The sequence below is a fragment of the Notamacropus eugenii genome, chromosome X, assembly GCF_028372415.1.
Source record: "Notamacropus eugenii isolate mMacEug1 chromosome X, mMacEug1.pri_v2, whole genome shotgun sequence".
In the NCBI taxonomy this organism is placed as follows: Eukaryota; Metazoa; Chordata; class Mammalia; order Diprotodontia; family Macropodidae; genus Notamacropus; species Notamacropus eugenii.
Genome location: NC_092879.1, coordinates 23004912 through 23149090, shown reverse-complemented (window position 1 = coordinate 23149090; position 144179 = coordinate 23004912). Strand labels below are relative to the sequence as shown.

General features: G+C 40.6%; 1 protein-coding gene across 3 annotated transcripts; it reads left to right on the top strand.

The window, feature by feature from the left end:
- Positions 1–62103: 62103 nt before the first annotated feature.
- MECP2 (methyl-CpG binding protein 2) lies at positions 62104–136121 on the top strand. Of its 3 annotated transcripts, XM_072627403.1 has the most exons (4): positions 62104–62258; positions 69087–69210; positions 128428–128778; positions 134932–136121. In XM_072627403.1, exons 2-4 carry the CDS (start codon positions 69185–69187, stop codon positions 136058–136060), a joined length of 1506 nt encoding a protein of 501 aa, XP_072483504.1. In that variant the 5' UTR covers positions 62104–62258; positions 69087–69184; the 3' UTR covers positions 136061–136121. The 3 variants fall into 3 exon arrangements, with proteins under 3 accessions (XP_072483504.1, XP_072483503.1, XP_072483505.1); XM_072627402.1 differs by lacking the exon at positions 69087–69210 and having other exon boundaries at positions 62133–62258; XM_072627404.1 differs by lacking the exons at positions 62104–62258; positions 69087–69210 and adding an exon at positions 101561–101678.
- The last annotated feature ends 8058 nt before the right edge of the window (positions 136122–144179 follow it).

Sequence of the window (144179 nt, the reverse complement as noted above, 5' to 3'; positions counted from 1 at the left end):
GCACAGAGCCTGATGAAAAGTGACACCGAGCCACCAGTGATTCTCTAATCCTCCTTGGGATGTCCAGTTCACTCTGGGCTAGTCAGATTAAAGACAACTCCAAATTGTAATCCCCTGGTCGGGCAGGAGAGGGATCAGGGTCTTCCCTGGCTTGGTGGGAAGTGGAAAGAAGGAGTCTGTTTTCAGGCAGATGGTGAGGGTGAGAGGGCAGGATAGGCCAGAGGGTAATATAATTGTCATCTTCCCTGTATTCAGAAGGCAAAAAAAGCCATCCTCCCAAAAAAGAAGAAGCCTGAAAGATCATTTCCAAACTCAGAAAAGTAGTTGACTGAAACAGGAAGCTAACCATAGAAGTTTGAAAAGAATTAAATCTCAGGGATAAGTGTAGGGGTGTGCTGGTAAATATTTAACAACCAGCTCTCTAAAAAACATCCATGTAACATACCTTTAAGTTTAATTTGCATCATTAACATTTTCTCTATCACTTTCTTAAGTTTAAACAATCAACAAAACAATAAATCAAGCTCTGATTTGTAGTGTTTGCCAATTTCCAAGGTGTAAATGATCACACCATAAATTTAACAATCAACTCTCCTAAGTTGGTAAGAGCTGGTTCTACCCCACCCCTGGATAAGGGTCTCAATTCTGGAAGAGGAGGAGTGAGGAGAGATGCTGGTTATTAAAATGTGCAGACCCTTTGATACAGTGATATTGACAGTAGATCTACATTCCAAAGAGAGCAAAGAAAGAGAAAAAGAAACTGTATTTACCAAAAAAAAGTTATTGTAGCTCTTTTTTGTAGAAGAATAGAACTGGAAACTAAGGTAGGGGCCCAGCTATTGAGAAATGATTTAACAAATTATAGCCTATAGCATAATGGAATATTATTGTGACATCCAAAATGACAAAATGCATTGTTTTAGAGGAAACTGGGAAGACTTGTATGAACGGATACAGAACGAAGTGAGCAGAACCAAGAGGATAGTGTATATGGTAATATTATAAAGGGAAAAGAAATTTGAAAGGACTCTAACCAACACAATGACCAACCACAATTCCAGAGGACTGGTTATGGAGCATTCTACTCACCTCCTGACAGAGAGGTAAAGGACTCAGGGTGCAGATTGAAACATATTTTTAACATGGTCAATGTGGGAATTTGTTTCGCTTTGACTAGGTATATTTATTAGGAGAATTTTATTTTACTTTTTTTGTTGTCCTTTGATTGGAGGTGAAGGAAGTGGGAAATTGGACAAATACATGTTTGTTAATGAAAAATAAATGAGTCTAATGAACTTTACTCAGGTCTCATTCTCTTTGACTTTTCTGGAGTTTTTGACATTGTCTACCACCCCTCTTGGCTTGGATATTTTGTCTTCCTTTGTCTTCTGGGATGCTGTTCTCTCTTGAACAGTTCCTTTGATAGATCATCATTGATCACCAAGGGTCAATGCCTCTCACGCCCACCCCCAAGTCTCTGTCCTGGACTCTACTTTCTCTCACCAATCCCATTAAGTCCCATAGTTTGATCTTTACATCTTTACAAAGATGACTTCCCTATCTATGTATCCAACCTTAATATCTCTCTTTTGAACTCTAGTTTGACATTACTAACTGCATACTGGACCTCTCCATCAGGAGGTCTTATTGACATCTTAAATCAATGTACCAAAACAAAACTCATTACCTTTTCCCCTAAATATACTCTGCCTCAAAACTTCACTATTTCTATTTTTTTTCCACTAATTTTTGCTATTTTGTGAGGTAGCTGTCACCTTCCTCCATGATATTTTCATATGATTTTATACTCCAAAGTAACGATCTCCAAACTTTTTAAATAGCAGACCTCTATCAATTAAAAAAAAAATTTAAACATGAACTCCCAACATGTTAATTTGTAGATTATATGCATATATATAACCTACTATACTAAGAATATGTTACATTATGCAAGGTGCGTTGCCCATGTAAGGTGTGCATATCCACATGGATATGAAACATATAGATAAGTGGTGAGGCTTGAATAGCTACTTCTACAATCTTGGTCACCCCTCTGTGAGTCCTTCTTTGAGGAGAGAATAAAAAGGGGTCATAAGGCTGACCACTCTGTTGTCTGTGTGAGAAGGATACTAGAGTAGAATTAAGTCTCTTTGTCTAATGGTAACATTCAAAATCTCAATTCTCCTAAGGGCCATTATCTGCCAGCACCTGGAATTATAGAGCCTACTGCTTTCAGTTAGCTCCCTTTCAAAGATTCATGGGGACAGTCTCACCTTCCTATCCCCCTCTTTTTTGAGCCCATGAGGCTCAAGGGTTGGGATATTTCCTTCTAAAGTCCTTCAATAACAGAATTTTAATATACTATCCACAAAAAAATACCATGCTGGAAAACTATTTCTATGGTTTCCATTTGGTAAATGTTATAACTTGATAGAGGACAGCTAGGTGGCACTGCAGTGGATGTTGTGCTGCAGCCTAGAGTCAGGAAGAACTGAGTTCAAATGTGACCTCTATTTACTAACTGTGTGATCCTGAACAAGTCACTTGATCTTGTTTGCCTCTGTTTCCTCATCCGTAAAATGAGTTAGAGAATGAAATGGCAAACAACTCCAATATCTTTGCCAAGAAAACTCTAAACAAGGTCACAGAGAGTCATGACTGAAAACAACTGAAGAACGATAAATAATTTGATAAAATATTGTCTGACTAAAATTGCTAACAGGCATTTCTCTGAAAAGTTTCTGAAATCCTTCTTATGTCAATGGAATAAAAAAAATCTCCTCAAACCTCTTTACAACACTCAAAATCCTTGACTTTCAAATGCTCTGTTCACAGTCAGTGTAAACAGACTGACTTTTTTCAATGTTCCCTCTGTTCTCTTATTTCTATTTATTTCTTGACTTTAATAAAAGCCTACCAACTTCAAAACTGACCTTTCTTTTTATACTCTTTTCTCACTTCAATTTATCCTCAATATTTTCTTAAGTCTATCTTTTCTTATTTCACAATCATATTGTAGTCCAGGGGTGGGGAATCATCAGCCTCGAAGACATACATAGCCTTCTAGGTCCTCAGGTGCAGCCTTTTGACAGAGTCCAAGTTTTACAGAACAAATTCATTTATTGGGGATTTGTTCTGCGAAGTTTGGATTTAATTAAAGGGCTGCACTTGAGGACCTAGAGGGCCACATGTGGCCTTGAGGCCGCAGGTCCTGTTCTAGTCTAACATTCCACTGAATCTCTCCTGTAAAGATTTCCCTATATAATACCAATTAATTACTATACTTTTACTTCTAGAGTTGAAAGTCTATTTCAATTTAGGTGACTTTTACTAATTTACCTAAAGAACTAAATTCTGTTGAATCATTTCAAACTAGCATCAGTTCTGCTTATTCTCTAGTAGGTGAAATCACCTTCTACTAGAACAAAATGCAACTGTCACCCTCCAGGAAGAGGAGAGAGAGTAATGTGTGCTATTTGTCTGTAATCTTCCCAAAATCCACTAAGACATTTTAGCAGTTGCAAAAACCTTTAAACCATAATTTGGAAATTTGCAGTAAAGTTATGGCATTACAGTTACAATTTTTGTCTCTAACTAATTTATAATGCCATAAATTTCTATAAATTGGGGGGGAAAGATTTCCCTTCTTTTCTTGTCTATCTCTACAATCTCTAATCTGGCCAGAATTGTGAAAGCAGAGAGAGAAAGAATCTCACAGTTGTCTTCCTAATCTCCCACTGAAAGTCTTAAAAAAAAAATCAGTGAGAGTAAGTCCCTGCTTAATAGCTCTTGCTTGGAGAGCTATTTTAGGTATGAGACTCCACTAGTCTTCCCTACCCATCTAAGCTCCCTTTCTGTTCTCTCATGGCAGTTTTAATCAGTGATGAGGTATTCCTCTTCGAAGTTCGCCAAAGTAAATAAGACCTTGAGGGCACTAGAGAACTTCTGAAACTGAAACTCCATCAAAACCCATAATATTAATAAATGTTAAATGATAATGCACAGGAGAAAACATGTAAGCAAATACATTCAAAGCAAGCTACATACAGGAAAAATAGGAAATAATCAACAGAGGGGAAGGTATTGGAGTTAAGAGGGGTTGAGGAAGGTTTCCTATGGGAAATGAGATTTTAGTTGAGACTTAAAGGAAGCCAGGGAGGTCAGTAGTCAGAGCAGAGGAGGGACAGCATTCTGGGCATGGGGACAGACAGGGAAAATGCCCAGAGCCAAAAGATGGACAATAGCTTCAGGCTATTGTCACTGGATTGAGGAGTAAATGTTGGGAGTAAGGTATAAGACTGGAAAGGTAGGAGGGGGCTAGGCAATAAAGAGCTTGAATGCCAAACAGCATTTTGCATTTGTGTTGGGGGTGTAAGCTCAGTTTCATGTGGACAGTCTCAGGCAGGTAAAAGTGAGGACTTCTAAAACCTCAGAGTTCTCATGAGGCCCCCCAGGGAACAGCTGGGAATTGAGGTGTGAGACCTGGGCTATCTCATGCATTTCCGCCTCTTCCCCATGGGAGACTTGCTGGGGAGAGCATCCCGCCCTCGAGATTAATCCATGGTCTGAGCACACCTATTGTTGTCTAGCTAAGGGCTGAGAACAGGCACGGTATTCAGGTGCAAACTAAGCAGCGGGAGAGCTTAAGTAGGGTCAGGAAAGCCTGAAGGCACTCTTAGTGCTGAGGGGCCCTTAGAGGACAGAAGGCCCCTCTCCCCTCTTCCCTCTCCCCTCTCCCACTCCCACTTCCATTTGTAAGATCTTTGCCTCCTTGGGAGGAGGACTCCTCTCTCCTGAGGAAGAATTCCCCCTGCACATGTAACCAAGACCCTGAATAAAGCCTAACCCTTGTTCGACTCTGGAAAGTCTCTTCTCTCATACGTTTATCCAGTTTGGCCAGCCGAAGACCTGGACGACAGGTAAGGAAAGACTCGGGTAGCCCTTAGGCCTCTAGGCCTGACACATTTGCTCCTGGAAACAAGAATTTCTTGAAGGGGGAGAGGGAAGTTTGTGACATGATCAGTCTTTTGTTTAAAGAAAATCACTTTGGGGCACAGCCAAGATGGCAGAGTAGAAAGATGGACCTGCTCTAGCTCTAACTCCAAAGCCCATAAAATACCTGCTAAAAAATGACTTTAAACAAATTCTGGAGAAGCAAAAGCCACAAAATGACAGAGTGAAAGGTATTTCCAGCCCAAGACAGCCTGGAAGGCTGACAGGAAAGGTCTATCACACCAGACTCAAAGCAGAGCACAGCACAGCCTTGGCCACATGGCATGGCAGGGACTAGACTGCAGCAGATGTCAGGGTGCAGAATTCCGGGTAGCAGCTGCATTCCCAGATTTCTCAACCCACAAACACCAAAGACAATTTCAAAGATCAGTGAGAAAATGCTTTCATCTGGGTGAGCAGGGAATGTGGTTTGGCCCTGGACGCAGGATGGTGGTGGCTGTGGTAGCAGCGTCCATTTTAGGAGCACTTGGCCTAAAGACTTTGGGGGAATCCAGCAGCTGATCTGGGTCTCAGCCCTGAGGGGCAGTCCTGGGGTGAGGAAGAGTTCTGACTGGTGTAGTGGAGCTGGTGGAGGCTCTGTAGAGGGAATTCTGCTTGCAGATCCTTGGTAGAAAAGCTTGTGGTTGCTCTCAGACCAGAGCACAGGCCTTGACTGTGCCACCTTGGAGAAACTGAAAACATACAGGTCCCTAGAGTATACCCTACAGGGGGAGGAGCCAAGATGGCAGAGTAGAAAGATACACATATGCTAGCTTCAAACCCATAGCCCATAAAATACCTGTAAAGAAGAACTCCCAACAAATTCTGGAGCAGCAGAAGCCACAGAACAAAGGAGTGGAGGAGATTTCTGTTCCAGAGAGACCTGAAAAACCAACGTGAAAGGTCTGTTGCACACCAGACCTGGAGCACAGCCCAGCCCTGCCTTGGTCGCATGGCACTGAGAGGAGCAGATCCGAGCAGGCTTCAGGGACAGAATCTCCAGCGGCCACGCAGGTCCCTCCACCCACAGGCACCAAAGGTCAGTGAGAGAGACTTTTTGGCTCGCCGAGAGGGGAGCGGGGTGTCCCCATAACTCAGGCCCCCTCGGGAGACAGCAGTGGAGGCAGCAGCAGACAGGAGCTCCCAAAGCAGGCAGGAGCTCAGATCCATTGTTGAAGGTCTCTGCATAAACCCCCTGAGGGAACTAAGCCCCAAGTGGCAGCCCTGCCCCCACCAGAGCAGCAGGACTTAATCTCACACTGAATAGCAGCCAAGCCCCCCACCAAAGCCCTAAGGCGGGGAAGCAGCATTTGAATCTCAGACCCCAAGTGCTAGCTGGGTGGAACTGGAGGCCAGGTGGGAGAGGAAGCTCAGAAGTCAAGTACTGGCTGGGAAAATGCCCAGAAAAGGGGGGAAAAAATAAGAGCATAGAAGGTTACTTTCTTGGTGAGCAGATATCTCCTCCCATTCTTTCAGATGAGGAACAATGCTTACCATCAGGGAAAGACATAAACATCTAGAGTATACCCTCCACTTGACAAAGGACTTAAAAATCAAGGAACTGGCTGGGAAAATGCCCAAAAAAAGGAAAAAAATAAGACTATAGAAGGTTACTTTCTTGGTGAACAGGTATTTTCCTCCATCCTTTCCAATGAGGAAGAACAAAGCATACCATTAGAGGAAGACATCAAAGTCAAGGCTTCTTCATCCAAAACCTCCAAAATAAATTTGCAATGGTCTCAGGTCATGGAAGAGCTCAAAAAAGATTTTGAAAATCAAGTAAGAGAGGTGGAGGAAAAATTGGGAAGAGAAATGAAAATGATCCAAGAAAATCATGAAAAACGAGTCAACAGCTTGCTAAAGGAGACCCCAAAAAAAAGCTAAAGAAAATAACACCTTTAAAAATAGACTAACCCAAATGGCAAAAGAGGTCCAAAAAGCCAATGGGAGAAAAATGCTTTAAAAAGCAGAATTAGCCAAATGGAAAAGGAGATTCAAAAGCTCACTGAAGAAAATAGTTCTTTAAAATTTAAAATGGAGCAGATGGAAACTACTGACTTTATGAGAAACCAAGAAATTACAAAGCAAAACCAAAAGAATGAAAAAATTGAAGATAATGTGAAATATCTCATTGGGAAAAAAACTGACTTGGAAAATAGAACCAGGAAAGAAATTTAAAAATTATGGGACTACCTGAAAGTCATGATCAAAAAAAGAACCTAGACATCATCTTTCATGAAATTATCAAGGAAAACTGCTCTGATATTCTAGAACCAGAGGGCAAAATAAATATTGAAAGAATCCACCTATCACCCCCTGAAAGAGATCCAAAAAGAGAAACTCTTAGGAATATTGTAGCCAAATTCCAGAGTTCTCAGGTGAAGGAGAAAATATGGCAAGCAGCCAGAAAGAAACAATTTGAGTATTGTGGAAATACAATCAGGATAATACAAGATCTAGCAGCTTCTACATTAAGAGATCAAAGGGCTTGAAATGTGATGTTCGAGAAGTCAAAGAAACTAGGATTAAAACTAAGAATCACCCACCCAGCAAAACTGAGTATAATACTTCAGGGGGGAAATGGTCATTCAGTGAAATAGAGGACTTTCAAGCATTTTTGATGAAAAGACCAGAGCTGAATAGAAAATTTGATTTTCAAACACAAGAATCAAGAGAAGCATGAAAAAGTAAACAGGAAAGAGTAATCATAAGGGACTTACTAAAGTTGAACTGTTTACATTCCTACATGGAAAGATAATATTTGTAATTCTTGAAACTTTTCTCAGTATTTGGGTAGTTGGAGGGATTATATACATATAGACAGAGGGCACAGGGTGAATTAAATAGGAAGGGATTATATCTAAAAAAATAAAATTAAGGGGTGAGAGAGGAATATAATGGGAGGAGAAAGGGAGAAATGGAATGGGGCAAATTATCTCTCATAGAAAGGCAAGAAAAAGCTTTTTCAATGGAGAGGAAAAGGGGGGAGGTGAGAGGGAAAAAGTGAAGCTTACTCTCATCACATTTGGCTTAAGGAGGGAATAATACGCACACTCAATTTGGTATGAAAATCTATCTTACACTACAGGAAAGTAGGAGAGAAGGGGATAAGTGGGGTATGAGGGGATGATAGAAGGGAGGGCAAATGGGAGGAGGGAGTAATTAGAAGTAAACACTTTTGTGGAGAGACAAAGTCAAAAGAGAGAATAGAATAAAGAGGGGACACGATAGGATGGTGGGAAATAAAGTTAATCTTTCACAACATGACTATTATGGAAGTATTTTGCATAACTACACATGTATAGCCTATATTGAATTGCTTGCCTTCACAGTGGGGATGTGTGGGGAGAGAGAAAGGGAGAGAAGTTGGAACTCCAAGTTTTAGGAACGAACGTTGAGAATTGTTTTTGCACGCAACTGGGAAATAAGAAATACAGGTAATGGGGTACAGAAATATATCTTGTCCTACAAGAAAAGAGAGAAGATTGGGATAAGGGAAGGGAGGGGTGTGATAGAAGGGAGGGAAGATTGGGGGGAGAGGCAATCAGAATGCATGGTATCTTGGGGCTGGGGGAGGGAAGAGATGGGGAGAAAATTTGGAACTCAAAATCTTGTAGAAATGAATGTTGAAAACTAAAAAGAAATAAATTATTAAAAAGAAACTCACTTTGGTGGCTGAATAGAGAGTGGTTTGGAGTAAGGAGAGACTTGAGGCAGGGTGACCCACACCCAGCAGTTATTGAAATAGCCCAGGCATTAGTGATGAGGGTCTATACAAGGGTGGTGGCAGTGTCAGAGGAGAGAAGGGAGGGCTTATTTGGAGGATATTGAAAAAGTGGAAGTGGCAGGCATTGGCAACAGCTTGGATATGATGGGTGACAACTAGTGAGGAATTCAGGATGACTCCTAGGTTGTGAGCCTGAAGGAGGCTGGTGTTGCCTTCCAATGAGTTCTGTTTTAGATATAGTGAGTTTAAGATGTCTACTGGACATCTAATTCAAGAAGACTGAAAGGGAGTTGGAGATGTGAGATTGGAGGTCAGCAGAGAGTCTGGGGCAGGATAGGTAGATGTGAGAATCATCAGCATAGAGATGGCAATTGAATTCATAGAAGCTAAGGAGATTCCCCATGTGAAGTAGTATAGAAAGAGAAGAGAAGAGGGCCCAGGAAAAAACCCTGAGGGACACCTATGGTTAGAGGGTGTGATCTGGAGAAGAGCCAGCAAAGGAGACAGAGAAGAAGTAGTCAGATAGGTAGGAGGAAAACCAGGAGAGAGTGATGTCACAACTTAGAGAGGAGGAGGTTATGAACAGCATTAAAGGATGCAGAGAGGTCCAAGAGAATGAGAAATAAGAAAAAGCCACTGGATTTGGCAAAATAAGAGATCATTAGTAATTTTGAAGACAGCAGTTTCAGCGGAATGATAAGATTGAAAGACAGATTTTAAGGGGTTAAGAAGAGGCTAAAGGAGAGAAAGTGGAGGCACTTAATGCAGACAATATCTTCCAGGAGTTTAGTTCCAAAGGTAGAAGAGAAATAAGATGATAGATAGCAGGGATGGAAAGATCAAGTGAGTTTTTTTCAGGATTGTAGGCAGTAGAAAATGAACCAACAGAGAGGGGGAGATTAAAAATAAGTGAGGTCTCCTCTGCTCTGCCAGCAGCTCTTCAGCCTTTGCCTCTCACCTCCTGAAAATGTAGTCCTATGCCAAGTTCATCTCTAGTCATGCCTTTTTAGGGAGCAGCTCTCAGTTGCTGAGTTTGTCATTATCTGCAGTGATGGTAAGACAGCTTGAAGTTCAGACAGATGGAAACTAAAATATTGGCAGCATCAGATCCCCTGACTCCACTTGTCCCCAGATGTGGCTTCCAAACAAATACTGTATCAAAGAATATGGATACAGCAGACAAATTCACCAGGGCAAGGGCTGCTACTATGGGGGGTGGCTGGCTGCAGAACTGGGATCAGGACTGTATTTGAAAGTCTTATCATAGTTATGCCTCCGTGAAGCAGCAGCTCTCCTACACCATCCTGAACTTTGCCCTATCTGAGACCATGTGCCTCTTTTGCCTGATGGTAGACTTCCTCATCCTCTTTGACATTTGATAGAGCCAATTCTACTCTCCAACATTTCCAAACACTCCTCTTCCTCCTCCCAGTCCTTCCATGTCTCATCCAGTCTGTGTGTATCTCCCCCTCCATCTCCTCAGGGAGCCCCAGGGAAAGGCATTGACTCAGTTTGACAGAAGGAAGACAAATAAAGACTGTATGAAGAACAACAATAACAAGAAAAACAAGAAGAAGAAAAAAAACAAGAACTAGAATAAGAACAAGAAAAGAAGTGAGAGAGTGGGGATTATAGAGGGGGCAATCTATTGGGAGAAACAAGATGGAATGGGATCACTTCAACAAGTAGATGGCTTGACTTTGGCATGGAGTAAAGCCGCTTCATTATGTGAGACAGAGGTGAAGGAGGAGAGAGTGGCAGAAGGCACCTGAATAAAAGGAGATGAGAAAGAGAGGAAAAGAGGGTACTCACAGCTGAATGGTCTCAGTTTTCTTCAGTAAAATATGAGGTAAGGTTCTCAGATGAGAGAGCAGAGGGATAGGGAACCATGGGAGGTTTGAGGAGGAATGAAAAAATGTGGAGGAGCTGCTGTGGCGAGTGGGAGACTGAGTTGACAAGGTAGGTATAGTAGGATTGCTGAGCAGCAGTGACAGCCCAGTTGAGGTTGTGTAACAAATTTATAGTGAATCCATTCAGAATGGTTGTTTAATTTTCTCCACCTTTGTTCAGCAGCATGTATATAGTAGTAAAGGCAATGAATGGTGAGTGTGATGCAAGACTGAGGCTTGGCTGGGCATAACCTGTAATATGATAAGAAGTCAGTGATTCAGGGTAGAGTTGAAATGGCTCACCAAGGGGTCAAGGTGGGAAGAAGAGGAGAGAGTAGCTAGTGCCAGGGAGACAGCCTGGGATCTGCAAGGGATTGGAGGTCACAGTGCCGATGAAGAATAGAGTTTTGCTAGGGAAGGCAGAGGAAGAGGTGAAAAGCCAATAGATAATGACAGATTAAAGGACTTCAGTATTCCTGAACATGGAGGTGGTGATGGAAAGATCTAGGGTATAACCACCTTTGTGTGCAGCTGAGGTTGGGTGGAGGAGTAGTTCATGGGAGGTGAGTAGGTTGAGAAATTGAGTGGTTAGGGTGTTTGAGAGTCAATATATATGTTGAAGTCCTCTAGTATGAGGGGAGAAGTTGGGGAGGAGAGAAAAATTGTAAGCCATTACAATTCATTGAGAAAAGGAGGGTGACCTTCTGTAGACAACCAAGATTTTGTTTGGGTGGTAGATATAAAGAGCATGAACATCAAAAGCAGAGAGGTTAATAAGTAAAAGAGAAAGGAGAAGAACTTGGAAGTCATAATGGGGAGCAAGAAGTATTCCAACCTCCCCATCTCCACCAGTGAACTGAGGATAATGAGGTAAAGTACAGCCAGTACAGAAAAGGTTGGCCAGAGAGGTTGTGTCATCAGGGGGCAGCTGAGTTTCAATAAAAGCTAGTTGATGGAAGAAGTAGGAGAGGAAAAGATTAAAGATGAAGGGAATCTTCATCTATGAACCTATGGCATTCCAGAGGGTACCATGGAAGGACTGGATGGAGAAACTTAAGGGTGGGGGCATTGAGGGGGATGGAAATGAAGAATTGGGTGGGAAGGGGTGTTGAGTGAGGTTTGGATGATGATCTGCAGAAATTCAGAGTCCCTGGGATGTGAAGGATGTGCCCAGGTATAAGAATGTTCATCACTGAGTGCAGGGTGTTGCTGCTCAATCCTCAAAGGGCAGGCACAGTGGGAGATGAGAGGCCTGACTTTCAAGTATTTCATTCTTTCCCAACATCATACCTGAATGAAGGGGTGGGGCACTAGGGCCACACTTCCAACACCAGCATTCAGCACAATTCCTGACACCTAGCACATGCTTAATAAATATTTCTTAACTGTTGTTTGCCCTTCATTCTAACAAAGGTCCAACGACATCACTGGTGAATTGGATTGAAGTGAGGCAGAGTTACACAAAGTCATCAGCCTCTGTCAGCCCCTATCAGCCTCACTCTCTCTTCCAGAATCATCCAACTCCAGTGACAGGACTTGACTGACTGACTAAATATCAGAGAAGAGACTTGAACCCAGGTCTTCCTGGTAGTAAGGCCAGTTCTCTTTCTACTAAACCATACTGACTCTCAAATGAGTAGAATCAAGCAAAATAAATCTGTTATATTAGTCATGTCTGAAAATGCACATCTCAGTCTTTATCTACAGTCCATCATCTCCCCTGACCTGTGTTTTCTACCATATTCTTCACCATCCTCTTCTATGCCTCTTTCTCACTGAAGTAGCCAGGTGCAAATGGCTTGGAGAAGCTTGGCAGCTGCTCCAATTTCTCTGCTTCCTCATCCTCTGCCACAAATAGTGGTACAAAGTGACCTGGGCCTTCCTGGGGGTCTTTTGGCTGATGTTCAGCACAGCTAGGCAATGAACAAGTGTCCCATGAAAGGCTGTGTCATGGTGCCTCTGGATGCATAATGAACCTAACTCTGGACAAGGTTCTAAGGGAAAAGAGAGGAGCCGGGAAACTTTAAAGTGACTGTGGCTAGGATGAGCACTGTCTGGGCTCTGTGTCAGGCCTGGGTTCTGTGGAGACACAGAATAAGAGAAATGGGCGGAAATGTGGGAGATTGTCAAGCTGAACCAGCAGGGCTAGGGAAAACCATCTCCCCCACCTTCCCCCCCGCCATGGAGGCAAGAGTCTGGGGGGAGATTCTGTCCCAAATGTTTCTCTGAGGGGAAAAAGAGGAGAATGCATTTTTCAGGAAAGGTTGTTTCTCTGTTATTTCATTTTCGGTTGCGGTCCCAACGAAATGTTGGACTCTGGAACTAGGTGGGGACAGGAAGTGAAGACGACTGATTAACCTGATGATTAACCAGCTGAAGGACATGACATATGGGGAAAATAATTCCCCAAACTGAATCCCAATCCTCATGAATTTCAGAGTGAGAAGGTGAGTTACATAGGTCTCAAAGGTCCTTTTCATCTCTAAATCCTGCATTTATCTGCGAAGAACCTATAAACCTTCCTCCCATTTAACTGCAACTCCTTTATGTCTGCTTCTGCTGTCGTTTCTAGCCAGACTATGACCTCGGTGTGGTTCGTTTCCTCTTTCCTCCAGCGAAGATTGCAGCAGCTTATTCATCACTGGACAAAGAGCTCACGTGTAGAGAGTCTCAATGGCTAAATTAGCATTCAAGATGCTTGCTGAAAATTGTGTGCTTCCTAACTCATTTTCTTTCTTAAAAAATTCAATGAAATGTTTTTCAATTAACAAAAATTGATTTTGTCTCCCTCCCACCCCACCCCAACACACGCACTGAAAAGAAAAGGAAAAACCATATGTCTCATTCTGTACCCTGCATCATATCTTCTGTCAGGAGGTGGGCAGCCTATTTTCCTTTTCTTTAATTTTTTTTCCAATTAACAAAATCTATTTTCTCTCCCTCCCACTCACCCTCACCATTAAAAAAGAAAACTAAAACTCTTGTAATAAATAAAATCAAGCAAAAACAACTCCCACATTGGCCATAACCAAACATGGATGGATGTCTGATTGAGCACCTCTCTTTCAGCTTGTAGGGTGCATTTTTCATCATTGATCGTCTGGAATCAAGGTGTATATGTGTGGGTGTGGGTGTGTACATACAGTCTCATACATATACTTTCTCTGATTTCTCTTTTGCTATCAAATTAGATTAATGGGTTTCCTTGCAATTTACTATGTGTGTTCATTGTAGAACAGGTTTTTGGTGGGAAGGGGGTGGGCGAGTCTTTTCCCATGAATGAATAGCGATCAGAAGTTTAGCTTGAGACTCTCCTTTTCCCATGAATGAATAGCGATCAGAAGTTTAGCTTAAATCTGAAAACCACATCCCCAAGATTAATAATATTTAAAGGAGCAGACAGATAGAACTCTAGCCTGGTACCCCCTGTCTCTCTGGAAAGCACAGTGGTAGACTCTGGCCCCAACTTCCTGCTTCCCTCCTGGCAGGAATTAAAGTTTCCCTTGGATAAGGGTGTACAGATATCTATTCTGCCTCCCTTTGAAAAATACAATCATACTCCTGTATTATATGTGGGGGGATAACCTTGCTCTGGTAACAATGGTCAGATACTATCATCACACTGAGGAATTGAAGCTTTGTTCCCAGAAAGCATGTACACTGCCACAAAAGTCAAGGTCAAGGTTGCAGGATCCGGGAGGATGAAAAAAAGCTCTAAGTAGAGAGTTGGGAGAAGCAGTTTGAGATCCTGCTCTGCCATTCATTCACCACACGACCTTGGCCTCCTCTGGGCCTCAGTTTTTATATCTGTTAGATCAACAAAGGACTCCCAGTTGGGGGGTGGGCAATTTTATTTCACATTTCCATGGGCTTGCCACACCACCCTGAGAATATGTGGGTAGTTTATCATTCAATTATTTCAATTGTGTCCAACTCTTCATGACCCCATTTGGGGTTTTCTTGGCAAAGATACTGGAGTGGTTTGCCATGTCTTTCTCCAGTGGAAGAACTGAGTCTCAGAAATGAAATTATTTGCCCCAGGTCAACTAACAAGTAAGTAGTAGATCCTAGAACTCTGAATCCAAGGCACCATGCAAGGATATGGAGGTGAGGGAAGAGTGGCCCTTACTTTCCCCTCCAAGGTTTTCTGCACATTACCACTGGGGTACGCACCTTCATTACTCTGGTGTTGAGCAAGCTTTCCAGACTGCAATGGCAAAGGAAGACCTCAGGGTGGCGATATAGTACCACTCATGAACCTTGAGACCAAGCATTAGAGTAGGGATGGTGCAGAGCTGAGAGGGGAGGAGGAGAAAAGAGAAGGGGTAGAGGTCACCTAGGTAAGAGTAGAAGAAAGGGCAACCATTCCATTAAGGAGGGCAGGATGAGAGAGGCAACAAAAGAACTAGAACAAGGGAGGTGGGACTTCCTCCTGAGATTTTGGCACTAGGGATGACCAAGCCCCATTAGATCAAAAGATCCCACTGGAGAGCCCTCTACTGGTTGATATTATGATTACCAATAGCTTACTAAATCAGAACCAAGGAGTATAGATACTTCTCACTTTGCATAAATTCTCATAATGCAAATTTGATTTTAGTAAGGAATTCTGAAAGAAATCTGCATTCCCCCTCAAAAAAAACCTGTTAACTTTACTGCACAACGCCTCTCTCTCTCTATCTCTCTCTCCTTTCCTCTTCTCTCCTCTCCTCTCCTGCCTCTCAGCTTGGCTTCCATGATCTCCTACCCTCCCACAAAAACAAAAAAAATCCTAAAACATAAAACCCCTCCAAGTGAAAGCAGAAGAATGGGTCCCAGAGTGTTCAGCCCTGCTCATATCTGTCTTCTGTCCATCCATGCTCAAATACCACATTTCTGTCCCCAAACCCCACATGTCATCTATCCTTTCCTATCTGTATCCTTGTCAGGTTCCCATATGCCCTCCCCCACCCCATGTTTCTTCTCCTGTTCTCACTTCACTGCATTACCTAAAAATTTCTTTACTTAGAGGTCTGCAGAATGGCCCACTTATGTAAAGCGACAACCATCTATATAGTTGGAAAAATGTTGGACTGAGGAGTCAGAAACCTGAGTTTAATAAACTGTGTGACCTTAAGCCAATTACTTCCACCTCTGGATATCCCCTTTAGGCTAACCTTCTAGTGATGAGCTCCACCATACTTCCCAAGACTGAGCTTTGAACAGTAGGCCTAAACTCAGAAACTTTCCAGCTAGGTTAATTTACCCAAACTTGTACTCCAACTGCCTGAGTCTTAGTTGGAGGCACAGGGTTCTCTGTATCCCCAGCACCTTGCCCAGGACTTTACAGAAAGTAGGTGCTTAAAAATGCTGATTGGATTGGACTCGAGAAATTCAAAAGAAATATCAGGCCACAATGATACATTTTAGGCAAAAGCCTGTGGAAAACGGTTTGATTATTTTAATTTGGGTAGAGATCCTGTCTTCTAGTTTTTCTGCCTTTGTCACAGGTCCTACTACAGACCAGAGAACATAGTAGGTGCTCAATAAAAATCTCATAAACTAATAAATGAATGTGTGCTCCATCACTATTCAAAAGGCCTAGAGACTCTTCCTTCCTAATATCTCTTATATACCTCCCTCCTCTCTATTTGCATACTTTTCCATTTCTATAGTTACTGCCCTAGTTCAGGCCCTCATCACTTCTCCCTTGGACAGTTACACCAGCCTCCTAATTGGTCTCCCTGTCTCCCCCCACTTCAATCCATCCCCACATAGCTGTCAAAATAAGCTTCCTAAAGCACAGGTCATTCTCCTGCTGAAAACCCTTCAATGGTTCTCTACTGAATAAATATCCAAGGCAATATTGGAACTCAAGTCCTCTTGACTGCAGATTCAGTACTCTATCCACTAAGTTACCTAGCTGCCAAGAAAATCGAATATGAAATAAGCCTGAGAAAGTAAGCCAGAACCAGGACTTATGACTTTAAAAGCTAAACTAAGCAATCAATATTCATTCTGTGGGCAATATTGTTTAATAGAAACCATGCTAGCTTTTTGAAGTCAGAAAATCTGGATTCAAACCACCATCAGTTCTTTCTCTGGGGATGGATAGCAAAATCATTATTGATTGGAGGCATACAAATTAAAACAATTTTGATTCTAATAGGATAAAAAAGAAAAATGACAAATGTTGAAGGGAATATGAGGAAAATGAGACATTAATGCACTGTTGGTGGAGTTGTGAACTTACTCAACCATTCTATAGAGCAATTTGGAACTATGCCCAAAGGGCTATAGAAACATGCATACCCTTTGACTTAGTAATACCACTACTAGGTCTGTATTCAAAAAGAGTTAAAAAAAAAAAAACAAAAAGGAAAAGGATCCATAGGTACAAAAATATTTCTAGCAGCTCTCTTCTGGGGGCAAAGAACTGGAAATTGAGGAATTGCCCATCAATTAGGGAATGGCTGAACAAACTGTGGTATGTGATTGTAATGGAATATTATTGTGCTATAAAAAATGATGAGCAGGATGCTCTCAGAAAAACATGGAAAGACTTACAGAAGCTGATACAAAGTGACATGTACTGTGCACAGAGTAACAGCCATATTGTAAGCTGCGAATGACTTAGCAATTCTCAGCAATACAACCATCCAAGACAACTCTGAAGGACTTATGATGAAAAATGCTATCCATACCCAGAGAAAGAAGTGACGGTGTCTGAATACAGATTGAAGCATAGTTTTTTACTCTCTTTATTTTTCTAGAGTTTTTTTTTCTTGTCTATATTTTCTTTCACAACATGACTAACACGGAAATATGTTTTGAATGACCACACACGTATAACCTATATCAAATTGCATGCTTTTTCAATAAGGGTGAGTGAGGAGGAAGGAAGGGAGAGAATTTGGAACTCAAAGTTTAAAAAACTTTTTTAAAAGTTTAAAATTGTTTTTATCTGTAACTGGGGTAAAATAAAATACTAAACGAAAAAAATTAAAGATAAAAAAGACTTGCAATTAGAGTGACATTACACATAAATCACAGGCCAGGGAAATTCAGTCACACCTAAGGGTCATGTATAAATTATCAAGCAAGTTTAAATCTGAGACGTCAGAACAAGAATGATGTTCTGGATAACCGTATGAGTAGGAATAGGTCTGCCTTCCTCTGTCAAGACCCCCATTTTAGCCAGAGGAGAACTCTCAAGTTTCTAGAGGTTCAGAGGGTATTAAACTTCCTGTTTTTCCATAGCTGACCTAGAGTCTCAGATAAGCTGTTAAGTGTAGTTGCACTGGGAGCCAAGGACAGATTGGACATAGATTCATGACTCTACAAGAAGTCTAGCAAAGAGACTATACTATGCCTAAGGGCAACTTCTTGACCACTCCATGAATGAGAAAAAATGACTTCCAACAACCAGGAGCTGTGAGTACCTCATGGCCACATGTTCCTCTAAACTTGAGCCCACTTTCCCCTGGACTCTGTATGCACTGATGGGAAAGGGTATCCCAGATTTATAGGGGAATGTTGGTACCAACTCTTCTCTGGTCCCTTCAAATCTTACAAGGTCTTCTTTCCTCCAAAAGCTAGAGGAAAGAGAGTGGAGAGAAGAGACCTAGGGAGGCCTCTCCTTCCTCTCAAAGTGGTGCCTTTCCTTCCAAACATATCTCTTGACCCAATCCCTAAAATGACTATAGTCTTCAATTCACTTGATATTTATAAATGACGCCAGGGCACTACCAAGTTTCCTCAGCCTTACCTACCCAAATATTCTACCTTTGTAACAGGGGAGTTCAAGGAGGACTAGCACCTCTGGTGTGAGGGCTTATCCAGACCTTTTCAGGTCTTCTTGTCCACCTTTGTGTCCACTGGCACTGAACTCTCATGGGTGGTTCCAAGAAGCTTTAGCATGCACAGTGGCCACACCCTGATAAACTGCTTTGGTAGACAGGCTAAACCAGGCTGAACATAGCCAACAGGCCTCAGACTCATTGGTGAGTTAGGGGAGTGAAGACTTTCTCTAGTGGAATGGACAGATAGAACAATTTGTTCCAATGGTCATGAAGGCAGCTGAAGCAGGTACTGTGGAGTGCTTAGAGTTTGGTCAGTCATCCAATATACCAAAGTCATCCACTGCATTCCAGTTCATCCCAGTCCTCCTGACTTTTGTCTTGCCACTGGACTTCATTGACTGGAAGAGAGAGTGAGGCTAATGACTTTGTGCAACTCTGCCTCACTTAAATCCAATTCATGTTCAAGTCAAGACATCATCCAGCAAGTCACTGGTCCTCTTCAAAGGGTGAACAAAAAACAACAACGACCTTTGTAACATCACTCCAGTTCTAAGTACTTTTCCATAATTAATCTAATGTCTATGATTGATTGGTTGATTGAGACTTAATCTCACCTCATTAAAATATCAAGATATCTTATCATTTACTTTAAATGGAGTGGGGATGACTTGACTGAATAAATCAATCAACTCTACCTTTAGGCAAACACAAGGGTAACAATATATCAGATATGGGACGGGACAGCTTTATTTAACACCCCAGAAAATGACATCAAAAACTCACAGGAGCCAATAAACAGTTATTGAAATCCCATCTTGAGTACTCAAATAGCCCAGCAGCCCTTCCCCCAGGTCCTCTGGAAGTGAATAGAACTTGGAATTGTTACTGGGGCAGACCTTTGGCATTGTGCTGGGTCCCTGGCCCTCCTACAATTTTCTATCTCATCTAGGGGGCGGAGCCAAGATGGCGGAGTAGAAAGACGCACATACACATAGCTCCGAACCCACAACCCACAGAACGGCTAGAGGGGACCAACCCACGGTGAATTCTGCACCCAGATGCCACGTAATATTGGAGTGAGGGAGATTTTTGTTCCGGAGAGACCTGCAAACCTCTCGCGGGGGGTCCTTCGCGCTGTGGACTGGGCGCCGGGACTGGGAGCTGAGTGCAGCCCTGCAGCGGCCGCGACACCGTGAAGAAAAGATCCGAGCGGGCTATGGAGACGAGATATCCTGTGGCCACGAGGGTCCCTCCACCCACAGAGGGACCTGCAAACCTCCCGCAAAAGGTCTGTCGCGCTGCAGACACGGAGCCCAGCGGCAGCCGCGGCTCCGAGAGGTACAGATCCAAGCAGGCTTTAGGGACGGGATCTCCAGCGGCGGCACAAGCCCCCCCACCCACAGGTGACGAGGGTCGGTGAGAGAGTCTCTTTGGCGGGTCGAGAGGGGAGTGGGGTGCCCCCATGGCTCGGGCCCCCCTGGGAGATAGAAGCTGAGAGGCGGCTACAGACAGGGGCTCCCCAAGCGGGTGGGAGCCTGGATCCATTGTGGAAGGTCTGTGCATAAACCCCCTGAGGGAACTGAGCCTGAGAGGCAGCCCTGCCCCGACCTGACCATCTGAACTTAATTCTCACACTGAATAGCAGCCCTGCCCCCGCCAAAAGCCCTAAGGCAGGAAGCAGCATTTGAATCTCAGTCCCCAAACGCTGGCTGGGAGGACCAGGAGGCGAGGTGGGTGTGAGGAGAATATTCAGAGGTCAAGCCACTGGCTGGGGAGAATGCCCAGAAAAGGGAAAAGAAATAAAACTATTGAAGGGTACTTTCTCGGAGAAAAGACACCTCCTCCCTTCCTTTCTGACGAGGAAGAACAACACTTACCATCAGGCAAAGACACAGAAATCAAGGATTCTGTGTCCCAGCCCACCCAATGGGCTCAGGCCATGGAAGAACTCAAAAAGAATTTTGAAAGTCAAGTTGGAGAGGTGGAGGAAAAACTGGGAAGAGAAATGAGAGGAATGAAAGAGAAGCATGAAAGGCAGATCAGCTCCCTGCTAAAGGAGAACCAAAAAAATGTTGAAGAAATTAACACCTTGAAAACTAGCCTAACTCAATTGGCAAAAGAGGTTCAAAAGGCCAATGAGGAGAAGAATGCTTTCAAAAGCAGAATTAGCCAAATGGAAAAGGAGATTCAAAAGCTCACTGAAGAAAATAGATCTTTCAAAACTGGAATGGCACAGATGGACGCTAAGGACTTTATGAGAAAGACAGATATCACAGAACATAGCGTGAAGATTCGAAAAATGGAAGATAATGTGAAATATCTTATTGGAAAAGCAACTGACCTGGAAAATAGAATCAGGAGAGACAATGTAAAAATTCTGGGACTACCTGAAAACCATGATCAAGAGAAGAGCCTAGACATCATCTTCCATGAAATTATCAAGAAAAACTGCCCTGAGATTCTAGAACCAGAGGGCAAAATAAATATTCAAGGAATCCGCAGAACACCGCATGAAAGAGATCCAAAAAGAGAAACTCCTAGGAACATTGTGGCCAAATTCCAGAACTCCCAGGTGAAAGAGAAAATATTGCAAGCAGCTAGAAAGAAACAATTCAAGTATTGTGGAAATACAATCAGGATAACACAAGATCTAGCACCCTCTACATTAAGGGATCGAAGGGAATGGAATAGGATATTCCAGAAGTCAAAGGAACTAGGACTAAAACCAAGAATCACCTGCCCAGCAAAACTGAGTATAATACTTCAGGAGAAAAAATGGTCTTTCAATGAAATAGAGGATTTTCAAATTTTCTTGATGAAAAGACCAGAGCTGAAAAGAAAATTTGACTTTCTAACACAAGAATGAAGAGAACCATGAAAAGGTGAACAGCAAAGAGAAGTCATAAGGGACTTACTAAAGTTGAACTGTTTACATTCCTACATGGAAAGACAATATTTGTTACTCTTGAAACATTTCAGTATCTGGGTACTGGGTGGGAGTACACACACACACACACATGCACACACGCATACATACATAGAGACAGAGTGCACAGAGTGAATTGAAGAGGATGGGATCATATCTTTAAAAAAAAATGAAATCAAGCAGTGAGAGAGAAATATTGGGAGGAGAAAGGGAGAAGTTGAATGGGGCAAATTATCTCTCATAAAAGAGGCAAGCAAAAGACTTATTAGTGGAGGGATAAAGAGGGGAGGCAAGAGAAAAACATGAGGTCTATCTCATCACATTCCACTAAAGGAAAGAATATAATGCACACTCATTTTGATAGGAAAACCTATCTCATAATACAGGAGAGTGGGGGACAGGGGCACAAGCAGGGTGGGGGGGAGGATGGAGGGGAGGGCATGGGGAGGAGAATGCAATCCGAGGTCGACACTCATGGGGAGGGAAAGGATCCTAAGAGAATAGAAGTAATGGGGGTCAGGATAGGATGGAGGGAAATATAATTAGTCCTATACAACACAACTAGTATGGAAATCATTTGCAAAACTACACAGATTTGGCCTATATTGAATTGCTTGCCTTCCAAAGGGAAGGGGTGGGGAGGGAGGGAGCTAAAGAAGTTGGAACTCAAAGTGTTAGGATCAAATGTAATGTTCTTACCACTGGGAAATAAGAAATACAGGTTAAGGGGTCAAGAAAGCTATCTGGCCCTACAGGACAAAAGAGAAGACGGAGACAAGGGCAGAGAGGGAGGATAGAAGAGAGAGCAGATTGGTCACAGGGGCAATTACAATGCTTGGGTTTGGGGGGGGGAGGGGATAAAAGGGGAGAAAATTTGTAACCCAAAATGTTGTGAAAATAAATGTTAAAAGTTAAATTAAAAAAAAAAATTTTTCTATCTCATCCCTCCTAGATTCAGTGCCACCCTGTGATTGGGATTTCCTCCAGAAGACTGATGAACTTTGGGGGCTTGTGAACAAGCAGTCCCCTTCCTATTGGATGGGCATTGTCCAATGAACTAAGTGATTCTGCTTTCCAAGTAGGACATTGCAGGGAAAAGATGTGGACAACAAGGCTCTCCTTTGTCCAGGGAAATGTGCTTCCCTCTCTTTAGAAGCTCCCATTCCTAAAGTGTTGAGGTCAGGAAATTTTAAACTTGGGCTACTGAAGGGGTCCACACATGTCTTTACAGAAATTTCATCCATGTCTTGATGGCTGCTATCTCCTGGGCAGGAAATGTCTCCTCTCACCTGTAACTCCCATGCATAAAATAATGTACTCCCATGGAGTTGTGGATAGAAGGTTTAGCTGAGGAGTCAGGAAGACCTGGTCCTCAATTCTGCCTCACGTACTGCTTAGCTATGTGACCTCATGACCTCTCTGGGCCTCTACATCTCTTTCCCAACCCTGAACAGAAAATAGCAATTTGCAGAAGCTCCTAGTCAGCCTGAGAGGGGAGTTCCTGAACTGGCAGCTTTTCTTCTACCCTCCTGTTTCCTTTTCTGAAGACCTTGCCAAGCCTCCATAATATTGCTCAGATAGAACAGGTATAAGGCGAGTGAATGGCCAGTCTGTTACCAAGGCCAGTCAATTTCACCTCTGCATCATCTCTTAAATAAGCCCCCTTCTCTCTCTTGACACTGTCCTCACCCTGATGGAGGCACCCATTGCCTCCCACCTGGACTGTTGCAACCAGGCCTGCCTGCCTCAAACCTCTCCCCACTTCAACCCATCCTCCATTGGGCCTTCAAAGTGATCTTCTTAAAAGGCAAGTCTAGCACCCCTTCCCTGACCCCCTACTCAATAAATTCCAGGGGTTCCCTATAGCCTCAAGAAAAAAATACAAAATGCTCTATTTGGCACTTAAAGCCTTTCATCACCTATCCCCTTGCCTACCTTTCCAATGTTCTTACACCTTTCTCCCCCACACATACTCTTCCATCCCATAACACTGGCCTCCTGGCTGCTCCACAAACAACACACTCTATCTCTCAGCTCTGAGCATTCTAGAAGAGGCTCAGATCAGCTATTAAATGTGGTTGCACTGGGAGCCAAGGACAGACTGGACATAGATTCATGACTCTACAAGAAGTCTAGCAAAAAGACTACACCATGCCTAAGGGCAACTTCTTGACCACTCCATGAATGAGAGAAAATGACTTCCAGCAACCAGGAGCTGTGAGTAGCCGCATGTTCCTCTAAGCTTGAACCTACTTTCCCCTGGACTCTGTATGTACTGATGAGCATGCCACCCATGCCTCGCCTTGAACTACTGACCTCCCCAGCTTCCTTTAAGAACCAACTAAAATCCTACTTCCTACAGGAAGCCTTCCCCAACCCCTCTTAATCCTAATGTCTTCCTTCTGTTAATAATTTTCTAGTTATCTTTTCTTGGGCCATGGATCCCTTTGGCAGGTTGTTGAAGCCTAGGGATGCCTTCTCAGAATGTTTCTAAAAGCATAAAATAAAATCCATAGGATTAAAAAGGAAACTATATTGAATTTTTTTTTAAAGTTCATGGATCCCAGATTAAGAATCACTGATCCTTTCAGTTTGTAATTTGACATGCAAAGACCTGTGCTTAACAGAAAGGGAGATAGAAGGCAAACAAGATGCAGTTCATAACCCTGAAGGAATTTAAAATTTAGTGGGAGTGATCTCTATGTAGTCTTAGTATGAATTATGTTCTTAGTATGTAATTAGCATGACAGTATAAACTAAAATGTAAGTACATGAAAGAGAGAGAGGTATAAGTTAGGTTTTTCTGAAGAGAAAGAAGTTGAACTGAGCCTTGAAAGAAGAACTTGAGTCTCAACCAGGAGAGATCTGGCTGGGAAGGTGGAATTGTAGGTGGATGAGGGCATGCTTATTAGAGGAGGATTCAGAAGCACTGAGTGCAGAGTTTGAACAGGCTGTGGCAGTAGTTTAGATGAAAAATGAGGGGCCTGAGCTAGGGTCATGGTTCATGGTAATGAAAAGGATAAATTTGGGAGGGATAATGGAGTTAGCAGAGTTTACCATTCAGCTGGACGGAGGGGTGGAAGAGAGGAAAGGAGGGTTCAAAGATGACTGTGATTTGAATCGTGGGTGACTAAGAGAATGATGGTACCCCAGACAGGACCTATGCCCTTACCTAAGGTTAGGTGCCAGGAAGGAAGGTCAGGAGCCCAGAATGTCAGGCACACAAGTTCTCCTAGGGAAAAGAGAAAAGCTTTACTCATCACTCTCCTGCTTGCTTTCAAGTCTTTTCTCCCATTTTCTTCTTTGGAGGAAGCTAAATGCCAGTGGTTTGTGAAAAGTCCACTTGGCAGTGACCCCTCACTACTCCCTCCCTTCCCCTCTCTGCTTTCACTTGGGCCCCATGTTCTCCTGTGTAGCCTACCTGGGGACCTCTTTTCTCATCCTTAATTCCTGGTGCCACCCAGAGTAAAATTAAAACAACAAAACAAAAACTTGAGGGTGTAGGGCTTGTCTCCTGCTTTTCATAGTGGATGTTTATATCCAGTCCAGTGGTTTGTTTGGTTTTTTGTCTGGCTCAGGACCTACAGGCTGGTGATGTATTGGGCTTTTTAGGTAAATATACAGATATCATCTGGGGCCATCTCCAGTCATCCTGATTCGTATCTGGCCACTGGACCCAGATGACTCTAGGAAAGAAAGTGAGGCTAGTGACTTTGCACATCCCTGCATCACTTAAATCCAATTCTCTTGGAAGTCACAGCATCATCTTCCTGATGTCATGGTCCTCTTCGAGAACGAAGGACAAACAACATTCCTATTTATCCTGTATATAACTTGCTTTGTAAATATTTGTTTACATGATGATTTCCCCCATTAGATTGTAAGCTCCTGAAGGCAGGGACTGTCTTTTGCCTGTTTTTGAATCCCCAGCACTTAACAAAGTGCCTGGCACACAGTAGGTACTTAATAAACATTTATGGACTGATTAAATAAAGAGTATCTGTCAAACAGCCCAAGAGTGATTTTGCCTTGGGGAAGGGTGATTTGGAGGGAAGAAGGGTATAATAGGACTTTATGTTTTAGTATTTGTTCATGAGGGTTCTGTGGGGTACATGGGGAAAGTGCATGCCTTTGTGGGAGTTAGGACTTAATTACTCACGTTTAGGGAAACCAAAGAGGAATAGAGGAAATAAGCACTTACATAATGCTTACTATGTTCCAAGTACTGTATTACACTTAAAAATAATAGCTAATCATAGTAATCTAGTATTAAAATTAGATAAATCCAAAGATTCAAGCTTTAGGAACAAGAACTCACTATTTGACAAAACTGCTGGGAAAATTGGAAGACAATCTGGAAGAAATTAGGCATAGAACAACATCTCACACCATATACCAAGAGAAGCTCAAAATGAGTACATGATTTAGACAGAAAGGGTCTATATAAGCAAATTAAGGAAGCATGGAAAATTTTATGTGTCAGACCTATCAATAAAGGAAGAATTTATGACCAAACAAGAGATAGAGAGGATCATGCAAAGTAAAGTGGATATTCTTGATTACATGAAATTAAAAAGATTTTTGCACCAAAAAACCTCTAATATAGCCAAAATTAGAAGGAAAACAGGAAAGGCAGCTAAGTGGTACAGTAGATAGAGCATCAGCCCTGGAAACAGGCAGATCTGAGTTCAAATCTGGCCTTGGACACTTACTTACCATGTGACCCTGGGCAAGTCACAATGCTGGTTGCCTCCAAAAAAAAAAGAAAGAAGGAAGGAAGCTGGGGGAAAACTTTACAGTAAATGTCTCTGAAAAAGGCCTCATTTCTCAAATATGTAGGAAACTGAGCCTAATGTATAAAAGTAAGAGCCATCTCCCAATTGATAAATGGTCAAAGGATATGAACAGGCAGTTTTCAGAAGAAGAAATCAAAGCTATCAATAATCATATGGGGAAAATGCTATAAATCACTAATAATTAGAGAAATGCCCATTAAAAAATATATGTGAGGTGCCACCTCACATATATCAGACTGACTAACAGGACATAAAAAGAAAATGACAAATGCCAGATTTGGAAAAATAGGGACACATGCATTGTCAATAAAGTTGTGAACTGGTCCAACCATTGTGGAGAGCAATTTGGAACTATGCCAAAACGGCAATCAAACTGTGCATACCCAAAGAGATCATAAAAAGGGAAAAAGGACCTACTTGTACAAAAATATTTATAGCAGCTCTTTTTATGGTGGCAAAGAATTGGAAACTGAGGAGATATCCATCAATTGGGGAATGGCTGAACAAGTTGTGGTATATGAATGTAATGGAATACTATTGTGCTGTAAGAAATGATGAGGCGGTAGAATTCAGAAAAACCTGGAAAGACTTACATGAACTGATGCTGGGTGAAGTGAGCAGAACCAAAACATATAGTACACGGTAACAGCAACATTGTGAGATGATCAACTATGAATGACTTAGAGATTCACAGCAATACAATGATTCCCAAGGTCTCATGAGGAAAAATGCTATTCACATCCAGAGAAAGATGGAGGCTGAATACAGATCAAAGCATACTATTTTTCACTTTCTGTATTTTTCATAGCTGTTTTTCTTTTGATCTATTTCTTCTTTCACAACATGATTAATATGGAAATGTGCTTTACCTGACTGAACATGTATAATCTATGTCAAATTGCTTACCATCCTACGAAGGGGGGATGTGAGGAAAGGAGGAAGAAAATTTGGAACTCAAAATTTTTAAATGAATGTTAAAACTGGCCTTTATATGTAACTAGAAAAAATAAAATACTATTAGAAAAACAAAGAATAAGATAAAATTAAATGGAGGTAATAGTTCTGCCTCCCATGGTTGCTATTTTGCAAACCTTAAAGTACTATAGAAATATGTACATATAGAAATATGAGGGACTGTTATTACTATGTGCCTATATGATTTTAAGCTCCTTGAGACTTATGAGTTGCCCTTTGTGGAGGGATCCAGTCCTGTGGCTTCATCGCTCCAAAATATGCCTCTTTTCAGCTCCATTGGTCCTAGTTGGGCCCTCTGGAGCCAAGCAGATCAAATTCAAGCAAGTAAATTCTCATCCACAGGAAAGACCTTCAAATACATGCAAAAAGCTGTCATACCTCCCTTCCACCCCCAAATCTTCTCTTCTCCAAGTTAAAAATCCTTCAGCGGATCTTTATCTGAGAGATCTTCAGGCCCTTTGCCCTCCTATTCCTGGGCATTAATGTAGTCATGCATTCTTTGTTACTATATTACACTGCATACTGAACTTGGGGTCTGCCAACTCTCCAAGAACTTTTTCAGGTGGCTATTAGTCATATCTCCTTTTTCCTGTACTTGTCAGGTCATATTTTTTTAACACAAATGTAAGATTTTATATCTATTCCTGTCAAATGCCATAGCTTCTCAGACCCAGAGGACTTCCCTCTACACAGGTGGTCTACCACTTCCTGCTACTGCTCATTGCAAGCCTCCTCAGATGAGAATTGGAACCATAGATCTTCAAACTGCCCAGGTACCTGGAACCTTCCATCTTCTGCTGGGCACAGTATGTCCCCTGAGAAAAGGTGGCAAGGGGCCAGACTGGGCATCTTCTATCTGTCCCAAAGCAATCACTTCCATCTATGCTAGCACAAGGCAACTTCTACCTCCTACTGTCAGCCCAATTTGACAACTGAGATGTGGAGAACCTCTAGTACAAAGAGAAGCAACCCTCCCTTTGATTTCAGGTCTCTCATCTCCTGCTGTACCTGTCCTGTGAGGGTAGAGGATGGTACCCTCCACTCAATGATGAATATTCTTACAGCTGGTCATGCTCTTCACATCTCAGTGACTCTGAACTCTGGTAGATAATCCAAACCCCACTCAACACCACCTACTACCCAGTCTCTCATCCCCATCCTCCTCAACCCTCCCACTCCAAAGTTTCATCCTCATTCCACCCAGGTTTTCTGCTGTGCCTTCTAGAATGCCCTGTTCCATAAGCAACAAACTTCCCCTCATCTTAAATCTCTTCTTCTCCTACTCCTATCTATTAGCTCTCACTGAAATGAGGCTACTCCCAATAGCTGTTGTCCATAGACATAGGAAGAGGTCACACCTCTTCCTTCCATGGAGAGTTTAGTACCTGGCTCACAATTTTTCTCTCCTCCCCAACTCCTCCTGTCATACTAGGGAACTTCAACACACATATAGACTATCTCTCAAATGCCTTAACCACTCCATTCCTCAACCTACTCACCCTCCTTGAGCTGTACCCAACTTTAACCCCACACAAAGGTGGTCATACCCTTGATCTTTCCATCACCCACAAATGTACCACTTTTATGTTCAAGGATTCTGAAATACCCTTATCTACTGGCTTTTCATTTCTCCTTCTGTCCTCCCCAACAAAACTCTACTCTTCATCCACACTATGATCTCCAATCCCTTGATCCCTTACTCCTCTCCCAGGGCATCTTCCCTACATTAGCCACACCCTCTTCTTCTCCCCATCTTGACTACTTGGCAAACCAATTCAACTCTACTCTCTTGAATCCCTAGCCTCCTTATCACCAATTATGCCAAGCCAAGCCTCAGTCTTGGATCATTCCCACCACTCACCACCTTCACTCCTACACACGTACTGCTAAACAAAGATGGAGAAAGTCATGTAACTCTCTGACTAGTCCACTACAAAGTTATGCTATCCAACCTCAACTCTGCCTTCCCTGCTGCTCAGCAATACCACCTTTGTCCATTCAGCCTCCTACTCACTACAGAGGCTCTTCCAAACCTTTTCAGGCCTCCTCAAACCTCCCATGGCTTCCCATATCCCCACCCTCTCAACCAAGAACCTTGCTTCATATTTTACTGATAAAAATTGAGGCCATTCAGCTGTGAGCTTCCTCTTTTCCTCTCTTTCTCATCTCCTACCACTCAGGTGCCTCCTGCCACTCTCTCCTTCTTTACCCCTGTCTCACATAATGAAGTGCCTTACCAAAGCTAACCCCTCTACTTGTTCAAGTGATACCACTCTATCCCGTCTCCTCCAACAGATTGCCCCGTCTGTCATCCCCACTCTATCACTTACCCTCAATCTCTTCCTGTCTACTGACTCACTTCCCACTGCCTACAAGCATGCCCATGTCTTCTGCATCCTGAAAAAAACCCTTATCTCCTCCTTCCATCCTCAATATTATCCTATAGCTCTTTGAAGCTAAACTCCTCAAAAAAGTCATCTACAATAGGAGCCTATACTTTCTCTCCTCTCACTCTCTTAACTTCTTTAGAATCACTGAAACTGCTCTCTCCAAAATTACTAATGATCTCCAACGACCTTTTCTCAGTTCTCATTCTTTGACTGCTCTGCAGCCTTTGACACTGTTGATCACCTTCTCCTCCTTGATGCTCTCTTCTCTCTAGGTTTTCCAGATTTTGTATTTCTCCTACAACCTCCCTGATTACTTCTTCTCTGCCTCTTTGCTAGATCCTCCTCCAGGTCACATCCTTTAATCATAGGTGACCCTCAGGGTTTTGTCCTGGGCCCTCTTCTCTTCTCTCTCTATACCACTTCACTTGGTGATCTCCTTAGCTCTCATGGATTTAATTACTATCTCTATGCTGATGAGTCTCACATGTTCCTCTCCTGCCCCAAACTCTCTGCTGACCTCCAATCTCACATCTCCAACTGCCTTTCAGACATCTTGAATTAGATGTCCAGTAGACATCTTAAACTCACTACATCTAAAACAGAAATCATTATCTCCCCCCCCCAAACCTTCCTACTTCCTACCTTCCCCATTACTATAGAGGGCAATACCAGCTTCCTTCAGGCTCACAACCTAGGAGTTATCCTGAATTCCTCAATAGTTGTCATATTCAAGTTGTTAACAAAACCTGCTACTTTCACATTTGCAATATCCCTTGAATACCCCTTCCCAGCCCCCCCCTTCTCTCCTCTGACACTGCTACCACCCTGATATAGACACTCATCACTAATGCCTGGACTATCACAATAGCTGCTGGGGGGAGGGGAGGTCTCCCTGCCTCAAGTCTCTCCTCACTCCAATCCACTCTGTATTCAGCCACCAAAGTGATTTTCTTTAAACAAAAGTCTGATCATGTCACATGACTCCCCTTCTCCCCTTCAATAAACTCTTGTTTCCCGGAGCAAATACGAAATGCTGTTTGGCATTCAAGCTCTTTATCACCTAGCCCACTCCTACCTTTCCAGTCTTATACCTTACTCCCCAAGTCATACTTTTCAATCCAGGGACAATAGCCTGAAGGCCCATCCATGAAAAAGACCCTCCATCTTTTAGCTCTGGGCATTTTCTTTGGTTCTCCCCCATCTTTAGAATGTTCTCCCTCATTCACTGACTACTGACCTCCCTGCCTTCTTTTAAGTCCCAACTAAAATCTTATCTCCTGTAGCAAGCCATGCCCAATACTTTATCATTCCTGTGCATTCCCTCTATTCTTTATTTCCTATTTATCCTGTTGGTTACTTTCAATCTGGTTTAGCACTCTGCTGAGATGCTTTTATCAGACTGTGGCTGCCATACATGCTATCGCTTTTTGGAGCCACAGGTGAAAGCTGGGTGGTAGGTGGACACTAAAGGTGGATGAGAAGCCTTGAAAAGAACTTGGCAAGCCCTCACATCAGAGATGCTAGTCCTCCTTGAATACCCCCTACACTCTAGTGTATGCGGATAACAGTCAGGTCTCAAATCCATCAGTGAGTTAGTTGCATGTCTACTCCAACTATGTGAAGCCTTTCCCCAGTGGAGGGGGCTGATGAGAACAATTTGTTTCAATGACCATGAAGGTGGCTGAAGCAGGCACTGTGGATTGCTTAGAGCTTGATTGGCCATCAAAGATGTTACAGTCATCCACTGCATCTCAGGCCATCTCTGATTATCAAGTTCTGTCTTGCTACTGGATTTTGATGACTGGAAAAGAAATGACTTTCTGCAACTCTGCCTCGCTGAAATACAATTCATGAACAATTATCCCATGATGTCATTGGTCCTCTTCAAGAAAAGACGAACATCAATTATTCCCATAAATAGTTTACTTTATATACGTATATATATATATATGTTTGCATATTGTCTCCCCCATTAGATTGTATGTTTCTTGAGAGCAGGGACTGTCTTCTGCTTCAAAATCCCCAGCATTTAACATGGTGCCTTGCTTATAGAAGGCACTAAATAAATGTTGATTGATTGACTGATTGATCAAATGCCAACATATTTGATTTGGCCCAATCTTCTAGCCTGTTGAGAGGTTATGGGATCCTGACTATCCACTTTCCCACCTAGCTTCATATCTATATATTTGATCATCAATGCCTTTATCCAAGCCATTTATTTTTTTTAAATTGTAAATATGAGGTCTTATTGGACATTGGTAGTGGGTTTGGGGAGGAAAAGAAAGGGAGAGATGGTTCCAACAGGAGGATTTTTCCTCAAAATTTGGCTTTGGATCAGGCCTACTTATGCATACCTCAATATTTATACAATTTTTACAATCTCATCCATGTGGGGATACCCTCCAATGACATGCATCGTAGTATACCTTGGCCTGGGATAATTTTGTCCATAATCAGCTGTAAATCAAGCACAGAGAGCCCACCTAACATGCTGGTATGGGTACGGGGAAGTGGGTAGATCTTCTTCTGGACCTCTAGGCATTGAATGGATACCAACCAAGTACATAGGCTTTCCATTGTTTGGGTCATGCTTTTACTACATAATAGTCTCACTGCCAAATTAAATTCTTTATTCTTCTTCCTTTGCAAGATTCAAGAATTTATTAAGTCCTTACTGTGTGCTAGGCACTCAGTTAAGCACTAAGAATTGGAAAACAAGGAGAAAGCAAGGCAGTTCCTTCCCTGAAGGAACTTAGATTCTTCTAAGAAGAAAGATAATACATAAAAGGGACCTGAAGGGGGGAGCAGGGAAAAGGGACACAGTGAAGGGGAATGGCAGAAGATGAGTCAGCAGTGGAGCCTGGTTGGCATCCTTCTTACATTGGAGGTTCTGGGAGGAGCCCACCTCTAACTCCACAAACATTAATTAGTTATGATGGGCCAGACACTGTGGTTTCAGCAACAAAAATAAAGCCCTCCTCACCCTACCCGAGTTTCCTTTCACTGCGGATATCTGGCATGTACACAAGTAAAGAAATACAAAGCCATACAAACTCATTTCAAGAGGAAGAGAATGCTGGGAGCAACTCATGTAGGAGGTGACCCTGGAGACCTAGCTGTTGAATTGAACTAAATAGGCCAGAGCTCTGTTCAAAAGCATACTAAGGTCAACATGGAGAGAGTATCAGTGCTAAGAACATCTGAAGTCAGCCAGAGTATGGAGAAGGTAGGAGTTGACTGCCAAGAGAAGATGAAGCCTTGACAGGGTTTAGGAATGAGGTTGTTTGCCGCTAGCACCAAGCAGCTCCCAGATCTACCTTGATTCCCTAATTCGCTCAGATCTGGAACTAGGTTGCAGTGGCTGGTAGTCAGACAGCACTCGCAGCCAGGAGCCCCCTGTCTGGCATGCCAGTCTTTCCACACTGCCCCACCATTGGCTCCTACCAAAAGGTCATGTAAACAGACTCAAGCCAGTGGGAGCAGGCAGTACTCCAAATACTCATTTGGGTTTTCTGGCCTGGAGGCAAACTTCTCTCCTGGAGCTGGCCACCTAAACTCTCATCCAGGATACTGCATGACCTTCACTTGTAGCTGAATTGGCAACTTCGTGGATGCTAAAAAGGTTGGTGCCCCCCATCTTCTTGCTCACAGTGGGACAACATCTATGAGGCAGGCTGAACAAATGTCATCATACCAGGCCCCTGGGTGGAGGAACTTAGAGTGGGGAGTGGGAGGGGAGAATGCTAAGAATGGGGCTGGCTGCCACTACTCTCTCCAGCCCCAGTCTGCCCAGGGAGAAGATGAGTGAGGAATTGGAACACCTGGCACAGCCTTTCCAAAATGTGCCCTCAAATCAATTTTTTAAAAAGACAAATTCAGTTGCAGGGAAATATGGGCAGAGAGATATCCTAGGACACTGCTAAGTCACTGCTTTGGATGAGGGGAAAGTTAGTTCGGCCATCTGGTGGCTTCTGGCTATTGTCACTAATTATTCTTGCTAACTAGATACTTCTACTGCTGTGGCCAGTACCCTTAATTGCAGCTCCCCCAGGCAAAGTCCCAGTCCCCTGATCCCTAGCTCCAGCCCCTAAGGTCAGCTTTACATAGGCACAGGCAGTGGTAGCCTTTGGGATAGAATGTGAGAGATGCCTGAAAACTCTGGACTGCATGAAACTCTTCCTTCTTCCTGACAGCTAGAAATTAGTCTGTCTTTTGGGATAAGGTATTGAATGCAAAATTTATACCAAGTATATGCAATATATGTGGTTAAGGTTATTATAAGGGATAAGGTATTGAATGCAAAATAATATCAAGTATTATGGTAGAAAGGGGGGGGGGGTTAAAAAAAAGCAGCTAGGAGCTGCCCCCAACCACCTCTCATCCAAGATTCTTCCACCCCAGGGCCTGGTATGATGACAGTTCAGCCTGCCCCAAAGACGTTGACCCACTAGGAGCAGGGAGATGCTGGGGCACCAGACTCGTCAGCAAACAAAGAGGGGCAAATTCTACTACAAGTCAATATGGATGCAGTATTACCCCAATTATGATCCAAATCAACACTGCCTAGCACAGAGACCCATGAGAGGAGAATGGTAGATAATGGAGGCAGTTCCTTATGAATCTTGGATGCTCCTGTTACAAGGGTAAGACTCCATGGTTTCTGGGCCAGGGTTTGGAAAGTCTCACCTGGGCTTACTTGCCTTCACTTTAAAAAGCTGATGATCTCTCAAGGAGCATAATCAGCAAATTCCGGTTGAGCCCCTGTTGTATGTCTAGCTTTGTGCCAGCTGTGTCATAGGGGAGCCAGTAGGAGCCACCCCCTGAGAGCCCATAAGAGGAAGGGAGCAGTGGTGGCCCATAATCCTGGAGATGTGGATGGCCCAGGGCTCACTTAAGAAGAGTGTAGCAGAGTGGGAAGCAAGCTCCACCTAAAGGAAGGAAAGGAAGGAAATCCTGCTTCCAACAGCCTGTTGCTTCACCTCCCTGAGGTAGTTTCTTCCTGTTAAAGAGGACTTCAAGTGAAAAGGGAAGGGCATAGGAATACAAAATTTACCTATTTCCCAACACTGCCCAGGGCTGGCCCTGTTTGGAAACAAGCCTTGACTACACATGTAATTACACTAGTCTCTGTCCTGGAGAAATATATGTCTCAGCTCTGATTCCTGCCCTCTGGAAGCTTATCTAAGAAAGCTTTCCTGATCGAAATGGCAAGGAATCAATATAATAAAAATGACAATGCTGTTTTGTTGCTGTTTTGTCGTGTCCTACTACTCTCCGTGACCCATTTGGGGTTTTCTTGGCAAAGATACTAGAGTGGCTTGCCATTTCCTTCTCCAGAAGATTAGGGCAGCAATTAAGTGACTTGCCCATGGTCACACAGCTAGTGTCTACGGTCAAATTTGAAGGCAGGTCCTCCTGACTCCAGGACCAGCACTCTATCCACTGCACCACCTAGCTGCCCTCAAAAATGACAATACTGCCTAAATTAATTTACTTATTCAGTGCCACACTGGTCAGACTACCAATCTATACTATTATATAGAACTACTATAGACTACTATCTATACTATTGTATAGATCTAGAAAGAATAATAACAAAAGTCACCTGGAGGAACAAAAGGTCAGAAATATCAAGGGAAACAATGAAAAAAAAATGTGAAGGAAGGTGGCCTAGCAGTACCAGATTATAAACCTGCAATCATCAAAACAATCTAGTACTGGCTAAGACATAGAGTGATGGATCAGTGGAATAGATTAAGTACACAATACTCAGTAGTAAATGACCATAGTAATCTTGTGTTTCTCCTTCATTCTTGAACAGGGCCATGACATCAAGATGATGGCATGACTTGCAGTTGACTTTGATTTGAGTGAGGGAGGTCTGTGCAAGGTCACCAACTTCACTTTCTTCTCTTGAGCCATCTGGGTGCAGTGGCCTGATATTTATCAGGATGACTGGAGATGGCCTAGGATGCAATGCAAGACCCTGGCCCTTTCAGGCTAAGGTCATATCACATTCTCACTTTGAGCAAGATATACCCATTCTAGAGTTTGATAAACCCAAAGATCCAAGCTTTTGGGCAAGAACTCACTATTTGACAAAAACTCCTGGGAAAACTGGAAAGCAGTTTCGCAGAACCTAGGTGTAGACCAACATCTCACACTATATACTAAGATAAGGTCAAAATGAGTACTTGATTTAGACATAAAGGGTGATATCATAAGGAAATTAGGAAAGTATGGAAAAATTTACCTGGAAGATCTATGGATAAGTGAAGAGTTTATGACCAAACAAGAAATAGAGAGGATCATGGGAAGTAAAATGGATAATCTCAATTACATGAAATTAAAAGGGTTTTGCAAACACACACACAACACCTAGTGCAGAAAAAATTAGAAGGAAAGCAGGCAGCTGGGAGAAAACTTTATATTAAGGCCTATATAAAGGTCTCATTTCTCAAATTTATAGGGAACCAAGACAAATGAATAAAAATAAGAGGCATCTCTCAGCTGATAAATGGTCAAAGGATATGAACAGGCAGTTTTCAAAAAAAAAATCAAAGCTATCAATAATCATGTGAAAAAATGCTCTAAATTAATAATTAATAATAATAATAATTATATACTAAATAATATAATATATAAAATATTCATTTTATATATTATATTGTAATTATTATATAAATATAAATTTATATAAATATTATATAAAATAAATACTATATAAAAATTATATATAAATATATAAATAAAAAATGTAAACATAAAATATAATTATTATATAATAATATAATATACTAAATTAATAATTAATAATACATTAATGCTCTAAATAATTAGGGAAATGTCCATAAAAGGTACCACCTTACACCTATCAGATTGGCTAATATGACAAAAAAAGGAAAATCACAAATCCCGGAGGGGATAGGGGAAAATAGGGACACTGATGCACTGTTGGCTGAGTTGAAAACTTCTCCAACCATTTTGGAGAGCAATTTGGAACTATACCCAAATGGCTATAAAATTGTGCTTTCCCTGTGACCCAGCAATATCATTACTAGGTCTGTATCCAAAAGAGATCAAAGGAAAGGGGAAAAAAACTTACATGCACAAAAATATTTATAGCAACTCTTTTTGTTGAGGCTAAGAATTAGAAAATGAGGGGATATTCAGGAATTACTGAACAAATTATGATATATGATTGTCATGGAATACTCTTGTGCTTTAAGAAATGAAAAGCAGGATGGTTTCAGAAAAATCTGGGAAGACTTATACGAACTAATGCAAAGTGAAATGAGGAGAACCAAGAGAACAGTGTACACAGTAACAGCAATATTATAGAATGATCAGCTGTGAAAGACTTAGCTACTCTGATAAAAAAAAAAATGATCCACAGTAATTTCAAAGGATTCATAATGAAAAATGCTATCCACCTTCAGAAAGAGAACTGATGAACTCTGAGTGTTGACTGACATACACTTCCCCCACCTTTCTTTACTTTGCTTGGTTTTTTTTCGTTTGTTTCCCAATGTGATGTATAGAAATATGTTTTACATGACTTCATGTGTATAACGGTGCCATATTTCTTGCCTTCTTAACTGGGAGAGGGGAGAGGGAATGGAAGGGAAAGAATTAAGAACTGAAAATTTTTTAAATTAATGTTTAAAAAATGACCAAAAAATAAATTTTAACAACTTTGAAATAAACAAATACAGCAAGTACACACTATAAAAGCAGTAGGCCTAAGCTAAGGCTCTCACCAAGGGGCCAAAGGAAATAGACCTGCAAGGACCCTGCTGTAAGGACTGCCTTTTGGGCTAGGGGAGAGGAGTCTGAGCCTAAATTTGGGAACGTCCTGCCTTCTGGCCTGATCTCCTAAGGATGGCTTTGGGAGAGAGCACATAAGTGAAACCCAAGTGTCATAATGCTATTTAATTATTAAACTTTTAGTAGTTGTAAAATGTCAGACATTGATAGGGTGCTTTAAAGTTTGGAAAGCAATTTACATATGTTATCTCATCTGATCCTGACAAACCTAGGTGCTATTTTTTGGTAGGTGCTATTTTTATTCCTATTTTTTAGATAAAGAAATTGAGCCTCAGAGAATTTGAGTGACTTGCCCAGGGTCATATAGCTAGAAAGTATATGAAGTGGAATTTGAAGTCAATGTCTCCAAGACTAACACTCTGACCACTGAACCACACAGTCTCCCAACAAATAAGCATTTATTAAGCGCCTTCTATGTGTCAGGCATTGTGCTAAGCCCTTTACAAATACTCTCTCACTTAATCCTAATAACAATCTTGCAAGGTAGGTGCTATTATTATCCTCACTTTACAGGTGAGGAAACTGAGGCAGATAGAGGTTAAGTGACTTGCCTAAGGTCACATAGCTAGAAAGTTTTTAAGGCTGGATTTGAACTCAGGTCTTCCTGACTCCAAGAAGAACACTGGTTCTATACACTATACCATACCATCTCCCATTTAGTAAGTACTTACTACATATTTTGAAAAATGACAGTCTCTGTAACCTACACCTACTCAGACATGCCCTCAAACATTAACCACCAAGTCATGGGTGTGCCCAGGAGATGGACATGGTCAACAACAACAAAAACCACAAAGAGGTCAAGTGTATGTTGTCCCAAAAAGTCAAATAAAGGTATTAAAGCTTAATACTGCACTAAGACTTTGGGGATACCCTGAACTTGAACTTCAAGAGCTTAAACTTCACTGAGACTTTTGGGACACCCTGCAGAACAGGAACTGAGAGAAGGTCAGCAGAGATAATGGTTAACAAGCCCTCCATAATGTGGAGGGAGGCTGCGGTTTCATGCTAACTGCCCATTCCTCTCTGCCTTTTGGTCAAAGTCAGTGCTACTATGCCATCCCCTTAGAATGCCCAGCTCCCTTCAAAGCCCAACCCCTGAGCCATCTTCCATGGGGAACCTTTCCCCAAGGGAATCATGTCCTTAGCCGGTCAAGCTCTCTTAAGGCCTCCTCCAGGTCTAATGTTTTGAATGGTGGTCCCTGAGGGGAGGAACTGTTGTGCTTTTCTCTGTGTGTTTCCAGGGTCTAGCACAATGCCTGGTATACAGTAGATACTCCATAAATGTTTGTTGAATTGGTTAAAAGAGCTTCAATAGCTTCAGTCAAGAGATGAGGTCAAAAACTAGACCTCAAGGGACTGAGAAGTGAATAGGGTTTGGGGGAGGGAGAGGGAACATTTTTGAAATAAAGATGATGTAAAAAACATCAGAAGGATGTTTTTTCTTTTAAGAGAGAAGTGTATGGGAACAAAGACTTCAATAATTTCAATGGAAATAATAAAAAACCTGAAAGTGACCAAGCCAGGCAGGTCAGAGAACAGAAGAAAAAACAGAGAGGTGGGGGACCATGAGTATGGAATGACATCTATGCAAGTCACATAGGGTCACTGTGTCATTTGGCTTTGCTGGACTGTTTTGAATTTTTGGTAGAAGGGAAGGCTCATTGGGTAAGGGATAGGAGAAGGGTATATGTAGAAATTAGTGGGATATTAAAAACAAAAGACATTAGTTTAAAAAAAACAAAAAGGGAGTGAATGGGAGGTGAGGACACATGTATAGGTCACTTTTTTCTAAGGGTGCGACTGTATAAGGAAGAAGACATAGAAGATAGACAAGAAGATAGACATAGAAGAAGACATAGAAGATAGAAGAGAGGTTTTTGGTTTTTTTAAAGGGGAAGGGTAGAGAAACCTGAGCATCTTTAAGACATCAGGAAAAGCATCAGTGGATAAGGAGAGGAAAAAGGAACTGAATGATGGCAGGGGCAAGTGCCTGAAGGACAGAGGCAAGACCTCAAGTGAATGAGTTGGCCTTTGCAAACAGAAGACTTGCTTGTTCATTTGAGACTGTAGCAAAAATAGACAATGAGTGATGAAAAAGGAATGTGTAGTGTGACATGGTTGAGAAGAGGGAAAGGGCAATTGATGACATCTCTTGGCTCTGTAAAGTCGGAAGTGGTGTCCTCTGCTTAGTGGGAGGGGGAAATGCAAATTAAAACAACTCTGAGGTACCAACTCACGCCTATCAGATTGGCTAACATGACAAAAAAAGAATATGACAAATGTTGAAGGGGGAGTGGGAATTGCATTGTTGGGAGAATTATGAACAGATCCAACCATTCTGGAGAGCAATGTGGAACCATGCCCAAAGGGCTATAAAACTGTGCATACCCTTTGTTTCAGCAATACCACTACTAGGTCTGTGTCCAAAAGATATCAAAGAAAAAGTAAAAGTACAAAACTATTTATAGCAGCTCTTTTTGAGACGGCAAAGAATTGGAAATTGGGCGATATTCATCAATTGAGGAATGGCTCAACAAATTGTGGCATATGATTGTGATGGAGTACTATTGGGCTATAAGAAGTGATGAGGAGGGTGGATTCAGAAAAACCTAGGAAAACATACATGAACTGATGCAAAATGAAGTAAGAAGAACTGAGACTATGGTGCACAATAACAACAATATTGGAATGATGATCAACTGTGAAAGACTTGGCTACTCTGATCCAAGTGATACAGTGATCCAAGACAATTCCAAAGGACTCATGATGAAAAAATGCTATCCATCTCCAGAGAGAGAATTAATGAATTCTGAATTCAAATTGAAGTATAACTTTCTCACTTTATTACTTTTACTTTTTTTGCAATATGGCTAATACAGAAATATATTTTGAACAATTTAACACATAACTGATAGCATGTTGTTTACCTTCTCAGCGGGTAGAGGAGTGGGAGGAAGAGAGAACTTGGAACTCAAAATTTAAATAGAAAAGAGTGTTAAAAATATATAGAATCTTAAATATATATATATAAGCTCCTTGAGGGCAGAGGACTATATTTTTGCTTGGACTGGTATTCCCAGTGCTTAATAATAGTGTTTGGAACAGAGTAAGAACTTAATAAATGCTTGTTTCAAACCTTCCTTCCTTTGTCTTCTTTCCTTCCTCCACTCCATGATAAGGCACGAAAGGATGTTGATACAGAGATATTCCTACCATGTTTCCCTTTCTTTCTATCCTCCCCAAAAGCTTTCAGTGGCTCCCTACTGTTGGCCAAGTTGTTCAAATGCCAAATATGCACAATATTACAGGAGACCTCACACAAGGCAAGTGTTCACATGGAGGTCAGAAGAAGTGATACAAGGACACCCTCAAGTCTCTCTGAAGAACTTTGGAATTGATTGCCTGACATGGGAGACACTGGCAAAGGAATGCCCAACATGGCATGCCCTTATCAGAGAAGGTGCTGTGCTCTATGAGCAAAGCAGAATTGAAGTAGCTCAAAAAAAATGTGAGAGGTACAAATTTAGAGAATCCACCTCAAATGTTCATGTGGACCATTTATGCCCGACGTGTGGTACAGCATTCCAAGTTCTTATGGGTCTGAACTCACTGTAACTTGACTTTAACACTGGACACACTGTAACTTGGCTGTAACATAGTGTTGTCATTTCGATACCCTTCAAGAATGAAGGACAATAACCAACCACTGCCTCCAAGATAAAGTCCTGTCTCCCAACACGTACTGCCAAGCCCCAGTCTTGGATGACTCCCTCTACCTCCTGCCTTCTCTCCTATTCACGTGTTGCTGAACAAAGCTGGAGAAAATCATGAAACCAGGCTAACTGGGGCCACTCCAAATGTATGTTAGTTACATAATCTCACCTGGGTCTTCACCGTAGAAAAGCAATTTTTTGATATTTCCCTAACTCATTCACTATCCCACTCACCACAACAGCTTTTCCAACCCTTTTTTTCTCTTTCGAAATCTCTTCCACTTTCTCAGCTGAAGATACCTCTGTAATTCACTTTAAAAAACTGAGTTTTCTCTTCTTTTCTCCCTGTTTCATATCCTTAAAACATCTTTCCCTGTTATCTCCTCGTTCAACCGGTCTTCCAAAATGAGGCTGCCATTCTCCTAACCAAGGCCAACCTCTCTCCATGCACAATTGATCCCATCCCTTTTTCTCCAGCAGATTGCCTCCTCTCTCATTCCCATACTCATACCAATCTCTAATCATTCCCTGTCTACTGGCTGCTTCCCTGTTGCCTCCCAACACTCCTCTCCCATTCTCCAGAAAGCCACACCTGATCCAATTATCCCTGCTAGCTATCTTCCTATATCTGTCCTCCCCTTTTAGGCTAAACTTCACAAGAAAGCTATTTACACTTGTTCTCTTCTCTTTCTTCTAAACTTTCTGCAATCTGGCTTCCAACTTCATCATTCAACTGACCCTGCCCTCTTCAAAATTTCCAGTGGACTCACACCTATCCAATTGACTAATATGACCAAAAAAGGCAAATGACAAATGTTGGAGAAGATGTGGAAAATCTGGAACACTAATGCATTACTGTGAACTGATCTAACCATTCTGGAGAGCAATTTGGAACTATGCCCAAAGGGTTATAAAAATGTGCATACCTTTTGATCTAGCAATATCTCTACTAAGTCTGTATCCCAAAGAGATCATAAAAAAAGGGGAAAGGATTCACAGGTACAAAAACATTTATAGCAGCTCTTTTTGTGGTGACAAAGAATTGGACATTCAGTGGATGCCCATCAATCAGGGAATGGTTGAACAAGTTGTGGTATATGAATGTGGAATACAATGGAATACTGTTGTGCCATAAGAAATGTAGGTCTCAGAAAGACCTAGACTTACATGAAAAATTGTTGAGTGAAGTGAGTAGAATAAGGAGAACACTGTACACAGTAACAACAACATTGTACAATGAACAACTTTGATAAACTTAGCTCTTCTCAGCAATACAATGACCTAAAACAATGCAAAAAGACTCATGATGGAAAATGCTATCCACATCCAAAGGAAGAACTATGGAGTCTGAATGCAGATCAAAACATTTTTCTCTTTTTTGTTGTTTTATTTTCTTTCTTGTGGTTTTTCCCTTTTGTTCTAATTCTTCTTTACAACATGGCTAATGTGCAAATGTGTTTAATATGATCGTACAAGTATAGCCTATGTCAGATTGCTTGCCATCTTGGGGAGGGAGGATGGGAGGGAGGGAGAAAAAATTTGGAACTCAAAATTTTATAAAAGTGACTGTTGAAAGCTATCTTTACATGTAATTGGAAAAGACAAAATGGTATTAAGTGGAAAAAATAATTTTTTAAAAAATAAAAACAATCCCCAGCTTCTGGGATAAGAACTCATTGTTTGATAAAAATTGCTGGGAAAACTGGATAACAGTGTGGCGGAAATTAGGCATAGACCCATACCTGACACCGTACACAAGAATAAAGTCCAAATGGGTACATGATTTAGGTATAAAGATTGATACCATGAATAAACTGGAGAAGCAAGGAATAGTGTATTTATCAGATCTATGGAGAAGGGAAGAATTCTTTACTAAAGGAGAGATAGAATGCATTATGAAATGCAAAATGGATAACTTTGATTACATTAAACTGAGAAGTTTTTGCACAACCAAACCCAATGCAACCAAAATCCAGAGGGATGTAGTAAATTGGGAAAAAATTTTTACAGCTAAGCTCGGGGATAAAGGCCTCATTTCTAGAATATATAGAGAACTGACCCAAATGTATAATCATACAAGTCATTCCCCAATTGATAAATGGTCAAAGGATATGAACAGGCAATTTTCAGAGGAAGAAATTAAAGCTATCTATAATCATATGAAAAAATGCTCTAAATCACTATTGGTTAGAGAGATGCAAATCAAAACAACTCTGAGGTACCACATCACACCTATAAGATTGGCAAACATGACAGAACAAGAAAATGATAAATGCTGGAGAGGATGTGGGAGAGTTGGAACACTAATTCATTGTTGGTGGAGCTGTGAGCGCATCCAACCATTCTGGAGAGCAATTTGGAACTATGCCCAAAGGGCTACAAAAATGTGCATACCCTTTGACCCAGCAATATCGCTACTAGGACTATATCCCCAAGAGATCATAAAAATGGGAAAGGGTCCCACATGTACAAAAATATTTATAGCAGCACTCTATGTAGTTGCCAAAAACTGGAAGTCAGGGGGATGTCCATCAATTGGGGAATGGCTGAATAAATTATGGTATATGAATGTAATGGAGTACTATTGTGCCATAAGAAATGATGAACAAGAAGACTTCAGAGAGGCCTGGAAGGACTTGTATGACCTGATGCTGAGTGAAAGGAGCAGAACCAGGAGAACTTTATGCACAGCAACAACCACAGTGTGTGAGAGTTTTTTCTGGTAGACTTAGATTTTTGTAATAACACAAGAACTTCTGAAAAAAAAAAAAAAATCCCAATGGTGGACCTCAAGGCAAAATACCTTCCACACTCAGAGAGAGAAATATGGAAGTCACTCACATAATGTAGCAGATCATGTTTGTGTATGTGTATCTGTTTGTGTATCATGTTCTGATTTGTTATACGGATTCTTTCATTTATCTTAGTCTGACTACATAGCATGACTATAGTGAAAATATACTCAATAGGAAAGTATATGTAGAATCTATACAGAATTGTATGCAGTCGTGGGGAGGGAGGGAGGTAGTGGGGGGTGGGTGGGGAGGGATAAAATCGCAATTGTATGGCAGTGATTGTTAAACATTAAAAAAATAAAAAAAAAAAATAAAAAAAAAAAAAAGAAAGCAAAATAAATAAATAAATAAATAAAAATAAAAACAATCTCCATTGATCCAGGAGCAAGCCAAGCACGCAGCTGATAATAGTGCACATGCTCTGTAGGATAGTTGGGCCTTCTCTCATTCTTTCCCCATTACCTCAGTGAGTTCTACCCAAAGGCATTTTGATGCTTTGTCAGATGCTGAAGTCCACAGGACCGACACCAGAAAAGAGAGAGGGAGTCAGGGCTGTGGCTGTTCCAGGCTCTGAAGAACTTAACCCCAGGCTCATTAGCCTTTCCCCCAGTACCCATAAGACCCCATGCAGTAGTGACAGTAAGGACTGACAATGGCCTTTGGCCATTTGAAGATCATATTTGTACAGTGCTTAGCACAGTGCCTGGCACATAGTAGGTGGCTAATAAATACTTATTCCTTTCCCCTTCCCTTGAAGACATTCAATGTCCTGCTGCATTGGACAATGGATCTATTGCATTCTAGTCATTTTTTGAAGAACTCTTGCAGCATATAACTCTAACAGCCAAGAAATCAACCCAACTAACAAACATTTACTAAGCATCAACTATGTGCTCGGCACTGAAGATAAGAGGGGAAAAAAGGCCCTGCAAAGGAGGTTAATTCCATTGATGGAGACAATATATACATATATAACCAATAACAAATACATACAAAATAAATACAAGGCCGTTTTGGGTAGGAAGGTACTATCTGTTAAAGAAATCAGGAAAGATCTCATCGAGAAGGTCATGCTTGAACAGAGTTTTAAAGGAAACTAGAGAGTCTAAAAGGCAGAGGGGGATAAGGAATGGATTTTGGGCATGGGACAGAGCCAGTGCAGAGGTTCAGGAATAGGAGATGGATTATGCAGTGTGAAGACCAGCAAAAAGGCAAGTTTAGCTGGACTCTGTGTGAAGACAAGGAAGGAGGTCAGGGTCATATTGTGGCTTTAAAAGCCAAACTGAGTAGTTCATATTTCAAATTAGCACCACTGGAGTTTATTGACCAGAGAACAGCATGGTCAGATGTGAGCTTTAAGATAATCACTTCGGCAGCTGTTGGAAGGTGGATCAGAAAAGGGAGAGATCTGAGATTGGGAGACCAGGGAGATTATATAGGGGTTAAGATTTTGTGGACTGAGAAGGACCACCCATACAGGGTTTTATCAGAGTGAGTTTAGAGTTTCCTTGGGGAAGGAGTATATATTCCAACGAGGTGGCACTACCACCCTGGCATATCCAGACCTGAATTGACATATAGGGTCAAGTCAGACCAACTCAGGCTCTTCAAAGTCCTGGCAGAGTTCCAAATGAAGCAAGTTACAAGTTAGCACCCGACCACTCTGACACTCTGAGGTCAGAAATGGTCATATGCATAGTTTGGCAACTCTGAGCCCTGTAGCTCAAAGGTGAATCCAAAGAATTTTGACATAGAGCCTCTCTAGTGTCTGAAGTATGAAAGAATCCACTGAGAAAGAGATTCAGGCTGAGAGCCATTCCTCTCCCTCTGCACAAATGGGACGTGGTCTATGTCTTAGGATCAATACACACTCCCTAGCTCAGTGACTTCCAGTCTTTTTGAAAAGGATCTTGGAATAGGCCATACCCAAGATGGGGGATCTCAGGAACCACCAGGAGGAGCTGTACTCAAGAGCATAGTAATGGAGAACCATAATCTGTATGTTCTGCCCACAATGGTGGTATTGAAAAAAAGGCTGGGAGGGTCCAGATGGGTGGGACCCACCATATTTGAGTAAAAGAACTAAGGTAAATCAATATGGCAAGTTTAGGAGCTTAAGGTGCCCGTGTCTGAAACAAAGCCAATGCAACCAAGATTAGGAGGGAAGCAGAAAACTGGGAAAGAATTTTTACACCTAATGTCTGTGATAAAGGCCTCATTTTTAAAATATACAGAGAACTGAGTCAAATGTACAAGAATACAAGTCATTCTCCAATTGATCAGTGGTCAAAGGATATGAACAGGCAGTTTTCAGAGGGAGAAATTAAAGCTATCTATAGTCATATGAAAAAATGCTCTAAATCACTATTGATTAGAGATGCAAATCAAAACAACTCTGAGGTACCACATCATACCTATCAGATTGGCTAATCTGACAAAACAGGAAGATGATAAATGTTGGAGAAGATGTGGAAGAATTGGAACACTAATGCATTGTTGATGGAGCTGTGAGCTGATCCAACCATACTGGAGAGCAATTTGGAACTGTGCCCAAAGGGCTACAAAAATGTGCATATCCTCTGACCCAGCAATACCACTTCTAGGACTGTATCCCCAAGAGATGATAAAAATGGGAAAAGGATCCACATGCACAAAAATAGTTATAGCGGTTCTCTTTGTGGTGGCCAAGAACTAGAAATTGAGGGGATGGACGTCAATTGGGGAATGGCTGAATAAGTTGTGGCATATGAATGTAATAGAATACCATTGTGTTATAAGAAATGATGAACAGGCGGATTTTAGAAATACCTAGAAAGACTTATATGAACTGATGCTGAGTGAAATGAGCAGAACCAAGAGAACACTGTACACAGTAACAGCCACAGTGTGTGAGGACTGTTTTTCATAGACTTAGCCCTTCGCAGTAATGCAAGGACCTAAAACATTTCCAAAGAACTCAAGATGCAAAATGCTATCCACATCCAAAGAAAGAACTATGGAGTCAGAGCAGATAATGAAGCAGATTCCTTTGTCATATGTTGTTTTTCTCATGGTTCCTCCCATTTGCTTTAATTCTTCTATGCAACATGACTAATGTGAAAATGTGTTTAATAGGAATGCATGTGTAGAACCCACATAAGACTGCATGCTGTCTTGGGAAGGGAGGGGCAAGGGGAGAAAATTTGGAACTTGTGGAAGTGATTATTGAACACTTAAAACAAATAAATTAATAAATTTTGGGGGGGTAAAAGATGCTCTTGTCTGCTGGGCAACCAGTGATTTTTTTTTTATTCTCTCTATTTTATTTTTTTAAATTAATTTATTTGTTTTCAGTTTTCTACAATCACTTCTATATATCTTAGATTTTTTTCCCCCTTCCTCCCTCACCTTCCCCCCTCCCTCCCACCTCTTTCCCTGAGATAGCATGCAATCTTATGTAGGTTCTACACATACATTCTTATTAAATACATTTTCACCTTAGTCATATTGCACAGAAGAATTAAAATGAATGGGAGAAACCATGAAAACAAAACAAAACAAAACACAAGAGAAAATGGTCTGCTTCATTCTGCAATCCAATTCCATAGTTCTTTCTCTGGATGTGGAAGACATTTTGCCTCAAGAGTCCATTGGGAATTTTTTTAGGTCCTTGGATTGCTGTAAAGGGTTAAGTCTACCAGAAAAATTCCTCACACACAGTGGTTGTTGCTGTGTACAAAGTTCTTCTGGTTCTTCTCCTTTCACTCAGCATCAGTTCATGTAAGTCCTTCCAGGCCTTTCTGAAGTCTTTCTGTTCAACGTTTCTCATAGCACAATAGTATTCCATTACATTCATATACCACAACTTGTTCAGTCATTCCCCAATTGATGGGCATCCCCTCGATTTCTAGTTCTCGGCCACCGCAAAGAGAGCTGCTGTAACTATTTTTGTACATGTGGGACCCTTTCCCATTTTTACAATCTCTTGGGGATACAGTCCTAGAGCTGGGTCAAAGAGTATGCACATTTTTTGTAGCCTTTTGGACATAGTTCCAAATTGCTCTCCAGAATGGTTGGATCAGCTCACCGCTCCACCAACGATGAATTAGTGTTCCAACTCTCCCACATCTTCTCCAACATTTATCAACAGCCAGTTATTTTCAATACTTGGGACTAAACAATGAGAAGACTCAAAAAGGCCTCTTACAGGAAGTGGCCCTTGAGCTGATCTCTGAAAGAAGGTAAGGAGACAGAGGATTCCAAGCAAGAGGTACATACAGATCATAAAAGGAAAAGAGGCAGGAGACACTGGAAGGTCATGTACCATAGAATCATAGGGTCATAGATTTAGAGCTAGAATGGACTTTTAGAGTCCATTGAGTTTAATTCCTCATTTTGCAGATGAGGAAACTGAGGCCTGTGATATCTCCTTGATAGACTATAAGCTCCTTGAGGGCAGGGTCTATTTCAATGTGTCTTCTAGTCCTCAGAGTCTGGGATATGATAGGTGCTTAATAAATGTTTATTGATTGATTGAATGATACATATGGATCAATGAGTAGGCTAGTTTGACCGGAACAGAGAGTATTTGAGAGGGAGTAATGGGAAATCAGCCTGGGAAGACAAGGTGGAGCCAGAATGTGAAGGGCCTTCAATGCCAAACAGAGGGATTTGAATTTTATCCTGGAGGTAACAAGGTTCTTGAGCAGGGAATAGTATGGTCATTTATTATGTGTGCTTTAGAATGACAATTTGTTCAGTGTGCATAGCATAGATTGGAGAGCGGAGAGATTGTGGTCCCAGCTTCCTGTCCTGAGTGGATTGTGATCCCAGGTTCACACATCTCCTCCCAATTCTAATCCATTCTTGCAACTCTTACCTAACCAAAAAGAGTACCCTCTCCTCTGCTCCCCCCTCCTCCCATATGCATACCTGAGCAGTAAACCACCTCCTTGAGCAGTGCCAAGAATAAAAGCATCTGACCAGGGAGAGTCTATGCTTTTGATCAAATGCCTCATGGGCTTCTGGGGGCTGACCACTTTTCAGCACTTCTCAGAAAAAATGTATGGTGAGTGGCTTTTCCTTCCATGCAGAAGACATTCTTGCCCTCAGACTTCTTATGAAGCCTACCATGATAGTCAGAAAGGGTACCCAAAAGTTTAATCCATCAGTAGTCAGATAGACAAGTCCAGAATAAACATAACTAGAAGGCAAACACGTTGAAAGAAGATTCCAGGTCAGGTTTCAATCTTCTTTCATGTCCTTGATTATGGAAACAATAAGAACGGGCACAAAGAAACAAAGAAATCCAAAACAAAGAGGGTTGTAGAAGGGAGGCAGGCTATATCATTCAGTGTACAATGTTACAGAGCTCCCAGGGCTCCTGATATGCTTTACAATGGTTCCTCTAAGGTCACCAAGTCCTAGGATCTCAGCTCGATGCTGAGTTCACATACCCGAAGTCCAGGCTGGGGGACTGAAATGAAGTGAGGAAATCACTTTGCCCATTTGATTTGGGTTCAGTTAAACCTCACACTGAAGCTCAAACCAAACCAGACCAAAGAAAAGGAAACTAAAGGAGTAACGGGTGACATAAATCACTCAGAGGTGCTAGTGGATCCCAATGACGTTCTGTTGGGAATGCCAATGAGTAGCTGTGAAGAAAAATACTGAAAGTCTTAACAAGACTTTTTATTTAATTTAATTGATATTAAATAAAATTAATAAATATTAATTAAATTAATTTTAATCAAATTAAATCAAGACAGATCGAATAAACCATATAATAGGCCATCTGGAAGGCACTGATCTAAAGCTGCCAAGTACCAAGTGCTGGCAGTATAGGGGCTCTGTCACCTGAATGGGTCACCTAGCATCTCAGCCAGGGGCAATACTGAACTGGCCCTCATTTCCCCATCCAGCTCTGCTCATCCTGGCCTTCCATTGTGCCCTCTGGCGTTCTATTCTCTAATGAACAAACCCCTCTTCTCCTTGGGCCTTTTCCTCTAGTGCTCCTTCCATCTTCTGGCACTCAGAGACCTGGCTCTTCCCACAAGACACTGCATCCTGGATCATTCTCTCCAGTACTTCTTTCATGCTCCCATAACACAACAGTTCTGGAGGGGTAGTGGGGTTATTCCTTGTTCCCCACTCCCATCATCACGCAGCAACCTCCCCACCTTTGACGCTTCTTTTATCCAGATAAGTTACTGATCTACACACCCCCAGGCCTTCTTTTCTCAGAATCCATTGGCTCACACCACTCATCCCACCTTATACTTGGCACATAGAAAACAAGTATTTATTAGGCATTTGCTAAATGTCAGGCACAGTGGTAAGTGCTGGAGATACAAATGCAAGCAAAAAGAAACACTGCCTGCCCTCAAGAAACTTACATTTTAATGGGTAAAGGCAACACATAAATGGGAGCTGAAAAGATGGGAGGGGAAAAAAGTATGGTCAATCCAGACCCATTCCCAAAAATGGAGGAAGTATGTCAGCATGATGGAGGGATGTTTCAGTGTGAAAGGCAGCTGTAGCACTATGAAGAATCAGAAACACAGCTGGGAGGTGAAGGAAGCATGATTAGCCTAGGTCTATCTCCCAAAATAAAGACACCCCCCCTCTCCTCCCCAGGAACCTCCAATGGGAGAACTTGGGTGCTTTAATATGCATGCAGATGTTTCCTCAAACACCCTTGCTTCCAGGCTCATCTACCTCCTCAACTCCATTGTCCTCAGTCAAGGCATCCTCTTACCCTTGACCTCCATGACTGAGAACTCTGAAGTTCCTCTCTCAGATCACAACCTCCAATCCTTCCATCCTTCCAGGGCCTTCACTCCTCTGAAACCTATTCTTTAGTACAACCATTAGCCCTTCTACTCCTCAGAGCTTTGTCCCAGTCCATCACTCCTGGTCTGGTCTCATTTTTCTCTCTTTCTATACTGACTCTGTAGTTGGCCAGTTCAATTATACAATGCCCTGGCTTCTCCAATACTTTGGTTATTAACATTCACGAATTGCCAAACCTCACCCTGGCTTCAGTCTTTTCTGCCAGGATCTCTAAGCTTGTCACTTTCACCACATGGCCCCTCATTGAATGTAATAATGCCCATGGTCTATGTCCATCGGCCAGTGTGACACCTCAGATGACTGTGTACTTGGTGAGGCAGAAAGGACATTTCTTGTCCTCTGAATGATTTGTCACGTGCCACTTGGAAAATGCCCTACGCCTGTTTCATGATGTCGAGTAGCTGGTAGAGCCTTGGTTTTCTACAGAGCTAGCTTTCTCCAGCAGTTGGAATCTATGAGGTCCTTGAAGCTGTTTCAAATTATTTTTCTTCACTATATCATAGATTCAGATATATCACTCTTGTGATAACATAACTTATTATTACAAAAATGTAGATATACATTCACAGTCCAGAAATGCACCTATATAGAGACAGTGCCAGACATATTGTAACATGGGGGAGGGGAAGACAGGGTTAATTAATAAGGACAAAACAGAAAAAGTGAAAGCTGGCCAGCTCATAAGCACTATTGGGGGCTAAATCAAATGCTGTGTTCATTAGAATGAAAACATTATTAATTGAAACGAGGTAAGAAAGGGTAAGGATTTCCACCAGGGATTATGAGGTGCTGAGTCTTCTGGTTTCTCACCGGCTGGCTTATTTTGTGTTAACTTAAGACCTTAAACAGAGGTTTCTTAGTCACCTTAAGAAGCTTGATATGCTTAATAGAACTGACTTTCTATTTCAGGGATAATCACTGAGTCTGCAGTCTTCTAACAACCTTGTGAGATAATTACCTCAAGGCTTTATTTTAGACAGCATGGTCTAGTGGGTAGCGTACTGGACCTGGAGCCAAATCCTTCCTCAGATACTTAATAACTGTATAACCCTGAGCTAATTACTTAACTGCTGTCTGCCTCAATTTCTTCATCTGTAAAATGGTGATAATAATGATAATTATATTATTATTATAGCACCTACCTTCCAGGGTTGTTATGAGAATCAACTGAGATGTTGTTGTAAGCACTTTGCAAATGCTAGCTACTATTATTATGAGTACTATAATTATTATTATTATCTTCATTTTACAGATGAGGAAACTGAGGCTGAAAGACATTAAGTAACTCGTCCATGATTATTTACTTAGCAAGTGTCAGAGGTTGGATTTGAACCCTGGCTCCACCTCCAACACTCTAGCCACTGGACCCATGCTGCCTAAAATAGAACCTTGAGACAGTTATTTCTGTCTTGATGTGCTCAGTAAGATTTTCCTTTGGAATTCCACAGACCCAAATTTGTAACCTTAAATGGAGTTATGACTTATTTTTCTATCATAATCAGAGAATGAAGCTTTTCACATCAATCAATTTTTCAAATAAGTCATTCAGTTGAATAGGCTTCAGTTAGCTTGAAGACAGAGGCAAGAATGGATGTCTCTGTAGGGGGCTGAAGGGGAGTCTCTAGGACATCTATCCTGCCTCCCCAAGAGACTCATCTAGACAGATCCATGTGGACCCACATAAACTACATGGACAACACACATACACCTTAGATATAAGTGATGTTTAGAGAGTGCTTTTAAGATCTGTAAAGCACTTTGTATCCATGACCTCATTTGCTCTATATGATCTTATCATTAGTCAATATGTCCAGAGCCTACTTTACAGTGATAGTCATAATCAAACCTCATTAAATGAATCCCTACTCATTTCAAGTTAGTGATCACTTAGATGTATTTTCCGTGACTCCTATGGTATCAGAAGGTTGGCCTTTTTTTTAAATTATAAATTTAATTCCTGTCAACAAATGTTGCTCAGTTGTGTCAGACTCTTTGTGACTGCATTTGGGCTTTTCTTGGCAGAGATATTGGGCTGGTTTGCCATTTCCTTCTCCAGTTCATTTTATAGATGAGGAAACTGAAGCAAACAGGGTTAGGTCACTTGCCCAGGGTCACACAGCTAGTAAATATCTAGGGTGGATTTGAACTCAGTAAGAAGAGTCTTCCTGACTCTAGATCCAGCACTCTATTTCCTGTGCCACCTAGCAGTCCTCAACAAATACAAATATTCAAATATACAAACAAAGTTGTTACTACATAATAAAAATCTGAAGTGAGTGATGAGATTTGGGACATTTTATATTCATAAGTTCATAGAACCATGGCTCTAGGACTAGAAAAGACTCTAAGCCTAGCACTCCATCCATTAGGCTACCCAGTTGCCTCCTCACAGAGGAAGACACTGAGACTGGAAGAAGCAATTTACCCAAGGGCCCACAGAGGATCCAAGCCAAGCATTCCATTCATTGGGCCACCCACTGATTCCTCATAGAGGAAGACACTGAGATCAGGAGAAGTGATTTACCCAAGGGCCCACAGAGAATCATAGATTCAGAGCTGGAAGAGACCTCAAAAGTCATTGAGTCCAAACCCGTCATTTTACAGAGGAGGAACCTGAGGCCCAGAGAATAAGTGGATTGCTCATGTTCATATAATCAGTAAGTGCTAGAACTGGGTTTCAAACTTTCTACTATCTCAAGCTATCTCTCACGGAATAATTCAGCTTCGAGAAAATAGAAACTCACTTCACTACTGATTTAGGGTTTACAAAATACTTGTCTCACAATAACCATGTGAGGTAGGTCTTATTAAGATGATGATTACCTTTTTACAGATGAAGAAACTGTGGTTCTGAAAGGTGAAAGAACTGCCCACAGTCAGATAGCCAGTAGATGACTGAGGCATGAATCACATAATCTCAGAATTGAGTGGGTCCTCCATGGTCACCACAAGGTAGCACAGGGGATCAAGCACTGGACCTAGAATCAGAAAGACCTGAGTTCAAATCCAGCCTCCAACACTTAGTAGCTATTTGAAACCCTGGACAAGTCACTTAATTCAGTTTTTCTCCACTATAAGATGGGATCAATAATGGCATGCCCTTCCTTAGACCACTAAGTGGCTCAGTGGATACAGCACTAGGCCTGGAGTCAGAAAGACCTCAGTTCAAATCTGGCCTCAGATACTTACTTGCTGTGTGGCCCTGGGCAAGTCACTTAACCTCTTTTTGCCTCAATCCCCACCAAGAAAGAAATGGCAAAGCACCCCACCCCCAACTGCTCCTCATTCTGCCTGCCAAGGAGCAGCCTCTCATTTACTTGAAGACATCTCTCATGTACCCCCGAAAATGGTCTCTTCACATTAAACATTCATAGTTCCTTGAAGCAGTTCTTCTATGGCATGGACTTGAGGCCCTCCCCCTTGCTGGCTGCCTCATCTAAATAGTCTCAGTTTACAATGTCTTTCTTAAGCCATAGAGCTCAGAAATGAAACGCTGAACACAGCACTCCTATGGCTGGATTCTCTCTTCCCTAGTCCTAGGCACTGTACAGCCCTTAATATAGACCAAGATGGTGTTAGCTTTCTTGGCCACCATTTCACACTACTGACTCTTATTGAGCTTGAAGTTCACTAATACCCCTAGATCTTTTTCCAATGAGCTGTGGGTCTGCTGCCTCCCTTTAGAACTTGAGAAACTGATTTTTTAAAATCCAAGTATAAAATTGTGATATAATAGAAAGAACCCAGGTTCTATTCTACCTCTGAGACAGATTACCTGTGTGATCTTCACAAGACCATAGGTCATACTGACTTTAACTTCCTTGGGCCTCAATTTGTAAAATGGCATGATTTAGATTAGCTCGTTTCTGAAAACTCTTCTACTTCTTGATCTTTGATACTGTGCCTTTACATTTCCCCCTGTTAAATGTCATCTTATTTGATGTGGTTCCATGTTCTAACCTGGCCAGATCTTTTTGAATCCCGACCATCATTCAGTTTGTAAGCTTATCTCCCGGCCTTGTGTTAAATATATATTATATATATGAAGAATTTTGTCAAATTTATAAGAATATGAGTCATTCTCCAATTGATAAATGGTCAAATGCAGGGGTGGGAAACCTGTGGCCTTGAGTCCACATGTGGCCCTCTAGGTCCTCAAGTGTGGCTCTCTGACTGAACCCAAACTTCACAGAACAAATTCCCTTAATAAAAGGATTTGTTCTGTAAAACTTAGACTCAGTCAAAAAGCCACACCCAAGGACCTAGAAGGCCACATGTGGCCTTGAGGCTGCAGGTTCTCCACCCCCGGTCAAAGGATATGAGCAGGCAGTTTTGGGGTGAAGAAATCAAAGAGAGTCATATAAAAAAATGTTCTAAACCATTACTGATCAGAGAAATGCAAATCAAAATAACTAAGAGATATCTCACACCTATGAGATTGGCTAAAATGACAGAAGAGGAAAATGACAAGAGAGGATGAGGAGAGGATGTGGAAAAACTGGGACACTAATACACTGTTGGTGGAAGTGTGAACTGATCCAACCATTTTGGGGAATAATCTTGAATTATGCCCAAAAAGTTTATAAAACTGCATATACTCTTTGACCCAGAAATATCACTATTAGATCTGTTTCCCAAGGTGATCAGGGAAAAAGGGAAAGAATCTACATGTTCTAAAATATTTATAGCAGCTCTCTTTGTCGTGGTAAAGAACTGGAAGTTGAGGGGATGCCCATCAGTTGGGGAATGGCTAAACAAGTTATGGTCTATGATTGTGATGGAATACTACTGTGTTATAAGAAACTATGAGAGGGGATGGTTTCAGAAAAACATGGAAAGACTTGCATGAAATAATGAAGAATGAAATGAGCAGAACCAAGAGAACATTGTATACAGTAACAGCAATGTTGTTTTAAGAATAACCATGACTAAGCTATTCTGAGTATTATAAATATTCAAATCAACTACAACGGACCTATGAAGGAAGATGCTATCTACCCCCAGAGAAAGAACTGATGCATACACACACACACATATACATACATGTATACACATATGTATGTATGTATATGTGAAATAGTGGCCTTCTCTAGTGTGAGGCAGGGAGGAAGGGAGTGAAATAGTTAAGAATTTAAAACGTAACCAAAAATAGAAATAGAAATAAATAAATAAATACACTAGAAAGCACAGGAATAAAGAGAGCTTTCCTTAAAATGATAAGTAGCATCTATTTAAAACCATCAGCAAGCACTATATGTAATGGGGATAAGCCAGAACACTTCTCAATAAGATCAGGAATGAAGCAAGGATGCCCATTATCACCACTATTCAATATTGTACCAGAAATGCTAGTTATAGCAATGAGAAGAAAAAGAAATTGAAGGAATTAGAATAGTTAATAAGGAAACAAAATTATCATTCTTTGCAAATTATATGATGGTGTATATAGGGAATCAATTAAAAAACTAGTAGAAATAATTAACAACTCCAGCAGAGTTGCAGGATATAAAATAAACCCACATACATCATCAGCATTTCTATATATCACCAACAAAGTCCAGCAGGAAGAAAAAGAAAGAGGAATTTCATTTAAAATCTCTGTACATAATATAAAATATTTAGGAGACTATCTGGCAAAATACATCCAGGAACTATATGAATATAATTACAAAATATACTTCACACAAATAAAGACACATCTAAACAACTGGAGAAATAGTAATTGCTCATAGGTAGGCCAAGACAATATAATAAAAAAAGACAGTTCTACCTAAATTAATGTACTTATTCAGTTCCATACCAAAAATATTACCAAAAATTATTTTAGAGAGCTAGAAAACACAATAACAAAATTTATCTGGAAGAACAAAAGGTTAAGAATATCAAGGAAATCAATTTAAAAAATGTGAAAGGAAGTAGCCTAGTAGTACCAGACCTCAAACTGTAATCCAAGTGGTAATCATTAAAACAATCTGGTACTAGCTAAGAAATAGATTAGTGGATCAGTAGAATAGATTAGGTACACAATGCACAATAATAAATGACCACAATGACAAAAAATTGCTAGGAAAACAGGAAAGCAGTTTGGTACAAAACTAGGGATAGACCAACACCTTACATGGTATACTGAGTTAAGATCAAAATGCATTCATGAAATATGATACCATAAGCAAATTAGGAGAACATGGAACATTTTATCTGTCAGATTTATAAATAAGGGAAGAATTTATGACCAAACAAGAGACAGGACATAAAATGGATAATTTTGATTATATTAAATTTAAAAGCTTTTGCACAAACAAAACCAATGTAGCCAAGATTAGAAGGAAAAGAGGAAACTGGGGGTAAGGGGTGAAGATTGACATCAAGTTTCTCTGATAAAGTTCTCATTTCTCAAATATATAGAGAACTGAGCCGAGTTTAGAAGAATATAAGTCATTCCCCAATTGATAAATGTTCAAAGGATATGTACAGGCAGTTTTCAGAAGAAGAAATCAAAGTTATCTACAGGCCAAGGGAAAAGTGTTCTAAATCACTTATTGACTAGAGAAATGCAAATTAAAACAACTCTGAGGTACCACCTCACACCTCTCAGTTTGACTAACATGACAGAAAAGGAAAATGACCAATTCTGGAGGGGACGTGGAAAAATTGAGACACTAATGCTCTGGTGTGAACTGATCCAACCATTCTGGAGAACAATGTGGAACTATACCCAAAAGGCTATAAAACTGTGCAAACCCTTACACTAGGCAATATCACTACTAGGTCTGTATCCCAAAGAGATCAAAAAAAAAAAAAAAAAGAAAAGAATTTCTATGTACAAAAGTATTTATAGCAGATCTTTTTGTACTAGCAAAGAATTGGAAATTGAGGATATATCCATCAGTTGAGAAATGGCTGAATAAGTGATGGTATATGATTATGATGAAATACTATTGTGCTATGAGACGATGAGCAGGCTGATTTCAGAAAAAGCTGGAAAGATCTACGTAAACTAATGCTGAGTGAAGTGGGCAGAACTAGAACACTGTACACAGTAACAGGAATACTGTGTGGTAATCAACTATGATAGATAGACTTAGTTCTCAGCAACATAATGATCCAAGACAATTCCAAAAGACTTGTGATAGAAAATGTTATCAACATCCAGAAAAAGAACTATGGAGTCTGAATGCAGATCGAAGCAGACTATTTGCACTGTTTTTCATGGCTTTTCCCTTTTCTTCTGTTTCTTTTTTTACAACATGACTAATGTGGAAATATGTTTAACATGATTGCACATGTATAACCTATATCAGACTGCTTGGCATCTTGGGAAGGGGAGATGGTAGGGAGGGAGAAAAATTTGGAACTCACAATCTTATACAAAATGAATGTTGAAAACTTTTCATATGTAATTGGAAAAAATGAAATACTATTTGCTAAAAAATTTTTTTAAAGAAATAATGAGCAGGTTGATTTTAGAAAACATGGAAAGACATGCATGAAATAATGAAGGGTAAAATGAACAGAACCAGAGAATGTTGTATACAGTAACAGCAACATTATTTGAAGAACAACTATGAAGGACTAAGTTGTTCTGAGTATTATATATACTCAAATCAACTCTAAAGGGCCTATGAAGGAAAATGCTATCCACCTCCACAGAAAGAACTAATAGAAGCATGAATAGTATGGTTTTACATATACATCTTAGTTAAATGGTGTCCTCTAGTTTGGGGTGGAGAGGGAAGGAGACAATTCAGAACTTAAAATGTAACAAAAAAATTTATATGAAATTAAAAACAAAAATAAGGTAATAAAACATCTGGGGGAAAAAAGAAATAAGTGCAAAGATTGTATGAGTTCAATGACAGTCACTTCCATAAGTCTGACCCCAAATCTCTCTCTCTCTCTGTCTCTCTTTCCACCTTCGTTCTCTCTGTCTCTGTTTCTCTATATCTGTCTCTGTCTCTCTCACCCTACTCTCTCTGTCTCTGTCTCTCTCTGTGTCTCTGACTCCTCCATCTCTCTGTCTCTGTGTGTCTCTCTCTGTCTCTGTCTCCCTCCCTCCAATCTGTTGCCAAAACCTTTTTATTTTACTTACCTAACATCCATCCCCTTTTCTTCTCTGCCACTTCTACCACCCTGGTGCAGACCCTCATCACCTCACACTTGGACAACTGCAATAGCCAGTTGGTGGGTCTGTCTGCCTAAAGTACAGGTCTGACCATGTCACTTCTCAACAAACTCCAGTGTCTCCTGGATCCAACAGAAATTCCTCTCTGGCTTATAAAGCCCTCCTAACCTGTAATCCCTTCCTTTCCAGTCTTCTTTCACCTTTCTCCCAATTGTGAACTCTTAGGTCCAGCGATACAGAAAGCCTTTCTTGATCCTCTTTCATTTTAGTGCCTTCTCTTTTGATTATTTCTTTTTTCATCTTAGATATGGTTTGTTTGCTTGTCTCCCCCATTAAATTGTGAGCTCCTAGAGGGTAGGGCATCTTTTGCCTTAGTCAGGACTGGATAGTCAATAAACATTTACTAATCATTCACTATATGCCAGGCCCAGTGAAAATCCAAGAGGATACAAAGAAAGGCAAAAGACAGCCCCTACCCTCAAAGGGCTTACAACCTAGGGAGGGAAGCCAGCAAATACAAGTATATTCAAAGAAATAAGGGACTATATTGGTGATTTCATTGGTATATGGCAGTTGTTTTTAAGTGTTGTCCAGGAACTTCTAGGAGGTCCTTTTCAGGGGGTCTGCAAGGTCAAAATCTTTTCATCATACTAAAGTGCTTTAATTTCTAACATAAATAACAACAGAAATAACCCACATAAACAAAAGCTCTTTGGGAGCATCTTCAATAATTTTTAAGCGGGTAAAGAGGGCCTGAGACTAAAATGTTTGAGAACCACCTGTATAGGTAACTCCAGGGTGAGGAAACTCCTTCTAGCAATGCAGATTGGAACTTTCTTTGCAAATAAATTACAGAGTTTTCTAGAACACTAAGAGGTCATGTGACACATGGGGGGGGCAGTCACACAGCCATCATGTGTCAGAGCAGGGGCTTGAAGTCAAGCGTCTCTGGCTCTGAGGCTCGCTCTCCATCCTCTACACCATGTTGCCTCTTGTTATATTCAAAATAGATACAAGATACTTTTTAAAAATTATCAAGCACTTATTTTCTCTTCTACCCTCACCTCACTCCACAGTGGGGAAAAAAAACAAAAAGAACAACCAAACTGTTGTAACAATACAGAGTCCCCAAAGTCTTAGTGCAGTATCAACAGCTTAAAATTTTACTAAGACTTTGGAGGACACCATGTATGCATAGACAAGCTAAACAAATTTTCACCCTGGTGACATCTACAAATATCTCTTTGGTTGTTTCTAATATAAGATGCCATTTGGAATTGGAGGGATCAGCAGTGATCTCCTTACTGATTTTCCTAACTCCAAGCTATCCACGATACCATCTAGCTGCCCTGTAATGTTCCCGCTAGTATTATTTTTTAACGTGGGGGGGAAAGCCCAGGGATGGCCTATTTCCTATGGATGTTACCAAATGTAAAATACAGTGTAATTTGGGAAGTGTGGACCTGAAAACTGTAGAGAAAAGGCAACAGGGTAAATGCATATATTTTATGATTTAATTAATTAAACAATTCCCTATTAAAGATAACAGTTACATAGCATTACAGAGTCAGAGGTTAATCTGACTACCTGGTACAGAAATCGTCTGTCTTAAATACACTTTGCCGTGAGAAAGGAACTTTCTTAGTTGAACAAATCATAAATTTAGTAAGACAATTAACAAAGTAGTGTCAGTTATGATCCCAAGCTGTGTAACTTCCTCTCTGTAACATATGTCTCTGTGACATAAGATAAGGAGAAAATCCCACCACTCTGATGGCAGGCCTCCTGCTGACACATGAAAGGGCACCTTTAAGAAAGTTTCAATTGAAATTACAACCCAAGACATCTGTGTTTTTCCTTATCACTAAGATGCCAGGAAAAGGGTCTCCTAAGGAAATTACTGTCAGCCCCATCTGCTTTGCTGACACCAAAAGGCATTCTCTGAGTTTACTTAAGATAACAAAGGTCCAGACTCTTCTTAATTCAAGCTTTGGCCCTTATTAAAGTCCAAAATTTATATTAAATATTATCAGAAGTCAGGAAGACCTGCATTCAAATGTTGCCTGACTAGTTGTGTGACCCTGACAAATCACTTAGCCTAGTTGAGATAATAGTTAAATGCAGTGAGAATCAAATGAGAAAAAATATGTGGTGTTTTGCAAACCTTAAAGCTCTATAGAAATCTAAGCTATTGTTAATTAGGAAATGGAACTTGAGCTGAGCTTTGAAAGGATCGAGGGGTTCCAAGATGGGAAGGTGTGGGAAAAGAGATCGTGATCAGTCGGCCAGTATGGGAATGTCATTGGCAAGCAAGTGTAAATTGGCTGTGGAAACTGCATCCTAGAAAAACATACCATATGATCCATGGTGTAAGGCTGTCGTATCAGCTCACGTTTATGTAGCACTTACTATGTATAGACCAGGCACTTGTGCTAAGGGCTTTACAATTATCTCATACCAAGTTTGGGAGATCGGTGCTATAGTTATCATCCCCACTCTACACATGAGGAAAATGAGACTAAGTGACTTACCCAAGGTCACACAGCTAAGAAGCATCTGACTCCAAACTCAGTGCTCTGTCCGCTAGTTGCCCCACTAACATTGAGGTCGAAAAGAGGAGTCTTTGTGCATGCTATCCTGGTCCTGTGACCAAAGCCCACCTCCTGCATAAATGCAGTTGATGTGGCCTGTTTCTTTTGGCCGCGTTTATATGAACCTGCAGTGGTGCGAAGTGGGGCCGAGGAAGGGGAGGGTACCCTGAAGCCATATCCTTGTTCTAGAGGTTGCCTTCCCTAAAGGTACGGATAGACTTAAATGAATGGGTTTAAAGTGTGTGTCAGACGGCTATACGTGCAAGTACGTGTGTATGTGACTGGTGGACATTAGCCGGTTTATAAAAGGGACAAATGCATAATCCTAATATGCTTCAGCAGAGAAAACAGCAGAGCGGATGCTTAAAAGCGTTAATATTCAAATCTCAACCGCTAGACCATCCCAAATGTCCTGCCACGCCCACTTTCCTGAACCGACAGCTAAGAACGCCCAATTGGCGCAGTCCCATTAAATTACCATTATCCAATCAACAGTCAGAAAGGGCTTCCTCTCTCTTCCACCTGGGCGATAATTGACAGAAACTTCCGCCAATTCATGGAGCTGCTATCAGGACTCCAGCCTCCTTCGCTTATTCCGTAGCCAATCATGCACGAGTTTTCAGAATGACGTCTCCACCATCCAATCACAAAGGAGCATGGGTGGAGCCGCCCAGCCCCAGAAAGAAGGGACGGGATAGTGGTGGGTAAGGGAACTGAGGGAAGCTAGAGGGATAGAGAGGGCGTGGCCTGGCTGAGACGTGGAGCGGCGCGCGCGCTCCCAGGTTGTCGGCGGCGCGCGCGCACCCTCCTCATCAAGAGTCCTGTGGTAAAAGCCGTTCGGAAAATGGCCGCCGCCGCCGCGCTGAGCGGAGGAGGAGGAGGCGAGGAGGACAGACTGTGAGTGGCGCCGCTGTGGCCGCGGGCGGGGGCCCCTCCGCGGAGAGGAGGCAGCGCGGGCGGGGGCCACGGGGTCGGGGAGGCGAGCCGGGCCGGGCTGGTGGATGGCGTCCCTCCTTCCCTCCCCCCTCCCTCGCTCTTGCTCCCCCCTCCTTGGAGCCCGGGGCCCTCCGTCGGTGCCACCCCGCCTCTCGCGGCGGCCGGCCTCCCGGCGCGCGTCCCAGCGCGCGCACGCCCTCCCACCCGCTTGCTTGGCCCTGGTTAGGCGCTCGTGCGCTCCGGCCCGCTGCTGGTGGGCCTCGAGCGCCGTGCCGCGCCGCGCAGTCCTCTGCTCTCGCGCCGTGGCCGCGCGCTCCTGCCTGGCCTATCTGCCCGCCCCCTCCCTGCCCAGCTCGAACTCGTGCACGCCCGCTGTCGCGCGCTCGCTCCTCCATCCATCCTCCCCTTCCCCCCATCACCTCCCCATCCCCTCTTTTCTCTTCCCCCCACCCCCGTTGTCTCTTATCCCCCTATTTCTTCTCCCCATCCCCCTATTTCCTTCCCCCCTCTGTTTTTTCTCCCCACCCCCCCCATTTCTCCCCCATTTCTCTGACTTTCCCCCTCCCCCCCCGCCACTTTGGCCCCTCCCCTCCTGCGCCTGCGTACTAGTCCTACTCCCCGGCGAAAGAGTGCGCCACAGCAGCCCCATCTCCCTCCCTCCCTCCCTCTCCTTCCCCTCCTCTTGCCTCTTCTGCTGCCCTGTTAACTCCCTATTTTTTTTTCGTCCCCAACATCTTTGCCAGTCCCCACAGGACTATCAGTTCTCCTCCTCCCCTCCCCCGTGGCAGGAAGAGGGAGATGGGAATTACTGCCTACCCCATAGGGAGGAGTGTACATTGTGTCCCCTCTGTCCCACACAGCCTTTTCTAATAGAAGCAGTTCGGGAAGTGTCACCAATTCTGATACTTGCAGCCGAGGAGGCTCTTTGGTGAAGAGCCTCACGTTGTGCCTCTCATCATCTTGGGGGATGTCTGAATTTGTGGCTGTTGGAGTATGGTATGCACACCTCACATCCTTCCCCCACCACCCAAAATCTTCCAGTTACATAAAAGTGATGGGCCATACTCTGGAGCCCTGAGTTCGAATTGTTCATTTGGAGCAAAGTCACAGGCAGGACAATGGGTGTCTGGTTTAGTGGTTTCTTCAGTCTGATGTACTCTACCTTTAGTTCTTTCATCTTTATTTTGTTCCTAGTTTAGTTTTGAATGACTCCCCAAACTGAAACTCATTTCAAATTTCCGAAGTGTAAGTAGCAATCAAGACCTTCATATGTGACACTTGGCCCAACTGATTGTAAACTTTCAAGTTCTTAGCAAAACTAGGTGACTTTGGCCTGGTTTTAGGTTTCAGTACAAAGTGTACAGCTTTCCACTGAAGACTTAAGGAGATTGGGAAGAATCTGAAAAGATTTATCTCATCCCAGAGACCATTTATGAAATTAATATATACAGATACTGTAGGAAAAATAATTGCTCTAAAATGCAAATAAAATTCAAACCAGTTTTTTTCTTTCACCTAATATGTCAACTGCTTTTAAGATTAGGTATGTAAGAGTGTAGCTTGTTCACAACAAATATACATCATTACAAAGGAGACATTCTTGACTTTTGTTCCATAGAACGTGTGCAGACAGTTTTTTTTATTTGTATATTTTTACTAGTGGAAATTGGTTATGCTGAACCATACACACCCCTTGTGACTGGTAGCATGCATGGGTGAGACAGCTGGGTTCTGTAAGAACTGAGGGCTATGGCTGTGGAACTAAACTTGCTCTGTCTTAAGCATACTGACCTAGACTTTCTAACAGAGGAACTTTATAAGATTTATGGATTTAGTTAAGCTATGAAAATGAAATATAACCTTGCCCCTATGGCTCATTAAATTAAACATTTATAAGGCAGCTAATGCCCTCAATGAGAACTATAGTACTGGCATAGTGTGAAGCTTTCATTTGGATCCCTACGTTCTGGTAAATTCAACAAATCAAATTCCTAGTCTTTCAAAATATGCTACGACCCAGTTAAAACAAAAAAAAGACAGGGTGGTTTTTTGTTTGTTTTTTACCCCTGATCTTAATTCCTGGTCAAGCAAGCCTAGTAATTCATACTGTGAACCTTTTGAAACTTTCAAAACCAAAAAACCAAGCTAGAAGTAAAAGTGTCACTCTTCTTGTGCTCTCGGTGTTTTGTTTTTTTATCAATCCTGTCGGTTTAAAAGCTGGAAGAAGAGACCTTAGAGATCAGTTAATGTTATGGATGAGAATGCTGAAAAGATCAGACACATAAGGAGGAGATTTGAACTCAATTTCTCCAACTCCAGACTCTTTCTACAATACTAAGCCGACAAGTAGCCTAACCACTGTTTTGTTGTTTTTGGTTAGGATGTGTGGTTTCATTTCTGTGGGAAACGCCTGGTATGGAAACGTGGTCTGTAATTTCTAGTCTTAGAGAGTTGCCGGTGCCACTGACAGGGTAAGTGACTTGCCAAGGGTCACACAGCCTGCATGTGTCAGGAGCAGGACTTGAACCCAGGGCTTCCTGACTTTAGGGCTTGTATTTTATCCACTAGACCATGCTGCTTATAAGTGTAGATAAATACATACAAACATATCAAAGTGGGCATTGTTGTACAAGTTAGAGGTATGTCTAACTTAAGAAATGGAGAAAGTAGATCCATGAGCAGCAACCTCCTTGACAGTCATCTGTTCTTCACACCCCTGGTCCTTTAAATAGAATAAATATAAACCTCATCTAGGGAGGGGTTTCTTTGAAAAATACATTTAACTGAATTAGTGGTGTAAATTAGACATCAGAGTTCTGAGTGTCCTGATAGCTCAGAGAAATGCCACTTCCTGATTTCTTTGCTAGTGTCAGCTTGTCACATCTCTGAGATTATAATACAAGTCAATGGAAAAAAACGATTTCTTTTTTCACAGATTTCCTTTGCCCAAAACCTCAAGTGAAGTACACCTTTAGTCTCTTGTTTAGGGTTAATGGGTTTTTGGTCGAAAGTAGCCTCTGCTGTCACCTGCACACTACTGGTCGGTTGTAAGGCATATATATTTTTCTTAAAGCTTTAAGACTTTTGTAGGGCTCACATTATATAATACCATAAAAGAGAAACATGATTTTGAATAATTCTGTCACATGAAAAGGAAAACTGCAGGTAGTAAAATAATTTTGTAGTGGACCACTGTATCTGCGTTTTGTTAAAGTTTTCTGTACTATTTCTAATTGGAATGCTTCTTTTACCAACTTAGCATAAAGTACTGTTAGTCACTCAGGTAGAATTACTGATTCCTCTAGTTGAGTCCACTTTTCAGCTTTGCCATTCCTTGTTACTATTTTGATAGTGAACAATATGTTGTAGAATCTGTTAATCTTTCATGAATATGAGCATTGGTGAAAACCTTGTAACAGACTTAAAACATCTCGTCACACTTTGTGATCAGCCATCATGGTCAGCCCTGAAGAAAAGGGCATGAAATCTTTCAGGTTGTCATTAATTAGTATCTGTTGTGTGTGTACTAGGTTCATAACATCATGCTAAATCCACAGTTGAATTTTTAGAGAATGTTAAGGGGACCCTCCTCCAGATTGATAGGAGCGGTAACACAATCCTTCACAAAAGGTTATTTCCTATGAATGCGAATGTGTCCAAACACACTCTTAAAATTAGCTCCCTTGGTCATGTTTAATCCATATACATATGAGCCTTAATGTGGTATTCTACTATCACTTCAATTCAGCAGCCATTCAACTAAGCACCTACGTGCAAAACTACTACAGTACACTCTGTGGGTACAATAATAGTTTATATGGAAGGAGGGGAAGATTCAATATATGTGTGTGTATATACATATATATGTGCGCACACACATATATATACATATACACATACACATGCACATATATACATACATATATATCTGTACCTGTGATCTTACCAGTCTTACATTCTCATCCTTTGCTGTACCTCTTGTCCTTTCTTTCTTGGAAGTCCATCCCAGGGGGTCCACCCAAAGCTGAGGGCTTTTCCCTAGACCTCTTGACTTTGTATGGATACCAGTTGGCATCTGGCTGCCTATCCATTATCCCTGGTTTGGCCCACCAGCTCTCTGGTGACATGAATAAAAATAATTATAATACATGGTAAGACATAATGGAACAAAGGAGAGATCTAAAATTTTCAAATGGAAATATGAGAGAGGAGAAAACTTTTATTTCATGCAAATTCAGGGGATGGAGATGGTGTCCTCGAGTAAGTGGCATCTGGGCCAACCTTTGAAGGAACAAAAGGATTTTAACTAGCAAAGATGAGGAAGGAACGTCTTCTAGGTACAAGGGGCTTGCCCTTCAGAAATTCCCAGAGGCAGGAACAGCAGTTCAAGGTTAGGGAACAGATTCCACTTTGCTTACAGGATGCCTTCTTCTTGCTTTGAAACTGAAGAATCATCGCCTTCATTCTAGTAGCACACCAGAGCTTTCTGGCAGCCTTGCTGGTTACCAGCTCCCTATTGTGACATTGTTTGGGGTATCAGTGTATCTTTGAAACTCAAACCTCTCTACCCTTCTTCAGCTCATTGTACAGAATTTGTTGCAATATTCTGTCTTGCTTCTTCTCTTTTGCATTTTTTCAGTGGAGCAAATTTTTTCGAAATGGAAGCTTTATTTGCATGAAATTCAATCAAATCAACCAGTATTTAATAAATCCCTGCTGTGTGGCAGGAACTATGTTCGGTTCTAGAGATAAAAATGCAAAGAATGAAATAATCCCTACTCTCACAAGGAGCTTACTTTGTAATGGGGAGACAAGAACACACACATATATACATGCATACATACATATATAGATGCAGCACAAATATAGTAAATAAATAGGAATATATACATATATATGTTAAATACAAGATATCAGATGGAGGGCACTAGCAACTGGAAGATGATGCCCTAGCTGCCTCTCAGAGGAAAAGGGGGCCTGGGGGACTTTGTTAGGCAAAGGTAAGGGGGGGAGTGCTTTTCAAGGATGCTGGATGGCCTTGACAAAGGCAGAGATGGGAGTTGCGTGTGAGGTGCAAAGGCTGAATCACAAAGTTCAGGAGGAGGGGAAGGAATATTCAGGGAAGCTGGAAGGATAGGTGGGCCTGCTCTTTGCAAGTTTTTCACATTCTTGAATGGTACTGTGGTGTGGGGTTGCCAGGAACAGCCCCCTTCCATGATGATGTTTGGGCAGCTGTACCTTTTGGTAATGAGATATTTCTTGAAGGATAATCTTGTGACTTAAACTGCTCACACAAAGCATGTAACTTGGACATAATCACATACTTTATCCTTGTAGTTGTTTGCTGTTAAAGTATATGTTTATTTGTATGTATATCTACCACTATCTCTGAAGCTGGCTGGTGCCTATGGTGATTCAGGGTTCAGTTGTCTTGTTTGCTTTGAAGGCTAGAAGTCTTCCAGTAGGTCTGCCTGCAAATCACATTTTTGACAAGTTCTTATTTTTGATTGGTATATTTTTGTTGTTGTTGTTGTTTTTGTTTTGTTTTGTTTTGAACTTAAATCTGGATTAGATTGAAGACTTTTGGAGCTTGAAAGTACCTTCCTCAGAGATCATCTAGTTTGACCACAGCTTTACATGTGAAGAAAGACCCAGAGAATTTAACTAATTTGTCAGAGATCATCTAATTAATTTTTGCTTCTCCACCAGTTTCGTTTTTGTTTATCTAATTAACTTTACTGCCAGGATCTCAAAGCACTCTTCAATCTTGAATGTGAGAGATGAAGCATTTTTTTCTTCCCCACTATTCTGGGGAAGTGATGGCTTAGATGATGTAGCCCTTTGGTGGGCTAACGTGTATATATTTGTTCCCATGAACAGTTTCCAAAGCACATTCTGGTCCTCTTTCATGTAAAGATAAAGGTGCAGAGCTTGGGTAATTCAGAGGCCCAAGAGATTAGCTATTTTCCTGGCAGTTTGGGTCATAATAAGGAAATGAGGACGGATATCTTAGTAATATCTAAAAATACAGTCATCCAAGCAGCCCTAGACCTCTCTTTTAGTAGCTGAGCATTTTATTCAAAAGCAAAAGGGAGAGGTAATAATTAACTTGTAGTCATTTGGTTATTGCAATATAATAGTTTTTAAAGAAGTTTCAAAGTTGTCCCTGGTAGTAGAAGATTAAAATATTTTCACTGATGGTTCTTAATTGCCTAGGTCACCATATTTTCACTGTTGCTAGCATTTATTTCGAGTTCATTCTTTCTTAGAATATAAAGCCTTTTCCTTTCAAATGATTCTATAGTAATTACTTGTGTAAATGCGTTACATCATGCAGTCTTCTACTGTTTAGAAAACAAGGCCCGCTTTGTTTCCAGATTTCAAGGGTTCCTTGTGGAATCATACCTTGATATAGCATGTTGTCTTAAAATATATATTCACTCCCAGAATGTTTCTGTGTGGTTTGTGCCTAGAGGCAGAGGAACATGCCAAAGATTGTTGCTAATGTCCTGTTTTGCAGTGTCAGGGCTATGCCACAGGTAATAAAGTGTCTGATATTCTCTTTTTTTTTTCTTAACAAGAATGGTTATTCTTTTCATTGAAGCAATATACATATACCCGATGTTCCAAAGACTTGTGGTTTGTATTTAGCTTCCAGTTATGAAGTCACCTTTCCTGGTGTACATACGATTTTTCTACGTTTTTATCTTCAGAATACTCCAAGTAGCCCTGGGGAAGAAGGTCTTGAAGCACATGGGGGCTTTCAACTTACCATTTTCTTTGTTTTAGGCTCCATAAAAACACAGAATCACCAGTTCCTGCTTTGATGTGACATGTGACTCCCCAGAACACATCTTGCTTCTGTAGACCAGCTCCAGCAGGATTCCATGGTAGCTGGGATGTTAGGGCTCAGGTAAGTAACCTTCTTTTTTTTTTTTTTAGTATATGTCATGGTTTGGCCAACTGTTTAAAAAAAATGTTGTGCTACACTTGGACAGTATAAAAATACCCCAAAGACTAAAGATACAATAACTGTGCCAAACTGCGCCATATAATAAAAAAAATTTACTTCCCTGAGCCCTGAAAGGTCAGTTTTTGTACGGTTACTGCTTCATGGTATGTGTTAAGGAGTAAGATTAGAGCAAAAACTGGTGATCTGTAACTTGAGTTCACCTTTCAGCAGGTCAGCTAAGTTTAAAATCACCTATTGCTGAAATCTCTGACCACCACAGTAGTTTAACATGTGTAATAATTTTTCTAAAAGGTCTTCTGTGATTTTTAGTTCCTAATTATGTAGTATATTTTCGGGGATAGTGACTATCAGTAGTATAGCTTTGTGAATGTTACTTTCTCTAGGTTCTCACCAAGCAGCAGAGGACCTAGCTATGGGGGGATGCTTACCACATGACTGCTTAGGTGGCCTTCCTGAGGTGAGAAGCACACACACAGATGGGCATGTTGAGTAGAGTCAGGGAAATAACATAGAATGCCTTTTGAAAAGTTTATGTGGCAGATAAACTAGAAGTTGATACCTTTGACATCTTTGTAAGGATTATGTTTTGGGGGGGTAAATGGTTTCTTAATGATTTCTCCATTGTGTTATGCACAGCATCTCTGTTAAAAAAAAAAAAATTAGCACTCGTGCCACTTTTCATAATTTAACAAAACATGTAGCACTTGTCCTAAGTTTCTTGGGAATTTGTACATTTGGAGCTCATACACCCAGTATATTGAGGCACAGAGGATTTGACAGCTTCCTTTTCCTCTCTTCATGGTAAGTTTCCCCTGATGTTGTCAGTCCATTGAAGAGATCTTAACACAGACTTGGGACCAAGCAGTACTTGAAGCCTTTTGTTCGGTCTCAAAGGGGTGTTGTTAGGACAAAATGAAATAATCATCCTAAAGCGATTATCACCATGCCTGGCTTATAGTGCTATAGAAATGTTAACTGTTGTGTGGTGTTCTATCTTCTCTCAACACCCCACTGTACAAGTGTTGTGTTAGAGGACAAAATTTGTGCAAAGGAAAACAGACTATGTCGAAGAAAATGGGTAGCATTTCACATCTTTCCAGACCCAGATTTGGCTCTGCTTATGAATCTTATGATTGAAACAATAATTCACACCATCCACTGCCATGGAATGTGATCTGAGCTTTGTTGAAAGGGAACTTTCTCTGTGATTCTCTTTCATACGAAGGATAATTATGCAGCTTATGCTGTTTTCTTATAGACTGAGTTGATCAACTAGAAAAGGTGAAACAAACATATTTCCTTAGATAGGTTTTAGGATTTTTTTTGTTTCATGGGTTTTTTTAAAAATTATTTTAAAACAATAGATAACGCTAGTATTTTCAGGGTTTGCCCTGAAGATTTTAGGAAACAGTAGAAAAGTTCCCTAAATGTGTATTGTGAATGGGAACTCTTATAAGCCCCAGCTTCAAAGAACTTAAATTTCTTAAATGTTACTATTGCTATGATGAGAAACTATTCTAAGGGTAGAAAACAATTAACCTACCTCTAGTAAATAAGTATATAGCTTTTAAAAAATTGTAAACTGCTTTTAGAAATAATTTATGGAAATTAGAAATAATTTAGAAAAACCTAAATTATCTTACCCTTACTCCAGTAATAACTAAAATGGCATTTTCAAATCCTACCTGTAGAGGGTAAAGGTAGTTTCTATTTAACCAATTCTAAACTTAAAAAAATAGGAAAATGGAACGTGTTACATTATGTTTTTTTTTAGATCTCCAAACCCTTTAAAATATGATCATATTTTTTTGTTTTTATAGTTTCCACTTTTTGGAAAGTGGGTTGAGTTTATTATACTATCAATTTTTAAAATGTGGCCCTAGAAACTATTAGCAAGTTTGAAAATTGGAATTTAGATAAAGTAAGACTTTTTGTAGTTTCACTGGTTCTCAACAAATTCTAAGTTGAGGAGAGTATAATGATGGTTCCGGGTGATTTTTATAGTTGACTGCTTTCTGTTAATCTTCTGATATCATTGTCAATTGACAGATACTTTCTGATACTTTTTTAAGGCACCCCCATGTGCCTAAAGTGTTAGTGACTTTAAAACTGTTCCCTTGAAGTGTTTTTATTCTGCTTTAAACTTTAAAAAATAATTCTCATTTTATGATTGCTTTTTTTAATGTTCATAATCTTTAAGGGATTTTTTTTTCCAGTCTTGACAGCAGAAAGGTTGACAGTACTGCAGTGATAATTCTGCAGTATATGGTTTGAGTGGCCCAATAAAATATTGGTGATATTGCATAAAGGCCATATTAATTTTGTGTCTATTCTGATCTTAATTAAAATTTTTCTATTTGACACAACTTGGATCTTTTGAGATGAAGTTAACACAAGTTGATAAGGAATCTTTTAGTTCTTTACCAGTGCCCTTTTCTCCATAAATTTCGCAGGTACAAACTAGTTCTTGTCTCAAACCCAAATAGAAATTTTGTTGTTGTTGAGGCATGATTTTATATTCAACATTCTTTTTATTGTTACAGAAGAACGGTTTAGTACTGATAGAGGGATTTCCTTTTATACTGTTTTTGAGAGTTCTCTTAAACATGTGGTATGGGAACTGTGTTTCTTGAGTTTCATTTTGAATCAAGAGATACACTGACCTTTTTTTAAAATGAAGATGATTCTTTGGCGAATAAAGCTTAGGAAATAGAACCAAATTCACGTTTCAGTATCGCAGAATTGCCTAATGAAAATGTCCTGATGTATCACTCTGATTCTCATTTAGCAAGAAAAAAAATCTTCCTCTGAAGCAGAAAGAAAGTGAATTCTCCTATCTCCTTCTTTCCCCCTCCCTCCCCCAACCTTTTTAATTGCAGAAAATCCTGCAGTATAAGGATAATCCCATAGATTTATGACTGCAATAGCCTTCACCTGATGTGCAGAACTACCGCTGTTTATCCAGCATAAACAAATCCTTTTTTCATCAACTTACACTAGAAAAACCCTCTTGCCATCCTAAGTGGCTCTAAGCATTTTTTTCTTATGGTCCAAACCTCTTCCACCCTATTTCCTAGTGCTAGTTAGAATCATAGGAAAATTTTGGGGTTGAAGTTGATATCACAGTAATACTTACCATCTTCATTTTCAAAGTATTCTCTTAACACTAGTCTATGCACAAAAACACTGAATTTTTTTTTGACTTGCGAGATAAATTTAATACAATATTCATTTAATACATGATTTGAATTACAGAAAATCAGACATAAACATTGAGAGATATTTTGTTGAATTTATACACATTGGTCCTGTTTAAAAGAGATTAATTGGATCTTTGTGTTCACAAAAAAAATTTTCTCCCACAAAAAAAAACCCACAATTTTTTTTTTAACAGTAAGTAGTTATTGTGGTAGACGTATAGACAGAGTAGCCAAATAATTACCCTTGGATTTGCAAGTGAGCCTCTGCAGGGTGCATGTTCTTTTCTAGGCTTCTGCACTAGCCATCTGATTATGCCACTTGGGAGACCTTATTTCCTTCGCTCTGCTTGGTATTGCTACTGAAAGAACAGCTAGAACATTTTGGTTTAGGGGAACTGTACTTTCAGTATCTAAGTGAAATTTAATTTTTGATGATTTTAAAACATCAATTTCAGTTGGAGCTTCTTGTGGTGCCTGATCCTTGACAGTGGCATTGGTAAATTGTTTTTAAATAATTATTTCACAAATTTAGTTCCTAATTTCCAAATTTAAATCTCCGTGCTTGGTTTTAATATGTGTTTTTTAAACGGTAGAAGGAATTGGTCTACATTAAAGCCTAACGTCTATAGTATTTTTAGTGTTTGGGGTTATAAAACTTGGCAAAAAGTATAAATATCTGTGTGTGACAGTTTGCCTTTGACTCTCAGTAACTGTGGAATAGCAACAAACAGAAATGATTGTACTAAGCCTGTGATAACAGCTCTTGTAGCTCAATGTCATTCTGAGCCAGTCACCATAACAATTCCTCAGCAGTCTGGAAAGGTTGGGAGGCCTTTTCAAGTGGTCTGTGTGACCCTATAAGGGAATAGCTGTCTAAGCTAAAGCATAGTGTTAAATCTCAGTCACCTGAACAAGTTCTCGCCTCTTTCCACCAAAAATGTGGTAGAGACTTGTTTACAAGCTTATGCCATTGTCTCAGTATTTCAGTTTCTATAAACAGCTTGCCTCCCAACCCATTTTAAGATGTATACGATCCAGATCCAAATTTGCCATTCTTAAATACTAACTCTATGCTTCATTTCTTATGAAAATTATATTATTTTAGGATCTGTTATACACACAAAAAAAATAAACCACTTCAAATTAGGTTATATTCTGAAAAGCAACTTTGTGAGAATTCATTTTTTTTTTTTTTGCATGGCATCCAAATCCTAATGCTTTGTCTTAAGTCAAAGGATGCTTTTTTTGTAATGGCTGGCGCCACCAACTCCACCCAGAACCCAAAAATGCCACTCTAATCCTTTTGTCTCTTTCATTATCTCCGAAAGTAAAGGTTCTGCATGGAGAACTTGGCTTATGTTGCTCAGAGTAGAATGTAGTGCCTCGTGCTGTAGTTGTAGCAGTTCCTTCCTGGCTTGCAGGGGCCAATGAAGTGCAGTGTGACGCAGAAGAAAGTGCAGGGAGGGCAGGTCTGAACCAGTCAATTTGGGGGCACTCACGGTTACAGTCAGAAAACAGGAAAACACATCTCTATGAAAGTATTCTGAATAGCAGCCCCATAATTCAGCATCTTTTCAGAGCATCTGATCCTGGATTCCAACCTCCTCCTCTGGCAATTATTAAGTCCATGACTCGGAGAGAGTCATATAATCTCTGAGTTTCAGACATCTCTTTCTACACACTGCATGGCCGCTGATCCCTGACCTCTCCCTTCTCGTTGTCCAGTCCAGCTCTATTATTGCAGCACTCCTCAGTGTAAAAACTATTTGTATAAAAAGTGTCAAGTAACATTGCACGGTAGCACTTGTGGTGTGGTCTGTTGTGTGTTTGCATAAAAACACATATTCTGCCGACAGGTGCGCAGTAGAGAATCTCTTTCATTGGCTTTTGTGGTTTCTCAGCCATCTCCAAGGCTTGGGGCAGAAACCACAGGGCTTGAGTACTTAGAAGTAATCCAAATGGTGCAACAGGGAGCATGCTAGAGGTTGAGTTAAGGGGGCCAAGCTTCTCTCATTTTTTTTTTTTTTGGTCTTTGTGTCCTCAGGACCCAGCACAGTGCTTAGGACACATTAGGGGTTTAATAAGTACTTGTTGAATTGATGTTTATACCCTTGCTGTCTCTTAGAGCTTTTTGTGTGTGTGGTTACATCAGGTTTTGGAAGCTTGGGTCACTTATCATGTCATACCTTGCCTACTATATAGGACATAATTTTCCTTTCTCCAGCTGATTGATTCATACAAAATTGTGTTTTCTTTTTTGGATCTGCCTTGAGAGGAGCAGTGCTGTGTAATAGCTCTGTGTTTACAAAAGTTACATTGTTGATAAGAAATTTATTTGGAATTTGAAGCTGTGAAGCTATAAGACCCCAGTGACCCCTCTGACCTTCTGGGATACTCTTGTTATCTACTGGATTCATTTGCAACAACCATTCTACTTTTTTAGTCTCTGAAATGGGGGGGGGGGGGGGAATTCAGAATTTTATTTTTTTTATTTTTCAGCAACTTGGATTATAGTGGTCACAGTAACTTATTAATGAAATAGTGAGTTCCATTGCACCAGAATGTGAAGGTATAACCTAAGAAAGTATTAGTTTATTTGAATTTTTCCCCTGCTCAAGACAGTCATTTAACAAATGGAGTAAGCAAAATACTAAATTAATTTTTATAGTTGATGTGATCAATATGTACACACCATTATAACATGATTCAAAATTAACCCCCAGAATTAAAATATGATTTCTTTCTTTTCTACAACTTGATATTAAGAGCTGATTTTTCATTCAGAAAGATTTTAAAACAGGGTTTGACAAAGTTCCTTCAAACCTGGAATCTAAATCCCAAATATTAGAACCAGATGAATTTTTTTCACCTTTTAGGTAAAAAAGAACAAAAGGAGGTGGAGAGGAGAGAAGGAAGCATGTTACCACAGGATGTTTATTTCCAGTTTCAGATAGAATCACAAATTAGCACCACCCAGGGCTACAGAAGCCAGAGGATTAAATTTCAGCAATTATTTATTGACAGCCTATTATGTGCATGAAAGAACAAAGATGAAAATGTAGTTTGCCCTTGAAGGAGCAGATACACAGCAGATACACAAATGGTTTACAAAGTAAGGGGCAAAGGAAAGAGCTAAACAATATCGTTTAGAAAAATTTGAGAAAGAAGGAACCCATTCAGCTAGGAAGGCTTCCTGAAGGAGGTGGCCACTGAGCTGAGCCCTGAATGAAGAGGTTTTCAACAGATGAGGGGAGCACATCCCAAGCTTGTGGGAACACATGCAATTTGAGGTGTAGGAACAGATAAATTGTCCTCTTTGGCTGGAACATAATATACAGAAAGGATAATAATGTGAAATGAGACTGGAAAGACAGAGAGGATAGAGAGGAAGTGTAGTGTAGTGGAAGGAGCAAAAGACTTGAATGCAAAAGAACTTGGGTCTAGGCCTAGCCAAGTCATTTCCCTTCTGCAGGCTTCATTTGTCTCACTTGTTGAAGGAAGGAGTCAGACTAGATAATAATTTTAGGCCCATTCAGCTCTGACATTGAGGATTAGAGAGGAGGCAGAGAGGAGCTGAGCCATATGCTGGCCAGCCCCATTCTGTCCCCAAATCAGTTCCTTTTCCCTACCCTTCTCTCCTGTGTGGGTAGGGAGCTGAACCTGAGTTGGAACAGCTATGGCGATAACTTAAAAGCCCAGAGCTCTCGAGTGAGTCCCAAGTGCCACCAACAGTGAATGGTATTTGTTGTTTGCTCTCACTATGATAGTAAACTACACTCAGGTAGTTTCAAGCAAGATTGCACCAAAACCAGGTGCCATGATGAAGATGTTAAGGGACATGGAGACCCTCAACTGACTCCTTGCTGCTAGGCAAGCCTTCTGCTCCTTCCTGATCAGCTTAGTCTCCTACTCTCCCCAATGGTTCTTCCAAACCTTTTCATCCCTCCTCAAGCCTCCCCTGGCTGCCCCTCTCTGTACCGTCAGCTGAGAACCTTTTCTTATGTTTTACAGAAAAAATTGAGGCCTTTCACCTTTTCTCAGTCCTCATGCTCCTTGACCTTTCTGCAGCCTTTGACACTGTTGATCACTCTCTCCTCCTTGATACTGTCTTTTCTCTAGGTTTTCAGGTTACCGCTTTTCTCCTGATTCTCCTCCTGCCTAACTGATCACTACTTCTCTGTCTCCTGTGCTGGATCCTCTTCCAGACCACTCCCTCTAATCAAGGATGTCCCTCAGGATTCTGAACTGGGCCCTCTTCTCTTCATTTCATCTTTCACCTGCCGCACTTCTCTTTCTGTACTTGGTGATCTCATCAGCTCCCATGATCTTATCATTTCTACTGATGATGCTCAAGTCTACCTTTCCTGCCCTAACCTCTCTGCTGATCTCCAGTCTTATATCTCCAGCTACCTTTCACATGTCTCTACCTGGATGTCCAATAAACCTCTTAAACTCAATATATCCAATGCAGAATTTACTATCATTTTCCCTAAACCACTCCCCCAACCTTCTCTATTACTGTGCTGACTTGTATTCACTCTTCAGCCCAGTAATACTGGCCTTCTCGTCTGTGGGCATTTTTTTGACTGTTCCCCATACCTGTAATGCTGTCCCTCATCTCTGCCTCCTGGCTTCCTTGGCTTCCTTTAAGTGCCAGTTAAAATCCCACCTTCTATAGGAGGCCCTTCCTTACTTATAGATCCTTTTCCTTTCTTAATTATCTACTAGTTTGTCCTATCTATAGCTTGTTTGTACATGCTGGTTTGCTTTTTATTAGATTGTGACCTCCTTGAGGTCAGGGACTGTCTTTTGCCTCTTTGTGTCCCCAGAGTTGAGCACAGTGCTTGACTTATAGTTGACAAGTACTCATTGATCAACTGCCTAACTTGCTGAGTCCTTGAGACTTATAATTTTTAAAAGTTCTGGTTAGCCTGTTAGACTTGAAGCCTTAAAACACTGTCTGTCATAGCTAGACCTTCACCTGACATATTGGTTTCAGGATTGGTCTTTCTACCACAGGAGATTAAAATGTCTGTAGTCTGTGGAGATAGAATTGTCTTGTACTTGTTAGTACCAATGTTCACATTTGTCTAGTGCTGAAAGGTTTATAGCATGCTTTCTTATTGCAAGTAGTATGTCACCAAGTTCTAGATTTATTGTTAGTTATTTCTGCCTATGATAAGCAGAGTGAGTAAAACAAACCCAGTTTTATAAGTTTCTTAGAAATCCAACCACAATTTTATCATTATTATTATTATTACTACTACTACAGACTTTTCATGATTAATTACTACAGTCAATGAAACTTTCTAAGGTTGAGGAATAATTGCTCCCTATTCCCCTATCTGTATCCATAGTAAAGGATTTAAAGAGGGAAGTGAATATTTGAGATATCACAGGTCAGCCACATATGATTCAGTTATGTCTCTGAGAATGTAATAGAGTAGATGATCATCCATGTCATTGACCTCAAAGTTGTCATTTTCTAGGAAGCTTCAACAGAAGAAGCCAGAGTTAGCTTTCCCTATTGGTTTTGAATTTTTCCGTTTCTGCTCTGAGAAGTGAAGCATGGGAGACAAAGTTTTTAACTTTGATTTTCCCTGAATTATATCTGTTTTGTAAGTAAAGAGAATTTTACTTCCTGAAAGTGTCAACAGGAAGCTTTCATTAGTTTTAAACTTACTGAATTTCTTCTATGCACCAAGTATCCAAAAAGTAGAGAAAAGTAGCACATGAATCTTGGGAGGAAAAAAACAACTAAATTTAGGCAGAAACCTGTAGCCAATGAGCTCTTGTCAAAATGTTTCCAATTGCTTTATTGCGCATTTAGGAGCTGGGTTGGGGTTAATCGTAAACTGAGAGAAATCAAAGCTTATTTCCAGCTGTTAATTTAAGGTAGACTCTGTTTCATGAGAAGCCATGACAGATATAGGCAGGGAGACACCTGGATTCAAGTCCTGCGTCAGACACATACTAGGTAGATGGTCATGGACAAATCACTTAGCCTCCAAGTGCCCCTGGAACTCTGGAAAACTCTTATTTTACGGACAAAATACTATCTATCTCACAAGGTTGTTGTGACAATAAATGGGATAATATATGTAAAGCCCTTTGTAAACCATAAAGTTCTGTTTAAATGTTAGTGATCATTGTTGTTTGTGTCTGTATCCGTGGAGAGAGTTTTCTACACCCCCAATAAAATCATAAGTCTATACTCCCCTCTCTCCCCACAATGAATTTTAGACTGTATGCCCCCAACACCTTGGCCTCTGCTTTTACATAGGCCAGGTTCAATACTAAAGACAGAGTCATGGGCTCCAGGCTCTGCCATGAGAGGGCTGAGGCACCTGACCTTTATGTGACAGAGGTTTAGAGGTACAAAGGGACTTAGTGGCTTTATTCTTATCATGATTTGTTTCCAGTGCGTGTTCCAGAAGCTCATTATTGAGTTGTGGAATTACTGTCTAAAGCGGCATTTCAGCTTTGCTTGTTGGACCTTTTTCAGGGGAGATTGGATGGGGATGACTGATTTCGGTGTCCAGGGCTATCAGACTTTCAGGCTGATAACTAACGTGCTTCTGAATTCCTTGGACATAGGATTCTTTTAGGAGAGAGTACCAGATTTGGGAAAAAATGAACTATATTTATTTTCCTCTCTGTACTGTTATATCTTATTTAAACTGTAGGGAATGGTAATTCTCAGGCCAAGATAATTGTGATTACTACTTAACGTGATTTTCTCTTCACTTAATATTTAACAAGAAAATTGAAATTTGAAAACTGCAGGAGATGATAGTGTAACTGGACCAAATAAGTATTGAGTAGCAGTATCTTCTTTCTGTATTCATGATAGTGTACACTCTTTAATACCACTGGCATCATAGAGAGAAGGTCCTGTAACTCCTGATGTGCTCCTTTTTTTTTTTACTGGCTGTAACTCCATCCTATATTGGTCTTCATTTTGCCATGGGGGTTTATAAAACTGTTCTCCTGAGAAGTTACCATACTAGCATTTCTCATTTTAGAAGTTGATTTGTTTTCTGACGGGCCATAAACTTTGTTACTGGAAAAAAATTGATCTTAGTTAGGAATTTAACTTTCTGAGAAATATTAAAGGAAAACTTTCAAAATGAGATTATTTGTCCTTAAGCTTATAGGTAAGCAAATTTTACCAAGTGATATCCTTTTGGAGATTAAATCTGGAATGTGATAGGCCTTGCAACACAGTTTCTTAACTTTTGTTTCCTCTCTAAGTGTTTTTTGCTGTGTTATGTACTGTTTTGCTAGATCATGATGCATTTTTGAGATTCATTTCATGTTGTTTAAGTATTGTATTTAGTTGCTTTTGCAAGCTTTCTAAGCAACTAGAGTTGGAAGGAAGAATTTCTTGGTAGAACCCCATAGAAACCTGAATAGTCCGTTATTAATTAAATAAGAGGATATTGAGAGGAGTTTTCAGAAATCTCCAACGTTGTTTTTTCCAACCAGTGAATGAGGCTCCTTCAATAAGGCTGTTGTAATGAGTGCTTGCAGCAGGGGCCCTAGCTTTTGATTCACACTGAGCCTGAAAGGATCAACTTTCTCATTAGAAAACTCTAGAGATGAGGGAGTGCCAAAGTTAGTCTAAAGTTGGTTTTATGTTTTGGGGATGAGTGAGAGTGGAGGTAGGCAAAGAAAAAGGGGTTAATTAATAAGGGCAAAACAGAAAAAGTGAAAGCTGACTAGCTCACAAGCACGGTTGGGGGCCAAATCAAATGCTGTGTTCATTAGAATGAAAACATTAATCGAAAGAAGGTAAGAAACGGTGAGGTTTTCCATAGGGATTGTGAGGTGCTGAGTCCTCTGGCTTCTCACCTGCTGGCTTATTTTGTGGATTTTCCTTTTTCTTTTAAATTTAAGACCCTAAACAGATGCTTCTTAGTCACTTTCAGAAGCTTGGTAGAACTGACTTTCTGTTTCAGAGATAATCTTTGAGGTTGCAAACACTTGTCTATCCTCTCCTAAGTATCAAGCATCTGTTTAGCCTCTGTTCTGTGCTAGATCATAATGGGGTAGAAATTTTCCATGTTTAATGTCAGGTATCCCCAATTTTGGATAATTCCTTCTCCAACACCTTAGTTTTTTGGCTTCAGTGAAGGAAAATGCGTCAGTGAAGGAAAATGCATTTATTGGAGTGCTTACTGTGTGCAAAGCCCTGGGGATTCAGTAGAAAAGCAAGGCAGACCCTCTGCTCTCAAGGAGTTCACATTCTAATGAAATAAATAGACCAGAGGTAGCAAACTGGCAAGTGCTGAACAGATGAATATGTTATTGGGAAAAGTTTAACAAAAGAAATAATAAAACAATTGATAATGAAAATTTGTGGTTTTCTAAGTCAGGATGAGGCCCACCGGGATCTCTTTCTGTTTGAGTTTGATCCTACTGGGGTAGCCAACAAACACATCTAAGAAGCTTCAGCTGTGAGTCAGATGGAAATGTGTCATGGTCCTTAGAGCACAGTGGCCAAAGTAGATGGTAATGCATGCTCTTTAATGTTATTTCTACTGATAAAGTCAGATCCATTTCTCATGTTGAGCCGTATAGCTTGAGTGGTGAAAACTTTCTTTTCCTGGTCTTCAGTAGCCCTGGCTGCTCAGGATGCAGAACCATAGCCCCTAGAGAAGAATGGCCAGGTGGCATCTCCTGCTCAAAAGAATTTGTTCATATTAGAGTTCCAAACTTTACATGGCTTATCAGGGCCTTTGACTAGGTTTGGAATGAAGGAGGAAGGACTGTTCACATAATTTCAGAGTTTTTTAGACTTGAAGTTTAGGCTTGAAGGGTAGCCTGGGTGAAACTTTTGAAATAGGTAAATGGTACTGGATCATGATTTTAAGATCTCTGCCCAAATGGATTTCTTTCAGATAAATTACTAAAATGATTACTTTAAAATGAATTGCTGAGACTGTAAGCACAAGTAAAAAGCCACAGTGAGAACCTATCCAATTCATTCTCCATCCTTTATATTGCTGCATGCAGATCAATAGAGTCTTTAGGGTTTTAGTGTAGTCATTTCTTCAGGCCATTTTCATTTCTTGACCCAAAATTATATAATATTTACTTTGGTATTATGAAGGTTGCTATGTTTAATTATCCACCAGTATCAATTTTATAGTTTCAAAAATCTCACCAGCAAATAGAAAAAAGTAGCTGAGTAACTTATTTCTGCTTTAGTATCTTTGGCAAGATAAGATTATTTTTTAGAAAGGGAATATATTAGAATTCCATAGACCTGGATGCTTTTTACCCCTTAAAAGTCATGCTTAATTTTTTTTGCCATTGCCAGAGAGTAAGGTATTTTCACATCTATGAATTTTCCAAATAACTTTGAGTCTACCCGTTTAGTATATTGGCTTTAGTTCTCTAGAAGTTATTGGGAAGTAGTGTAGTGCAGTGGGAAGAGCACTGGATTTGAAGTCAAAAGACCTGAGTTCAAATTCTGACCATTTTACTTCTTTGGTCCTCAGTTTTCCCCTCTTTAAAATGAAGAGACTTGGACTGAAATGATCTCTAAGGTCCCCAGACTAATGAACTTTGTGAGTTCTTGTATATGCTTTTTATAGTGTTTTTTTCTAGCTCCTCCCTCAGTATTAGCTATCATTTCTTGCTGCCATTGATATACCTGTCTCTAGTTGCATCCTACTGGGGGATGGTGGAGGGTGCACTACATAGGGCACTGGACCTGAAGTCCAGAAGTTCAAACCCAGCTTCAGACACTTAGCAACATGACCTCAGGCAAGTCACTTAACTCTTAGGTTTCTTCCCCATTTGTAAAATGAGGATAAAAATAGCATCTCCCTCCAAGGGTTGTTGTGAAGATTAAATGAAAACATATTTGTAAAGCACTTAGCACTGTGCCTGGCACACGTTCCGTCATTTCAGTCATGTCCGACTCTTTGTGGCACCATTTGGGGTTTTCTTGGCAGAGCTACTGGAGTGGTTTGCCATTTCCTTCTCTAGCTCATTTTACAGATGAGGAACTGAGGCAGACAGAGTGAAGTGACTTGTCCAGGGTCACATAGCTAGGAAACGACTGAGGATTAGAACTCAGGAAGATGAGTCTTCCTGATACCAGGTCCGGTGTTCTATCTGCTATACCACTAAACTGCGCCTCCTGGCACATAGTAGGTGCTTAATAAATGCTTGTCCCCTTCTAGATTTTCTTTCTAATTTGTGCGATAGGACACCAAAAAATTCAAGTTTGTTTGAATTGTGTCATAGCCCACACATACTCAGAAGGGCTGACCTGTGAGTCAAGTTTACTGTAAAGCTTATTGCATGGACCTTGTGGCATTGATTGTAGTTGCTCAGTGGCCTTTTTTGCTTCCTTTTGAGTTTTTTTGTGGGGCTTTTTTTTTTTTGCTTTTTTTCTCCAGATTTATTAATTTATTTGTTTTCAGTTTTCAGCAGTCACTTCCATAAATTCCAAATTTTCTCCCCCTCCCTCCCCAAGACTTCCTTTTGAGTTTTTGAATGGGTCCCAAAGAGGTTAATTTGTCTAGTGAATAGATGGATTAGGATTTAGAGATAATTTTCTTACTCAAGTACTAAGTACCTGCTGTAGCTCTTGCTATGTATTTAAAAAGGAATCCCATCTTGTTTGTGCCTAGATTATATCTGCACGTAATTAACCACATAGATTATGTCTGAGCACCACTCTATCATTTTGGTAATTGAACATAGTCCAACAGTTGGTGTTAGAATTAACAGAGGAGGACTGTTTATACATTCCTGTCTATGTTAAGTAGGATACATGTCATACTAACTTAGTTGATAAAAATAGCATTTATTCTGTGTTGTAAACACATGGAGCAGGTAGGGATTTTGTCAAGTTATTACTGAAGTCATATGTTGCTTGCCAATAGCAAGCATTTCTAATCTGCTTTTGGATAATGGACACAATAGCCTTTTGGTGCCCGTAAATTAAAAACCTGGAATCTTACTTCAGCCTTCACTTGCAGCGATATGGAATAAAATCATCTGTGCTGTTAGATCTGCTGGCAGTTTGTGAACAGGGTATTTTTTGTACAGTGGAGGAGACCAAGAATTGTTCCCATTTTAAAATCACATTTTTAGTAACCTAAAACAAAACACGGATTTTCTTAATCAGAGGTTGTATTTGAAATCCACATTTAGAATGCTTTGGGCATTTTCTAAGCTAATGATTTCTAACTTTTATGTATCATTGCCCTCTACTTTTCATAAGACAATCTACATAAATAATTTTAGATCCTATTCGAGTCAAATTAAGTATTTATTACAATTGTTATAACACTGAAATCTTGAACATATTTATTTTTATTATTAATAATGTATAGTTATTTGGCAGTCCCTTATAATTTTCACATTTATAAATTACAAAAACAATATTTTTGTAATAATTAGACTTTATTAGGGCAAAATTTCTTTAAACTTGATGTCGTTGATGGTATTGCTATTTGTAAGTCTTTTTCAACCACTAATCTAGATGATATTTTGTCTTTAGAACATCAACAGCAGAAAACCTTGTTTGACACACACACCAAAAAAAATCAACTAAGATTTTCACAGTCAAATGCTTATTTCAGTGTCACAGGGTGAGTCTATTCAGCATTCTTGTTCAGCTGGAGTAAGACCAAGTTAAATGCAATGTGTCTATCCATGGCAAATGAATGGGCTCTTAGTTCACCTTTTAAAATATCTAAGTCTTTAAAATAAAATTAGAGTTGCTCCTGTAGACTGCTGGTCAGTTGATTAAACAGAGCTGGCTTCACTTGGCTTTCATTTGCAGAGCCAGTATTTTTTAAATTGGGAAATGTCAAAAACACTTTGAAAATGTATTCTTGATAGTTGGGACTTGTTCATGAATGTGGTCACTTTGTCTTTCTGGATCAGAGTTTGCAAACCTTGCAATGCTTTATTTAGTAAACTTAGTTTTTCAAAAATATCCACCAGAAAAAAAAATGTCCACCAGATATTCAAGTCTCAAAAAGAAATTTTTGTTACATAATGAACTTGCCTCCTCTTTATTACCACTAAGGAAAATAGCACAAACACCCACGACAAGAAAGCCAAGCCAGCCATATTTCTCAATGATAGAGGTGTCCTGTGCTGTGCTCCATCTCATTGCACAGCTTTGCAAAAGAACCTTCCTTTTAGTAGACTGTTTTTCATAGAGTTGTTTACTCTTGTAACAACTTGAAAACTACGTAGCTTCTCACTGTAGTATTTCAGTAGAAGTGATCATCTGTGAAGCGTGCAGTACATACATGTTACTTGAAAGACCAGACATATTCTTAACAAGTGCTTGGAGATCGGTAGTCAGTCCTAACAATGGTTGAGTACTGTCACTACAGACTCTAATATAATTCTTCGACATTATATCATTTTCATGGAAAATCTTCAATTATACTGAAATTTTCTCTTAATATGGTATTTCCATTCATGGGTTTGTGCAGTAACAAATTTCCCAACAGCAGTTTGAACAACCTATCGTACATATGTAATCAAACAAGCATCTTAAACTCCATCTGTTACTTCATCTGATTGCAGTATAAGATAGGAGGATTTTAGTTTCTCATTTAATTGATTGCAGAAGTCCTAAGCTGTGTAGGTGCTTCCCTTTATTATGCTCCACCATATTACCTGTAAATGAAACCCTGCCAAGCTGCTTTGCACTGAATATGCCAGGCACTGTCAACCACATGCAGAGCTCCAACATTTCTCTTATGGAATGAGTCTTTTTACACTGTGAAATTCTGTAAGCAGCTTTCTATGATGTGAGCAGTCCTTTATAGATGAGAGCCATGATTGTTTTTAAAAGTTTGTTTTGACATTAAAAAGGATTATCATCATAATGATAGATAACATTAATATAGTACTTAAAGGTTTACAAAGAACTTTAAAAATCATCTCATTTGATCCTCACAACCACTCTGGGAGGTAGGTGCTGTTTACCCCTATTTTACAGATAAGGAAGACAGAAGTTAAATGACTTGCCCAGGGTTACCCAGCTCGTAAGTGTCTGAGGCTGGATTTTATTGAACTCTGGTCTTTCTGACTCCAGGCCTGGCACTCTATCTAGTGAGCCAGATAACTACCTCTAAAAGCATCTAATTTTCCCTGGAAAAATTGTCTTTCCAGCCCATTCTGTGCTTACACTTTCAAGCTGTATGTAGTGTCATACCAGTCACAATTAAAAGCAATCAATTAAAAGAAATATGGTCATCTTCAAAGCCTCTTCATCATTAATAGTACTTGGGAACCTCAGTGATAAATATAGTAAATAGCATTCTCTGGATTGGGGCTTTTCTTTCATTGTTCTGTACTTCTGCTACTTTAACTCTCATCTTTGCTTGTACTAGTTTTACCTACATCAGTGAATTTTTTCTTTAAGCTGGTTACATGCTTATCATGTAAGAATATTACTTCACTTTTTAATAAATTAGAGGCAAAAAAATTTAGACATTTAAATTTGATGTTAAAATTCTGAACTTTTCTATAACTCATCTCAATTATTTCTGTTTTTTAAAAGTTTCAGGGATTTTTTGGAAACTAGATTATTGTATTGTAATTTACCATAATGAATTATGTTGAGAAATATAACATATTGTGGTACTTTTGGCTTTTATACAAAGATTTTAAAATTTTGAGTTTGTATACTTCATGTTCAAGTAGAGCAGGCCATATGCTGACCCAACTTATCTGGGTCATAGCCTACTCAGACTCATTGTGATGGTGGTTGTTGATATTAGCATAGAAGTTTGACATACACCAATTCAAATCATATTAAATAATTGCCACGCAGTCCTAGAAAATTGTCTGTTAGTCTCATTTTTGTTGACTTTGATTTGAACTTTGTTTTCAGTGGGGAAAAAGTAAATAAATTTATATGGGAGTTTTACGCAAAAATATCCAATGATTTTAGCCTTTGCTTTGTGCTGGGACATCTCAGATGGGGAGAGGTGTTGCCTACAGTTAGGAAAACTTGACTTCGTTGATTAACTGGCAAATAGAATTGAAGTTCGATGTTACTGAGTCACCTCTCAGGTGCTCAACCCCCACCCTCTAGCAGGTGGCGGTGAAGACAGGTAGAATGAAACTAGTTTGTCTAATGGTTTTTGCCTTATGTAATTCCTGCTTTTTCTCTACTGGTTCAGTTATTCTTTTTTCTTTGACATATGTCTCTATGATAATCTTCTTGGTTTATTTTGATATAATATGAACATCTCTTCATGCAAATTAAGTTACATTTGTTTTTTCAGCCATCTTTGAGTCAGACTTTTAATAATGTAAGTTCAGATGGTATTAAAGATTGGCAGATGTGAAGAGATTCATATCAGGCATAGTGGGATATAGAGGTTTTATTCTTATGAAGTCTTTTCAAAAGATAAATGAAAATAGATTACCTTAGTCATATGCTATATTAAATCCTTTAAAAACAGAATCTGTGGATCGGGTAAGTACTATTAGCAGATGATCATTTGAATTTTTTTAGTGAAGATGGAATGAATAAATTCCACACATTCTCAAATGCTGAAAAGATAGGAAATGGCAAGTGCTTCCCTAGAGAGAATTCAGAAAGGAATCCCCAAGTTTACAGAGCTCATTTCAAAACAACAACAAACCCACACTAACTAGAGTGCAGTTTCCAAAGAATTTTAAGAAATGGAGAAAATAGCAGTAAGTGGAGCTAGCTAACTGCAATCTTAGAAATTGGAGGCTGGAGAGGTTCACAAAACCACATATAATACTTGATTTGCAAGAGGCTTTCAAAGTCAGCTGGTTCCTCTTCTACTTGAAGAAGAAGCCACTTCTGCAGAACACTCAACAAAGTGGTCATCCACTTGAATACCTCTAGTGAAAACTGGTACTTCCTTACTCATTAGATAGTATCAGATTTCTCATTGTTTGAATTATGATTTCTAAACACAAATGTGGAAGAATTAATCAGGAAATGAATAGCTTATTTCTAGTTATTTGAAGTTTAAAAAGCACTTTTCTTACAACAACCCTATTGGATTGATAGGGGACATAATATATCTATTTTATAGATGAGAAAACTGTGGCTAAGAGTTATTGAGATTTGGCTGAGATCAGCAGGCCATTAGGAATTTGAGCCCAGAGCAAGTGACTCTTGGTCTAACCTTCTCTCTCCTACAAAATGTACATGCATTATGTTGAGATGAACTTGTTATCAGGAGTGTTGAGTTCCAGGCCCAACTTGGCCACTAACTTTTGATATGACCTCAGTTAAGTCACTTCCTCTGCCTAGATCTTAATTTCCCACATTAAAAAATGAGAAATTTTATGTAGAAGCTCCAACTCCAATATTCTGTGATTTTATGATTTTCCAGTGAAATACCTAGTCATGACAGAATATGGCAAAGACAGAAGTAACTGGCAGAGGGAGAAGAACCAAAATTCTAGTTGGTTCTGAACACCAAAAATTGGAGAAGAGCATTGAGTGAATAGTACCATTGATAAAATGTTACTATGAGGAACCTATAGAATTCACCCACTCTATGGACTACAAGTCAACAAATTACTCCAAAGGCCACAAGTGGCTACCAAGCACAATAATTTTTCAGAAGTAGATGGAGAGAATGTCATTAAGAAGGAAAACAAATGAAGAGGGAAAGGAGAAATGCTCTCCAGCTTATTTAATGTATTATTTGGTAGTTCTCAGAATCCTATGAATGAAATTGAGTTTCTTTCAGATCACAATACAGTTAAGATTTTCTGGTCAAGGAATGAGATAACTGTAGTCCAGGTTTAAATGTAATGAGGGTTACTTCATCAAGAGTAGATGAGGACAGGTCTTTCTTGTTAGGGCATCAAAGCTACTGCTCTGGTACTTGTCCAAAAGACTCAAAGAGTCTGACTTTCTGCAGCAAGAACAAGAAAAATGACCTTTTTCCTAGGTAAGTAACACTCTGATTGTCCCTGTGGGCCAAGCCCAAGGTTTTGGGGCAGACTTGGGAACAAACCGTGGTGGGCAGTTCACCTTTGGAGGAGGTACAGCTGCTGCTCATACCTGCAGTTTAGACTGGGGAGGCTTGACGTAAGAAGCCATTGCAACAAGACTGTGAAATGCACTCTAGTGCAGGGTTTATTACCGTTCACTTGAAGAAGCTAATGTTTGGAAATATATAGTAAGTATATTTACATCACAAGGGTGTAATATGTGAGTCTGAATGTTGGCCATAACCCCTAAAATAAGAAGTCTTTGAAAGAAAAAAATGTATATTTTTATATATTTCATATAACATACAGATATATTAACATATCTTCATATGTATGTACGTACATATACATATGTGTATCTGTGTATATATATGAATACAAAATATACAGATGTATGAATACACATCATATTGACTATAAGCCTCATTCAGGTTTTAGATAAGCTAGATTTGTGAGTGGGAGAGTACAGTCTATATTTAGATCAATATGATAACTGTTTCAATAATGAGAGCCATCATGGTGGAATAGTTATTGGACTTGGAGTCAGGAAACTGGGGTTCAAATCCCTCCTCTGACATTTAGTAGTTATATAAACATGGTCAAGTTTATGTTCAGCTTCACCTCTGAGCCTCAGTTTCCCCGTCTGTAAAATGTGGCAGCTCATAATTTTAGTTGCCTGGGGCACTGGGAAATTAAGTGATTTGCCCCGGGTTACTCAGTGTGTATGTGACAGAAACCTGACTTGATCTCAGTGAATTAAAATAATAATACTTATTTCAAATGAGAGCCAGTATGGCAGGGTATATAGGGCTGCCCTTAGAGTCAAGAAAACTAAGTTCAAATCCTGCAACAGAAACCCAAGAGGGTACACCAACTTGTTTCTCAGTTTTCTACTATCTTTTGTTTTTCTGTCACCTGTGTTTGCCAGCCTATCCCCCCTCAGCCATTCCTTATAACAAGAAAAAGGAAAAAATAGTTCAGCAAAATTAACCAACAGATTAGCTGGGTTTTATGTTATATGCAGTGTTCCACCCTCATAGACACCCCCATCCCTCACCCCAGCTCTGCAGAGAAGGGAGGAGGGAGGGGCCAAGTTTGATCATTGCATTGTCACAGCATTCACTTTTGACCATTTCCTGGTTTTTTCCGTTTACATTCTTGTAGTTGTGTGTATTGTTTTTCCTACTCTTGCTTCCTTCACTCTCAGCATCAGTTCATATAAGTCATGCTCCTCTGTATTTCTCGTATTCATTGTTTTCTACAGCATAGTAAATAAATAGTCCACTACATTCACATACTTCAGTTTCTTTAGCCATCTCTTAGTGGACAAGCATCTCACTTTGCTAAGAAAGGGACTAAAATAAAATGCCCTGTGTACATCAAAAAAGAGAAGTCCCATATACACCAAAATATTTACAGCAAATGTTTTGACAATGATATTGGACATTTTGAAACACCCTATCTGTGGAGAATGGTGGCCTTGTGTAGTGTCTAGAGACCTGGGCTATAAGCCAAGAAGCCCTCATCCATTTTTGAGTCCTGCCTCTGGCCCATCCTGGCTATGTGACCTTGAGCAAGTCCCCTAGGCAACTGTAAGATTATAGATTACAGAGAAGGTGCAGACCCATATTGGTAGAAAGAATTGCCCTATGGGGCATTCCCTATATCAATAAACCCCATGACTGGTTCCTATCACTTTACTAGTTGTGTTAATTCTTAACTGCCAAAGCTGAGCTATTCCCATTGGCTCTAAGAGAGCCAACTTGAAACTTAAGAGTGCAAATACACGTACATACAGGGAGATGACCTCTGAACAAGAAAGCTCCTGTGTCCTAGAGGTGTGGCAGTGTCACTTTGGGTGGAGTTTTGTCTTCACACAGCTTAGGAGTACATGAATTCAGCTATTCATGGCCAGCCTGGCCAGCTCAGAACAGTGAAAACCTCCTGGAGCAACCTCCAGGGCAAGCATCCATCCATCCATACAGCTTATGCTTTAGCAGCAGTAGCAGCACTGTAAAGTTTGGTGTGGCTTGGACACGAGCTGCACTATATTCTTTTATGTATTGAATTTTGCTCTTTTCTTAAGTTCTGGATTTTCTCAAGTTCTGGGTTGTTTTGTTTGCTTGTTTTTTAATCTTGTGTTCCACAACTAAGCATTCTGAAAACTACATTTTTATTTCCTTGAATTTTGGTGGAGTCCTTTTTCAGAATAGAAGTTTTTATTTCTTTAAGATACTGCATCAGAGAATTCCTCTGTTGTAATACCCTAACAGCATAGGTATGAAATGGCTGCAAGTCAAGGATAAGGAAAGAAGAGTGGGGGCTTGGGATTTGGTAATAATGTGGCTCTTGGTGTTTTGCCAGGTTCCCAAGTCATTCTTTTTTATTTACATGGAAAAATTATCTCAGCTGGCACAGAATATCCTGCCTCGCTTTTTAGGACCCGTTAAGGGTTAACAGACCTTACTCTTGATGTGTACATCTACCACTCTGAGAATTAGGGAAGGAGGAAGGGATGGGACCTAAGATTGATCAAGCTGAGTTGAAAATATGGTGTCCTTTATAGAGGCAATGGATCATAGTTAAGCTCTTCTTCTCCAGCAGGGTAACTGTTATAAATATCATTTAAGATCTTAAAACAGTTAGATTATAAAATCCATTGGAATAAAACCTGAGTCATATTATTGCTTCATTCATCAAGCATTTATTAATAATAGCACCTGTGTGCTAGGCCTGAGGATACAAAAAAATAAAATTAAAAACTCTACACCCTTCCAGGAGCTTACATTTTACAATGGAGAGATAATTACACAGGTAAGTCAGTAACAATATGATTTGAGGTGGGAAAGAAAGTTAATTAAAAGGGATTAATGAGGAAAGGGAAATGACAGGAATCAGTCTCCTTCAGGTTGAATCTTGAAGGAAGCTAAGTATTCTCTAAGAACCAATAAAATCTTCCAGAGACTCTCCTGATAGGGTATTTTGCACTTGAGATTGCTAGAAAGACAGCTGCCTTTTCATTGGTCCTGCATCATCCAAAAACCTCACAATATTGGAGGATCAGATTTGCTCAAAACAAAACAGTGTCACAGTGTCATAGATTCACATTTGGTTCATTGATTTTTAAATTTTCTTTAAATGAGAGGATGAACATTGCCAAATGTTTGGAGTCATTGTCTTATGAGTGTTACAAAAGATAGGTTTTTTTATTGTCTTTATTATTCTGGGGTTCTTAATATTATTTGTGTTATCATGGCCCCCTGTGGTAGCCTGGTAAAGTTTATGTACCCCTTTTCAGAACCATATTTTTAAGTGCATAAGACATAAGATTACAAAGAGAACCAATTATATTGAAATACAGTTATCAAAATATTAAAGGAAAAAAGTTAACAGACTCCCCAACCTCCACCCCCACCTAGGTTAAAAACCCCTCATAGTCTGTGTAGGACTTAGAGCTCCATCATGTGGCCAGAGATTTAATGGCAGTGGTGCACATACATTCTGCATATATTTCTGTAAGCACAGCATATTTTTCTTTAAGAAAAAATGAGGCGCTTGCTCCTCGTCATTCTTCTTTGGCTCCATGTAATGTTATGGCCAAGGGTTAAGAAAACAAAACTTGGTTTGATCTGGTCATTAAAAGATGTATGGAGACAACATTTGAAATAGTTGGATTACTCATTCCTTGATTGTCCATTTGACACTGCAGATGTACTAGTCGATCTTTTAGTCAAAATTTAATGCATTGACTAGAGTGTTCTCTGATGCTTATACCTTTCTGGTCCAGCAAACGTGTCTAGGAGCCTTAAGAAGACAGTGTGCTCTCAAGAAATTAAAAATAGAAAGTTGTTTCAATGTAACATGTGGCTCTTGTGACATGATTTGTGTTAACATTAGCCAAGTACCAGCTGAAGGTGGTCTGACCGCACTAAAAATCTCAACAATATAGCCCTGACTTCAGGAGATATGTCTGAAAAATCTAAGTCTTTAGAATACTTTCAGTGCCAATCTGAGGGAAGATATTGAGGTAATATCCCAGCTTTAAGAATTTGGCTAAATACTTGAACTTGAACACAAACTAATACTGCCTTTTAGCTACTTTTTTAGCTACCTTTTTTTTTTAAGCTACTTTTAGCTCTGGTGTTGAAAGTTAAAAACTGGAATTAAATTACATTTTTCAGTTTAAAAAATGATTTGGCTAACTAAATTAGGAAGAAAAAATAAAGAGAAGCAAATGAAGAAAAAGAATGGTTATTGGATTTTTAAAATTTCTGTAGTATTTCAAGTTGGAGACTCCCCCATTGCTGTATACTTAGGCATGGTATTGTTCATAGTAACGCTGGGCATTCTTTGCCAACAGGATTTAAGTTCTAGCAGGTCTTCTCAATGGAGAACTTCTAATACTCCTCTTGATGGCCTCATGTCTTTGTTGTCCAGGAACCAGCCTAGCTAGATACAAAGAGACTCCTGACCAGCCTAAGGACTGTTTTGGCCATAGTCACTAAGGTACCATCTACTAAAGCATAGAAAGGTGATGGGAGATCTATGGATAGGATTCTCCACAGCATTGAAATCCTGGATGTGTTGGCATTTTCAGGTTGCATAGTGGCATAGCTTATTAGTTAATCTTTACAGCATCATCGAGTCTGTGGAAATTTGTTTTGCCCAACTGTACATGTTTGTAACAGGGGTTTTGTTTTTCTTGCTTTCTCAGTGGGGGAAAAAGGAGGTGGGATAGAGGGAAAGCAGACTTCTCTTTTTAAAAAATAAAATGAAATTTAATGAAGAAAGAAAAGCCAACATCATCAAGTCAGTTAATATAGAGCAGTCCCACTGAGGTTGGTAGGTCAGCACTTGCCTTGGGTTTGTGCCGATGGTGGCCCCTTCAGTTTCCTGGCTTTGATTCAGTAAGGTAAAAAGGATGATCAGCTGCTTTCTGAGAAATCTGAGCACTTTGAGGGGCCTCTGAGAAGCTCAGGCCTTTGGCTTAAGTTTTAACTCAAAATGTACTTACTACAAGCCAATAGAACTTATTCCTTTTAGTGTGGTTTTATTTCTTTCATCTTCAGTTATACAATCCAAAATTAGCTGTTTTAGGGAGTTCTTTGGGAGCCATCAGCTAGAAATCAAAAGACAAGAATGAGAAATTTGTTAACTTTGTTATGATTAATAATAGTGAACACTTGATTTACAAAGTACATTCCCATGCTTAGATCTCTAGATTCCCCTGTGAGTTGGTCAGGGTAAAGATGATAGTGGGGATGATTGTTTGTTAATAATAATAACTTCATATAACACTTTAATGGATTGTTTTTACATGCAGCTGGGAATAATAAAATACTAAATAAGAGCTAAAAAAAAAAAAGAAACTTCAATGGTTTGAAAAAGTGCTTTCATACCTGTCTCATTCCATCCTCGTAACAGCCCTTTGTGACAGTACATATGATCCAGTAGCTGTTTCCAGATGAGGAAGTGAAGGATCATGCAAGTGCAAGGAATTTGCCAGTGTAGTGTAATGGGAAGAACACTGGACCTAAAGGTAGAAGGATTGGCTTCATACCTCAGTTCTTGGTTTTGTTGTCAGTGTCACTGTGGCTATAACACTTGTACTACTCACACCACAGCAGCTAGGTGGTGCTGCAGCCAGAAAGACTTGAGTTCAAATATGACCTCAGACATTGACTGACTCTGTGACCCTGGGCAACTCACTTCACCCTGTTTGCCTCGGTTTCCTTATCTGTAAAATGAGCTGAAAAAGGAAATGGCAAACCAGTCTGGTATCTCTGCCAAGAAAACCCCAAATGGGGTCAGGAAGAGTCAGACACAACTGAAGCCACTGAACAGCAACAGCTGATACCCCAAGTTTGTGGCAAGGAAAACATAAGATGTGAACTACTATATGCAAATTTAAGCCATTCTTATTACCCAAATAATGATGAAAGTTTTAGAGAATTTGTGCCACAAAAACTGGCATCCCTGTGTCTTTAGGTTCCTGAGTCCCAGCAGCACCACAGAGTGGGATTGGGTGAGTTAAGGAAACTTATTTTCGTTATCTGGCATATATGGTTGATAATATACTTACCTATCTCACAAGGTTGTCATGAGGCTCAAACAAGATCATAGCTTCTACTTGTATGGTTCTTAGGATCCTTGAATCATAGGTTTAGAGTTGTACAAAACCTAAGAGTTTACCTCCTTGGGCTTAGAGAGGTCACATAAATTGCCTGAGACCACAAAAGCCGAGGATAAAGACATAGGTCCTCTGCCTCAAAATTCAGTGCATTTCCTCTTACTACCTCCTGTTAAATATAAAGTACTTTGTAACTGTAAACTACAAATGTGAGCAGCCCTTATTTTCCTGCTGTTCCCCAACCAGGTAGAACTGTCAACTAAACATGTCTGTCCTGTACTGTCTAGCTCTGTATGTATGCTAATGTCATTTCTCTTCCCCTTCCCCACCAGTTAAAATCCTATCCATTCTTCAAGGCCTGACTCAAGTGCTGCCTCTTCCAGGAAGCCTTACCTGATTTTTTTCCCCTCCCCAAAAATGGTTTTCCTCCTCTGTCCTTTGTACCTCTCTGCCATATTTGCCTTTATACTAGTTTGTATTATGGTTATGCCTGCCCATATCTTAAATCCCCTACTAGGTTGTAAACTCCTTGAGAGCAGGATGCAGATCTTTAAGCACTCAATACCACCTAACAAAATGCTTAGCACATAAAGGCACTCAGGAAATAGTTGTTGAATTGGAGGAAGGGGAATAACCATAGCAATTGAAGAGAACTGAGCTAGTGGCAGACTTGTTTTACTGAGCTGGCCTGCCTTTTGGGGACCCCCATGATCAAGGAACTTTTCTTTGCTATTACCAGTCCAAGATTTGAGTTATATATAATACATTTATGTTTTTTTCCCACCCACAATTTAGGCCAAAGGGTAAGAATGCTAGAGGAAATATAAACTGAAAATCAGCTAGAAAGGAGAAAAGAACAACAAGGAGATGAAAATAATGTCAACACACAGGAAGAAGGCAATCCCAATTCTGGAACCATGTAACAGGAAGTGAACATGGATGATAGGAGTAGCTATTATAAATTACTTTCATTTGTCATTGTAAATCCATAGAGCAATATGAGCCATGGTCTTAATGTAGAAAAGAGGGTTTATCTTACATTGTAGAAGCAAAACTATAAAACCAGTTTCTATTTGTGTTGGAGGCATCTTTAAAATGAAATGGAATCAAAACTGAAAAAGAAAAAAAGCCTTTTCTTTACTATGTGCTTAACCTTTGAGAGAGCAACACTTGGCTTTTGTTCTCTTGACCTGGAAATTCCTTCCATACTTGGCCAACCCCTCATTATTGGAACTTTTTTTTTTTTAACTTGCTATTTCCAGAGTCACGTTGACCCAGTCTTGTGTTTCATAGCTGAGCTTGCAACAAGAAAGGATATTTTTTAAATGTTGGGAGAACAAATTTTGGGTGGAAGAAACAAGCAAACTAGTATATGCATTCAGTGGAATTAAGTCATTAATACATTATTGTAAGTTAGATGTATATTATGGATATTGAGCGCTAGGATCCACCTACTTGTCCCTATTTGCCAAAACACCAACAATGCTTATGTAACAGAAACCACAGAACAGCCAGCAGCTATAGCTCACTGGAACTTCACTTTGGAGCATGACAGAAATGAATTCTGGTCTTCTTTTCACAAAAGGACAAGGACATCTCTTCATAGGGGGTGGGGGGGGGGGTTGTAATATAGCATGTAACTCCTTCCAGGGTGCCCAATAAACATGAGCTGATGACAAGCCAGGAGCAAGACATGTACTTTACTCAGGGCTTTTTTCACAACTGGGACAAAATAATTGTCATCTTTAGAAGTCATTGAATTCCATACAGTTCTCTTGACAGGACTAAATACAAGCTTGAGCTAGTTTTGTTCCCAAAGTTTGTGAGTTCTGGTTTAGAGGGAGAAACTGTCAAAACAATTTTATACACGGTGATTAACTTTCCAAGCAGCCTGCAATACCTTATTTAATAATATGCCTGAATAATCATCCTAATAGTATTACAGATCGTAGGTTCAGAGTTGGAAGAAATCTTAAAGGTCATCTAGTCCAGTTCCTTTATTTTACAGATGAGGAAGCTGAGACCCAAAGATTGACTTGTCCAAGGACACATGGGGAGTTAATAGCAGAGCCCAACCTTTGAACCCCAGTTTTCTAACTCCAAATCCAGTATTTTTTCCACTGTACCACAACTATATCCAGCAATTGTCTAATAACACTTTCTATGAAAATGAATTCTGAGTGTGAATATGCCACATATTTTCCTTTGTAGGAAGTAAGAACTCTGATTTTGCCCTTGCCCACTGTGATTTGTCCTCCACTTACTTGGGTCCAGGAAAATGAGTTCCAGTGTGTGTAGAGCTGGGCACCAGAAAAGAGAAGGTACCTCTCTGAGACAGGCATTTCCCTGTCATTTGTATTTGGTTAAAGGGAGCAGCTGAAGAGAAGATGACCCTTAGCCTTTCTATGTTGTTGTCATTGGTAATTCCAGTATTCACAAATCACTTGTACCTCAAAGATGAGATTTGACTAGCTCCTGAATAAAACAGAATAACAAATAGCACTGTAAGTGGCATTTCACTTAGAAATCTCCTTGGCGTTTGGACTTAATGCATTTTAACCTTGAAATCATAGAATCATTGAATTAAATTAAAAGAGACCTGAGAGATCATATGTAACCCACTGATCATTTCTCCAAGGAGCAGAATTTAAGACAATTAAAGCAACTTGTCTAAAATCTCACAGTAAGTTAGTGGAAAACTGAGACTAGAGCATGGTGTAACAATCCAGACACACATTTGGGGTGGATTTAGTCAGGTGATGATAGCTGTAGTGCCTGTTTCCCAGGGTTGGTACATGCATCAAATAAAATGATGTACATAAAGGGCTTTGAAAACCTTAAAACACTACATAAATGTCAATTCTTGAACCTTTCTAAGTGTTTTTTAAAATATATACTGTAAAATTTAAGACCCATGGAAGTGATTGTTGAAAACTGAAAACAAATAAATTAATTCAATTTTAAAAATAAAATAAAATATACACAGTGATCTTTAGCCATCACTTAGAAGTAAGCATAACCAGTACTTGGAAAAAGTGTGGCATGGATGTAAAATGTGTCCCTGATAATAGCTTCAAGAGATTCTGAAACTACAGTTAATGCTTAGGGCTCTGGCCGTAACATTTTTCACTCTAGTGAATGGTAGTAGGTTTAAAATGGTCAAATAATCAGAACTATGTGTGAGCCCCCTGTAGGAGAGACAGCAAATCATGGTTATCATGGATTTAGAGTGGGAAGAAATCTTAGAGGCCTTCAAGTCTAACTCCCTTGTTTTAAAGAGGAGGAAACAAGGCCAGAGAGGGGAAGGAATTTGCCCAGGGTAGCATGACCAGTAAGTATCAGAGTTATTCTATGAGCCCATCTCACTAACATCACACCTAGCGTTCTTTCCACTATGACTCTCCACGTCTTTCTGTTCATTCTCTGGCCCTTCTTGATTATATATATTCTAGTGGGTAACCCCAAAGGGCAATCAGTATTTCTATTCATGCTGTCTCTATGAAGGTCAGCGTCTCTACTCCTTCCTCACCAAAAAATTGAGCTTCCCTGGGGAGCCACCCTGTACTTTACTTATATGTTTTTTGGTTCCAGGTCTCCACAGTAGTACCATGTATTCCCACCTCCTTGAGAGCAGGTGCTGGTATTCATCCTGTCTAGCACAAAAGGCCTTCATCCTAGTAGAGCTGCAGCTCAGGAGAGAGATTCTAGCTAGATTCATAGATCTGTATAGAGGTCATTGAACCCATGAAAGCTTATAAGATCACCCAAAGGGGGGGAGGTGGAGAAATGAGAGACAGAGGCTTGGGGAACACCCAGTGCAAAGACACGGAGACGAGATGGAGTGGCTACATCTGACGTTGGTGGACATAATTTGGATGTTGAATCAGCAAAGGAAACGGGAAAGATAGGAAGGAGTAACAAGAGAAAAATCAAGGAAAAAAGAATATTCAGGAAGAGAGGGTGGTCAACAGGCCAGATGCTGCCAAATTCCAGGAGGATGAAGATTGAGAAGAGGCTGTTAGGGTTGGTGTTTAAGATATCTTTTAACTTTGCAGAGGGCAGTTTCAGTTGTGTGATAAATTTGGAAGCCAGATTGCAGAGGATTAAGAAGAAAGTAAGAGGAGCAGAAGTGAAGGCACCAAGTACAGATAGCAGTAGAAAAGACCAGGAAACAAAGTAGATGCCAAACTTACCTATTTCTAGCAAAGGCATTACTGTCCTTCTGGTGTCTCAGGCTCATAATCTTGGCAACTCCTCACTTTACCTCACTCCACATATCCAATTAGTTGACAAATCTTGCTTTTTCTACCTTCTTAACATCTCTTACATCTGACCCTGTTTCTGCCCACACCTTGGTTCAGGCCCTCATCACCTCTTCTAGATTATTGCAACAGCCTCCTAATCCATCTTCTTGCCATGTTGTTCACCATTCTAGTTCATTCTACATATTGCTTTCAAAGTAATTTTCCTTAAACACAAATTTAATCTTGTCACTGTCCCATTTAGCCAACTCCAGTGGCTTTCTATTACTTCTAGATTCAAGTGTAAATTCCTCTCTTTAGCTTTTAAAAGCCCTCTATAACTTAGCCCCAACCTATCTTCCCAGCCATTGCATGGTTATTACTGCCCTCCTCCCTCCCCACCTCCCACCTCTGTTCCTCACTCTTGATATGCCATCTCCTGTCTCCATGCCTTTTCACTGACCACCCCCATACTTGGAATGCACTCCCTTCTCTCCTCTGCCTCATAGAATCTTTCTCTTTCTTTAAGATGCATGTCAGACACTATCTTCTGCATGAAGCCTTTCCTGATCTCTTCAGCTACTAGTACTCTCCTTCCCAAATTGCCTTGTATTTAACTACTTTGTATATGTGTGTATATATCTATTTGTTAACTTTACTTTTATGCTGCATGTATTTTTATATATATTTGTTGCCTCTCCCAGTAGAGAGCTTACTGTAAATAGGGATGGTTTCTTTCTTTGTACTTTCATACCCAGCACCTAGCATAGTGTCTGGTACGTGATAGGCACTTAAGAAATACTTGTTGATTAATTGGCAGATGGCCAAAAAATTGGTGCAAGAATGTAATGGAATATTACTGTGATCTAAGAAATGATTAATAGAATTCAAAGAAGAATTCTGAGAAATATGGGAAGATGTGTGAATTGATGCAAAGTGAAGTAAGCTGAACCAGGAAAACAGTATGTATGTGAATTATAACAGTGGACACTTGTGTTCAAATTAACTGGAATATAGTGAAATAATTAAATGTATTGATATATATAATAAATTTTGTAACTTTTTACATCTTTAAAAAAAACTTTTAATGTGCAACATCCTCCTTTGCTGCAATTACTTATTTCTATACAATTTAGCATTGAATTCACAAGGTTTTGACATGTGTTCTTCAATTCTTAGTCACGAAGCCACACTTTTAGTACCTTGGATATTAAACATACCATTAAACAGTCCATTTTTTAAAAATCTAGCCTTAATTATAAGCCCATAGATTGTCAATGGGGTTTAAATTAGGTGCATTCCCAGGCTGTTGGGACATGTTTATTTCCATCTCTTGAATACATGTTAACCTTTCTTGATATATGGCATGGTGAAAGATTGTATTGCAGTATCCAATCTCCATTTGGGAATTCCTCTAATTCCAGAAGAGTGTTGCTTCTCAATCTCTTCTTGTTCATTGTTACCTGAATTTTGAGGTCTACTGAAAGTAAAAAAATCCCCAAAACATTTTGGATAGGTGTTTTATGGTCTTGAAGACGTCTAACTCTTAACAGCTTACCTAGACCCTTCTGCCAGTGGTTTTCATATTACCTGTAATGAAAAGGTGAATTTTGTTGATGAAAATTACTTTTATTCATATCTTTAATAACCCATCTTCATATTGTCCTGCCCATGATGAGTATTTTTTCTTCATAACCATGGTCAGCAGCTGGTCTTTTTTTAAAAAATGATCTTCTTACTGTTCTTCCAACTTAAAGCTTAGGCTATACTATAGAGAAATTAATAACAATTTCTCCAGCTGTCAGGTCTCTCTGAAAGTCTTTTAATTAAGCTGGTTTGCAGCAATGTTTTGTTGGTTCTTGACATTTTTCGATTTTGATCACACTTTTCTTTGCACTTCAGTGCAACTGTTCCTTTTTCTTTATAACCTTGAATAATCCTTGAAATGCTTGATTTCTTCACACCATCAGCAGCTGCACTGTCTCTTAACAGTCATTGAGGTGTGCTGTGAAAGAGCTATAAATTTTGTGTGCGTGTTTCCTTAGAGTAGCATCCATTCTTAAGAATAACAGAACAAAAGAGGAATGAAGCATGTTTATGCCATGAAATCCAGCACTCAACTGACAAAAAAACTAAGATGGGGAAACCAGCACAATCCAGTCTTTCCTGGTTAAGGTAACATGTTCTAAGTCAGCCCACATCACCACTGCTGTCACAAAATAAAACCCTATCAGTAATTGCTTGTTCCACATAATTCACTCACCACTGTAAATGCAAAGGACAAAAAAACTAAATTAAACTCTTGTATAATTATAATGACCAAGTTTGGTCTAGGAGAATAGTTGAAAAAATATTTTGCAGAGATGGAGGACCTATGGGTGTGGAATACTGAATTTGCTTTCATATGTGGTTGTTGTGTTGGTTGATTTTTGCAAAACTGCTTTTTCTCTTTATTCTTTTTTACAAAGGATGGTTAGATGAGTAGGAGAGGGGAAAGGTGTATTTGGAAATGAAAGTGATATGAAAACAAGGTAGCAATATCTTCCAGTAGAATTCAGCCCACATCTCAAATATGTGTGCATATACTTATCTCTAAGTTTTGTACAGAATGTGTACTGCTGTACTAGTTATCAAGGACATTAGAAAAGTTGAGATAAAGTTGAAATAACATTTGGTCTTAGAGTTTACTAAGCAGAGGAGTCACATGGTCAGACTTGCACTTAGGAAAGTTATACAGTTGAGTGAAGGATAGATTAGAGTGAGGAGAGATTTAAGGGAAGGAGACGGATGGAGAGGCTGTTCCAGTAGTCCGGTCCACTTCCAGGTGGTTAAGGCCTGTACAGGGATGTCTCGGTGAGTAAAGGGGAGATGTTTTGGAGTTAGAAACCCAGGATTTGATAACTGATTGGCTATTTGGGGTGAAAGAGAGTGAGGAGTGAAAGATGCCACTCAGGCTATGGACCTGGGTGACTGGAATAAAGGTAGTATTCAGGATAGTAATGGAAATTTAGAAAAGAGATATGTTGAGGGGGGAGAAGCTAATGTAATGAAATGCAGACCAAAACCCATCTCTGTGTGTTCATCCAGTCCCACCCAAAATGAAAAAGATGGAGTAGAATTTTATTCATCAGTACTTTTCTAACACTTAGATCTCTAGTACTCAGAGCCTATCTTCTGAATGAAGTTTGTCTTCCACACCCACCAGGTGATCTGGGGTAAAGGGGGAAGGGTACCCAGGTAGTTTTTAGGTTATAACTACACCTAGAGGAAAAGGGGATGGGAGAGCAGTTAGAATATAAGGGGAGGTATGGTTATAGACAAGCCCCACTGACGTGCTGTTGGGGTTGAACTGGAGTTATATATATCCCTTGGGGTCAGGCTATAACTCCAGAGGCTCTGTCTTCCAATTTGGAGACCATTGATACAGAGAAGGTATTAGGATTCTTTTGTTTGGCCCCACGGGGCAAAATTCAGAAGAACATGTGGAACTTACTAGCAAAAAGTGGAGTGGAGATTAATGAGGTCTTAAATTTAGAGTATTTGAATTGAAACCATCATCCTACTGGTAGTAAGTAGCAGAACTTGAATCTGATCATCTGTTTTTATCCACACCACTCTAGATTCCCTCTCACTAGAAGTCTTTAAGCAAAGGCATGTTATGATGGGGGTGGATCAAACTAGAATTCCATCTTATGTTTGTAGAGTTAAGCCAAATTGGCTGGATCACAGGCCTTTAAGTGATTAAAGGTTTGGTGACTGATTCTTTTATGTGGTAGTGATCGGTGGTAAATGGCCTGACCCCCTTTCACTGCCAAATTAGTGCTGTCCTGGTGAAGGAACTACATGTTCCTTTTGCAATTTTCTCAGAATGCACTCCCTCACAAAAATTCTGAAATGGCCAATTCTGAATGTTAAAGCTTGCCTTGAGTTGTTTTATCTTAGAGAGATAACATTGTTAAAGAACTCACCAGCCTAGTGTTGCTTTTTGTTCTCTATCCAGGCTTGTACTTTAGAATATGAGACAGTGTGGCACTGGAGCTCCCCTCCTTTTCTCTATCAGTGGTTAGCACCCTATCAGATATGTGGCCTTTTCCCAAGTAGCAAATTGCTCAGCTCCATGAACTTCAATGCTGGATGGTTTTCAGGACCTCCACGTTAAGACCTTATAATTGTGTGAAAGGGCTTTGAGTGTAGATGGTTAGCCACCTCCTTGTTTGGAAAATATGCTATTCTTTTTAAAATAATAGGTTGGGGGTTTGGGGAGCAGTTTTTGGTTTGTTTTTTTTTCCCTGAGGATTCATTGGCTGTTCCCAAACTCCACCTGTTTTTTTGTTTTTGTGGTTTTTTTAACCAGAGCACTGGAGATGCTCTTTTTTGTAATATAGTTGCTTTAGTTATAATATTAATTATATATTTAGACAGTGTTTAAAATTATTTTTTCAATTACATGTAAAAACAATTTTTAGCAATAATTTTTTAAAATTTTGAGTTCTAAATTCTCTCCCCCCCTTCTTTATCTTTTCCACTTCTTGAAAAAGCAAGCAGTTTGATATAGATTTATACATTTGCAGTCATGCAAAACATTTCCATATTAGCCACATTACAAAAAAAAAACCAAAATGCTTCAATCTGCATTCAAACTGGATCAGTCCTTTCACTGTAGGTAGGTAGCATTATTCATTATAAGTCCTTCGGTATTGGCTTGGATCATTGTATTGCTGAGAAGAGCTGTCATTCACAGTTGATCATTGTACAATATTGCTACTGCTGTATACAATGTTCTCTTGGTTCTTCTTACTTTAGTTTGTTTTAGTTCATATAAATCTTCCTGGGTTTTTCTGGAACCATCTTTCTCATCATTTCTTAGTACAGTAGTATTCCATCACAATCACATACCAAAACTTGTCAGCCATTCCCCAATTGATGGGCATCCTCTCAATTTTCAATTCTTTGTCACCACAAAAAGAGCTGCTATCAATATTTTTGTATATATAGGTTCTTTTCCTTTTCTTTGATCTCTTTGGGATACAGACCTAGTAGTGGTATTGCTTGGTCAAAGGGTATGCACAGTTTTACAGCCCTTTGGGCATAGTTCCAAATTGCTCTCCAGAATGGTTGGATCAGGTCACAACTCCACCAACAGTGCATTAGTGTCCCTGTTTTCCCACATCCCTTCCAACATTTGTCATTTTCCTTTCCTGTTGTGTTAACCAATCTGCTAGGTGTGAGATGGTACCTCAGAGTTCTTTTAATTTGCATTTCTCTCATCAATAGTGGTTTAGAGCATTTTTGTATCTTTGATTTCTTCATCAGAGAACTGCCTGTTCATACCCTTTGACCATTTCTCAACTTGAGAATGACTCGTATTCTTATGAATTTGACTCAGTTCTCTATATATGAGGCCTTAATCAGAGAAACTTGTACATTTAGATAGTTTTAAATGTACTATGAGATCCTTGACCACTGAAGAAATTGACCTTGCATTCTACAGGAAAAAACAAGCAGATAAAAGATGCCTACGATAGGCAATTGGACAAGTTGTCCACTGAATTAATCCATCAATTTGTAGATCTTAGACAGGCACTGCAGTTGGACAGTGAACTGGGCCCACTGATGAATAAAAGGAGGCAAGTACATTTAGAGAGCACTGGGAAGACAGCTCAAGTCTACCAGTGAGCCTAGACTCCTCCTTGCCCTGAAAGCCTCTTTTTAACCCATAGCCTCTCAATGATGGTATATTTGAGCTAACCAAAAGTAAAATGTTCCGCCTTGAGAGCTAGTGCATCCCCCTTACTAAAGACTTTCAAGCAGATACTAGATGATCACTTATCAGTAATATTTTAGAAGGAATTCTTTGGTCAAATTCAGTAGCTTCTGAGGTCTTTTCCAACTCTGACATGATTGTGCCATATGGCTGGTGAATTATGGAATACAAATTACAAGGTGACCCAAGAGCAAATGAAAATCAATCTGCAAAAATTTATTAAATGCCTACTTACACAAAGCCTGGTGCTCTTCTAAGTTATAGAGATATTGAGACAAAGGTAGAATAATCCTTGCCTTGAAGGTGCTTACATTTTATCAGTGGAGACAACATATACATATGTATGTTTGTACAAGACACAAGTAACCATGATTTGGAAGAAACTAGCAACTGAGAGGACCAGGAAAGGGCTGTTGCAGAAGAAGGTGGTGCTTGAGTTTAGCCTTGAAGATCGCAACACCAAGAAAGAGATGGAGGTGAGTAAAGAATGTTCCAAGCAAGGGAAAACAGTATGTGCAAAGGTGCAGCAAGATACATGGTAGGTGTAAGTAGGCTACAGCATAAATCCTACGATGATTTGACCCTGAGAAATTATAGCAGACAGTATCACATAGATGATGGGGAAAGGATGTGGACAGGTCATGCATTATGAGTGCTACGCTGGTATCCACGAAATTTTAAAAGACTTAAAAAGACTCCAGTATAGTGTATAAATTCTCTATGGAGGATTTGTGGAAAGATATAAATGAGAATTGCAGAGGATAAAGAATTAATCTTTCTCCCCAAACTCTCCCTTCTTCTCAGTTTCTTGTTACTATCTCGAGTATTACCATCCTTGCAGTTTCTCAGAGCTCACAAGCTCCGTGTCATCCTCAACACCTCATTCTCACTAGCCTCATACAGCCAATCCGTTAGAAAATCTTGTAGTTTTTACCTTCACAACATCCCTTGTAAACATCCTTCTTTCCATTCCTACAGTCACCACCCTGGTACAGGCTTTTCTAATTGATTCTAATTGATCTCCCTGCTTCAAGGTTCACCCAGTTCCAAGCCATTCTCCACTCAGATGCCAAAGTGATTTTCAGGTTCATTCTCTGTCTCTGTCTGTCTGTCTCCCCACCACCACCCACTCATCCCACCCCCATGGATCTCTGTTCTCTCCAGAGTCAGATATAAAATCCTCCAGTTAAAGGTATTCACAACCTGGCCCCTTCCTACCCCTCCACAGTCTTCTTATAACCTTACTCCCTTCCATATACTGTGTAATCTAGCTACATTGTCCTTTTTATTATTCCTTACACACAATACTCCATCTCCCTACCCGGTAAACTTACAGTAGCCATTCTTCATATCTGGAATTCTCTACCTTTTCCCTTCCTGACTCCTCCTTTGACTTAATTCATGATTTAGCTCAGATCTCTCCTACTGTAGGAAGTGTTCCTTCTTCTTTTCCTCTGCAGTAACTTTAAATTCTAGAAGAAGTGGGACCTGCATGGTTAGAGGGAATTTTCTGGTCTGAGAGTTCCTTTGGAAAGTATAGGTCTAGTACCAATCCTTGTCTTTGAAGATCCCTTGGAGATAATTGGAAAAATGTCCAAAAGTTACAGAATAGGTGTTTTCAGATTCACTATTTTTCTATCTTGATCCTAAGCTTTGAACCTACTTCATGTTTTGGGTTCCTGAGATCATAAACAGAAAATGCTGTACTCAGTTTTTGAAAGTTAAGCCCCTAGAAACTTAATTTAGCGTGCCTAGTTCAGCTACAGACAAAATTCTTGTCCTACTGCCAATGGGTTCTGTGAAAAACTACTAGTGGTTTCCTTAGCATCCATTAGTTTAGCAGTGTAACCAAGAAACACTAGGAGGAAATTGGGGTAGATGCTTACCTGTCTGTAAGGTAGCCCTTTCAAGGTAAGGGATAAATAGATTCCTTGACTTCAACTTCTTAAAAGCCTAGCAGTGTTTATCCTTCCCATAATTAACCCATAAAATCTTTGTGATAAAATCAGAACTGCTTACCTCGGATTTCATATGACCCAGTGGCATTGTAGCACTTGCTGTTGTCATGTCTGAAACTTTCTTCCATTTTGACACTAATCTTGTGCTTGTCCATTTTTGCCTTTTACCCCAGAAGGTGGAGACAGAGAACGTTGAAAGTAAGGAAGAAACTAAATTTGACTTCAGATATTTGCCTCCTGTAGAAAGAGAATTGTAAAATGTGCATCTATTTTGGTTACATCAACAAAGAAACTCTTACTTTATGAAAGATTTGGAGACTAGCTGTTGACCTTTTAATTCTTGATTATCTCTCACATACACACGTTACAGTATTCAATTCTGTAAATATGTGTAGCTCTATAAGTGGCTAAAAAATTGCCAGACTTTCTTACCCAGCTTTCTGCCAGAGACGATGAGTGGAAGCATAGAGAACAACGCCATTTGTTCTTAAATACTCTTGAGAAAGACATTTTGAAGTTTGTGGTTGTGGCACCAGGATATTGACAAGCTGGAACACGTCTGAGAAGGAGCCAGGATGGAAAGGGAATTTGAAATCTGAAACCACTGCAATAAGATCAGATGGATGAATGGAGGGTATTTAGCCACAAGAAGAAAAGGCTTAATTAGGGAGGATAAACATTTGAAGGGTTCTCATGGAGAAGAAAGAGTTGGTATTTTGCTTTGCCCCAGAGCAGAACTTGTGCTGATGGAGAGAAGCTACAGGGAAGCTGATGTTGGCTCAGTATAAGGAAGAACTTCTGAACAATTATACCTGTCCACAGATGGAAGAATGGGTAGCTGCCTCAGAAGGTAGCAGATTTCCCCTACACTAGAAATTTTCAAGTAGAAGTGATGGCATAGGGTCCTACATTTAAAGCTGGGAAAGACTTTAAAGGTTGTCTGGTACAACTCCATCATTTTTTAGTTGAAAAAACTGAGACCTAGGGAAAGGAAAAGCAAGTTGCCCAAAGTTATGCAGGTAGTGACAGAGGGGGGACCTACAATCTCTGATTCCTAATCCAGTGCTTTTTCCACTATAGCACAATGCCTCTGTGAAACATTATTTAGAGAGGACAGTGAATATTTCAGAAAGATGTTAGACTAGATTATAGACTCCTAGATCTAGAGCCAGAGGGATTCTTAAAGGTTGTCTAAACTAACTCCCTCATTTTTAACAGAGGGGGATGCTGAAGCCAGGGAAGTGGCAAAGCTGGGATTATGGTTCTGTGACTCTTGAGTTCATCACCCTTCACAATGCACCACACTGCTTCCCAGCCTCTGGTGGCCTTTCTAGCTCTCTCTTTACATTTCTAAAAGCAGCAGCATTTATATTCTCCATCTTACTGGTTTGGAACATTCTTCAAGTACCCAGCCTTAGATCACTGCCACCAGGCTCTGGATGAAGTAAAAAGGAAACCTCAAAGGTAGGAAGGTTGCTGAGTAATGGTGGGAATGGGGAATAAGGAATAACCGCACTACCCCTCCAGAACTGTTGTGTCATGGGAGCATGAAAGAAGTACTGGAGAGAATGATCCAGGATGCAGTGTCTTGTGGGAAGAGCCAGGTCTCTGAATGCCAGAAGATGGAAGGAGCACTAGAGGAAAAGGCCTAAGGAGAAGTGGCGTTTGTTCATTAGAGAATCGATTGCCAGAGGGCACAATGGAAGGGAACTTGAGAGGGATTCACCAAAGTCTTCTCAGGCTTCTCTGACTCCATCCCTTTTGTTTCTGAGAGCTCAGTTTGAACCAGCTCTGGGAGTTAATTTTTAAATTTCCACAGTGAACATTTACACATCAAAAATTGATAAACACTACAAATCCGGGCTTGATTGCTTGTTTTGTTTGTTTTCTAAACTAAAGAAAGCAATGAAGAAAATGTTAATAACACACATTAAACTTCAAAGTGTGCCGTGTATGCTTTTTTTTCCTGGAGAGCTGGTTGTTAAACATTTACTAGCACAACACAGGGTTGAGGAGTATCTTTCTGTGCTGTAGCTCATAAACTACTCCTGCTGTGACTACTCCCCATGATTATCAGTTGATCTTAGTAGCCAGGTTTAATTAGCCTAAAAGCTAATTACCCCTTAAAAGCTAAATACCCCTAAAGGAAGGGGTATTTACTATAATAGTATAGTCCTCCTCAAAGTCTGTGACACTCTTTGACACTACTTACTTCACAAGTGCAGGGGACAGTGGACTCAAGCTTAGAGAACTCGTGGGACAAAGAGGTAACTCAGCTTCTTCAAATTCTTTTCGCTGGCGTTACCAAGCTGGTTCCCTTAGTGATGGTGTACTTTTCTGCCGAGCTTGTGGAGCATTGATTCTGCCTTTCCTCATCTTGTACCATTGAGCCAGTCATCAGGAAGACTTAAGTTCAAATCTGGCCTCAGACACTTAACTAGCTGTATGACTGGGCAAGTCACTTCTCACTGTTTCCCCATCTGTAACATGGGGTTGTAACAGCACCTACCACCCAGGTTTGTTGTGCAGATCAAATGAGTGCTTAGCTTAGGGCCTGGCCCAGAGGAGGTGCTTAATAAATAAATGCTATTTTTCCTTCTTCCCCTTCCTTCCTCTTAACTCTGAATGCAGATGCTGTCAGTATCTGCCACCAGGCATTCTGTCTCAGGGACACTGCCAGAATTCAGATGAAAAAGTCCAACCTCAACCCCCAGAAGTTCATGTGATTCTCTGATGCGAGCTGTGGGTGATAACGCTAAGGCCACGGTACTCTTCCCCCCAAGCTATTCCTTCTCAGGGGCAGCTCTCTCCCCCTTCTGCCACCAGAGAGTTGCTCTAATCTCCACTGGCTTAATATTTATGGACAACCCACAGTTAGGGACCAGGTTTCCTTAACCAATCACAACAGACCTCCTGGTGGGCCTAGATGAAATGTCTTTGATAGGAGTTGGTCGATTGTGGGATTTAGCATCTTGTCCCCATGTTAAATGGGATAGAGTTAATGTTTCTTGGTAATTGGATTTTTTCATTGTATTCAGATCCTTCTCCTTCTACAAGATTGATTAAGTGTCAAATAATTTCAAAATTTTCCCAAGTAAAGCTTTTGAATTTCTCTTGTAGCTTCTGTTTTGTTTATTAAAAGTTCAGTGTACTCTATAGTGCTTAATTGAAGTTGTGATATTTTCAGGAGTCTTCGCTCCCTAAGTCTAGAGCCTTTCTGTTCTGATTGGTCATACTCTGTGGGTTGTCCATAAAATAACAAGCCAGTGGAGATTCAAGCTAGTGTCTGGTGGCAGAAAGAAGAAAAAGAAGTACATGGGAGAAAGGAGAGCCCTTGGGGGGCTGAGGGGAGAATTCATGCCCTTTTCAGTAGCCATTTCATTGCCCCTTCACTAGACAAACAGAGGAATTTCTATTTTATCCTGTGGGTAATAGGGAGCCATTGGAGTATATTGAGTAAGGGTGAAGGGGGTGTATGACATAGTCAGATTTGTATTTTAGGAAAGTCATTTTGGCAGTTGTATGACAGGGAGACCAGTTTAGAGGCTATTGCAGTAGTCCAGGTGAGAGGTGGTAAGAGCCTTCTCTGGGATGGGAGCTCTGTGAGTGAAGAGCGTAGGAGCTGTCAGACCTAGAGATGTGGAGAAAGAAATGACAAGATTTGGAAACTGATAGTATATGTGGTATGTCTTTTTTTCTTTGAGTCAATTTATTTATTTTTAGTTTTCAACATTCACTTCCATAAGCTTTTGAGTTTTAAATTTTCTCCACCTCCTTCCCCTTCTTCTTCCCCCTCCCCAGGATGGCATGTGCTCTGATAAAGGCTCTACATATACATTCTTATTATACATGTTGTCACATTAGTCATGTTGTAAAGAAGAATTAGAATGAATGGGAGAAGCCATGAGAAAGAAAAAAAGAGCAAATAGTATGCTTTGATCTGCATTCAGACTCCATAGTTCTTTCTCTGTATGTAGATAGCATTTTCCAACGTTAGTGTTTTGGAGTTGTCTTAGATCCTTGCATTGCTGAGAAGAGCTAAGTATGTCAAAGTTAGTCATGGTACAATGTGGCTGTTACTGTGTGCAATGTTCTCTTGTTTCTGCTCATTTGACTCAGCATCAGTTCATATAAGTCTTTTCAGATTTTTCTGAAGTCTACCTGCTATATTTCTTATAGCACAATAGTATTCCATTACATTCATGTATCACAACTTGTTCAGCCATTCCCCAATGGATGGGCATCCCCTCAATTTCCAGTTTTTGACCACCACAAAAAGAGCTGCTATAAATATTTTTGTCCATGTGGATCCTTTTCCCATTTGTATGATCTGTTTGAGATACAGCTTTAGAAGTGGTATTGCTGGGTCCAAGGGTATGCACATTTTTATAGCCCTTTGGGCATAGTTCCAAATTGCTCTTCAGAATGGTTGGATCAGTTCACAGCTTGTGGCGTGTCTTTTACAAAATCATTGCTCCACCAGAAGGTTTTCTTTTTTCACTTTGGTCTCTTTTTCTTATCTAAGAAGGGAGAATGGTTTTTGACAGCCACTTGCATATTTATAAATATAAAGGATACACAGTGAAAATGAACTTAGCGTCTTGAAAGGGCCCCTACATTGTGCAGGCAGGGGGTTTTCAGTTGTTATGGGCACTCTTAACTATTTTTGATCATTGAGGCTGAAAGCCTGAAGAAGTCACATATTTGTATATTCTAACTTTATTTAATTTCTTTTAAAATAAATTTTTGTTGGTATCTTTTTATGCTGTTGTTTTTCATTCATTTCTGTTGTGTCCAACTCTTTGTTGGATAAACCCCATTTGAGGTTTTCTTGGCAGAGATACTGGAGTGGTTTGCTATTTTCTTTTCCAGTTTATTTTATTGATTAGAAAACTGAGGCAGACAACGTTAAGTGATTTCGGTGACTAGTCTCACAGTTGCTAAGTATCTGAGGCTAGATTGGTACTCAGGAAGATAAAATCTTCCTGTCTCCAGGCCTGGTATTCTATCCACTGCACCACTCTTTTTGTTTTTAATATCACCTACCTTTTTGCCTCATCTTTTATCACAAAAGATAAAAAAGGGAAGAAAACAATTCAGGAAAACTAACCAACACATTGAAAGAGAGTGATATTATGCAGTATCCCACTCCCATAGTCCTCTTTCTGCAAAGTAGAGGTGACTTCTCTTATCTCTTGTCACTAAGCTTGGTGATTATAATTATCAAAGCACTTGATTGTGATTTTTGTGGTGGTCCTTCTTTCCATTTCCATCCATTTCCATTTACATGTAGTCATTGTGTATCTTGTGTTCCTGGTTCTGCTGACTTAATTTTGTATTAGTTCATATATGTGCTTCTTTAATATCATACTTGATTTAGTATATCTCCAGACTGGAAACTAAGGGGATACCCATTTGTTGGAGAATGGCTAAACAAATTATGGGATATGAATGAATTGAAATATTATTGCACCATAAAAAATGATAGTCAACAGTTTCAGATGAAACTGAAAAGACCTCTGTGAACTGGTGCAGAGTGAAGTAAATAAAAGAAAAATTTAACTTTGACCATGAGCCAGACAACTGCAGATGAAATACCCTCCCCAGCTCCCACCAGAGAGCTATTGGACTTAAAATGAAGAATGAAACATACATTTTTGGAGAAGGGCCAATGTGGCAATTTGTTTTGCTGGACTCTGCATATTTCTGATGAAGGTTTTCTTTTTGTTGTTTTTCAGTGGAAGGTGGGACAGTGAGAGGGAGAGATAGTTAATGCTTGTAAAATACGTTCTTTCAAAGAAAAAAACAATTAATTTAGTAATGTTGATAATAAAGAATTATAAATTTAAAGCTGGAAGGGATTGGAGAAGTCATCCAATACAATCTTTTTACTTTTGTAGATGAGGAAACTAAGGCCTAGAGAGGTTAAATGACTCGTCTTTGGTCACATAGCTAGCAGGTTTTAAATCTGATCCCAAGTTGTCTGACTCCAAATTTAGCACTTGTTACACTATGCCACATTGACTTTGTTTTTCTCTGTGTGTGTATGTGTGTGTCCATGTGCCTTTCTTCCTGGATCCTCAAACTATTTCATTACCATATACCCAAATTTGACAAAGGCATTTATAAGCACCATTTTTTCTATGTGAAACTGTGAATCTCCTTTTTATGCTGATATATGTGTGTATACATATTATATCTATAATATATAAACTAAATTTCACATATTACTTTCAAAATTGTTCTGCTTCCCTGTTCTTCCTTCGGAACTTCCTTCTGTTCTTCCTCCTGTTCTCTTCTGTATATTTTTATAACGTTACACTAGCCTTCTTTTTGTTATTTGTGTTCAGTCATGTCCAACTCTTGACCCCATTTGGGGTTTTCTTGGCAAATTTACTGGAGTAGTTTGCCACTTCCTTCTTCATCTGCTTTACAGATGAGGAAACTGAGGCAAACAGGGTGAAAGTGATTTGCTCAGAGTTCCACAGCTAGGAAGTGTCTGAGGCCAGATTGGAAGACTCATCTTCCTCACTCCAGTTCCAGCGCTCTATCCACTGCGCCATCTAGCTGCCCTTGACCATCTTTTTAGAACATGATTATTGCCATCCCACTCCTTGCATTAAATATCAAGAGAAACGAAAAACACCCTTGTAACAGACATGGTTGAGAAAAAGGAATCCCCACAGTGGTCATGTCCAAAAATGTCCCTCTTCATCCTGCATCCATCATGTCTCTGTCAGAAGGTGATATGCTTCTTCATAGATCCTCCTCAAGAGCCAGGGGCATCTAGGTAGTGCAGTGGATAGAGCACCAGTGCAGGAGTCAGGAGGACCTGAGTTCAAAGCTCACCTCAGACACCTGACACTCACTAGCCGTGTGACCTTGGGCAAGTCACTTAACCCCAATTGCCTCATCCTGGGTTATCTCCAGTCATCCTGATGAATATCTGGTCACTGGATTCAGATGGCTCTGGAGGAGAAGTGAGGCTGGGGACCTGCACAGCCCTCCCTCACTCAAAACAAAGTCAAGTGCAAGTCATGTCATCATTTCTCTGATTGTCTTCCTGGTCTTGCTTACTCTACATCAGTTTGTACAATCCAGCATTCCCTGAAATTCTTTCTTTCATAATTGCTTGTGGCACAGTAATATTTCACTTCATTCATGTTTAGCCATTCCCCAATTATCTAAGAGGCTTACATTCTAGGTTTTTGCTTTTCTTCTCCCCCGACTCCCTTTTTTTTTTTTTTGCCACTTGAAGAATAGAAAGTTTACTTTGCTTGTAACTATTCCTCAATATCATCCTTCCCCCACCCTGTCCCCACTTGATTGCCCAGTGAGTCTGATGTATTTCTACACCAAACTCGGGGGGAGGTGGGGTGGAGGGGGAGGTGTTTAACCCTTCTTTGTCTATGTCAGATGAGATTCATCTGATGCCCACTCTTACAACCCCCTTCCTTCATGTTTGTACACACATCTCAGGGACCCCAGTTATAGTTCAGTACAGTAGCAAGTTCTCTCTCTTGCTCTCTCACTCTCTCTCTCTCTCTCCTTTCTACAATAGTACCTTCCCCTTTTTCCCCTTCCAAGTCCCTTCTCATTTTCTGGCCTTTTCATCAAAAAAATGTTTGAAAATCTTCCATTCCATTAAAAGCCCATTTTTCCCCTGTAGCTTTGCAAGGTAAGCTATTCTTGGTTGTAAGCGTATCTTAGAATGTTATATCCCAAGATCTCTCATTTTTAGTAAAAACTTGAAAGATCTAGTGTGATCCTGACTATGCTTCTGACTAAGCTTTGACTGCTTCTTTCTGGAGACTTACATTATTTTCCTTTCTGGCTATAACATTCCTGAGACTTTTCCTTCTGTGGCTCCTTTTAGGAAGTGATTGGTGGATTCTTTCTGACTTTACTTTGCCCTCTGGTTTTAATAGATCTGGACATTTTTCATTATTGATGACTTGAAATAAAATATTTAGACTTTTTTTTAACCATCTCAGGGAGGAAGAGGGAGTGAGGGAAAGAATTTGGAATCCAATTTTTTTTTTAAATGCATGTTAAAAATTGTCTTTACATGTAATTGGGAAAAAATAAAACTTTTTTAAAAAGGAAAAATATGGAAAGACTTGCACAAAATAAGGATGAGTGAAATGAGCAGAACCAAGAGAACCTTATATACAATAAGAGCAATATTATTTGAAGGATAACTGAATGATTAAGCTGTTCTGAGTATTATAAATATTCAAATCAACTACAAAGAACCTGTGAAGGAAGATGCTTTCCATCTCTAGAAAAGAACTGATGAATAGAAGTATGCATAATATGGTTTTGTGTGTGTGTATGTGTGTGTGTGTGAGAGAGAGAGAAACTGTGGCCTTCTGTAGTGTTAGGTGGGGAGGGAGGGAAACAGTTTGAAATTTAAAATGTTACAAAAAATAAAATTAATTTTTTTAAATCATAGTTATCAGAGATTTCAGTGAGACTTAAACTATACTTCTTTGACCCAATTGTTTTTGATATCTGACATGATATATCTTACATTTCCTCCTATTTGTTTTTCAACCTTTCAGTTTTATTCTAATATTTCTTGTTGTTTCCTGGAGTTAGTGATTTCTGTTTGGCATATTAGGTTTCAGGGAATTTGTTTTTTGAATAAGGCTTATTAACACTCTCTAAGCTACTTGTTCTCTTTATTATTTTTCCTCCACAGCTTTCATTTCATTTTTTATCTCTTGCTTCATTTCTTCTAAGTATTTGTGTAGTCCTTGTGGACAATCAGTTTTTTCCTTTGAGTCTCCATAGATAGTTTCTGGAGTTGTTAATAAAGTTACTTGTTCCTTTTGGACTCTACATTTGCAAAAATTTTACAGTGGTTGGTGTTTTGTTTTTAATTTCTCAGGATTTAGCTCCTGAATTGAGGCTTCATGCCAGGACCAGGCTCCACCATTTGCTGTGCTTTCTAGTGGAGTTTTCAGCCATTTTTTATGTCAGCCTGGGTTCCTGCATAAACTTCTATCTCCTAAAATTAAGTGAGGGAGGCCCCACACCCTTTGATCTTGGAGGTTTACAGAAGTGGCTTTTCAAGGCCCCCCTCTAGTTTTTCAGGACAGTGTTAGGGACCACTGAACCAGGTGCAGTCTCCTGTAGCCTTTCAGGGAACACTCTTCTTAAGCAAGTATTAAAAATAGATTAGCAGTTCTTAAGAGTTCTAAAGTTCTTCCTCAAGTAATTTATATTCTCCGTTCTAATGATCACAGTTTGCGTTCAGTTGTTTCTGTTTCCTCCCTGCCTTAAGTCTCTCCCTACTTCAGTTCAACCTCCAAACTATCAAAGTGATTTTCCTTATGTCCAAGAATGATCAGGGCCAAAAGACTTGATTTTCTGAGGGGTAACTAGGTACTCTCTTTACTTACCTTTACTTGCTAGGCTTTTTAATTCCCTGCTAGCCATTTTTCAGTGCCAGTGCAAAGACTATTCTGAATTAAACAGCTCTACCCTCTTGCATTAGTTTCTTCTTCCCATCCACCCTATTCGGCAGAAAAAATTCCCTTACTGTTGACCTTGCCATCCTCAGGTCATTGTGAGCACTGGTACCACTCAAACTGTTCTCATAGCATTCTTCCATACTCTTATAATCATCCTCTGTTACCAGCCTTTGCTTTTATCTTATGTACATATCATCATCATCAACAACAACAACAACAAGCATTTGATAAGCACCTACTGTGTGCCAGCACTGTGCTAAGCAATAAGGGATACAAAGAAAGTAAAAAAAACCAGTCTACCCCCAAAGAGCTCACAATCTAATGGGGAAGAAAATATTCAAGCAACTATATACATACAGGCTATGTGTACCTCATGTGAATGGGAAGTAATTTGAGAAGGAAGTCACTAGTTGGGAGGGGGTGGGTGGGGACCAGGAAAGACCTTTGGCAGAAAATGGGATTTGCCTTGAGCCTTGAAGGAAACCAGGGAATCCAAGGGACAAAGATGAGGATGAAGAACAATCCAGGCATAGCGAGAGCTGGTAAAAAGTCATGAAGTCTTGTTAAAGGAACAGCAAGAAGACCAGTGTCTCTAGATCTTAGAGTGTATGGAGGGGAGTACAATGTAACAAGAGTGCAGGTTGTGAAAGACTAAAAACCTAACAATCTTATATTTAATCCTGGAGGTAATAGAGGGCCACTGGACTTTAATGAGTAAAAGGGTAACTTGTTCAGACCTATGTTTTAGGCAAATCACTTTAGAACTGAGTGGAAGATGAATTGAAGTGGGGAGACACTTGAGGCAGAGAAACCAACCAGAAGGCTATTTTCAGGAGTCCAGGTAGGAGGTGATATGAGTAGCAGTAACTTGAGTGGAGAAAAGATGTCCGAGAGACATGTGAAGGTAGAAATGACGTACTTAGCAACTTATTTGATATACAAGGTGAATCTGAGTGAGGAGTTGGAGATGACACTGAGGTCATATCATGAGCATGGGTGATTGGGAGGATGGTGGTGCCTTAAACAGTTACAGAGAAGTTTGGAAGAGAGGGGATTGGGCAGGGGAAAGGATAATGAGTTCAGTTTTGGTTGTGTCAAGTTTAAGATGGGCATGGGACATCCACTTTGAGATGGCAATTGGAACATGAAGCTGAGATCAGTGAGGTTAGGGATGGATCAATAGATCTGAAAATTATCTGCATAGAGATAATAATTGAATTTGTGGGAACTGATGAGATCCTGAAGAAAGGGAGGGAGAGAAAGAAGATGAGGGACAAGGACAGATCTTTAGGGAGCTTTTAAATCTTTTAAACTTTTACTTTTTGATGCCTTTTGTCTTCGCAGCACCATCATTTTGGAGGAAGGAGACTCAAAAAAAAAACAAAACTTCCCTCCCTTGTAACACACAAAAACAACTGAGAAAAAATACAGTGACCACACCTGACCATGTATGATAAAAAACATTCTGTCCCAGCAGGCCCCTCCCTCTTTGTCATGAGGAGGAAAGTTTTGTTATCTTTTCTCTGGTTCTTTCATTGGCTTTTCAGTTACTTAGAATTTTGCTTCTTTTTAGTGAATTTTAAATTTTCATTGTCATCATATATACTGATCTTTTGATTGTTTATTTCAATCCATATGAACTTTTCCAAATTTTTCCATGTTTTCTCAAAATTCCTCATATTTGTTAATAATTTGTTCATTGTTAATATTCCATTATTCTATTCAAATGGCATAGTTTTTCCAACTATTCCGCAGTTGATGGATATCCACTATATTTCTGGTTCTTTTCTACCATAAAGTTCTACTATGAATATTTTGGCATATTTTAGACCTTTGTTTCTTTCTTCAGCTTCCTAGGGCTATATGCCCAGAGGTGGGATCCCTGAATCAAAGGACATGGACAATTTAATTACTTTAGTTGCATAATTCCTAATTGCTTTCCAGAAGATTAGACCACTTCACAGCCTCAGCAACAGTGTAGTAGTATGTCTGTCTTCCCATAGCCCCTTCATTAATGATTCTTCAGTTTTTGTTTTTTTAGGTTTTACTGGGAATTCCTCATTAATGGAGAATAATTGCAACCCCTAGCATGAATGGAATTTAATGGATAGGGGTGTGCCTGTCTTCCCACAGCCCCTTCCATATTGATTGTTCCCCTTTTCTGTCACCTAGAAGTATGAGCATTGATCAGAGGTCACTTGACCTTTCTCAGCCCCAATTTCCTCGTTTGTTAAATGAGAATCTTGTAGTACCTGCACCCTTAAAGTAATTGTAAGGATCAAATGAGATGCGTGCAAGCCTTAAAGTGCTATATAAACATCATTTGTGAGTTATGACTCAGGTCTGTACTACTTTAAAATTTATACCCACCTCCTGATGAACTCAATGCAAAATGAGACATGCATTTTGGGACATGAACAGTGTGGGGATTTTTCTTGCTTGATTATTTTTGTATTTTATTATATAATTTGCTTGATTACATTTGCTTATAAGGGTTTTGTTTTCTTTTTCAATGGGAGAGGAAGATGGCAGATTTTCATTAATTGAAAAAAATTTTTTTTAATTTAAAATTATCAGAATAAGAGCCTGAAGTAGGATGGTAACTATGAGTGGAGGGAAGAGGCTATGTAATAAAGGTGGTGTGTGAAGGTAGAAATGACAAGTTTGGCAAGTGATTGGATATGTGGAGTGAATAAGAATGAGAAGCTGAGCATGATACAAAAGTCACAAACTTAGATGACAAGTTTGAAAGAATGGAGGGCTTGGAAGGGAAAGATAATGTTTCCATTTTGGACATTTGAGTTTGAAATGCCTACAGTTTATCTATTTGGAAATGTCCATTTGCAGTTGGTGATGCAGTGCTTAAAATGAAGAAAAAGACTAGAACCAAATCTATAGATCTTTGAGTTAGGTTAGGGAAAATTTTCTCACATAATTGGGGTGTGCAAGTAAAAGTCTACACTAACAAAGAGGAAGGGGCTCAGAGAATTGCTGACATTTGAACCTCACTTTTATCTGAACTGGTCAAAGGGAGGGAAAAATATACATACACACAGTTAGCTATAGAAATACATGTCATTCAACAGAGAAATAGGAAGGAATGGAGAGAACGGGGAATTAAAGAGTAGATTAAGGGAGGAATTTGTCTTAAACGAGACATACTTCAAGGTTATGCAAAAATATTTCTAGTACCTCTTTTTATGGTGGCAAAAAATTGGAAACTGGGAGTGCCTGTCCATTGGGGAATGGCTGAACAAGTTATGATTTATGAATATGATGCAATTATGTGGTAAGATTATGAAGGGGTTGGTTTCAGAGAAACCTGGGAAGACTTGTAGGAACTGATACAGAGTGAATTGAGCAGAACTAGGAGAACAATTTATACACTAACAACAATATTTTAAAAACAAACAACTAACTTTGAAAGACCTAGTAAAAAAAGACCCTGAGTTCAGATTGAAACATAATTTTTTTTTGGATACAGCCAAAGCAGAACTTTATTTTGCTTGACTATACGTGTTTGTGAAAGGGGTTTCAGTTTTTGTTTCTTTCTCAGTTGAGGAAGGGAAGATGAGAAGGTGGGTTTTTTGGTTTTGTTTTTGTTTTGCTGATTGGAAAAAAAATTATCTTCATTTTAAAAAAAAAAGGAAGAAAAAGAGAGGAAAGAATGATCAACAGAATCAAATGCTGCAGTGGTCCAGAAGGCTGAGGACTGAGAAAAGGGCCATTAAATCTAGAATAGACAGAACACCTTAGAATATGAACCTAGTAGCTTTCTGTTTTATTTACTGCTTGTTCATCCAGTTTCAGGACTGTCTGGACTAAATAAGTTTTCTGCCTGTGTTTCTTAGAGTGACCCTCACTCTGAGCTTAAAAGTTAACCATGAGGTGAGTGTGGTACAATCCAGAATATGGCAGCCTTGTTCCTATTCTTTAATAACTTCCTACACATGTTATTTGCAGATTGTCCTCTATCCCACTTCATATATGAATACCTCCACTGCCCCATGAATACTTGGCAAGTGTTGCAAAACTTGCTTGTTAGGTAGGAAATAAGTGATTCAGCCACCATTAGAATAACCTTAGTCTCTGCTCTGTTTGGGGGAGTTTGCTTGTGGGAGTGGTATGGATAGTCATTCAGTCAAGAAACATTTATTAAGCACTGTGGTAATAAACACTAAGGATACAAAGGAAGGCAGAAGACAGTCTTTGTTCTCAGCGAGCTCACAGTCCATACGGAGAGAAGGACAGAGGATAGCCCTGTGGGACACCCATTATATACTTGACTTCATTCAGAAGGATGGGAAATTTTCTCCTGGTGGTCAGTTTTACTGTTTGGGGGGAGAGGGGGCCTTTGCTTTTGGTGCATGCAAGCTGTTTGTTTTTTGAAGCATAAGCCTTTTCTTGTACCTTCTAAAGAATTGAGAATGAAAAATGATATTGTGGTTGACAGCAAAGAAAAGTGAACTCCAGAAAGCAGGGATTCCAAATTCCAGTCCTATCCTATCCTCCCCCTGCCCCTGCTCTTAGTCTTAGTTATCTTTCCTGTGTGATGGGAACCAAGGCAAGAGATCTGGGAAGCCATTGATTCTTTTCATTGATTAATGCAGGGAAGGATTCTCAGGGTGAACAAGGGCAGAAGGAATGGAGCTTTCCAGATACATTTTACAAGCACCATGGTTTATTGGTAATGAAAGTTGCTGATAATTTATATGAGAGAAAGAGAAGAGTCATATGTTATACATTAATGCGAAAGATACAAACTATAAAGTATAAGATTAAACAGAAGCTAAAACCTCCTGGAATTATCTGAGGACTGGATTGAGATTTAAATTTGGAATTTGCTTTAGGGGGAAATCTCTTTTCCTGACCTGTCAATCCCTTCTCAGCTATAGGGCTTTAGGTCTGAACTTTTTCTCTTTCAATATCAGGGAGATCCCCTTGGATTTATTCCCCCCTGGGCCTTAGGATCCAATATGTGCTAACTGTATTATTGCTGTTTTCAGCTATGGCTATGCCTTGGTAGCACTACTGTGTCATTTTTGACAAGTGTTACATACCAGTAAGAGTATTGAGGTCACAGGGCTTTTGCTTTCATTAAAGCTCTGCCGTGCAGATGGATGTTTTTGTACCTTGGCTTTGTTTTATGCCCCTAATCTACTACATCACAGTGGCATGAGATTGAGCTAACAGAGCATTTCCATTTCGAACTTCATTTTCTAGACTTCGGAGACTTTCATAAAATTATCTTTCAAAAAAAAGCCTTTTAGATTGCTTCTGTTAGAGCCTCATAACTGAATTCATTTGGCCTGTTTTATCTTTGGCAGTGTTTTTGCTATAATGAAAGCTATATTGAAGTTATCTGTTGGACATTTTTGGGAAACTATTTGGAATTTGCCTTTTAATGGCGAATGGTTTCCTGACTGCTAGACCATGATGACATTTCAGTCTGATGTGGAGAAAACCAATAGAATGAACACATTTTATTCTGTTACATACCCTGGAGCATTCATTGGTCCCTTTTCCTTCTTAGAGTAGCCATAGCAGAAGTAGATCAGTCGGGAATGCTGCTAGACTTGACTGCTTTTCTTTCTTACAAGGGTGAGTTCTGTTGGGAGAGTCTAGTATTGGGAAATGACTAAGTTATTTTTAAAAAGAGGGAGGGAGGCAAGAGAAAAAGAATTGACATTCTAGGACCAGTTACATCCTGCCTACTACTACTCCTCTTATTGCTCACTCCCCTTTCATTATTCTTCTTTGCATTATTGATGGCTTCCCTCTATCACTGTGGCTTCTGGCTATCCTTTTGATAAGGAACTAAAATTTTGATTCCTCTTCCTCCTTTCTCAACCCCTCATTTGCTACTGAAATTCCAATTCTGCCAAGTTGGAAAGTGGCCATCCCATCCTATTAAAGAAAGCTGTGGTGATAGTAGCATTGTGGCCAAAAGCCTCCTCTTCAAGAAAAAGACCTCGATGGGAAAATAATCTTAAGATCAGGAGTTGCCTTTGTCAGTATAGCTTCTCAGCAGCTCATTCCCTAGGTTGTTCAATTACTGACCAGTGTCACTAAATTCTAGATAGTGATTGTCTGCTTTTTTCCAGTCTACCAGGTTATTTTACTGGATTTGAAAGAGATGAATATATTCTTTGTGTCCTCCATTTAAAGAATTTGGGTAGCACTCCCTCCCCATCAAATGTCAAACCCCCTGGATTATGTCATGGGCATTATAATAGATAGTGATTTTTTTCCACCAACAACTCAGATTTCTGCATTCTCAAAAGCCTTCTATTGCTGTCCACTTCCATTGGAGTATCTGATCTACTTGGATCTGTTTTGTCAGGAATGTTGATGAAAGTTGAGTTTTAATCACTTGAAAGCCTGACTTATATTATTTGGCATATATTAGGACTTCTGTCCCCATATCATTTATTTTTCCCATTAATTAAACTATGCTCTGTCCCTAGCTCCAGCCAAGAAGGTTGCAAGTTGCAAGAGGTGCTGAGGTAGCAGCAGTGGGCTTGTTGGCCGGGGAGGGTGGCCTCCCCAGCAGTTGGCTGGCTGGCTCACTGCTGAGGATTTTTAAACACCAAGAGAGGCAGGTCAGGCAGACAAGAAAAAAAAATAGGAAAGATGGGGTGGTTAAAAGTTATACTTCTGACCTTGAATTTAGTTGGAGGAATGGAATGAGTAGTCAGTACTTTGGGAAGTTAACCTTGCTTCCTACGGAGTCAGAATAGCTATCATCAGGTAATGGTGGAATCTTTGATTTAGATCTGATGTGTCAGCCTAAAGCAGCATCAACTACTGAAAAGCCATCCTCCGCCACACACACACACACACACACACACACACACACTCTCTCTCTCTCTCTCTCTCTCTCTCTCTCTCTCTCTCTCTCTCTCTCTCATATGTCCGACGTCCACACTGAAGCCCTCTTCGCCAAATTCAGCAGGCTTTTCTCCATCTTTATTCTTTTCTCTGCTCACCTAAGCTAAGCATTCCCCTTTCAGTTTTCTTCCTCCCCTGCCCTCTATTGCATATGTCCTTTATGGGCTTGACCTCAGCCTTTTCATTCAGTGTGCTCACACTTTGTATACCCATCTGTTCCCATGGTTTCCGCTGTCACCTGGGATCAAAGGACTTAGTGCTAGAAAAAGTCATCATCAAAAATTGTAGATTTGGAATTGGAAGGGATTGACCCCCACCTTTTACAAATAAAGACTGAAGCACAGAGAAAGGAAGTGACCTTTCACAGCTCACACAGGTATTTAGCAGCAGACTCAGCGCTAGAACCCAGACCCTTTGAAAAACAAATCCCGTGTTCTTCCTACTATGTCTCCTTGCCTTCCCAACCTTTTATTCAGGGCAGCCCCGACTGATCTCCTGAGTTCCAGTCCCATATTTCTAATGCCTCATGGATGGCTTCTCCATTGCCTTCAGGCATCTCATATCTACCACTTCTAAAATGGAACTCTTTAAGTGTGTTCTGAAACCTGCTCCTCTTCCTGACTAACTTATTTTTGTAAATAATAGCACCATCTTTTCAGCCTTTTAGTCTGGAAACCTTGTTTTCATCCCTCTTCCCTTAGATCCTGTTATTTACCATATTTGCTGATTATGTCTCCAGTATCTTTTAAATCCATTCCCTCCTTTCCATTCCCATAGCCATCACCTTAGGCCAGGGCTTTATTGCCTGTTGTCAAGACTATTTCCTCTCATCCAAACCCCCCCCTCCCCACCGCTGCCCTTACCCCCCCCCCCCCCCATCTTAAACCTTCAATAGTTTCCTATCGCCCACTTAATAAAGCCAAAACTCCAGTCCCTCCTTGGTCTGTCTGCAACCTACTCTTGTAACTTAGCTCCTCCTACTACTATCCTTATTCCAGTCAAAGTGTACTGTTAATTTTCACAGCTGCACCCCAAACTTCTTTACCTCTGTGCCTTTGTTCACACAATTCCTTATATTTGGGATGCTATAAAACCTTAGAATTCACCTCTGTAAGAGCCATTAGAGATAAGGAAGCAGGCCCAGAGATGAGAACTTGAACCCAGGTTCCCTGATTCCAAATCTTCCCCCATAACATACTGCCCCCTTAGGCTCTTTAGGACCTAGCTGAAAGGAAGCTTCCACACTGACACCCCTCTCTGGTATCCTAATCAGAGGTTATCTCTCTCCTAAGATTTTTCTTAACCAGAATTTCGCCATGCTCTTATTTTGCATTACTATTATTTGTGTCCAAGTCTTATCTCCCCTTTCTCCAGCTAATGTGTAAGTTCCTTGTGGGCAAAAATTCCATTTTACTAATTAATTAACCTTTGTATCTTACCCAGAATCTAGCCTAGTGCTTTGTACATCTCAGTTAATAACTGGTTTCTTTGTTGTTGATTTCTCTCCTACATCTCCGGAATAAACAAATTGACTATACAGCCGAAAAAGACACCACAGTAGCTCTTAATTAGCATGTTCTTTGCTTATTGCCTGAGTTCAGTTCAGCCTGCTGGGGTTTTCCAGGCTGAATTCCAATTCCAGCTTATCTTCTGTTGTACTGTGCAAATTAAGGAGATAGGGTTTCTTAGGAGTAGAGCATTTTTTATTTGACTATTCTGAGGAGAGGCCTATGATTTTAGGAAGTATCTTTCATTTCATTTATTATTTATATAATTTCCTTTTCTTAGGTCTGAAAAAGACTTTTACAAAAGAGAAAACTGCATTTATTTCCCTTTTGCAGATTTTTTTAAAAATTGCAGATTTTTTCCCCAGGTCAAAGTGGGAGTGTCCATCTGTTCCAACCAATAGTTGGGGAATTTTATTTTCATGAATATTGAGGTGGCAAGGTGCATCTATGTTTTTCTTTTTAAATTTTTTTGGTTAACGAAGAGGCCAAGTAATAGGGTTTTTTCTTGATTTGCTATATCCTCTCTTTGCCCTCTTTTTTTTGCTCTTCTGGTGAAGAAAACCTACTCTTTCTGAGAGCTAGGGATGTAGCCCATCCCCTAACCTCTGACTTTAATAAAATGACTTAATACTTCAATGATCTATGATTTTTGGCTAGTTCTGTGAGCACAGGTGCAGATCAAAACCCTGAGGAGTTATTTTTCATAAGTTGCTATAGGCAGAAACGTTATCACTGACCAAATTGATAATGGCCCTCTCCAAATTTCATTAGACTCTTCCTTGAGACACAGTCCAAAGCCTTTCTAGCTCCATAAGACCTGTCGTGCTTGTACTTTGTTGATTTAACCTTTGAGACTCTATTTTGTCATGTTACATAGTTAAAGCATCAACAGAGGACGTTAGTGAAGAATTAGAGATTTGCTGGATTTCAAGCTCCCAGAAAATACATACTGTATTTATGTTATATGGAACCCTACTGGATTGGGTATGAAATCCATTGGTTTTTGTCTGCTCTGCTTTGCCCAAGATAACTTGCTTACTCTCAGCTCACTCCCAAGTACTGTATATACAAAGAAGGAGGCACAGTAACTAAGGGTTGCTATGGCCATATTTGTTAGCTCAACAGCTAAGATGCACAAAATTCTATAGAGTAGGTTCTAATTAAGAGGGAGAATATATGAGATAAATCTTGTGTGTTGAATCCCAAACTCTGTTGTGACTTTCACCTACATAAAATCAGTGTTCCTAGTATTAACCTTTGTTTGATTCAACTTGTTGGACACCTCCACTCTATTCTTCTAAAGAAATAATTGCCCTTTACCTAGAAGGAAATTATCTCCCTGACCATGGATTAACTACTATTCTTGCTTTGAGAGTTTGGATGTCAACTCTTCAAGTTAGAGCTGCTGAATAGGAAGCTTTGAAAGATAAAGATGATGATGATGATGATGATGATGATGATGATTGATGAAGAAGAAGAAAATTCTTCAAAATAGTAAACATTTCTTAAATGCCTACTGTGTGCCAGGCACTGTGCTAAGAACTGGGGACACAAAAAGAGGCAAAAGGTAGTTCTTGTCCCTGGAACATCCAGGAGGCCAGTGTCACTGGACCAAAGAGTAACATATGAGAAAACTGGAAAGGCAGGAGGAAGCTAGGTTTCAAAAGAAGGGCTTTGTGCCAAGTAACCAAGTAGAGGGTTTTGCATTTGATCCTGGAGGTGATAGGGAGCCATGGGAGTTAATTACATTTGACTATATAATTCATCGGTTGAATGTCTTTTTAAAAAGTTTGTATTGATTTTTTTTACATTACTATGGATTTCCCCAGTGTTCTATCCCCTCTGTCTCCCCAAGAACCATAAGATATAACATATCATTTTTTAAAGTCGAAAAAGAAAAGGAAAAGGAAGGGAAAATCTGCATAACTATAATATAATAATAGATCAGAAAAATTTGAAAATATGTCCAGTGTGCAACACCTGAGGATCTCCTACCTCTGCATGCACCTCTGCATGCAAGGATCTGCTCTTTCAAGCCATGCTTATTGTTTTTAATTTTATGTATGGTTTTTCTTTCCATTTCCATTGTTGTAGGGAATGTGTGTGTGTGTATGTATGTGTGTGTAAGCTCTGCTTACTTTACTCTTCCTCATTTCATGTAGATTTTTCTGTGCTTTTCTGTATACATCACATTTTTTATTTCTTACCACACGTTAATATTCCACTATATCATATACCACAGTTTGTTCAGCCATCACTCAGTCTATGAGCATTTATTTTATTTCCAATTCTTTGCTATTGAAAAAGTGCTACTATAAATGTTTTGATATATATGAGGACTTCTTATCAATTACTTCCTTGAGGTATAAGTCTAGTAATGATTCCCTTGGGGCAGTTAGGTGGCACAAGAATTCTATACCCAGTAATTTGGGGCTAAGGCTACCTTTACACAGTACTGAAAGACAGAAGCCACTTGTTTATAAGCCAAACCAAGAGAGCAGGGAGAAATGGTAGCACCTAATATTCTGAACTGTAATAGAATATGCTATTTCTCTGATCCCTAGAAAATATGGGAGAGAAGGATGGTCCTCTGTTTTACCTTAAAAGTAGAGAAGTGGAAGTTAGCAAAGAGCTATGAGACAACAGGTTTTAGTAGAGGATCCAGTTTCTTTGTTTCTTCTCTAAGTTTCTCTTAGTCCAAATTGTGTTCTTGCCCTTTTGGCATAGCTAAGCAGCACCAGTCTTACGAGTGATGAGATTCCTTAATCCCCATCCTACTTTGGAGTCATGTTACCATTCTTTCTTCAGTTGAATCAGAGTTGGGACCTCACTCATGAGGCCTGACCCAAAGGTTGACATCCACAGGATAGAGTCCAACACTAAGGGAAGAAAGAACTTTGCAGTTCCCAATATCTAAGGAAGTGACTGCTTTTGCCCAGTAGGGAAAAAATGTGCTCTTTGCTTAGTGCTGAAATACTGGGATTTCACACACCAGCGGAAATGTGACATCATGTCACATGTCTACATATTGACTCATTCAGCAAAATGAAACCATACCAACAGCAATCTTTCTCCCATTTGAGTATTGTCATTGAGGCAGCCAGAACACAGGATCATTTCCTTCCAACCTGTATCCAGGATATTGGGCAACCTTTTTTTTTTTTTTTGAATGTCGGACTTCTCTATTTGCTGGTACCAAAGAATACCACAGGACAAAACTTAATTTCTGCCAGAAATGTTATGCTCAGAGATGGAAAGTTGAGTCCATTTTTAATTGGACACAGTCTTGATGGGTGTGTCTTCACACTTGTAGGCCAAGTGCAACAGTCTTTGGGATCCAAACCTGCAACCTGAAGCTGACTGCCCTCTCTACTCTTCTTCATTTGGGGGCACCTTCCTATCTGGCATCCCAAAGCTTCCCGATAAGCTAAATGCCATGTGCCTCAGACCAACCTCTGAATGGCTTTGGAAGCCTTGGTCCCCTACTTCCTTCAAACTCTTATAATAAGGTGAATTGTTGAGTGAGTGGCAAGGTGACATAGTGAATAGAGTGCCTGACTTGGAATCAGGAAGATCTGTGTTCAGATTCCACCCCTGATACTTTCTGATAAGTGCCTCTGGACAAAGCACTTAGCTTCTCCATGCCTCAAGCAACTTTCCCAGACTTGAATCTACTAAGTCATGGATTGTGATCCACATTACTGGGGTAGGGGTGGTGTTCCCACATTGGGAGTTCTCCACAATGATGAAATCACAGATTCTTCAAGTAATCATTGTAATAGTTGCTGCAGCATGGTGGGAAACTTGTCTTACGACTGAGGCCTCCATTTTCATGGACTGCTTGGCCCTCAGGGAAAAGTGGAAATATTGAGATTGTTGGATGGGGAAAAGTATACCTTGAATTTCAGTTATAGTTGCAGAGTTCTTTGGGCTCCCCAGTGTTTAACATTCTGCAGATTGTGCTGTTCTTTGTGATACTTATATGATTATTTAATACTTCAGGGAAGAACAGTCTGAAGACCAAGACCTCCAGGGCCTCAGAGATAAACCCCTGAAGTTCCGAAAGTTGAAGAGGGATAAAAAAGAGGAGAAGGAAGGAAAACATGAATTCCCACAGCCATCATCACACCAGTCTGCTGAACCAGCAGAGGCAGGAAAAGCTGAAACATCAGAAGAGGCTGGGGCAGCCCCTGCTGCACCTGAAGCCTCAGCTTCTCCTAAACAACGGCGTTCTATCATCCGAGACCGGGGGCCCATGTATGACGATCCCACACTGCCAGAGGGCTGGACAAGAAAACTCAAGCAGAGGAAATCAGGCCGCTCTGCTGGGAAGTACGATGTCTATTTGATCAAGTGAGTAAGAATCAGAATGAGGAGAAGGGGACAGCTGGGTGGGGGATGGCTGTTTTGGCCCTCCACTTGTATTTTGAGCATCTCCTACTTTGCACCCTGTGAAGTAACAGTTGCTACTTGCCTGTGACCCAGATCTCCCACTGTATTCCAGTGGCCCCATAGGCTGCACCTCCATGACCAGCATTCAGTAGGCTACCCAAAGGGGTCCCCTTTCTTAGAAATTTTTTCATTTCCCAAAATATGAGGAAGAAATAGGGAATGTATTTTAACTAGACAGAAGTTTTCATTGTTTATTGATCTTAAGACATGATCCTGTATTCAAGCTACTTGTCTAACAGAAGCTGAAAAAATTAGCCATTCACCCAGGTAGGAAGGAGCTATGGCCAAGTGACCCAAACTGCCTTAGAAGGATTTGTGTTCAGAGGAGAGCTGTGAGTCTTCCCAAGTCCCTGGCCAGCCAGCCAAACTGTCCTTCTAGCAGTGGCAAATGGAAAGAAGGACAGATGTCCCATGACCTGGGATGAGCTTATAAAAGTTATGGAAATGCTGAGGAGTGTGAGAATTCTTCTGAAGGCTCCTGGACAGAAACTAACCACTCTTTACCTCCCTACCGTGGAAGCATGCCATTTAATGCTTGAAAGGATTTTAGACAAGGGTCAGAATAGGGTTACAGCCTGCTATAGCACTTCATCGGGTAATAGTTTTAAATGATGATGCTTCGCTGGTAATCGTCAAATCCAGTCATAATAGATTTCAGACTTAAGAAGTGTTTCTTAGACATTTAGCCTTTAAATACTAAATGGCTATCTTTATTAAAGTGTCCCAGGTATAAAGGCCAAATTTATTTTCCACTTGGCAACGGGGTGATTTTTTTTTCCCCTAAGCTGTGTGTTTTCCCTAGTGCAAACATTTCCCTGGTTTCTAGATACCCACACTGCTTTACTGCAGCCAAAGTTCCCACTATGCTAACACAGAGGGTTTTTTAGATAGTTCCAGTTGTCCCGGTTAGTTGCATGATTGTGGTTTTGAGGCCAAGGAGGCATCCAATGATAACAGATTGTGAAGTAGGAGGAGGCCTCGACTATCAGTGTTCAGTCCTTTTTCACTGATATTTGTCCTATATATAAGAAAGAATGCCTTGCAGTCCATTGTCTCAGTGCTACAATTGTCCAAGTGAACCCTGCTGTCCTTCAGCCTCATGGTTGTTGTGTGTCCTTAGCATTATCCTTCCTATCCAGAGAATGTAAATGTTCCAGGTGTTCCTAACAGAGAATCCTAATTGATACTACTCTCCAGTGACTCGATCTGGTCCCATGAGCCCTAAGACCTAAGCTCTATTGGAAAATTGTACTTTACCAAAAATATTGCTACTCCTCAATGAAGCTGTAAGGGGCAGTTAGGTGGCACTGCAGTGGATAGAGCTCCAGGCCTGGAACTCTCAGGCACTTACTAGCTATGTGACCCTGGGCAAGTCACTTCACTCTGTTGACCTCAGTTCCTCATCTGTAAAATGAGCTAGAGGAGGAAATATGGCAAACCACTCCAGTATCTTTGCCAAAAAACCCCCACAGGAGGTCATGAAGAGTCGGACACAACTGAAAAGCAACTGAACGACAACAATAAAACTAATATTTTCAGTCTTCTAAACGTTTCTCAAAAAAGCTTTGGTTTTTGTTATCCATAAACTATGAATCCCCTTTTAAAAAACACAGATGAAGACACTGAAACAAAAAGTCTGGTGTTTTACATTCTGGCCTCAACCCAGGGCCTCTGGGAACTCTCCTTCCAGCAGTGTGGAGCCAGTCAATCAGTGGTAATGGCAAAGTGGTGTTTCCCAAATAGACAGATGACCATATGTCTTCTGTCTTGTCCTCTCTGGTCCAGGATTGCCAGTGCCAGAAACAGATTTGGAAATAAACATGCCCTTTATTATGCTATTAATTATTCTTTGGGCACACTGTTTTCTTTGTTCCCCTATTTTCAGCCATCTATTCAATCCATATTCATAGATCCTGATCAATTTTGTTTTGATTGCTGAAGATCATAGTCTGAAAATCCTCTTATCTTGTAAAGCAGTTATTTTAATGACAGAAGTGATGAATTTCATACACAAAAACACTTGTGACACTGTCTTGCACCCTTTTGTGCATTCTCAAAAGCCTGATCTGGTTCATCTTAATAAAGAATTTATTGTCTTGCCCAAAAAGATTTAGCAACTATGGTAACATCTGATAGTCTTCCTCAGGTAGCTAAAATGGCGTCGTGTTATTTTCCCCAATAGACAAAAGAGTAAGGATTGGGTGCTCAAAACCCAGAGCTCATGGTCAGATGGATATGTTTTGTCTTCCCTCCCTTACTTCCTCCTTTCCCCTTTTGGCTCCTGAAAGGCCTTCTGTTTGGTCAGGCTTTTTCTCCTTCCCTGCTTCACTGCAGTAAGTCTTTCAACAGGCATTTATTAAACATCTGCTACACACCAAGCAGCCACCATCCCAGCTTATACTTTGGCTTGTGATAGATCATGTAATGAGTTAGAGGCCTCTGTGGGACGGAAGAAAACAGGCCCAGTGAAATTGTTAAATAAGCCAAGAAGCAGGGTTCCTTTGCTGAGAAAAGGCCTGACAGGTCTCATGATCCTGACATTCAGACCACAAATTATCGAAAAACAATATCCAAGTTGAAAGGTCATTGAAATTCATCCACTCCAACCCATATCTGAATCCTCTCTACAATATCCCCAACCAGTTGGTCATCTAACTTCCTCTCTCTACCTTTAATTTTCAAAGTAGCTCATTCTACTTTTGGATAACCCTAGTTGTTAGGGAGTTTTTCCATTCCAGGTTTGTGATCTATTCCCCAAACTCCTCATGTAATTTCCCACTCTGTCAAAATGATCTGTTGATCTGCACTCAGCTATTTTCTACTATGTTTCTCCCCCCTGGTTCCAGGTTAATATTCATTGTTATTTCTCCCAGTGCTAAATTAGAGTCGAGAGCCAAGTCTTAGTGGTTCCCTGTGAGGTCAGATTTTTCATCTTTGTATCAAATGTCTCTGACTCAGTGCTCATTAACCTTACGTTGGACATCTGAGACCATGACTTTTATTGCTGATTCTCTTCTCTTCTCCTATGAATTATTGTTCCTCTCTTTTGCTGTTCTGCCTTCTGCATTGTACCTCCTGTTCTCTTTGGTACCAGGTCTGTCAGCTCTGCGTGAAGGGTTTTATTTTTCTCTCTTTTTCATCTCAAGTTCTCTTCTGAAAGAGTTTACAAGACTCCAGGCAGGTATTTTTGAGCACACTTGATATGAAGGACATCCCATCCCTTGCCAAACCCTATCATTCCTATATTTTAAGCCATGAACCAGAAATCCAAATCCTATTCTCAGACATCAGCTATTTAGAGTAGACATTTCTTAACTTCCCAAATCTTCCTTTCACTTCTGAGTCCACCAAATACAATGCTCAGCCATAGGCATTGACCCAAGGTCTTCAGCTTTTTACCCAGGACTTCATAGTTACTCTAGCAGTGCTTCTTAAGTTCTTTCTTGTAGTATCATTTGTACACACATGAATCACCCGAATTGGCTAGTGGTTGTTAGATTTGACAGTTCTCAAGAGTCTTTCTGTCACATCCTGGATACATGCCCTGGGGAAGGCAGGTGGACCTTGCCATTGTTTGTGTCACGTTGACAAATGAACTGTCTTGATATCCATTAGCCAGGAGACACCAACTACTTCTTTAATTCCTCCTCTGCCTATAGTTGGAAGACCAACTAAGTTTAGTGTAAGAGAATGCGAGAGGTAGGAGGATAGAAGGTTGGAGGCAGAGAGTAAAATTCGGAGTTTCAAATCTTAGAGGTAATACAGTTGGCTGACATTTCTGTATTGCCCTAAGGTTTACCAAGTGCTTTATACATTCTCATTTGAAACTCACAACCCTGATCTCTGTTTTACAGATGAGAAAACTGAAACTAAGGAAGGTTAAGTGATGTGCCTATGATTATATAACCAGTAAACATCCAATGTTACATTCAGAGCTAGGTCTCTCCTGCCTTGATGTTTTTTCCGATATTTACCACCCTGCTTTGGAGAGACAGTAATTTCTAGGAAGGAAATAGAAGGTCTGCTTAGCCTGACTAGCTCACAGGGTCATTATGAGAATTGAATAAGAATGAATGCAAAGATGTTTGGGAAATTAGAAGGCACTAGCTCTAACCCTGTGGTGCCTTCCCTCCCACCTCCTCAAATACCTTGTTCTAGAAGTCATTCCCTTTCTTTCATTCATTGACAATCTCTCTCTCTCTCTCTCTCTCTCTCTCTCTCTCTCTCTGCTACCTGCTCCTGTTTCCAGGCATATTCAGGTTGCCTAATCCTTTGAAAAGCTTCTTCATGACCCTTCTCTTTCCTCTCCAGCTACCACCTCATTTCTCTCTTCTACCGCTAAGCATTTTTTAAAAATTCTCTCTAGCCAATGCCTCCATTTTTCTGTTTTCTCCCTTCACTCCTTTGCAATCTGGCTTTCCCCCTGCCACTCTACTGAAACTGCACTCTTACTAATCACTGATAACCAACCAATCACTAGATCCAGTGGCCTTTTTCCTCTTCTTCCTTAACTTCTATGAAGTTTTAGACACTGACTACTGCTTCTGGGTGCTATCTGGCTTCAGAGACGTCACATGGTCCTAGAGGCCTACCTCTCCAGCTGCTCCTTCTCTGTCTCCTTTGATAGATCGTCATCCTTTTCTCTCAGCCCTTTAAAGTGAGTGTTCTCCAAGAGACTATCTTTGGCCCTCTTTTCTCTCTCCAGTTTCTCCCTTGGCAGTCTCATTCCCTCCCATGGTTTCATCTACCACCTCTAGAATGATGATTTCCATTTCTGTTTCTCCCATTCTAACCTCCGAGTTCCAGACCTGCATCTCTCAATACCCCCATAGGGTATCTCTCCCTTGATATGCCACCAGTAACTGAAACTCAGTGTGTATAAAATTGAGTTTCTCTTCCCCCTACACCTACTATCTCTCCTGGTGTCACTAGTTCTGTCTTGGGGCCCCATTTTCCCTCTAGTGTCCCACATTCAAAATCTTATTTCTCTTTCTTCTTTCCTCTCCCTTATCTTTCCTATCCAGATGGTTATCATGGTTCATTGATACGACCTTCACAATACCTGTCCCATCCTTCCTCTTCTCTCTGTTCCCACCCTGTTGTAGACTTTTATTGCCACCCACCTGGACCACTGCAAGAGATTTCTTTCAGATTCTCCTGCCTCCTTCTCTCCCTCTTTCCATCCCATTCTTTTCACTTGTTGGTGCTGCCAAAAAAAAAATCTTCTACCTCCATTGCTCCTATTTCCTACTGAGTAAAATCCTCACTAGTTGGCCTGCCATTTGAATCCCCATACCTTAATCACCCTACCTTATTTCATACTACTTCCCCCCACATACTATGTGCTCCAGCCAAAGAGGACTACCCTCTGCTGCCTAAATGTGTTTGACATGGCTCCCTCTCTTTCTTTGTTACTAAATTTCCACTCATCTTTTAAAGTTCATCTCAAATGCTGCCTTCCCTAATCCTCCAAGATGACTTCAACCTTTCTCCTTAGCTCTCAGAAGCACTTTATTTTGTACCCTACTGATTCACTTATATAATATTGGGTGTTAGAATGATCTGTATTTGTGTCTTCCCTCTCTCTCCTAGACTGTACTGCCCATGAGGACAGTATCTTTTTCAAATTTTGCATCTCCTCCAGCTCCCAGCACAGTGCTCTGCACACAGTCAGTGCTGAAGAAATGAGGGGTTGGATGAATGAACTTTCATTTGACAGATTAGGAAACTGAGGCATAGAGGTTGTGGCTTGTCCAAGATCACATAGTTCATTAGTGATAGAGGCAGGGTTAGAACCCAGAACTCCTGACTAATCATCCAGATTTCTCTCCATAGCACTAGACTGGTTCTCATATCATGACCTTCTTCTGCCTCTGTTTTTAACACACTGACTTGAAGGGAACAGTTTTCCAAAGCCAGATAGATAGATAAATCTTTGCTCTCTGTAGTTTTCTTCTCTATAAAAGAATTCATTGCCATCTTCTCTACCTCTCCCACCTGTGACATTTCCACGGATAATATGTAATGATCATTCTTTCTGTCTCTCTTCCACAGTCCACAGGGAAAAGCTTTTCGCTCCAAGGTAGAGTTGATTGCATACTTCGAAAAGGTAGGCGACACCTCCCTGGACCCTAATGATTTTGACTTCACGGTAACTGGGAGAGGGAGTCCCTCCCGACGAGAGCAGAAACCACCTAAGAAGTCCAAATCCCCCAAGGCTCCAGGGACAGGCCGAGGGAGGGGACGGCCCAAAGGGAGCGGCACAGTGAAACCCAGGGCCACGGCCTCAGAAGGGGTCCAGGTCAAAAGGGTGATTGAGAAAAGTCCTGGAAAGCTCCTAGTCAAGATGCCTTTTCAGCCTTCACCTGGGGGGAAAGCTGAAGGGGGTGGGGCCACCACATCCACCCAAGTCATGGTGATCAAACGCCCAGGCAGGAAGCGGAAAGTTGAGAGTGAGCCACAGGTCATCCCTAAGAAACGGGGCCGGAAGCCAGGGAGTATGGTGGCTGCTGCTGCTGTCGAAGCCAAGAAGAAAGCAATCAAAGAGTCTTCCATCAGATCCATTCATGAAACTGTGCTGCCCATCAAAAAGCGGAAGACCCGAGAAACTGTCAGCATCGAAGTGAAGGAAGTGGTGAAGCCTCTGCTTGTCTCAACTGTGGGGGAGAAGAGTGGGAAAGGACTCAAGCCTGGAAAGAGCCCAGGTCGGAAAAGCAAAGAGAGCAGCCCCAAAGGGCGAAGCGGCAGTACCTCCTCTTCCCCCCCGAAAAAGGAACAGCAGCAGCAACAGTACCACCACCACCACTACTACCCTTCATCAGAATCCCCCAAGGCCCCACCCCCTCCTCACCCTGAGCCAGAGAGCTCCAAGGACAGCAAAAGCCCCCCTGATCCTCAGGACTTAAGCAGCAAAGTTTTCAAAGAAGAGAAGATGCCAAGAGGGGGGCCACCTGAGAGTGATGGCTGCACAAAGGAGCCCGCTAAGACTCAGCCTATGGCCGCTGCCGCCGCCGCCGCCGCCGCCACCGCCACCACCACCACCACCACCACCACTGCGGCAGCAGAAAAATTCAAACACCGCGCAGAGGGAGACCGAAAGGACATTGTTTCGTCCTCCATGCCGAGGCCAAACCGAGAGGAGCCTGTGGACAGCCGGACGCCCGTGACAGAGAGAGTTAGCTGACTTTTTAAAAAGTGGATTTAAAAAACAAAAGAATAAAGGCAGCTGTTGTCTCTTCTCCTTATGGGCAGGGCTCGGACAAAGCTTCCCGATTAACTGAAATTAAAAAGGGTTTTTTTTTTTTCAGTCAACTTAGAGTTTCGTGGCTTCAGGGTGGGAGTAGTTGGAGCACTTGGGATGTTTTTCTTACCGACAAGCACAGTCAGGTTGAAGACCTAACCAGGGCCAGAAGCAGCTTTGCACTTTTCTATAATAGGCTCCTTCAACAAGGCTTGCTGCATATACTACTGACCAGACAAGCTGTTTATCAGGCTTTTTAGGGTACACCAGCACCTGCCCTCCATTCATCCCTGTTGGGAGAGGGATGGTGTACTGGTTGTCACTAGAGACCTAACAGAGTAGGGTTAGTGGGAGCTTACATTTTCAGTGCCATTAACATTCTAGTCCAAGGTCTTAAATTATTATGTTGAGGGGGTTTTTTTCCCCTGAGGGGGCTGGGGGGTGGGGGGAGGGTTGATTAGATTCCTTAGGAAAGAGGGTTGAGACAGACAGCAGAGCACTGAGCAGTTGGCACTAGAGGAGACCTTGACTAGGGGCCAGGTGGCATCATCTAATCCCAAGGGGCTCCAAGTGAGTATTAGGGTGGGGGAAGACATTATAGAAGGAATAGAAACAGGATAGCTCAGCTTAAAGAAGAGCGGTTAAAACCCTACCCACCAGGAGTTGACTTGAAAGAGGCCCCTATGGAGGAATCCCCAACCACCAAAAGCAATCTTGAGCTGCAGCTGCTTCATTTAGTGGACCTTGTGTATATCTGGGTGTGTATGCACATAGATAGACAGTGAGAAAGAAAACTGTTCTTCCAGTTCTTTTCCAGTGCTACTAGCTTAGGGACAGGTTAGAACTGTCTGCACAATTGTGTGATCATTCCCATTCCCACTTCAAAACAAACTGACTGAGATGTTCAACAGAAAACTGGCTTCAATGGGTAACATGCCCTTGCCACTTACTTAAGACACTGGTGTGATGGGGTTTTGAACTCCCTATATTTGTAGGTATCTGCGCTTGTTTTAAAGTGGGATTAGCACACAGGGTTCCCACGAAGCTTCGAAACTCTTAAGTGTTCACTGCAGTTTTATAAGGACTTCCTGACCATTTGCTTTTCTCTCCTGTCATTTCTCCTTTCCTTTAAAAACTCTTTTACCCCTCTTTAGGCATCAGCAGTGAGTACTCTTGGTTTAGTTGGATACTGAGCTGGCCCTTGCAGGCTCCTGGCTGGGTAATACTAACCGAGCCCTCTTTCCTGGGACATGTACACCTGGTCACTTGCTTTCATGCCATTAAAGAAAATCACTTGTTGAATCTGGTCATAGGAGCTTGAGGCCTAGTAAACAAAAAGCATAACCCTATTCAAACCCCCAAAACTTGCCTTCCCAGTCTTAAATTACATAAAAGCAAAAAAGAAGTTTGGAAAACACTCTGAGATCTGCCAGAGTGACAGAGGATTCTTTCTGCCTACCAAAGCAATGAAACAAACCTCCTAGCCAAGTGGACAGCACAATTATGATGCTTTTTTCTCCTCTCCACTTTGGCCTTTGAAAGGTTACAAACTGTTCCTCCTAGGACACAGTATTACAAACAAGTGAACACTCCAAGATCCGTTCAGTGATTTAGAAGCCAGCCCCCAAGTGCATACCTGATCCTCACACTCCCAGTGAGCTCTCCTCTGATGGCAGACTTAGAATCTCACCCTTTTTCAAAGACTCTGAATAAGGCCTTTTCATCCATTTTAGAATCTTGGGAGTTGGGGAGAAGAGTTGCCTTTGCTTTTTATTTTCTTCTATTTTTTCCCTATTGGGGAGGGTATATATCATTTTAACCTCTTTGGATGTTCAGGAAGTCCTTATCCTGCTGCATATCTTCATCATATTGGTATATCCTTGTCTGTGTTTACAGAGATGTCTCTTGTATAGAAATCTATCAAACTGCGAAGCACCTTATCAAAACAGTAAAATGAGAGCGCAGCTTTCTGCTTATACACACACACACACATACACACATACACACATACACACGTGACACATGTGTGAGCTGCTGCAATGAACTGTCAAATATGTGCCACCTAGTCTCTTTCATTCATTTCCCAGCTTCCTTAGGAGGATGTAATCATGAAGGATTGAACTATTATAAAAATAATACTGCATTTCCTCGATTAGTCTTTGGTAACCAGGAACCATAGTTGACAGTTCCAATCAGTAGCTTACAAAGGGAGTTTGCCCTCTAGGTCTTTCTGCAGTTGTTTGGCCTTTAGTAGATTTGTCTCAATTTGCTGAACATCATACAAGTACCCCAAAATAAAACCTCTCACCAATCCCAGCCCTTAGGCCCTTACCACTTTTCAATCTTCCTGCTTCACTGCTGATAACCCCCCCAAGGGAGGGTTTCTGGGTTGTCCAAGGAGGGTGTAATTCCTTGCAGCACCTCTTCCACTTTCTCTAAGGAGAAAAGGCTCCAAGCCTACCAAGTCTCCTCGCTCTGGATTTGTGTGTTCCTTTAGTCCTTTTTTAATGGTGGATTTCTAATGGGCCTCCAAAGGACACCCACATGTGCACTTTAACTAGTCTGTTTCTTGAAGCCCCTTTATCATTGGAAAGGGATATTTTTAGTGTTTTGGTCTGGTTTGGTTTTTGCTTATACTCCAAGTATTCTTAGACCAGTAGAATTGAGCTTTTGGGACCATCATCAGGGAATGATAGTTCAGTGTTCCACCCTATCTGGTTCCCTGAAAAGAGGAGTCTCTGGTCCCCACAGAGTCCCATTGGACTCTTTCTGGCACACGCTACACCTCATTCTGGGCTATTTTAGTCAGGGGAGGTACAGCACTTGAAAATAAGAATCTTTCTTCTGGACAAGTCAACTTCTGCAGCCCCTTTATCTCCCTCCACTTCTTCCACTGAAATTTCCCAAGCTGCAAGTGGTGACCAGGGCTCTTTACATTTCTGTTCTTTTTTTTTCCTTTTTCTCTTTCTTCCAACCTTCCCTCTTCCTCCCCAGCCAGAAGTGGCCTGAGTCAAGCCCCTGAAATGAGGGTGCAGATTTTTCCTTCCTTTGATGTGCAGTTGGCATGGTCTTCTTGCATTTATTTTTCACCATGGCTTGAAAATTCTCTCTGGCTCTGGGGTGCTTTCCATCTTTTACCCTGAGTCCCGGTGTCACCTCTGGGAAGTTAGCAGCATGTATGAGAGCCTGTGCTTTACAGGTTTGAACAGGACAAGGTTTTGAGAAATGAAAGAGTGTATGGAGTTTGTACATTGGGATGCCAAAAGCAGAGTATCTGGCACTGTTTAGCAGTGTGGCCCACACTGTGTATATATATTTGAATGTTGGAGATAATTGGGCTGCCTCTCTTAAGGATTATACTAAGAATAAGTGAATACTGGTGACTTTCAGATGTCCTTGGAGTGAAGGACATAATTGCAAATCTTCAGCCTCATTTCTGTCACTGGGTTCACCCTACTCGACCACTAGATATTGTACTCCAGCTTCTCCTAGGTAACAGCTATAACAGGTTTAAGCATCACTCATCTTTCTGCCCAGTGGGTAAAGAAGAGCATTCATGCAACAACAGACTGGTGATTTTTTAAACACTCCATTACAATATTTGGGCAGGGGGTCTGCCTGAGCACTTGACTATCTCATATCCTGGGGAAGAGACACAAAAAGATAGAATCAAAGGAGGGCTTCCCAGCTCGAAGTCTGGAGCCCAGAATTTTAAAGACCTCAGTACAGTTCATGAACCTAGAACCATCAATAGCATATGTGAGCCCAGGGCTCTGCCAGCACATTGATTACAGAAGCTAAAATAGAAAGGTGTCCTAAGGCAAGTTTGGGTGGCCAGAAGTTGCAGACTTATGAGTTGTATGTTCCTGGGCTAGAGATTAATCAGTGTGAAAATTAGAGGAATCATCTCCACATCCCTAAGCTGAGTGAAATCTTCCTCTCAGTTGAGTCCATCAAAAAGAAGGTACCGTAGTGGAACATCTGAATTTTAAGTTATTTAAATAAGAGACTCAAGCCCAGGAAAGCAGAGACTATGAGCTCCACGATCCATGATAGACGAACTGGCATCCAGCTGTCCAAAGGAAAGCGTAGCTACAACTCAGTGTCTAGGATCATAGCCTTAGAGCTGGAAAAGACTAGAGGCCATAGATTCCAACTCCCTCATTTTATAGATGAAGAAACTGAGGCACAAAGATGAATTGACTTGCCCAGGATCACAATTAGTGTCTGAGGTAGGATTTGAACCCTAATCTGGTCTTCCTGACTCTAAGTCCAGCTTAATAACAGCCTATTTCACACTGCCTCTGATTTACTGGCTTAAGTTTGGTACAACTTCAGGTCTCTGGTTACTTTGCAGTGGCTTGATGCCTTGGATTCCCCAATTGTGAAATAGAAATTATCAAGGTAAATTGAAATCCTGCAGCATAAAGGGCAAGGGCCATTGTTGAAATCACTTGAGTAGATCAGACCAGACCTTTTCCAAATCTTGGTCACTGTTGTTGACACAGAATTGTTTCTTGATTGAGGGTGCATTTCATGTGGATTTAAATTCTGGGGCCAGAATTTTCCCAAACCCCTTCAAGGGGTCAATCAGCAAGTCTCCCAAGTCAGTACAAACAGAGGACTCAGCCACTGTGTGAGCAATAAATGCAAATTTCTTTTCCAAGCCCCTTAGTGGATAAATGCATCCATCAGCCACTACTGGAGCTGTGGAGTAGAGGGAAGATTACAGTAAGAAATCCTGAACACCTCTCTCTGACTGTTCTTGAAATAGGAAGGGAAATGGATCCCTTCCACAAGCAAAGAAGTGCTTACTAAGTTCCCACCACTTCCATAGCCTGTTTCTGATTCACAGAATTCAGTCTGCCTACCTTTTGTTGTGATCACTGCACTCTCGCCATTTCTTCACATCAACCACATCTCCCAACCTTTGGTAAATGATAGTACAGCATCTGCGATGATTGCACTTTAACAGAATTCATTGAATGTCTCCATTTGTGTATTTGTTTTCTCTTTTCAAAGAGTGTCCTTGTACCATTGTAAAGAAGGGCATCGCCTGCTTATTGCAGGCAGTACAGAATTTGACTCCTCCAGGGGGAGGGATGGTTTTGGTTTTGGTTTCCACTCCTGGCCTAGTCACATTTCAGGAAGCACATATGAAGAGGAAATGTGAATGCTGAAAGGCAGCTCTCGGCAATCCAGAGGCAAAACCTAGAAACCCATTGCTTCAACAAGTCACACTTGGATGTTTCTGAATGGACAAAAGGCCCAAATCTTGCTAAAGTCTTGGTCTAACGATAATTTGGAGTTAGAACTATGAAGTGACAGTTGAACAAAGCAGACAAAAGAGGAGCCAAAGCAAGTCCTTGCTGTCGGAATGGTCGGTTACTGGGGATTGGGGTAAGGGCAAACAAGGGTCTTGAGCCTGAAATGTTTCACTGAGGTCTCCACTACTCTTGGAGAAGGTGTTGGCACTCATACCATTTGGAAACGAAAGCCACTTTCTACCTGGTTAAAGGAGTGTTGCCCTCATTAGCATTTTCTGGACTCAGAGTTCAGAGTCCATCAACTATTTGGGCATGAGCTCCAAAATTGGGTGGCAGAAAACCTGGGTTTTGAATCCCATCTCTGCTCATTCTTGCCTATGTGAGCTTGGGTAAGTCCCTTAATTTCTCTGGCCCTGTGTCCTCATCTGTAAATGAGGGAGTTAGAGTGAGTCCCTTCCAGTTTTAAACCCTATGATCACTTCATGCTGTCTCTCAATTGTGGGGGAAGGGAAGAGGGTAACAGCCTGCCTTGCCAAGAGGTAGTAAAAACCCAACTCTTGAGCCATCCCAGTAGCCTGGGGGCAGGAAGTGATGGGAGCTGAAATGCCAATTATTTGTTCCCAGATCAGCGACAGGGCCTGCCAGAGCCCTCTTTTCCTTACCATCCCTGCCACCCAAATCCTCTTCCTTTGCTGGATCATGCAGCGAAACAGCACTGCAAAATCAGGCCAAATAAAACCTGAAGGGAGTAAAGCTGAGTGATTTGGAAAAGACCAAGTGTGTGCAAAACCCAGGGGTTGCCGAATGTCCAGAAGGCACAAGACAGAAAGTTAAGGAAATTCAGCTCCTGCCTGAAGGCCCTAATCCACTGAGTGTCTCTGTTGAGTGGACAAGCTCCTCTTCCTGGTGAAACCAGTCCTATCCAAGAATACCTAGACTCTAAGCATAGGCCTGATTTTTCTCTTTTTATTCTGGGATTTTGTTTTTCAGTTTTAATTCTGTTCTTTTCCGTCCCTTTTTTTAATGCACCAACTAGACATACAAAGCAGTCTAGTTTTTATATATCTGTATATTGCATTATAAACTCATTTTGCTTGTAGCTCCACAAAAAAAGGCCTGTTGGAATTATACCTGTTGCTTATTTACAATATTCCTGATTATCCATAGCGTAGGACAAGGGAAAATAAAAGTGGAAAAAACCTACAAATCTGCCTGCTGGTCACTTTGTCTGTTCAAGCAGATCCAGGGGATCTGCTTCTCTTTTCTTTCAAGGGCTCCCGGTGCTAAGTGAAGGCAGGCTCTGATCACCAGCCAGTTTTTGCACTCCGTTTCCTTACCCCCAAGGGCTTTAAATATGGAAGTACTCTGGTAGCTTTGTGTGGGGGTGGGGGTGGAAAAGGGAGGAATGCCAGGAGATGCCTTGGCTGTATACATGAAGATGCTGGACAGGCCCACTTTCCCTGCTCCTCACATCCTGGGGCCCAGTTGTCTGAGCCATCTTCTTGGCCGTTGTGGGCTTTTGCTTCCAGCTGTGGGGGTTCCATTGGGGTGATCTGGCTTCTCATATGGCCTGATGTGGTTTTTTATGACAGTTGTGAGTTGAGATGCAACAGGTCAGCTGTGTAAGGTTTGAACATCACAGCTACAATTGGGGAGTCTACCAGCTTTTCTCTGGACAGTACAAAGCCAACCCCATGGGATGGGGACGGGGAGCATGGAGGGAGCCCTTTAGGTTTCTAAAGCTGACAGCCATCCTCTGCAGAAACGCAAGGCCCTCCAGGACCATCAGTAACCCAGGGGCCACCTTCAAGTACAGAGGTGTCCTCTCACCTCACATTCTGCCCCTACCAGGTATTATTGCTTTTGGTGAGCAGTAGTTCTGAATTAGCAATACCTGCCTGAGAGAATTTAGCTATAGAAATTACTTTTGATCCTTAAGCATCAAAAGCTTGTTCTTCCAAAGCAGTCTACAGGGCCAAAACCTTCCATCTCAAGACAGTGTTGCTTCTTCCAGGGGCTCAGTCCATCTAAAGAGAAGAAATAAGTCTCACTCCAGTTGGCCAGGGCTGAGCCTTGAAAGTCCCCTGATCAGGTTAGGCCTCTATTTGAGGAACCCACTTTTTGTGGGCATTCAGTATTAGGTGATGAGGTCTCCAGCACTAATCCTACATAGCAGCAGCTAGAGAAGGGATGGATGGGGCTGCCTCTGCACTCATCTGCCGCCAGTGAGCAGGTGTCTTAGCACATACATGCATGTGCGTGGGTAAATGGACGACACCAAATCCAAAAATTTGCCAGTCGTCACCATGGATGGCTGAGAACCACAATCTTAGCTCTAACTCCATACACACCCACTCTCCTTTCTCTCGGAGACATTATTGACAGTCAAGTGCAAAGAGGGCCGCACCACTGGAAGCCTGCTTCTTCCCTTGCCATCCAAGCCTCCCTTGTGCATTGCTCCAGTCAATACTAACAGCGCTACAGAATCTGACTTCGCTTCAAGAATCACTAGTTGATGCCCATATGACCAAATATTCCAAGGACTGTTATTAAATGTATGCTGAGTTCTTTCTCTGTACAGTTAGTTAGTTCTTCTAGGTTACCTATGTACCTGGCGCCGTGGTGTGTGCTGTGCTTTCTCTCGCCTTCCTTCCTGCCTTCCTTCCTGCCTTTTCTTGTTGTCTTTAGGTTTTCTTTCCAGTTTGGCTTTTGATTTGGGTTGATTTTTTTTTTAATTTCGTATTCCAAGCCTGGGATTTTCTCTGCTAGTCTCTAACTGTGGTGTTAAAGTTTCT

What these genes read in the sequence shown, in the direction of transcription:
- MECP2 (XM_072627402.1), top strand. Translation starts at nt 62,206, where the DNA reads ATGGCCGCCGCCGCCGCGCTGAGCGGAGGAGGAGGAGGCGAGGAGGAC. An exon ending in GGAGGCGAGGAGGACAGACT is followed by an intron (nt 62,259 to 128,427) that starts GTGAGTGGCGCC and finishes TTAATACTTCAG; the next exon opens with GGAAGAACAGTCTGAAGACC. An exon ending in TACGATGTCTATTTGATCAA is followed by an intron (nt 128,779 to 134,931) that starts GTGAGTAAGAAT and finishes TCTCTTCCACAG; the next exon opens with TCCACAGGGAAAAGCTTTTC.